Source organism: Leopardus geoffroyi, chromosome A1 (assembly GCF_018350155.1).
Source record: "Leopardus geoffroyi isolate Oge1 chromosome A1, O.geoffroyi_Oge1_pat1.0, whole genome shotgun sequence".
NCBI classification, from domain to species: Eukaryota; Metazoa; Chordata; class Mammalia; order Carnivora; family Felidae; genus Leopardus; species Leopardus geoffroyi.
In genome coordinates this window covers 175,842,167-175,984,405 of record NC_059326.1, presented here as the reverse complement: position 1 = coordinate 175,984,405, position 142,239 = coordinate 175,842,167, and the positions used below count along the sequence as shown (strand labels likewise).

At 50.1% G+C, this 142,239-nt stretch overlaps 1 protein-coding gene and 1 long non-coding RNA gene across 6 annotated transcripts; one reads left to right on the top strand and one right to left on the bottom strand.

Annotated features, from left to right (window-relative positions):
* Positions 1 to 30,031: 30,031 nt before the first annotated feature.
* On the bottom strand, positions 30,032 to 37,461 carry BOD1 (biorientation of chromosomes in cell division 1). 3 transcript variants are annotated; one of them, XR_006718125.1, is made up of 4 exons: positions 36,865 to 37,335; positions 33,171 to 33,295; positions 31,753 to 32,021; positions 30,032 to 30,799 (listed from the first exon to the last, which is right to left on the bottom strand). XR_006718125.1 is itself a non-coding variant. In XM_045501040.1 (4 exons), exons 1-3 carry the CDS (start codon positions 37,099 to 37,101, stop codon positions 31,826 to 31,828), a joined length of 558 nt encoding a protein of 185 aa, XP_045356996.1. In that variant the 5' UTR covers positions 37,102 to 37,331; the 3' UTR covers positions 30,032 to 30,799; position 31,825. The 3 variants fall into 3 exon arrangements, 2 of the variants coding, with proteins under 2 accessions (XP_045356996.1, XP_045357012.1); XM_045501040.1 differs by having other exon boundaries at positions 31,825 to 32,021; positions 36,865 to 37,331; XM_045501056.1 differs by lacking the exons at positions 30,032 to 30,799; positions 31,753 to 32,021 and having other exon boundaries at positions 33,217 to 33,295; positions 36,786 to 37,461.
* Positions 37,462 to 37,489: 28 nt separating this feature from the next.
* Positions 37,490 to 86,435, top strand: LOC123610452. 3 transcript variants are annotated; one of them, XR_006718129.1, is made up of 6 exons: positions 37,490 to 37,685; positions 38,073 to 38,185; positions 58,017 to 58,644; positions 82,687 to 82,796; positions 83,386 to 85,829; positions 86,164 to 86,435. It is a non-coding gene; the product is annotated as an uncharacterized LOC123610452 (long non-coding RNA). The 3 variants fall into 3 exon arrangements; XR_006718130.1 differs by having other exon boundaries at positions 37,519 to 37,685; positions 83,873 to 86,435; XR_006718128.1 differs by having other exon boundaries at positions 37,519 to 37,685; positions 83,386 to 86,435.
* The last annotated feature ends 55,804 nt before the right edge of the window (positions 86,436 to 142,239 follow it).

Below are 142,239 nucleotides of genomic sequence, written 5' to 3'. Positions count from 1 at the left end.
GCTCCCTGAGACCCAGTCTGGGGATCACCAAGAGTCACAACCTTCTACCTATCATCAACTCCACGGAGGCCCGTGGGCACAGCTCATGAGGCTGGATGAGACCTGCCCAGAGGCCAAGGGCAGGCCCACATGCCCTGATTCTTTTATATGTGTAAGGAGGAAGATACCTTTAGTGGAGGATCCCAACAGCTGGGCTTGCCTGGAAGAATCCCTAGCTGGATCACCCCCTTTGTTACGTACATTCTCTAGTTTCCATGTTGCCGCATTGTTGCTAAATGTCTGCCTCTCCACAACGGAAGTCCCTTCTCTTCCATTTCCAGTATAGTTTCCTTTATTTTTATTAAAAAAATTTTTTTTTAATGTTTATTTTTGGAAGAGAGACAGAGACAGAGCATGAGTTGGGGAGGGGCAGAGAGAGAGGGAGACTCAGAATCCAAAGCAGGCTCCAGGCTCTGACCTGTCAGCACAGAACCCAACGTGGGGCTTGAACTCGCGAGTGGTGAGATCATGACCCGAGCTAAAGCTGGACACTGAACCGACTGAGCCACCCAGACGCCCCATATTTTCCTTTAAATCCTCACTAACATCCCCCTTCTGCCAAGTTGATGCCGTTTCGACATTCCCAGACACTTTCTTCAGAGGCCTCCCTGCTTCTGCTGGCTTAGCTTTATGTTCCAGTGGCACCCCACTTCTGGTACCAGACTTCATATTCATTATCTGCCCCTGTGAAACAGATTACTCCAAAACTTATCAGCTTAAAACAATAGCAAATATTGGTTGTGTTTCACGGTTTCTGTGAGTCGAGAATTCGGGAACAGCCTAGCTGGGCGATCTGGTTCCTGTGCATTCATGAGGTTGCAGTCAAACTGTCAGCTGGGGTGGCTGTCATCCGAAGGCTGGACTGGGGCTGGAGACCTGCCTCCAAGGTGGCTCACTCAGATGTTTGGCAAGGGCGCGCTGGCCGTGGTGAAGGCCTCGCTTCTTCTCCACGTGGCTCTTCCGTCGGATTGCTTGAGCAACCTCGCGCAACATGGCAGCTGGCATCCCCCGGAGAAAATGATCCAAGAGAAAAGGTGGAAGTCACACTGTCCTATGACTTAGCCTTGGGTGTCATGCACCATTTCTTCTGCGGTGTTCCATTGGTCACACTGACCATCCCTGACTCAGTGTGAGAGGATATACACAGCAGCAGGGAATGCCAGGATGTGGGGCTCATTGAGCGCCACCTCGGAGCTGGTGACCACAAATGGTTACAGTTCGTTAAGTGTTTCTCATCGTAAAAGTAATTTATTTATAGAAATTTAGGAAAATTCAGATTAGCGCAAACTACCCCATAATAGCTCCATTCAGAGAAAAACCACTGTCAACATTCTGGGGTAGATGTCATCAGCCTGTACTTTAGAAGTCCAATGCGCTATCCATTGCGCAACAGAGCCACCTATCAGCCTGTACTTTACATTTTTTTTTAAGTTTATATATTTTGAGAGAGAGAGAGAGAGGGAGAGAGGCAGAGAGAAAGCACGTGCGTGAGCAGGGAAGGGGCAGAGAGAGAGAATCCTAAGCATGCTCTGCACTGTCAATGCAGAGCCCGATGCAGGGCTTGAACTCACGAACCCTGAGATCATGCATGACCCAAGCCGAAATCAAGAGTCGGACGCTTAACTGACTCAGCCACCCAAGCACCCCTGAGCTTTAAAAATCTTTACAAAAATTGGGTAATACTGGACAAAATCATTTGTGACCGCTGTTTTTTCAATTAATAGTACAGTCACAAAATATGCTTCCCGGACATCTTTTTTTAATGGCGACATTGTATTCCTGGGAGCTTTGAAAACCTGAGGCCTGGGTCCTACCCCAGAGATTCTGATGTGATTCGTTTAGTGGAGGGGTAGGCTCGGCAGGTTTTTAAAACCCCTGGATAATTCACATATGCTGCCAAGGTTGAGGACTGCTGCTCTAGGATCTTTGGTCCTGCAGAAGGATGTGTGTGTGTGTGTGTGTGTGTGTGTGTGTGTGTGTGTGTATGTGTGTGTCCCAGATGTCTTCAGGTTTGCATATTCCCAGGCTCACAGTTCTGGGGTCCACCTTCCTGAGAACCCCATTCCACGAATTATGGAAGAGCCTGGGGATCTTTCCCAAGTGTTCCCGGATCCTACCCCCTGACCCCTGTTCAGCCCTCCCAGCACCCCATCACCTCCTCCCCCACTCCACCTCACTCCCCACTGCAGGGGGTTTTACTTTATTGGTCACTTCCTGCCTCTGATTTCCTGTTCATACTGAGCACTCTATCCCATTCCTCTCTCTCCCCTCGGACTGTTTCCTTCTTTCTTTCTGTCCTTGTCAACTTAATACCGGTTTTCACTGACCACCAGCACACAGCTGTCAAGTTTCACAGATGTTTCCTGAAGGTCTGCAGTTAACCAAGATGTGTCGTTTCCAGACTAAATTACTCTGCCCTAAAGTCCTTGGGTCGACTCTTGCAAACCCTACTTCCTCCAGCGGTCAGCATGCAGCTGCTGGCCAAGTTCCAAAATGCTGTCCCTTTCTCTTTTTTTCTTTTTCCTTTTTTAAAAAATTCTTAACATTTATTTATTTTTGAGAGAGAGAGAGAGAGACAGAGCACGAGCAGGGGAAGGGCAGAGAGAGAGGGAGACGCGGAATCCAAAGCAGGCTCCAGGCTCTGAGCTGTCAGCACAGAGCCTGACATGGGGCTCAAACCTACAAACCCCGAGATCATGACTTGAGCCCCAGCTCAGGAGCCCTTGCTGTTCCTTTCTTAATCAGAACAATTTAACTCCTTTGTGCATCTCCCTTAGTCCGTGTAGTTCCAAAAGAGATGATGCACTCTCTGTGAAGGATCCAGTGACTCTGTACTCCTTCCAGGCAAACTGTCTCTAACTGGAACCAGTGCTTAAAAAAAAATAGCATCTCCTTCTTCCTTCTATTTGTGCAAATCTTCAGGGATTTTAGCAAGTTATCTTAATAGCTAGAGGGCCCTGCTGACTTCAGTGCAAATATTCTGGCCAGAGATCCGAGGTCCTCAGATGAAACCTAACAGTCGAAGGGGTCAGGGGTTCCGTGGTTCCGGAGAAAGGCAGCTGGTGTCTCAGCAGATTTTCCTAAAAATTTGGACTCGGGCCACATCTGTTCTGTGGGGAAAGCAGGAAGGAGAAAGGGAGGAATAGAGAGAGCACAGGAGGCTAAAGATTAAAACAGAACGATATACTTCCCCCTAAAGTCTCTGGTCCTAGGAAAGGGAGGAGAGAGAAACAGGGGGAGGAGGAGTCTTGGTGACTCGGTGGCCATATGGTCCACCCTCCCTCAGATCCCAGGATGTGCAGGGAGATAGCCACAGCCAGCCTTGGCCTTATGGGATGGACTCCTTCCAGCCAAGCTGCCTGGGAAGCCAGCTGCCTCTTCCTCTCCTTCCCTTCCCTTGTATTTTCCCAAGAGGAGAGAAGGCTTTGTTTAAAAAGTCCAACATGGGGTGCCTGCGTGGCTCAGTCAGTTAAGTGTCCGACTTCAGCTCAGGTCATGATCTCATGGTTTGTGAGTTCGAGCCCCACGTCAGGCTCTGTGCTGACAGCTCAGAGACTGGAGCCTGCTTTGGGTTGTGTGTGTGTGTGTGTGTGTGTGTGTGTGTGTGTGTGTGTGTCTGCCCCTCCCCTGCCCACACTCTGTCACTCTCTGTCTCTCAAATAAAAATGTAAAAAAATTTTTTTAAAAAAGGTTCAACATGAAACTTCATTGTATATATCCATCCGATGGGTGAAAATTAGAAGGTTGTGTAACGCCAGCTGTTGGCCATAGTGCAGGTGGGAGGGGAACTCTGGTTCTCTGCAAGGGAGTGAGGTCGGGTGCGCCATTTTGCAGAGGAGTCTGAAAGGTCTGGTGCAAGTTAGCTGTGTGAATTCCCTGCTGCTGGCTAGGCAATGTGCCAACCCTTGGTATATGGGCCAGAGACACTCTAGCCTAAAGGGACATATGAAAAAGTGCTCATTCAGCATTGTTTGTGGCAGGGGAGTACCGGGCCACTCAGGAGGCCGTCCCTGGAGGCTCCCGTCAGTCAGAGGAAGGGAAGCAATGTACACACAAATTGACATAATTTCTGGAACAGACTGCGTTCAAATTCAAGGATACACATTAAACACACAGAAAGGCTGCCTATGAGGAAAGGGATTGTGAGTGGGAAGTGAGGGTTGCAATGGATTAAAAGTGGTTCCAAATTCCTTGGCCTTGCATTCCTCCAGAGATGGAGCCTATACCTCTGGGTGGGCTTCTGACTGGCTGATAGAATATAGCAGAAGTGATGTGGTGTCAGTTTCCAAACGTGGGTCTTAAGAGATTGGTAGTTTCTACCCCCTCTCTTGTAAAAGTTTGTCTCTGGGAGCTCTGAGCTGTCATGCAATAAATCAACTACTCTGAGTGCCCCAAAGTTGGAGAGGTCATGTTTAGGCACTCTGGTTCATGATCCTAACTGATCCCAGCCTTCCAGCCAGCCCCCACCCCCCCCCCCCAAAGTCACCAGATATATAATTAAAGCCATCTTGGATCCTCTAGACCAGCCCACCTAAACTGATTATGACTGACCTTAGTGGATGCCACATGGGGCAGAAGAATCACACAGATGTGTCCTGCTAAATTCCTGAGTCACAAAATGTGATAGGATAATAACATCACTAAGTTTGGGGCCATTTTGTTGCCCAGCAATAAATAACTAGGATAAGGATAAAAGGCAATAAATCATGAAAGCCCTTGCGCTTAGCAATGATGAGGCTTAGTGGCATAGAAATATACGGTGTCCCATGAACTGAACCCTCCTGCCGTTCTTCTGGGCAAAGAAAAAAATTCCTGGATCTGCCCAGGCAGCATCAGCCCTATGGGTGGGGAGGGGGAGGCCGACTGATCCTTGGAGAATACCAGTGCAGAGTCCGCGCAGCTGACGAGTAACAGGAGGGAATTTACTTTCCCACTCATTTGTTCCACAGCCTAGAAGTGGTGTATACCTGGTCAACTTAGCCACCATTAAAATTGCTATGGAAGTATTAATATGTTTTCAGAGTTAAAATCATTTGAGATCAGAAATACACTGAAATGTTCTTCTTAAGAGATAACAAATCAGCTCATCTGAATTAGAATTGACCAATATTCACTAAATACTCATTATATGTCAGGGACAGTGCCAGTGCTGGAGCTAGAAATGAAGCCAAGACACAGGTCTGCCCTGGGAGAAGGCAAAGAAAGACATTAAACAATGAACTTGCACTCACCACCTGTCACAGACCACTTCTCGAATTTGCAGTCCCTAGAGTTTTCTTAAAGACCTGATAATCTGGTACTGTTTATAATACTTAAAAAAAGTTAGTGTGTTTTTATACGATGAAATATATTTATATATTGCCCTTCTTGCAAAGCATCATTTTGAAGGATGATGGTTGATGTCATCATCCTTCGATATTTGGTAGATAATTAAGTTGCTTGATCATCAGGAATTTTGGATTTTTTTTTTTTTTGGCCTCTAAAAATTCAGTGGAATCAAGGAAGATTCATTGTCAAAATTCAGGGCTTCTGGGTGAATTGAAAAAAAACCCAGATTTTATTAATAGAGTATGAGCTTTATTTTTAAATGTGTTAATTTATATCCCATCTTTTACAAAATGATTTGGGATGGCTTACAGAAGTATGTACCACACGAAGAAGAAAGAAAAAAATGATGTAGAAATCAGGGCAAAAGAAAAGTAATAGGCAAGAAAATGAAAGAAAGCCATCCTGATAGAAGCAGAAGAAATAAAACTATCTATCTCTTTGCAGATAGAATGACATAAGGAATACACTAAAAAACTATTAGAAGCAATAAATAAGCTCAGCGTGGTTGCAGGATACAAGATCAAGATACAAAAGTCAATTTTATTTTGATATAGTAGCAATGAGTAAAGTGCACATTACATTAAGAAAACAATTTCATTGACAATAATAGCATCAAATAGAATCAAATACCAAGAAAAATTTTAACAAAATATAAAACCTATACTTTGAAAACTACAAAACCTTGTTGAAAGAAATTGAAGAAGTCGCAAATAAATGGAAAGACATCTCATGTTCATGGGTCAGAAGACCTAACATTGTTAATTAAGATGGTGTTACAGATTGAATTGTGTTTCCCCCAAAAGTTGTTGAAATCTTAACCTCCAGTACCTGTGATGTGACCTTATTTGGAAATAGGATCTTTGCAGATGATTAAGTGTAGGTGAGATCATTAGAGTGGGCCTAGTCCAATATGACAGGTGTCTTTATAAAAGGACATCTTCACAACATGTGAAGACGAAGGCAGAGATCAGAGTGATGCATTTACAAGACAAGGGATGCCAAAGATTGCCAGAAAACAACCGAAGCTGGGGGGAGGAATGGAACAGATCCTCCCTTACAGCCCCCAGAATCAACCAGCCCTGTCAACACCTTGACCTCAGACTTCTAGCCTTCAGAACTGTGAGATGATACAGTTATTTAAGCCACCCAGTTTGTGGTGCTTTATTATGGCAGTTCTAGAAAACGAATATGGGTGGCAATACTCCCCAAATTGACCTACGGAGTCAACGCAATTCCTGTCAGACCCAGGTGATTTCTTGGCAGAAAATGACAAGCAGATTCTAAAATTCATACGGAAATTCAAGGGATCCCAAGTAGCCAAAATAATCTTGAAAAAAGAAGAACAGGTTAGAAATCTCACCGTTACTGATTTCAAAACTTACTGGAAAGCTATAGTAATCAAGACAGTGTGGTACCATCATAAAGAGACATGTACATCAGTGGAATAGAATTGAGATTGCAGAAATAAACCCTCACATTTACGGTCAATTGATTTCTGACAGGGTTGCCAAAACAATTAAATTGGAGAGAGAATAATCTTTCCAATAAGTGGTGTTGGGATGACTGGATACACACATGCAGAAGAATGAACTTGGACCCCTACCTTGCATAGTATATAAAAATGAATTTAAAATGAATCAAAGACCTAAATGGAAGAGCTGGAGCTATAAAACTCTTAGAACAAAACAGAGGTATAAATCTTTGTAACCTTGGATTAGACCCTGCTTTCTTATTTTTTTTTCAATAGATGAAATTTATTGTTAAATTGGTTTCCATACAACACCCAGTGCTCATCTCAAAAGGCGCCCTCCTCAATACCCATCACCCACCCTTCCCTCCCTCCCACCCCCCATCAACCCTTAGTTCTCAGTTTTTTAAGAGTCTTTTATGCTTTGGCTCTCTCCCACTCTAACGTCTTTTTTTTTTCCTTCCCCTCCCCCATGGGTTTCTGCTAAGTTTCTCAGGATCCACATAAGAGTAAAAACATATGGTATCAGTCTTTCTCTGTATGGCTTATTTCACTTAGTATAACACTCTCCAGTTCCATCCACGTTGCTACAAAGGGCCATATTTCATTCTTTCTCATTGCCATGTAGTACTCCATTGTGTATATAAACCACAATTTCTTTATCCATTCATCAGTTGGTGGACATTTAGGCTTTTTCCATAATTTAGCTATTGTTGAGAGTGCTGCTATAAACATTGGGCTACAAGTGCCCCTATGCATCAGTACTCCTGTATCCCTTGGGTAAATTCCTAGCAGTGCTACTGCTGGGTCATAGGGCAGGTCTATCTTTACTTTTTTGAGGAACCTCCACACTGTTTTCCAGAGCGGCTGCACCAATTTGCATTCCCACCAACAGTGCAAGAGGGTTCCCGTTTCTCCACATCCTCTCCAGCATCTATAGTCTCCTGATTTGTTCATTTTGGCCACTCTGACTGGCGTGAAGTGATATCTGAGTGTGGTTTTGATTTGTATTTCCCTGATGAGGAGCAACGTTGAGCATCTTTTCATGTGCCTGCTGGCCATCCGGATGTCTTCTTTAGAGAAGTGTCTATTCATGTTTTCTGCCCATTTCTTCACTGGGCTATTTGTTTTTCGGGTGTGGAGTTTGGTGAGCTCTTTATAGATTTTGGATACTAGCCCTTTGTCCGATATGTCATTTGCAAATATCTTTTCCCATTCCGTTGGTTGCCTTTTAGTTTTGTTGTTTCCTTTGCTGTGCAGAAGCTTTTTTATCTTCATCAGTAGACCCTACTTTCTTAGACATGATGCCAAAAGTGTAGGCAACAACAAATAAACTGGACATGGTTAAAACTGAAAGCTTCTGTACTTCAGGTGGCATCAACAAGAACATAAAAAAGACAACCTACAGAACGAGATGAAAATTTTGCAAATCATATGTTTGATGAGGGACTTCACACTTAGAATATATAAATCATTACAACTCAATAAGAAAATGGCAGGCCAGTTTCAAAATGGACAAAGCGGGGACTCCTGGGTGGCTCAGTCGGTTAAGCGTCCGATTTTGGCTCAGGCCATGATCTTGTGATTTGTGGGTTCGAGCCCCGCGTTGGGCTCTGTGCTGACAGCTCGGAGCCTGGAGCCTGCTTCAGATTCTGTGTTTCCTTCTCTCTCTGACCCTCCCCCGCTTGCGGGATAATTATGGGCACTTAAGTGTCTGTCCCTTTGATTATGCAGTGAATGTCTCAGGGAGTTAGTTCAGGGGCATGGAGTCCCCGCCAGTGGATTTGGTGTCACCTAAGGGCTGAGATTTATTTCTAGGAAAGCAAAATATGAATAAAATAAAATGAAAAAATGAAAAAAATAAAAATAAAAATAAAAATAAGCGTTAAAAACGTTTTTAAAAAATGGACAAAGCATTTTGGATGGGCAGCTTTCCAGAGAAGGTGTGCGTGTGGCCAAATAAGCACGTGAAAAGATGCTCGACATCATTAGTCATCAGGAAAATGCAAATCAAAGCCCCAGTGACTTTATACCCGCTAGGATGGCTATGATCAGAGGTAGATCGGAACAAGTCTTAGAAAGAAGGTGGAGAGATTCGAAGCTTCATAGACAGCTGGTGAGAGTAGAGATAGCACAGCACTTTGGAAAACAGCTTGGCAATTCCTCAGACGGTTAAACTGAGAGTTACCATGTGATCCAGCAATTCCAGTCCTGGGATGTATCCAAGAGAAATGGGAACATATTTCCCCACAAAAACTAGTACAGTACACGAATGTTCATGGAAGCATTATTCGTAATAGGAAAAAGTGGGAATAACCCAAGAGTCCATACACTGACGAATGGGATAACAAAATGCGGTGTCTCCATACAATGGAATATTATTTGGCAATAAAAAGAAGTACCTGGTAGGTGTTACAACATGGATGAACTTTGAAAGCATTATGTTGGTCACCAAGGGCCAAATGTCACGTGATTCTGTTTCCGTGTTAATAGGCAAATTAGGCAGATTTATAATAGGGCTGAGGGCTTCCGTATCATCTGCGTTTCGAAACGGTCCACAGGATGTTGGCAGTACACAAGTCACACAAGTCATAAACATCATCATTGTGATGATTGATTTATCACTCATAACTTCCAACAGGAACCAGTGGAGAATTTCAGCTCCTGTGAATATCGGACTTAGCCTAGTAGCTGCGCAGTAAGTATTGAACAACATGTCGGCCCCAGACCCTTGGGAGCTCCCTTAAGAATGCCTGAGGAGGACTGGGAGACACTGGTGTGTCCGTCTTTGGGTCAATGACTGGCTTGATGGACTAAACTTGTATAGATCTCTCCAGAGGGAGGAAGCCAAACTGATAATCACAGAAGTACATCAGGTAGACTGTGAGAACAGCTAAGATGCCAAGGCTGGTAAGAAGGTCATAGGAGAAGGCAGACAAGGGGAGCAAGAGGCAAAACCAAAGCCATTCATTGTTTTTAAATAAACTTTAAATGTTCAGTTTTCGATTTACAGAAAAATTGTAAGGGCAACACAGAGAGTTTTCATATATTTCATGCTCAGTTGACCCTATTATTAATATATTAGCATGGTGCATCTGTCCCAATTAATGAACAAGCATCGATACATTGTGATTAACTAATATCAATGCAGATTTCTTTGGTTTTTACCTAGTATCCTTTTTTTCTGTTCCAGGGTCCCATCCAGGACTCTGCATGGCAATTAGTGACCATGTCATTTTAGGCTCCTCTTGGCTGTGACAGTTTCCCAGATTTTCCTTTTCCATCAGGTTTTTGATGACCTTGACAGTTGAAAGAATACTCGTCAGGCATTTTGTAGAATGCCCCCTACCCCCTTCGCTGGAGTTTGTCCGTTATGTTTCTCATGAGTAAAATGAGGTTATAGGTTTGGGGAGGAAGACCACAGAGGTAAAATGCCCCTCACATCACATCATGTCAAGGGAACATACTATCCACGTGACTTCTCACGGTTGCTGTTGACTTTCATCGCCCGGCCAAGGTAGGCTTTGTCAGGTTTCTTCTCTGTGAGGTCACCCTTTCCCCCTGTTGCCATACCTCCTCTTTGCAGGAAGTCGCCGCATGCAGCCCATGCTTCAAATGGCAGGGAGTTCTGGTCCCCCTCCTCGAAGGTAGGGTAGCTACATGGTTATTTGGAATTCTGCCCAGGAGATTGGAACCATTCGTTTCAAATCTGTTATTAACCAGAGGGGGAGGTGGGGCAGGGAAGACATGTCTCCAGGTGTGGAATTGGTCTTCGATTCCTTTAGGGAAAAGGAGGAACTGGTGCCCCTCAGGGAGAAGGGCAAGAGGAAGGAGAGCTTGCGTGGCCTCTCCCTTCCTCACAAACGCCGTGAAAGAGGGGCCGTGTGTTCCTGACGCCGGTGCCCCAGGCTGTCTCCGCTGTACCATCACGCTGACACCATGCCCCGGGAGTCTTGACCTAACGCATTCATGAGCTGCCCAAGCAATAGTGGAAAAGTTTTCTGTCTTTTTCCTTGGGCAGATTGTTTAAAAAAGAAAAAAAAAAAAAAGGTCAGTTATAAAACCACAACAAAATTGTCGGTCCCCAAAGTGTTTCTCCTCCTTCCTCTCATCTTCGAGTGGCCAGAACTGAGCTGTGTACGTAGACCTCCTGAGATGATGTGCAGCGAATGCCCCAGAGTCACCTGATCAGGGCGTGTGGGGCCCTTGGGACTCGTGAGTGGGTGGGCCCCAGGTCTGGGAGAATGCCACCGAGAATTTTTCCACTCTGTGATGAAAGGAAAGACTCTTCTGGATTGGACTGTTTAATGAAAGGCAAAAGCAATTTGGAAAAAAAAAAAAAAAAAGATCTGGCTACTAAATGCAAAGGTTATTTTTACTGTAAGGGGCAGCCATCTAATAAAATGCCACCGTTGCCAAAGTTTGTCTCTCCCCCACCCCGGGGAAGCTTTATGGGCACTGACGTGTGTGTCCTTTTGATTATGCTATGAATGTCTCAGGGAGTTCGGCGAGCGCCTGCCCAAGGTCATGGAGTCCCTGCCAGTGGATTTGGTGTCACCTAAGGGCTGAGATTTATTTCCAGAAGGAAATATGGATTTTTCCATTTGTTACAGTCACATAATGCTTCCTTAGTGCTGCCCGAGTCAGGCCATGAGCTCCGCCCACACGTCGGCATGGGGGCTACAGGAGACATCGTATTCTCAGTTGCTATGTTCTTGGGCTGCCTGCAGACTCTGAGGCATGAGATGCAGTTTCTCGCTGAGTTCATGTGTCTTGGGCACGAATCCCTTGCAACTGGACAGAAAGTATTCTCTGGTGGTTGTCCGTAGACAGGTTTAGGACTAAGTACTGTGTCTGCATTCCTGAATCCCGCATCGAGATGTCAGACGAGCCATTGCCTTCCTAGCAGGTATCTGAAATCAACTTTCAGACTTTTCCTAACGCCTGCTGCAGGCTTCACGTCCTCTTTACGGAGAGACAGGCTGAGTGGAGGCAAAACTGGGTTGGACTCCTACATCTGTCATTACTTACTACTTGACCTTGGACAATTCACTGGAACCTCTCTGCTGCTCAGTCTCTGTAATTGCGGGAAGGGGTGACATGAAATGATGTCTACGTGATATTTGCACAACAGTGAATGACCAAAATTAAAGAGTGAATGGTGGAGAATACGTTTCCTCTTCTGACGCGGAGCTCCAGCTCTTGACTCTTAAAAAAAACGACTCAACGATTCTACGTTGCTACTACTTTTTTTTTTTAAGACCTTAATTTTTTACAGCAGTTTCAGGACCAGAACAAAATTGAGAGGGAGGGACAGAGAGATTTCCCACATATCCTCTGACCCCACACATGCATAGCCTCACCCATCATCAACTCTCACTCACCGGAGTGGGACATTTGTGACCAAGGATGGCCCTGCCCATCACAGTCCCCCCAAGTCCATAGTTTACCTTAGGGTTCGCCCTTGGTTTGTGCATTCTGTGGGTTTGGACAAAGTATAATGGCACCTATCCACCACTATCATATCATACCGAGTATTTTCACTCCCCTAAAATTCCTCTGTGCTCTGCCTGTTCACCTCCCCACACCTAACCCTGGCAACCTCTGATCTCTCTCTTTTTTTGTGTGTGATGTTTATTTATTTTTGAGAGAGACAGAGACAGAATGCGAGTGGGTTGGGGCAGAGAGAGAGGGAGGCACAGAATCTGAAGCAGGCTGCAGGCTCCGAGCCGTCAGCACAGAGCCTGACGTAGGGCTTGAACTCCCGAGCCGTGAGATCATGACCTGGGCCGAAGTGGGACGCTCAACCGACTGAGCCACCCGGGCGCCCCACCTCTGATCTTTCCATGGTCTCCGTAGTTTTGCCTTGCCCGGAATGTCACCTAGTTAGAATCATACATTGTATAGCCTTTGCAGATTGGCTTCTTGCATGTAGTGATCTGCATTTAAGTTCCCTTCATGTCTTTTCATGACTTCACAGCTCACTTCTTTTTAGCACTGAATAATATTCCAGTTTCTGGATGCACCGCAGTTTGTTTATTTATCCACCCACCTACTGGAGAACATCTTGGTCGTTCCTAAGGTTTGGCAATTAAGAATGAAGCTGCTATAAACAGCTGCGGGTAGGTTTTTGTGTAGACATAAGGTTTCAACTCCTTTGGGCAAATACCTAAGGAGCGCTATCGTGGGATTGTATGGTAAAATTATGTTTAGTTTTGTAAGGAGCAGCCAAACTGGCTTTCAAAGTAGCTGTACCATTTTGCATTCGTACCAGCAATGAATGAGAGTTTCTGTCGCTTCACATCCTCACCAGCATTTGGGGTCAGTGTTTTGGACTTTGGTCATTCTAATAGGTATGTAGGGGTGTCTTGTTGTTATAAACCATTACTTTTTTTTTTTAAAGCCTGCTTTTCAACAGATCATCGATATGGTTTTTTAAATGTGTATTTATTTATTTTGAGAGAGAGAGAGAGAGAGAGATCATCAGGGGAGAGGCACAGATAGAGGGAGACAGAGATTCCCAAGTTGGGTTAGCACAGAGCCCCCGTGCAGGGCTCCAACTCACGAACCATGAGATCATGACCTGAGTTGTAATCAAGAGTCGGACGCTTAACCGACTGATCCACCCAGGTGCCCCAAGATTGATACCGTTTTTAGGGATCCCGGTCGCACAAATCTGAACATGGTAATTTGCCACAGTTAGACCTTAGACAATGGCTCTGTCTTGGGTTTTCGCTTTTAAAAAGCATTTCAAGCATTTTATTTTATGAGAGAACCGCTAAAGGCTCACCACACACTCTGGATATTTAGCTGTGCCTATGCTCTTGTGTGCTGTGAATGTATTAAAAGAGTAGCCAGTCCGAATGGCTACAAAACTTTTTTTTTTTTTTTAATGTTTTATTTATTTTTTTAAGACAGAGAACATGAGTGGGGATGGGGCAGAGAGAGAGGGAGACACAGAATCGGAAGCAGGCTCCAGGCTCTGAGCTGTCAGCACAGAGCCCGACACGGGGCTCGAACTCATGAACTGTGAGATCACGGCCTGAGCCGAAGTCAGACGCTCAACCGACGGAGCCATCCAGGCGCCCCTACAAAACTTCCTTACGAAGCTGCTAGACAGCTATGCCGATATGTTCATTTCCTGTGGAACCGATAGGAGTTATACCAATAGCTTAGGGTACAAATCTAGTCATATTTCTTCTAGTTAATCACTTGAATGCTCCCTCCCCCTCAAACTCTGTTGTGATAAAGTGTAATATCTTGCTTCTGGTTTTTCCAAAAACCCAGGGCTTTCCGTTGTCCTGCTTCTGAAATACCAGATGCAGAGGGAACTGGAGAGTCAAAATCCCTTCTTGCTCTTGCCTCTCTGCGCCACAAGGTGGCACCGTTGAACACCAGCCTGCGCAGCCCTGTGGAGGGGAGGAAGGAAGTTCCTCTTCTGTATTGCTGTTCCTGCAGTGATGTTCCACACGCAGGCTCCAGAGTCCGGTCCCTTGGTTCATGTTTGGATATTATTCCCCCAAACGAAACCCCAAGCAGCGTCCACCAGCTTTCGGGTGCTGCGCCTGAATCACCCACCACCGAGACTCCCGTGTTTTTCCTGGTAAGCATTATGGACTGAATGTTTTGGCCCTGTTCCCTCCCACCCTCCCCTGCCAAATTCGTACGTTGAGGCTCTAAACCCCAACATGACCGTATTTGGAGATATAGGGCCTTTGTAGAAGTGACTAAGGTTAGTGAGGGCCCTGATCTGATAGGATTAGGGCCCTTATAGGAAGAGGCACCAAGGAGTCTGAGGTCTGTCTTCCTCAGTGAAGCACTGAGAAAAAGCCATGTGAGGACGCAGCGAGAAGGTGGCTGTCTGCAAACTGGGAAGAGGGCCCTCCCCAGAACGTGACCACGCTGGCACCCTGACCTTGGACTTCCAGCCTCCAGAACTGTGAGAAAATAAATCTCTGTGGCTTAAGCCACCAGTCCGTGGCAGTTTGTGATGGCAGCTCGAGCAGACGGACAGAGTGAGTTTCTCACTGCGTGTTGGCCAGAATGAACACTGTGGAGCTCCCCGTGTCCATTCCTTTCAACATACTTTGATCAGGGTCACCCCGGTCTTACCTGACAGAGCCGTTTGGGAAGGGAGTTCTGGCATACTGAGTACCCAGGCCGTGGGTCTAACAGTAGGGGGAAGGGAAGAACATGGGATCCAGGTGGGCACGTCCGTGGTCCTTGCCCTGCGGGGACAGGCATGGTCAGAGGAGTAACAGAGCAGGAGCGTCTGAAATGTGTGGCCTGGGACAGGGGTCCTTTTTCCCAGGCCTAAAGCCGGGCTGGCCTGGGCTGGATCCTGGGTCTGCTGCCCAGGAACTGTGAGCCTCGGGGAAGGTTCTTTGTTCTCTTTGTGCCTCACTTTCCTCCCCTGGAAAATGGGGGTGATAATAGGATTAACCTTACAAAATTGTCACGAGGATTAAATGTGTCAGTTGCGTCACATACGTAGAATAACGCCTGGCCTAGGGTAGCTGTTACTTCAAAAGCAAAACACACCCAGCCCCTCCGAGAGCTCTCAAAGTCATCCACTCACCAGTGACAGCAGTGGTGAGTGCAAACTTATCCAAGATTCGGTACATGGGCCGGAGGCCTGGGGTGCCATGGTGCTCTCCACAATAAAAAGCCCTAAAGATCCCCTTCTCTCGTGTTCTCTTTGGTCATCCTCCTGCTGGGCTGTGTCTCTCTGGCCCTTCGTCCCGGGGGTCCCCAGCTTTCCCATGTCTCTTATCTAGTCTTTACTCCCCTTTCCCTTGGGAGAAGACACATTCCTTTCCTTGTCTCCCTGTCCCTGTACTATTAAGTCGTATCCTTTTCATGTGAACATGAGCTAAGGGTCTCACCATCCCAGTCATTCTGTCAAAATATTTCTTTCAAAGAAATAAAATGTCCTCCCTGGTGGGTCCTGGTGGGGGACATTTTCTCCATCCTTCCATGTGTGGAACTGAAAGCAGGGCCATGGCGTGCTTGGGAGGTCCTGCCACGCTGTCTCATTTCTGCATCTGTGTACCTTGTTGAAAAGTGAGCTCCCCAAACACAGGGGTGACACTTTGTGAGTGACAGCAGGGCCTGGCTCCAGAGGCACAGGGGATGTGTAGGGAGTGAAGGAGTTCGCCTTTGGTCTCCGCCGTGTCCCTTGGCAAAGCCTTGCAGGCCCTTCCTCGGCTCTGGGGAGGGGACAGTTCTCCACACCCTGACGCGCTCTGAGCTCCAAGCTCCCTTCTGGGCAAGGCACTTTTCTAGCACCCACTAGTCATTTCCATTTTTATCTTGGCCCTGGGGCGTCCGAGAAGCTTGCTCTGAGCTTTTCCCTAGCAACACAGAACATTCGCAGCTTTGGCATTTAAAATTACCCCCTTCAGGTCGTTTCGCCTGAAACAGAAGGAAAGAAAAGTGGCTCAAAGTGCCAAGACTACTTGGGGACCCCTCCCCCACAAATGGTATGGATCAACGCCTGAACTCAATCTCTTATATAAAACCAGATATAAGAGGTAATGCTTACATCAGTGTGGTCAGATACCAGCTTAGTAAATGCACACTTTTAAAGGCACACATAGGGGCGCCTGGGTGGCGCAGTCGGTTGAGCGTCCGACTTCAGCCAGGTCACGATCTCGCGGTCCGTGAGTTCGAGCCCCGCGTCAGGCTCTGGGCTGATGGCTCAGAGCCTGGAGCCTGTTTCCGATTCTGTGTCTCCCTCTCTCTCTGCCCCTCCCCCGTTCATACTCTGTCTCTCTCTGTCCCAAAAAAAATAAAATAATAAAAAAAAACGTTGAAAAAAAAAAAATAAAGGCACACATAACCGTGACTTGCTCCAAAAACAAATTGAGACAGCCATAGAGTTATAAATTCATAAATATATATAACCCGTTGTACAGATAAGAACCCTGAGGTACCCAGGCAGTGTGGCTTCGGGGTCCATGCTTTTAGCACGTATACTATGCTTCTAGAACTCCAAGGAGTCCAGGAAGTAATCTGTTTATCTGTGCATCCATTTACTGAGCAGACTCACGATGATCCCCAGCGCTGTGCCACATCCACAGGGGGCGCTGGTCACCCAGAAGAGACAGCCTCTGGGGGTCCCCCCTCCAAGGGGGCCTGCCACCCTGTGGTCCTCACCACACAGAGGGGCTAAGTGAGGCATCAGGACCCCAGCCCCAGGAACGCACTCAGCCCTGCCTCTTAAGAGCGTGCGCCTCGGGCCCGTCACTTCACCTCTGTCCTCTGTCCTCCGTTTCTTCCGCTGTAAAGCGAGAATCAGACCCCCCAACCCTCTCAGGTGGTTTTGAGGGTGGGATGCATTGGTGCTTGTGAAACAGCGTGCGGAGCACTGGCGCGTGTGCAACCCGCCCCCCTCCCCCGGAGAAACCTCTGCCCTTTGCATTCTGGTTTCTGGGTCCATTTGTAGAGTCATTCAGGAAACATGCTTGGGTTTTTTTGTTTGTTTGTTTTTTTGGCGGGGGGTGTGTGGGGGGCGGGTGGTCGTTCGAGTGTGCTCTTGCCCTGATGAAAGAAGGGTAAGGTTGAGCCCTCGAAGCTTCGAGGACTGCCTCCAGGGCAGGCAGAAGTGATTTTCCAGTGTGGAGCACGGCTGACGGCCGAGACGTGGATTCCGATTCCAGTCGTGTCACCCCAGCCCTATGATTTGGGGCTAGCCGTTTTACCAGGAGGGAGCCTCTTTACCTGTGATGGCACCCATCGCCTTGGGCCGGTGAAGGTCTCAGACGGTGTGGGTAAGGTGCCCCGGGGCGTGCGCTGCTGTTGGTACAGCTGTGTGGTCACGCCTGGGGATGAGGCGAGTGGGTGCCCTGAGTGGCAGCTCCTCACTGCGGGGAGGGCACAGCTCAGTGAGAAGAAAGGACCCAGGGCAGGGGTGGCAAGGCCCCACTGAGGGTGGGCGAGACAGAAGTCAGGGACAGCGCCTGGATGCCCTCTGGCTTTCGGCACCCCACTGGGGCTCTGCCGGGCCGGGGGCTTTCACGGCCCACCCTGCCCTTAGGTCTGAGTGTTATTTGAATCAAACGAGACTGCCACCCTCCAAACCCCCTCTCGAGAGGCCAGCGGCCTTCAGGGCCACCGGGGAGCGGTTGTTTACTTACAATGCTTCTGTCTGTTTATAGCAGTGGCACTGATGAGACCCGAGCTGCGGTTGGGCCTGGGTGGCTGGCTGCCCCACAAAGACAGCTTTCAGGCCACACTTGGCTGAAAATCTGGGGACAAAAGCGGGGTGAGATAGAAGGCAAGGTCAGGGGGCGCCTGGGTGGCGCAGTCGGTTAAGCGTCCGACTTCAGCCAGGTCACGATCTCGCGGTCCGGGAGTTCGAGCCCCGCGTCGGGCTCTGGGCTGATGGCTCAGAGCCTGGAGCCTGTTTCCGATTCTGTGTCTCCCTCTCTCTCTGCCCCTCCCCCGTTCATGTTCTGTCTCTCTCTGTCCCAAAAATAAATAAACGTTGAAAAAAAAAATTAAAAAAAAAAAAAAAAAAAAAAAAGAAGGCAAGGTCAGGCCCGGATCAGGCTCAGGCTGAGAGGGAAACAGGCAGGCAGCTACCATGGTTTAAGTCCTTACTACCTACTAGACTGTGCTAAGGGCTTCGCGTGCATCTTCGCAGTTATTTGCACCACAGAGAGGCTGAGAAACTTGCCTCTGGCTGCTTGACTGCTTTTTTGGAGAGCTGGGGTTTGAGCCCTGATCTCTCTGAAGGTCTAGTGCTTCCCCCTCCTCCCCCCCCTGCTGTTACTTTGCCTCCCCAGGTAAACTTAATACTAACAGTTGCTGTTTAAGATTATCTGTCGTCCTCAAAGCAGTTTTATAGATAAGGAGACTGAGGTTCAGAGGGGACCAGTGACTGGCTCGTGGTCACACAGGGAGGGAGCGACGGAGCTGGGGCTAGCTCCTAGCACTTAGCTCCTCCGAAAGGTGAGGGAGGGTCTCCTCTGACACTTTTCCTCTAGGAAAATGCACGGTGTTCCCCGTCCGCCCTGTCTGCCAGGTAGACAGGTCCCCCGGCTCCCCCTTCCGGCATGCTGCATGGAACGTGTCCGAGGAGGACAGGTGTCTGGCCTCCACCTCTGCCCTAGGCTCACTCGTCTCGCTGGGTCTGACAGGCCGTGACTGAGAGCTGCGTGCCCTCCCCCCCCCTCCGCCGTACCCCCACGGCCTGTGAAGGAGGGACTGGACTGCCCTTTCCCCCATTTTACTGAGGACGACAGTGGAGGCTCCGAGGGTGAGGAGGGATTTGCCCAAGGTCGCCCAGCTACTGAGGGGTCCACGTGGTGGACGAACCCAGGCGGCCTTCACTCCAGAGCTCGGATGGCGGCTGCAGACCCTCAAATTCCGAGGGCCTCTCTCCACTTCCTTTCCTGCGCCTGTCCTATCCTCTCTGGCAGGTGAGCCTGCTTCTGACCCCCTTCCCCTCAGATCCCCCGCCTCCTCTCTCGCACGCCCCTGCTGTGTCTGTGCCCACATCTCCCATCTCTCTCTCCCCTGTCGCCGGGTCTCTTGGAGCCTGCTGGCCAGATCAAGTCCGTGCCTTGGGCTAGGCTCCCGGGACCTGCCGTAGCAGACAAGCCCTTGTTCTGGCTCTGCCATCCTCGGGGCTGTGGAGCCACGTGGGCCAGGTTGCTTCCCACCCCAGGCTTCATCTGTAAAATGGGGGCAATGATGGCTGCTCTGTGTCCTGGGGTGTTTCGTGGTTGAATGAATCACCAACAGCTTCTGCTACTCTGCCGCCGCCATGAGGGGTGATAGCAGTATTTAATGAGCACTTACTATGTTCCCCTGCGCGGTGCTCCCAGAAACCCTCTCTTTCAATAAATGATGCAGAGTCTGGCTAAGTGATGGGGGGGAGGGTGGTTTCTGAGCTTCCTGTTCTCTGCTGTTTCCTCTTCCCCTTCCTCTCCTTCTCCCTCTCCCCCCTCCTCTCCCTCTCCCCCCTCCTCTCCTTCTCCCTCTCCCCCTCCTCTCCTTCTCCCTCTGCCCCCTTCTCTCCTCTCCCTCTCCCCCTCCTCTCCTCCCTCTCCCCCTCCTCTCCTTCTCCCTCTCCCCCTCCTCTCCTTCTCCCTCTCCCCCTCCTCTCCTTCTCCCTCTCCCCCTCCTCTCCTTCTCCCTCTTCCCCCTCTTCCCCCTCCTCTCCTTCTTCCTCTGCCCTTTCCTCTCCTGATCCCACACAGCCTGGCCATGACAAGAGTGCCACATCTCAGAGCCCACAGAGCAAGAAAAGCTGCCAGATAACACAGGTAGAGGTTGGGGTGCCTTGTCCCTCGAGGATGTGGTTGTAGCGCTCCTCACAAATGGATGGGCCCCAAGTCCACGGCCATTGCCATATCAGGGCCCTCAAAAACCGTCCCCAAGGCAATGGCCGGGAACTGCACACCTCCTGTTTCTGGTTTTTACAACTCTGGGCAGATTTGCAGAAGGTCTGCTCCTGTCTCCCTGGGCCAGTCTGCCCTGGGTCTGATCCCACTAAGGACACCCCCACTCGCCAGGGGACGAGTGCTGCAGGGACTGGTCAAATTCCAGGGCCCTTTTTGGGCCACGGGGCTCACGTGGAGATACCGGTCCACGCTCAGGTGCAGTGCTCTCGGTTATCACCTTTCTCTGCCCGTCTCCTGAGATTAGAGTGACACAGAGCTGGCTCTGCACCCTGAGGCAGGCTGGGCATCTTCCTCTTCTTTCTTTCCTGCGTGGGAGGCAAATAAGGAGAGGAAGACCTTGTTCTACTGGCTCTGGAAGAGTCCTCTCCATTTCTCTTGTCTCTCCCTCCTCATGGTCGCCCGGCATGGGGCTTTCTCTGGCCTGACATGTCCTGGGCTCCAGCACTGGGGACCCACGTGCTCTCTTGCTGCACACCCTCTCTCTCTTCTGCCCCAGGTGGGAGAGGGGACACCTTGCACCTTACCGGCCTGACACGTTCCAGGAGGAGGGTTTAGACCAAGGGAAACAGGCAGAACTGGCCTTTTTTTTTTTTTTTTAAAGTTTATTTATTTTGAGAGGGAGAGGAAGAAAGGGCACGTGCGAGCAGGGGAAGGGGCAGAGAGAGGGAGTTCCAAGCAGGCCCCACATGAGCACGAAGTCCAATTTGGGGCTCAAACCCACAAACCATAAGACCACGACCTGAGCTGAACTCGAGAGTCAGACGCTCGACCGGCTGAGCCACCCAGGTGCCCCACAGCTGGCCTTCTTAAAGCTGATTTCGGTTCAAGGTCATGTCAACCCAGAACTGGCTTGGGCAAACAGCCCCCCGAGTGGTCCGGCCTGTCTCCCTAGAGTCCTGTGTGAGGGTTGGGGCCACAGGCTTTGCTGATAGTAAAGGACCACTTACCAATGTCAGCTATGCAGATGCGGTCTTGCAGGGAGGCGGGAGGCCGGGCCAAGGCAGGAGAGAGGTGGGCCTGGGTCTCCAGGTCCGATGGCGGTGGTTTACAACTGTCAACCACAGGATGTTCCCGGCACAGGCTTAACGAGGGGAAGTGGAATGACGTATTACGGTTCTCCTCCTACGGGGGGTTTTGTCCAATAATGTTCACTTTGTTTCCATCCACCCCTGCCCAAGCCTCTGTGGGGAGATTTGTGCTTGGAATGAACTTAGTAAGATTTATGGACTTTATTAGTAACTTACGGACTATAAATAAGTTTCTGTTGGTCTCTACCGCTCGTGCACGTGGCTGCAAAGCCTTTCCCCCAACCTGCTGGGTATGCTTGAGGGGGCCTTACTGGGGGAATGAAGAATGAGTCCTGGGCAGCCATCAGGAAGACCGGCGGCCTGCTACCCGAGTGGCTGACACGGAGCCATAGCAAGAGACACGAAAGGCGGATGGGCAGTGGGATGGACACAATAAAATAACGTGAACAGAGAGAACGCAGAGGGCTAGCTTGACCCCCAAAACCTGCTCTCTCACTGCTCTACGGCACTCTCCAGGAGGTGACCCTGCCATCTCCTCTTGTGGCCAAGCCCAAAGACAGCCAAGTCACCTGCCCTGCCTGGCAGGGGCTGTCACATGGTGATGATTCACTACGTTAGCCATTTCTTCATTGTCACCACCCCTGGCTGGTTCCGATTCAGGAAGGACTTGTCTCTTCATACCATGTGACCTTTCAGCAGGGCTCAGGTCAGGGGTTTACAAACGGTTACTGAGCCACTAGGTAAGCGTCCGTGGAGATGGGCACGGGGGGCGGTAGACCAGCATGGGGTGTCAGAGCCTGAACAGGTGGGAGGCCATCTGTCTGGGGGCGGGGTGTTGGCTATGACAGGAGGAGGTTCTATGTAGAGGGGACTGTTCCAGTGCAAATGTATTGAGGTTAGTGGGAGAGGCTAGAGAAAGAATGACGCTTAAGGGAAGGAGAGAAACTCGAACGAACCCCTAGAGGGTCTGGGAGTAGTAGCACATCCAGAGTTGACTTTTCTTTTTTTAATTATTTTTTTCAATGCTTATTTGTTTTTGAGAGAGAGACAGAGCGTGAGTGGGGGAGGGGCAGAGAGAGAGACACAGAATTGGAAGCAGGCTCCAGGCTCTGAGCTGTCAGCACAGAGCCCGATGTGGGGCTCGAACCCAGGAACCGCAAGATCATGACCCGAGCCGAAGTGGGACACTTAACCAACTGAGCCAGTCAGGCGCCCCCAGATTTGACTTTTAAATACCAGACAAAGGAATCAGGCTTCTTGGAGAAACGGCAGATCCCAGGGCAGGAGCAGGAAAAGCACGAGATAAGCCTCGACCACCTCCTTGTGTCAGAAAGTAAGCAGGTGGCCAAGGACAGATGGAGGGATGTGACACGGATGCAAAAGCCGGCCTGAAACGCTGCCCAGCAGCCAAATCTGGGACAATCCGACACCGAAAGAGGTAATGATGGCACCAGACTGTACAAAACGTTGAGTGAAACAGGAATCCATGGGCCCATACAGACAGAAATAAACATGTGGACCAATAAATAGGGACAGGAGAAAGCAGAATTGGGAGCTAATCCTAAGCAGTTGTCAGACAAACCCACCTGAAGAGATATTCTACCAAAGATCTGGCTTGTAGTCTTAAATTTTTTTTTTTTTTTTTTACATTTTTATTTATTTTTGAGAGGCAGAGAGAGACAGAGTGTGAGTGGGGGACGGCCACAGAGAGAGGGAGACACAGAATCCGAAGGAGGTTCCAGGCTCTGAGCTGTCAGCACAGAGCCTGACGCGGGGCTCGAACCCACGAACCGTGAGATCACGACCTGAGCCGAAGTTGGACACCCAACCAACTGAGCCGCTCAGGCGCCCTCTGACCTGTAGTCTTAAAGAGAGACTACTGCCGATTGGAGGAGACAAAAGAGATGTGGCAACTAAGTGCAACGTGTGATTCTGAACTGTGTCCTTTCACTGTGCAGCGTGGAGCTGGGACAACTGGCAAAACCCGATGAAGATGGAGAGATGAGATGGTCGCACTCGGTGAACCAGGCCAGTTACGGAGGACAAGCACGGTATGGCTCCACTTATACGAGGTTGCGGGGGGTGGGGTGGGGGCCCGGAACTTCCTGTAGAGACAGGAAGTAGCTGGTGGTCATGGAGGGTGGGGAGGAGGAATGTGGAGTTGGTGGGGACAGAGTTGGGAAGCTTGGGACAGCTTGGGACAGCTTGGGAAGATGCACAAGTTCTGGAGATGGATGGTGGTGGTGGTTGTGGAACAATGTGAATGAACTTGATCTTACTGAACCGGACACTTAAAGATGGTTCAGATGGTAAATTTATGTCATGTGTATTTTCCTGCAACACAAATGGGGAAAGCAGCTGGGTTGTGGAAGTGAACAGAGCAGGGTTGGACTCTCACCTCTGACACTGGTCGCTGGATGACCTCGGGTGACCTCGGGGGTGGCTGTTAGTGGCCTGCATGTGGCAAGCGCTCAGAACAGGCTACCTCCTCTTAACTGGTCATTGCGCGTCTTTGACTGTAACTGCAAGGTGGCTGGTTGGATTTTGCCCATCGCCTCCACCCCCAGGCCCATACGTACGACCTGCTGGCCACTCAGAGCTCCTAAGCCTGCTACCAGTCTTCTCTCCAGGAACCTCTCCTGGGGACGGTTAGAGGGGTGGAGCGTGTCCCAGCCAAAGACACAGGTAGGACCTTACATGCTTGTGTACGCACCTGCCGTCTCTGGAGGGGAAGTATGGACCTGGGAGGGACACGGGTGGGGAGCTTCTCCCTGTGAAACCCGTTCATGCCCCTGGAATGTCTTCCCACAAGCTGCGTCTATGTAAATCACATAAATAAATACACACACAAGTCAGTCATTATTACTGAAGAGGGGCCCCCGTTCCCTCCTCCCTTTCCCTCGTCCCTCTCCTCAAGGCACTGCCGTCTTACATTAGCCCCTAGCTCTCCAGCCAAAACTGCTGCGGCCCTCGTTGAGGAATTCGGTGGATGTCTCCCTCTTTCTCCCTCTTCCTGTCAGCTCCGTGGCACTTTGAAACACCACTTTCCTCGGCTTCTGGAAAACCAGCGAAATCTATTCACGATGGGGAAGGGCCATGCCTTTGCAGTCACCGTTGGAACTCCCAGGGCAAAGGGCACTGCCTGGCATGCTTGTAAGTGCTCGAAAAAAAATTTTTTTTTTTTTGAATGAACAAACCGTTAAACCAACAAAATAAAAAACATATAACAACGAGCCTCAGTGCAAAAGTAAGCTCAGGCATAATGGCACTGACACACTCCCCAAATCATGCAGGTGTGCAAATGGCCAGAAATAAAGGCAAAGGCCATCAGTTTTTAAATAAAGTAGTCCTGGGTGCGGGATTATGTTATTGTTTTGCAGAACGTTACCAACAGAGAAACCAGGTACGTGTCGATGTTTATGCAGGCTCTCTCAGTATTGTCGCAACTCCGTGTGAACGAAACGAAATTATTCCAACATAAAGAGCTTAATTTAGGTAATGTAGTAAGGGCAAACCTGATCTGTCCGATGAAGACAAATCTGTCGATTTGTGCATCATCAATGAACAAAGTGCATCAGATGTTACTGGAAGTTTGGTCAGGGCAGGGGCGCCTGGGTGACTCAGTCAGTTGAGTGTCCGGCTTTGGATTTCGGCTCAGGTCATGATCTCGCGGTTTGTGGCTCGGAGCCTGCTTGGGATTCTGTCTCTCCCTTTCTCTCTGCCCCTCCCCTGCCTGCTTGCTCTCTCTTCCCTTCAAAATAAATAAATGAATTTAAAAAAAGGACAGAAGGCTGCAGGGGCGGATCATGTACCTAAAAGGGGAGAGATGGGAAAGGGGATTTTTAATAGCATCATGTGGTCGATGTTGCCTGTGTTTGGCAAGGTCTTACAAGAAGATGAGATCAGCCAAAAAACTTTCCAGCTTGTGAACAGACATTAGAGGTAAGAAGGAGAGTCCAGATATTTGAGGATTTGCAATGTTAGGTAAGCAAACTGAATCGGGGCCCTAAATGGCAAGAAGCAAATGTCGAGAACCCTTGTGTGACAAAAGCCTCCATGCAATGATCAGATGAAAAATGTGCTGCCGAGGCAAACTTTTCAGGTGGACAGAACGGCTCGGAAAAAAGCGTAAGGCTTGGCTTTTGCACATAAGTCCCATAGCGTCAAAGTTTCAATCAAGAGAGAGGTATGAGAGTGAGGGAGCAAAGGAATAACAACAGATTTACGAGTCGAGTCTCACAAAAAAGTTGTGAATGGGGCTTCTGGCCCATGTCGCTGGTTGGAATCCGTTAGGTAAAACTCCTACTGTGTTTATAAGATAGCCATTCTGACCCAAACCCCCACGATCCCGAGGCTCCAAAAGTCTCAGCTCAGAACTGAAAACGACCTTGGGGCTCTAGTCTCCTAGGACAGGATGGGGATTAAGAAAGCTGGGCAGCCTCTCAATTCAGATTCCCCAGTGTGGTGTTTGGGTGTGGCCAGAGGGGGTGATGGCAACGGCAGAATCTCACAGAGGGTGGCGCTAGAGGCCGCAGAGAACGGCAGGGCGGAGTGGGACCTACAAGGGACACCTGCCATGCCGCGTTTAAGTGGCCTTACAGCAGAATTGCTTCCCCTTTCCGGTTACTTCTCTGTTAAGGATTAGGTGGGGTATTAAGCAGATGACTTTTCTCTTTAGTTATGAGGTCTAATGGAGGAGGAGGTGCCTAACCACTCAGGTGGAGACATCCTGGGCCTTGAGCTGGATGTGGCTGGTCACTCGATGATACTTAGGGTCATCTCCCGTGGAACAGGATTAGTATCTCTGCGGGAAGAAGACACCATATTCACTGGTTGAGAGGGCACAGGAAGGTAGCCTTCTAGGAACCGCCCCCCACATTTGATTCTCCTCTCCTTCCGGGCACATGAGTGGTTTGTACCTCGCGGCGCCCCTGCAGTTAGGTATGGCCACGTGCCTAGCTGTGGCCAGCGGGCTCTGAGTGAAAGGGAAGCGTATCGCCTGCAGGCCAAACTATTCATCCTTCATGCGAGACCCTCTGTTGTTCTCTTCCTTTCTTGTGCTCTTAAGGAAGAGGTCTAGGGTTAAGTCGATGGGCTAAAAGCTTGGAGAAGCCAGGATGCTAAATTTCACCTTGACCTTGATCTTGCCCTGGAGGGTTGCCCGGACCACAGCCATTTTGTGTAAGTGAGAAATTTGTTGTGTTAGGCCTAATGCGTTTTTGCTGTTTCTTTGTTCACCCACTGTAGCGGCAACAGGATCTGTCATCACTAATGCTGCCCCAGAGCCCAAATGGTAGAGTCGGGATTCAAAGGTTGAGCCTTGCACCACCAGCACATTATAGGAGTTCATAGGATTGTGGTGGGGACGGCCACCGTTAAGGCTTCGGCGGGTCTGAGTCTGACAAACTTCTCCCACATGCCTACAGAATCACGTCTGTAGAGACTGAATGCTGCTCCCCCCTACGAGTGCTAGAGAAACTTGGCCACATTCAGCCATCCCTATCATATCCAATCTATTGCTCCTGTAGAGAGGGGTGGAAAGGATTTTCTCTCTTCTCTTCCAGCACTTAGCTGAGACCCCTGTAATAGATTAACAAGAGAAAAACAAGTTTCTTAACATGTACACCTCATGTATCCATGGGGACACCCAGGGAAGAATAAGTAATCCCCTGAGGTGGCTTAGAATTCAGAATTAAATACCAGCTCAAGTGGGAAAGAAGAGGGAGAGGGGGAAGTAAGCCTCTAAGGGGAGAGTAAATGATTTTTGGGAAAGAGAATGGACCTTTAGAACAGATGGGAGGTGTGACAGTTTGTGATGAAGTTTGTCAGGGTGTGGGGTTGACTTTTAGTCTCTTCTCTCGTGGTAAGAGTCAGTCCTCCCTGGTGGATAAATTCCCGGGAGGGGATGTGTGTGGCAACTGTTGTTTCTTTTGGGGGTATCGGTCTTTAGACAGATAATGGGAGTTCAGTGACAGCCCCTCCCTGTATTTGCTGTTTTCCAAGTGCCCGCAGCACCAAGCAATCCATGTATCAAAAAGCAGCAAACTTGGGGGTAGCATGTCCTGCGTGGCATAGTCTGCTACCCTTTGCTCTCTCGTTTACAAAGTTTTAAGCTTCATACATTGATTAGGCCACACCGACAAGCCCTCTTCTGGCTTCGGCCCTGGAGAAACGGCTACTCAGGGTGAGTCTGAGGGGCTTCCGGGAAGCTGGTTTTACCCTGAGCCCACATCTGTGTGCAGTGTTCTGTGACCTTCACTCGTCCTTGGATGGTTCAATCTGGACACCCTGAGGGAGATGTTAGAGGGGGGACTTCAGGCTCCATTCCAAGCCAGAGAATTCTAGAACTGCCCTCAGGTAGCTGAAAACTTAGTCTCCATGAAAATCAGTCTAGAAGATCTGGCCCTCTAGGTGGAGATGTTTTGAATCATCTTACTCACAGGACGATGATACTCTAGGGCAAGTATCTCCAATATTCTCAGGGGCCAGCAGGGTGCTGCAGATGAGAGAACCAGCCAGTGACATCCGCATGTCCCACACGTTGTCTCAAGTGGAGAGTTGCTACAGAGTTCTGGCAGATTGTTAGCCCATGGGAATATAAATGTGTTGTCAAATCTTGACATTTTTCATTAGGATCCAGAAATGGAGCTCTATCTGGAAACCTCCCCATTTAAAAATGTTGGTAATTAATTAAAAACGAAACAATAGACAATAGTCACAACTCTGTGACCTATAGAACATGGTTAGAGGGCGGTTGGTCGTTCAGCAAACTCTGCCCTGTGATGGACATTTGAGCGAGGGGAACAGACTGGCTAGAGCTATAAGGGTACGTGTTGAGAGGTACCAAGTGGTCAAGTTGACTTGATTTTGGCCCTGTATTTAGAATGAAGGGTGGACCCCAAAGGACTGACAAGTTTGAACTTGGGTAATAAGGAGGCAGACTAGCAAGGGGGTGGTGAGGAGGGAAACGTGAGCTTTGAATTCAGAGACTTGGGTTCAAGCCTTGCTCCCCCACTTAGCAGGTGTACGAGTAAGTTGCTTCACCTGAGTCTAGGTTTCCTATCCCTGAAATGGAGAATAAATCCTAACAGGGTCATGTGAATTAAACTACATTTAGACATAAGAAAATGTCTGCCACCTGGTAGGGGCCTAGTTTGTCCACTTCCTTTCAAAGGCTTGAGAGTGAGAAAGAGATTTGATAACAGCAGTGTTTCTGGAAGGATGGCCACATGGCTGTTTGGGCACTGGAGACAGAACGACCGGCTAGGTGTCAGGCAGTGTGACCAATTTGAGAGGACGGGTAATCACATCCATGTGGCCTTGGAGCCAAGCCCATCCCCGGTGACAAGACCGTAAAAGTTGACCTCCTGGCTCCTCCGCGGGTAAGGTGATAGACAGGGTGCAGTACATAATGCCAAGAAAAGCTTGGCTGTGCCACCTGTCCTGTCTGCTTCCCACCCTATCCTCGGCATCCTTAGGGCAGCTGAGAGAGGCAGAGCCCAGCCCCATCAGTGCTGATCCAGGGCCTCGGGCACAGGCAGGCCTTGACCTCTGCTGGGTCCCACAGGCAACTCTCCTCTATCTGTTCTAGCTGGGGAGTCTTCTGCAGAGTTCTCAACAGTGTTCTGAGCTGCTTAGCAAACTCATCTTCAGAAGACACTTGTTTTGAAAGCTTAGGAGGTTTACGTTTCCAAGTCAAAATGCCCCAAAGCACGGTCCTTGCGAAGAACTAACAGAATTAAAAAAAAAAAAAAAAAAAAAATCAATATGAGACTCGCCCCTCAGGAGCCGTTAGAAGAGACAGGTTTACCCACTAATTATAACTAAACCGTCATTGCCAGTCAACATCACCAGCTTTCCAAAAGTTTCTTCAGGTGAAAATGATTTTTCCTGTGCATCAGAATCACCTGGAGGGCTTGTGTGCCCCCCCCCCCTCCCCGCCCCTCCCCAAGTCTGTGAATCAGGTCTGGGGTGGGGGCTGCATTTCTAACACTTTCTGGGGTGATGCTGAGGCTCCTGGTCAGGGACGCAGTGTTCAGCGCCACTTCTGTGACGGATCTGCTTGTATGTATTTAGTTCACAGAGCTGGCGAGTGATCCAGAGTGCATGGGATCCTATTTCCCTCATGAGTAAACAGAAGCTAAGGTTAAGTGGCAGAAATAGGGTCAAACAATGCCTACAAATCTAAAAGCCACAAGCTTCACTGCAAGCCAAGAAATGGAAAAGGTGGAGGCGGTTCATTTTTAACAGGGAACCAGCTAAGGGCTTTAAAGTTTACTAGATGGACACTAACCAGTGATACAGCCATGACTCTCTGTTTGAAGTTTTCTTGGATATTATTTAAGGCTTGCAGTACCAAGTGTTTGTCAAGGGCCAGCAGCACGAGCATCACCTAGAACGTGAGAAACAGGCACAGGCCCCACCCCAGAACTTCCGGGTCAGAATGTGCAATCTTTCCAAGATCCCCGGATGCTGCTGCTGCTGCAAATGCAGGTTAGAGGAACATGGACAGAACGTTCTGCCCTCACCTGACGACAGGCCTCAGGAATGGTCCAGGGGAGGAGAGGGACTGTCTGCCCACGTCTAGTGTTACCTACTAGCTTCAGGGGGTGGGCAGCTCTAAGTTACGTTCACCAATCTTCCCCCCCCCCCCCCCCACCAGACTAATCATGTGTGGGCATGGGCACAGCATGCAACAGAGGACAAAGGTTGTCCTTCACAGGCCTGGAGGCTACCATTCAGTTGAGGCTTCGGAGTAAGAGTATCAAATGATTTTATTACAAAACTTAAGCCATTCATTGATCATTCAACTTTTCTAAAAAACATAAACATGAGAATAAAATAAACACACCCAAGACTCACCAGCCTTTGCAGGATAGGAAAAAGCCCTGGACAGAGAGCCTGCAAATGTTTTTCCTTTTACCCGATGTCTGTACTTCCTCACACATTCTAGGGTCCCGTGTTTTGTCACCTCTTATGAGGAAAGGAAACCGAAGCTACAAGATTCATGTACCAGAGGGTCATGACAACTTTAGAGCTCTTTGATGCTAATGCTTACATGTTCTAGTTGACAAATAAGCACTGTCTAACACCTACTCCATGCTAACCTTTACTGTCATTCTTTGAAATTGCATTTTGGGACTGGTTATCTTCATTCTCTGTAGCTCCAGCCCCTCTAGGATCCCAAACACAAACCCTAAAATCCACACGCAGTCTCCAAGTTCAAGTATAAAGGTTTGTTTCAGGACAACCCCAGGCTGACGTAGTGTTTCTTTATAACTCTGTAGTGTCTTCTGGATGCCATCCCCTTCGACAGGCTGACCGGATGGCAGCACAATGAGGGGGCACACAAGGTCAACTTTGCTACTGCCTGTTCAATCTGCATGCTACCCCACAGTCAAGGCTGAATGCTGAAATCAGTGACGACCTCGGCCTGTCTTCATTCTGAAGGTGTACTCTTAAGTAACCGAATCCATTTCTTCACAGTTAATTTAATGGAGCTTCCAAAAAGTGTCAGACATACTCTAAAAAGAAAAGAGAATCGGATCAAAATGCCTCTTGATGAGAGACTACATTTATGTTCCTAAAGAAATTTACAATTAAACTAGGAAGACTGGAAATGAACGTTTTGCATTCCGTAACGGAACTGAGGTGTTCTCCCAATACTGGCACAAATAGACAACCTCCCCTTCTTGAGTCAGTGCCCTACACGAGCTTCCGCTCTTGCTTTGTTCACTCACTGATGCTTTCCTATCAAAAATGACAGACATCTTCATGAACCTTGAAAAGAGCACACCAAAGTGGAATGAGGGTAAAGGGCACGCCCCAATGGTAACTAACAACGGCTAAGTGAGGATCCGCTGCTTACTTGCTATCACTGCTCATATTCACTAACGGCTCAAAGCCTGTAAAAAGCATTGTTTTGTGCATCTACAGCTGACTTTTAAGATTAAAGTAAATCCCAAGTGTAATAAAAAGAGGTATGCATAACAGAAGTGTCCCATGGTAACGGATAGTGGTAAACTCAAATCTCTAAATACAAGGAAATCCAGCAGGGCTAAAAGCGGACTGTGCACACCATTTAGGATGCCACTTTAGAACGCATTGTTCGATTGTATATTCCAATTGCAAACCCAAGTTTAACTCATGTCCAGGGGTGAGACTCATTTACACATGATCTTAGCCAAAAGGCCGAGAAGCGATTAGGAGCGAGGCCCATTTAATCATTTTCAGAAAAACAGAACTTTCATTTGAATTTCTTTTGCGCACAACAATCATCCCAGTTGGTTTCTACTGAAGTATCTATTCACAGCCTACATGTTTAGCTCTGGTGGCCCACGACTTCATACTCGCTAACACAAGAGGACACTACTAATTCGTTCTCAGTAACAAACGACTCCTAAACAGCAGCGGAAGTCTATCTGCACTAAATGCTTTTCTGAAGGTATAAAGAAGATGATCCCCAATGGTGGCTTACCCCTTTTCTATCCATTTTATATATTTATAAGCCAGAGATGAAGGCTCCTGGACAAAAGACAGGATACCGGACCTTAGGAAGCATCCTGGGATGGAGCTGGGGGGTCCTGGCTCTCAGGCTCTGGAGGGGGCGCTGGCACAGCTTCTTTTTTCTTGGCCGCCAGGAACTCATGAATTGCTCTTTCTATCTGTGGTCTGAAGATGTGGTTTAGTTTGGGATCCACCACTTGAGAAATGATTCTGTCCACTCCAGCTTCCAACATCCCTGACCTTGCAGAGACAAAGAGATCATTCTCTGGAGGTCCACGCACCCTTTCCCCAGCCTCCCCTCGTGTTTGCACCGTGCGTACCTGACCTGTACCTGTAGTACGATATCAAAACTGGGAAAATGACACGAAGACAATACGACCTTATTCAGATTTCACAGGTGTGGCTGTACCCTGCACAGGTAGCTCTGTGCCATTTTAGCCACAGGAGTAGCTTCAGGGAGCCACCACAACGAAGCTCTTACCTACACCACCACAGCACCCCCTGTGCCCGCTAGCCCCTGCAAGTCACACTCACCTCCTCCCCGTCCACCCCCAAGCCCTTGGCAACTACTGATCTCCTGTCCATCACTGTAATTGTTCATTTATCAGAGTTACATATGTGGAATCGGCACCATGCATCTGTTTGTTACTGGCTTTTCTCACTCAGCATAATCTCCTGCCGCTTCTAAAGAGGTAGGCTTCATAAGCTTTTAGATATTCCAGGAGAGTTTAGTGGACGAAGACCTGAACACAAGAGTTAGTATTAAGAACAAGAAAAGGGGAGGAGATTAGAAGAAGCTTATCTTAGGACACCAGATTCCAGGACCCACCTCCACTTTTATGCCCAGTGACACTACGAAGTCACTTGGATGACCTAGCAGTAGCACTTTATTAACTGAAGTTCAGTTTGTTTGAAGGACACGCTTTAATAGGACTCTACGCCTTCCTAAAAGCTGCCATCACACTTTAGAGGAGCCATGTGGACTCAAAGACTTTGTAGAATTCCCCTTCACTTGGGAGACCAAAGATCCAGCTCCTCCTGCCCAAGATCCAAATGCCGATCCTTGGTGTAAAACTCCCATGTATGTGCCAACTACACTGAAAACTCCGAGCGGCAGCGAATATGTTTTGCAACCTGGAATATATTTCGGAGCACCCAGGAAAGTTTACACAGGAGGCCTATGGAGGTTGGATAAACTAGCAAGAATGTCAGTTGAGTGCTTTGCTCATTTGAACTTGAATAAAAGGGTGGACTGTTGCGACTCGTGTGTGGGGTTTGCTGGAAAGTGCCATCCACCTTGACCAAAAAAATGACTCGCATCAGCTTTCCGCTTTCCTGTGTATCATACTGGTGATTACTGCCTTTTCACTCCTAATTCTAGTTACTTACTGAACCACACTCTGCCTCAGACCATTTCGCAACTGGTTTTTGTTCATTGTAGGATTCCATTCCTGCTTGTCCAGATGTGTTGACACAAAATTATCCACTTTCTGCCTCAGGTTTTGGTAAGCTGGCTAAAACATTAAAAAGAAGACGCAAGGTAAGAAGTTATATGCACCAAAGTTTTAGAAATCAGTCACTCAAGAATACTGCTTTCCACAGAAACGTAGGATTTTCAAGTCCTTGAAGACACTTCTATGACTATGAAGATCATCGTGCAGCACAGTAGAGTGGGAATTAATGCCCGACACAAGTGCTTACTTTATGGTGGCCAGGCACAAGGCCAGATGCTTTATCATCCCATTTACTTTTCAAGTAACTGTACAGGGAGATTTTATTAGCTCTCTCCTGCCCCCATTTTAGAGATTAGAAACTTACACTTAGAAAAAGTAAACAGCTTGCCCACTTAGCTAAAATGTGGCACAAGCCAAGGGCAGACCCAGTCTGTTTCTGAATCAAAGGAACCGAGTTCCAGCCTGGCACCATCACTAACTAGCTGTCTGACTTTCAACAAGTCACCAATCTTTAAGTCTCAGTTATTTCCATTTGTAAAACTGAAATGCTGCCGCCCTGCTTACCTCGCAGAGTATCCTTAGCAACAATGAAGGGGTCAGGAAAGCCCTCTGCGTAAAATGAAGGGTCACCAAAACCTCAGCACAATGAGAATGCAGATGCAAGTCAGAGTCTATGGAACACTGGGAAAGGCTGAAGGGAAGCACGGCTGAGGTCCGAACATGGAGCTTGAGACACTTACTGGTCTTAAATGTTCCCGACACAGCGAGGGTCAGAACAAAATGAGAAGGAACTTGGTGAACACAAGGAACATATGTTCTCAGCCTCTGAGACCTTCTGGTATGATCAGCTACTCTTCTTTAAACCAGGTATGATAGATACAGTGTGCACTGCTGTTTAGTATCACCGCTGTCCCCTTCTGCCATGGGCAGAGGATGCTTACCTACCCCAATGATGCTGAGTTTTGGCAATGTCATACGGTCTGGTCATTGGAGTGCTAGGGACAAGTGACCTGAAATGTGGTTGTGTCTGGCTTGGTTCTTGTGCTCTGGTGACCCTCTATGAGGGCATGTCCTGGGATCTAAGATGAGTTGATGTGTCGCCGAGCTAAACCGAAGCCCAGCTGAAGACTACTTGGATGAGCTGAACTTTAGCTGACCTGCAGCCCTATCAACATAAGAATGAATGCCTGTCATAAATCACCGTGATTTGGTTTATTATGCAGTTACTGTATCCAAAGTTTGCTAGCAGTCGGGTAAGTGAAACCGACAGAAGAATGAGTAGGCTTCAGCCTACACGTGGACTCCCAAACACCCATGTACTATCTACTCCTTCTTCCTCTCCTCACGAGGGTCGGGCAGAGGGTGCCATGTTCTCCTGGCCCAAGGGTGGTGCCTGACCCATGCTAAGACAATGCTGATGTTTCCTGGAATTTCTTTGTATAGGAATTGAGAATCCCTTTCTAGAGGAAGAAGACATAAGATGTAATCAAAATACTAGCAGCCAAATGGATGACTCTGCTCTACGGTGACAGTAAAACAGTTATAAAGAGCAGAGATGAAGGCCCTCGTGGAGCATCCCTGGTTCCAAATGCATCCCTACTCTTCTGGCAGTTTGCTCCTTGGGTCCTTTCTTGGGTCAACAGATTCACCTCTTTGCTTAAAGGAACTAGAAACTTGAACTACGCATCCTGTTTTACTTTCTACTATTCAAAATAACTCACCTGGTTTGAAATGACAATTACTGTTTATTGAAAAAAAGACAAAGGACAGCAAACGTCACCACCAAACCTGAACAGATCTTGACACTACAGAATAATCCCTTCAGTTCTTGAAGCGAAAGAATGCGCCTGCCATTACATTTTATTGTATTAATCTGTCCCTAGCTTGACTGATTCCCATATCAGTTCTGTTTATTTATATTTTGGATGCACTATAAAGTAATCATCAGTATACTCCTGAATATTTCAGCAGTCTGGGAAGGGGTCTAAGGATATACGTTTCCAACAAGTTCTCAGGTGATGTTGATGCAGCTGATCCACCGGCCACACTGAGAACCTTGGGGCTAAAGCAACAGAGGACTCAACAGGTGCCTAAAAGCACACTATCTTCCAGAATTAAAACCACCCTATAATTACCAGAAGGAGCATCTAAGGTGTTGGTGGGAAAGGCTCCAACTCTCCTTCCCCAACAGCTTTGTAATACTCTTACTTTCTTTTTTCCAGAGAGAGAGAGAGAGAGAGAGAGAGGTGGGGGGGGAGAGAGAGAGAGAGAGGTGGGGGGAGAGAGAGAGAGAGGTGGGGGGAGGGAGAGAGAGAGGTGGGGAGAGACAGAGCACGCTCGTGCATGGGGGTAGGTGGACAGAGAGGAGAGAGAGTCCCAAGAAGGCTCCGTGCCTCCAGCACAGAGCCAGACTCAGGGCTGGATCCATGAACTCTGAGATCAAGAGACCTCAGCCGAGATCAAGAGTTGGACACTTTACCAACTGAGCCACCCAGGTGTCCCTCTTTCTTTCTCTCTCTTTTTTTTTTTCTTTTAAATAACTTGCATATTACATTGACTTAGCCACACAAAACTTAACAGAACATAGGAAATGTGAGTGGAGAACTTGTGATGGGAGAACAACCAGGGTCCTGGGAAAGGTAAAAGCTCAACTGGTATTATCTGAGACCTTTAAATAAGTAAAATTAAGCACTAAATATTAAGTGCTTCTAACACCACTTACTCTCTATATTATCTGGTCTAGGGGTCAGTTTTCTACCCTGGGGTACAAGCTTTGAGGACTGGTGGTGACTGACTTGTTCCTATACCCACACAGCCTACCATGCTGTAGGCCAATAAACGTTCAATGAATAAATGGACTATGTCTTTCCCTATCTTTAAGTTGTAATTTTAAGTTCACAATCTTCCTGTTAGGTAGGCAGGTTTTCTCAAAGAGAAATCACTTCCTTCGAGGAGCTGTCCAGTAACAGAGCCTCCTAAACCTACCACCATGGTCTTGCTAGAGAAGCTTCTGAAAAGGGAGAAAACGAACATTCCAGCACCTACTATACGTCTGACACAACCCACGTGACTTCACTGAATCCCCACGACTTTGGCAAATAACATGCAATAGCATTTCATTAGGTTGACCTATGGCATTAGGATCTAAGAGAGGCACCAAATCCCCTTCAATTCACCACAAGGATGCCGGTTCTGCACCAATATACCTAATCCAAGCCTGCAAATTGCTGAGCTGGAGAGAAGGAAGAAACAAATAGCTACAGCGTTCTGGTGACTGTGCATTCAAACCGTTCTTGCTTACTCACCTGGCTTTCTCCAACATTAACACACAGAGGTTTGTTACTGAGGGGCTCAAAGAAGTCTCACCTTGGGAAAGATCGGATCTAGGCTCTGAAACCAGAACCGAATCCCCAGGTCCAGAGAAACGACCGGAATGCACACAGCTGAGGGCGATGGGGCTGGGAGCCCAACCCACGTGTGTACCACTCAGAAAGCCTCCTGTACTGCCCCAAGCGGTCTAGTGCCTCACTGCTGAGATTTTTAAAAATACCTTTTGTTAGAAAAGCCAAGCTGCAAGCTTGCCATCCTCACGCCCAGCCCGACCCCGTCGGCCAGGCGGCCTCGGCTACCTTGGTGTCGACGTCGGCCAGGCAGTCCCGGCGGAAGCTGTCAAACAAGCCCCGGCTCTTGAGCTGCTCCACGATGAGTGCGATGAGCTGCGGGTCCCCGGGAGGCAGTGAGGCGGGGTTGATGGGGCCGCCGCTCCCACCTGCCCCCGCCGCCCCTGTCGCTGCCCCCGCCGAGGCCTGGCCCGCTCCGCCGCCGCCCACCGAGCCCGTGCCGCCGCCGCCGCCGCCGTCTGCCATGGCTGCGCCCGGGGCCCACAGGGGAGACCGAACACAACTTCTCAGGGACGGAGGGCCTGAGTCGTGTAGAGGCGGCAGAAGCGCCCAAGAAGGAGGCGGCGGAGGGGGAGGAAGAGGAGAGGAGGGAGAGGGCGGCGGCGGCGGTGGCGGCGGCGGCGGCGGCGGCGGCGGCGGGGGGAGCCGACTCTGAGGCAGCGGAGGTGGTGGTAGAAGCGGGAGAAACGGCCCGCTCCATCCCGGGCGCTCTGCCGATGACGTCACCACTGGCCTTTGCATTGTGGGACGGGAAGTTTTCGGCAGTCACCTCCTCCTTTCTTATAGGCAGAGGTCTAGCCGACAGAAACTACAACTCCCGGCAGGCTCCGGCTGGCTTGGCGTCAGTTTTCGGGGCAGTATGGGAATTGTAGGCTCAGGCCCTCGTGATTGCCGCAACGTGCGCTGGCCTTCCTCGTCCAGTCGCTGCTGCGCTCGCCTTGAATCTGCAGGTCTCGGCAAATGCCCGATTATAGGAATCATCTGTGGGGCTGGTTAAAAGTATAAATTAACAGGCTTGTCCCTGAGATGTTCGGATTCAGTATTACTGGGTAAGGGTCTAGGAATCTGTGCCCTAACAGGCACACCCACGTCCTCCTTGAACAATAGGAGCCCGGGAAATTTGGGAAAAAACAGTAGACTAGTCAAATTTGTATTATATGTGGATATTTTTTTATCCTTTCAGATTTTAATAGCAGTGCATATTTAGAAAATTGAAAAATAGCAGAACATTGTGACGAAGATAAAAGTTTCCCTGAATTTTTTCTTACGTGTGTGGGTTTCCTCCCAGTTATTAGACACTGTCCTAATAACGGTAGTAATAATAATAATAAACTAATGTCGAGTAAATGGAATATGCCAGGAATGAAGCTAAAGCACTTGGCACACACGGCTTGACAAGAAACTAAAACGCAGATACTGTTATTGCTGTTTTCCAGATACAGAAATGGAGACACAAAGAGTTTGTTGCCCTGATCACATAGCTATAGGCTGAAGACGAGGCTTTGAACTCAGGTGTTCCGAATCCAAATCTGGCAGTGTTTAACCTAAGGTATGCTTCCTTCTGAGATCTAGCTGGCATCACACACTAGGTAAGGCTTTTTATCCTGACTTGTTTTTAGCAGCAGTTCAGCACGAGAACCCTGCGGTTGCCCCCACCATAGTCTCCTTTCAGCCTTTTGCCTGTTATTAGCTCAACTCGTGCCCAGGACTGGGGCAATTGTGTGTGCCATTGTTATGTTCTCATCTTACATAAGCAGTGTGGGGTGGGGGGATATAAATAATAAATTCTGCAATATCTGTGGCTACTGGGAAGAGGCGGAATAGAGAGATTTGGGATGCTCTCCGCACTAATGTTTCCTACTCAAGAGAGTTTAAATTAATCCTCAAGATAAGTATTCAGGTGCTAGTTTATATTCACCTTTAACATCAGCTCAGTCTTCCTCAATTAAATGCAAACTTTAATGTTAATGACATTCTCTTAATACTTCACCATCCTTGAGATTAGCTAATGCCTGTTCTTATTAACTGACCTCACACTTACTACCTTTAGCCCCAGGAGAAGCCCCGTTCAGGCTACCTGGGCCCCATGTTTATTCTCCTCCAACCAACTCTGATCACCTTGACCAGCCTTTTATCTATTTTTGGCACAGCACACCTGACTCTCTTTCCCCAGGGCACGTTTCTGACCTTCAGACCTAATCTGGTTTTGGTCTCCCTGATAGAGACTTTCAGAGCCTCATTTTTGTAGCAGTTATTATAATTAAAAGTGAATCGTTTATAGACTAATTAGCCATTTGTTTCCCCTACTAGAGTGTAAGCTTTAGAGCTGGGACCACGTCTTGTTCATCACTGTGTCTGCAGCCTGTAGCACAATACCTAGTTCAAAGTGAATGTGTAAGTTCCTGTCTGTTTCCTTAGTTTTAGGATAGGATCGGAGTGTGTGTATTGTGTATGTGTGTGTGTGTGTAGAGGGTGGGTATCGTTTAAGCCACAACCTTCAGAAAAGAAGCATTGTAGCAGGAAATGATGGATTAATCTGTTGATCTAATGGCAACGTGATCCTGGAGATTGGCAGTAGGTGGTTCACCCTTTGGCAATCTCACTGTGGGTTATGGGGACCTTGTGTCCCGGTGGGTGGAACTCTGAACCGTGAGAAGATGCTGCACCATATGTCTGCGACCTTGCCTCTGGAGTTGATATAAATGGGGTGGGGTGAGGGTTTGAGGAGCCAAGGTGATCAAGACTTATTATTCATCCAGACTTGCAACCGGGAGCCACTGCTTACATCTAGAATGTGCTCATTCCGAGTCAAGGGATGTGTAGCACACAGTGGTCACTGGGGGGCACCATTGCTCCGTTAATAATCCATCACCTTTAGAAATTCTATACAGATCATTGCTTTAATTTTGGCCCAGGTCGTCTCGTTATCAGGTATCCTTTAGGAAAAAAAATAATTGTTGAAGCTCAGTTTTAAAACTGGTCTGAAACAGGTTTCCTGATCCCAGTGAATTTCACGTACTAGGTTCTGGAATATTTTATATCAAAGATTGCATACAAGAGTGGAAACTCCATTAAGTCTAAGCTCAGGTCTCGAAACAGAAAGGGCAGGAGCTGGAAAGAATTGAGATCTATAGGTTGCCAAGGGAGATAGGAAAAAGCAGCCACGTGCATGCACGGGCTTTTTGCATCAGATGGCGCAGAATTGGAATTCCAACTGTCACTTTAGGGCAGTGTGACTTTGGGAAAGCTGAATCACCTCTCCAAGCCTCCACTCCTCAGGACCTTGGAGAAGATTAAGCACCATTTTGGCAGTCCTTTTAGTATAATCCCTGGCCCTTAGCAAATGTTTAATAACCTTCCAGTTGCAAATTTACCTTTGGGTTGGGGGGTTATTTGATTTACCTCTGTCTCCTCCCGCTGACCTCTAAATTCCATGAAGGGATTGTCTGTTTCACCTAGAACAGGGCCTGGTACATACAGGCTCTTGGAAGATGTATGATGGATGGATGGAAAAAATCATGAATGGGAAATTTGCTCTTCTAAGTATAGAATAGACTAAATACATGACTAAATAGAGTAGGAGGCTGGGGCAGTGAGCCCCCAGGTTAGAAAGGTTGCCCTGGTAACCTTCCAACCATGTAATCCAAGATCCTGGTCCATAAGCAAGAGCATTCCAGAGCACTATGACTAAATCCAGGACTGCATTTAGACACCACAGCCACTTGGGGTAGATACGTTGTTGATTGTTATTCATGTTCATGGTGTGGCCCTTTTTCTCCTTGCTTCTGTGTCGTCATCCAGGGAGCCCTGCCAATTCTTAGGCTGGACAGCTGTTCATTTCCTAATTAACAGCATCCAGAGTTTCTCAAGATTGCCTGTCTGTAGTGTGTTGGCTGTATCTATACCATGTGATCTCAGCTGCTTTTTGTTTGTTTCTGTCTGATATTTTCCGGCGTATCTAATGACAAAATGGATCCAAATACACGTCAAAAAACAGAGCTTTAATAAGCAGGAGTCCTCAGCACCAGTCAATACTATTACCGCCTTTATTACCAGACATGCATCTCAGATATCATTTCAGGCTTTGGTGTTTTTAACATGTTGTCATTTCACGTTATTATTCCTGAAAGGTGTCTAGGGAAAGAGGCAACCTGAGATAATATTGAGGAAAGAGAGAAGTTTGGAATCTGGGTTGGGTTTAGACATAGCACCTCTGCTTATTGACTTAGGGTCATCCAGTAACCAATATGAGTGTTGGCTTGTTCATCTGTAAAGTGGGGATGATATTAATACCTACCTTTTGTTGCCCTGAAAATTAGGGTGATCATATATATGCAGAACCTGGTATGTAGTAGGCCATTAATAGCTAACGATACCATCTTGATACAACATTCTAACACACTCAGTTGTAGTCTATGATTGGGGGGAGAAATCTTGATTAACATATGCATTACTTTGGGAGTTTTAATCTTGTGATGACGTAGGGAACCACTCAGCCAACCCCTAAGCTGGTGAGCCCAGTGAAGCCAAGTTCGTGGTCAAGTCCTCTATGCTGTTGCTGCTGGGGTCCGGTTCCACCATCTCTCATTGTTGTCACACTGCCAACATTGTCTCTCATTCTCCAGTGACGCTCCCTATCTTCCTATTTATTTCTAGTTGCTTATCCAGTATCTATTCTCCTCCTTTACCAGCAGAAGAGGCTGCAGCGTGCCCTGTTGAAGTATATACTTCCCTAGATGCCACTGTTGCTAGGGGTGGCCGTAGGTCCTGCTTCTGGCCAAAGAGATAATCAGCCGAGGTTCCTGGGCAAGCTTTGCCTTACTGATTGAAGAAGCACCCCTTCCTGCTGTAGCATAAAGGCACAGCAGTCATGAACCAATACCCTGAGGGTTAGTTGGGGCCATGTAACGAGTTCTAGTCAGTGTGTTGTGAGCAGAAGTGATGGAACATTTAAAAACCAACATGGGACGCTCCAAGAACTCTCTTCCCATCTGCTATCATAAGAAGCACAGTTTAAGGTAGTGGCTGGTCTGTCATCCCGGGTCCCAAAGGGAGGAGGTGTGGAGCAGAGGCCCCACTGGCCCCTAATGGACATGTGGCAGGAGTGGGAAATAAACCTTGGTTGTTCGAAGCCACTGAGCTTTTGGAGCTGTTTGTTAGGACAGCAGACCCTAGTCCAATCTGACTGATACAACCCTGACCGCATTCCCCCGTTAAATCCATCAGCTGAGAAATAACTGGACAACGAATGAATGAGTGACTGAATGCATCATTGAATCAACTTCCTTCTCGCAGGGCTCATCCCTTCAGCTCATGTCTAGAAATGGCCACAAGTCAGCCTCATTTACTACGTGCCCCCTTTGAGACAGCGTCAGTCAGTCCTTCTTCAACTTTGGCAGCCATCCAAATTCCCTGAGGACCTTATATTAAAAAGATAGATGCTCAGCTATCCCCCCAAACCTACAGAAGCAGTCCCTAGAGGTGAGTCATGGCCATCTGCATTTTTAAACAAGTTTCTTAGGAGGTTCTGACAACGGGCCAGGGTCAGGGACTGTGGCCTCTCTAGGTGGAAACTTCTGGACCCATCAACAGGCCAGAAAGGGTGATGGTCTTCGGCATGCGGGTTTTCAGCTTCTCGCCGTCGTCCCCTCCCCAAGTCCTACTCCCAGCCTCCACCCTTGTGCCCATGTGGCCACTTTGACCTAACAGCAATTGCCATTGATAAAGGTTCCCTTGAATATGTGGGTGACATCTTCTCCCTGACCGTTTATCTGTCAGAAGAAGGGAGTTGAAACAGGGTGGCCAGAAGAACCTTCTGTGAGAGGTGTCAGCAGTAACAATCTAACATCTTTCAGATGCGTGCAATATACTGTGATGTGATGTGATGGTGCTGCTTCTAAGATAATTCAGGCGTGACACACGTGTGATGCCTATAAATTCATAAGTGTGCCACACGCCCTGCGGTATAACCGTTGGACAAAGTTGAAAACTGTGTGACAGTTGCCTTCTTTGTTCCTTTGGCGTTTCTCTGTGACTGTGTATTTGGAGAGAACGTCTAAATTCGAGGACTGGACCGTGAGGCCTGGGGGAATGACCCTCCCGACACCCCACCACTCCCACCCCAGAGGCAAAGAGAGGCCAGGTGCTGGGTGTCTGGGTGTGGCTCAGGGGCCACTTTCTGTAGCCAGGCCCTGTCAGGGCAAGCAGAGGTCTCTGAGCTGAGGGAAGTTGCTTCCATTTCTGAGAGAGAGCTGGCTTTAGGGTGTGTTGGATCTTCCTGGAAACACCGCTGAAATTCCAAAGATTTATGGCAGAAGGAGAAGCAGATTGCCCCAGCTAGAGGGAGGGAAGTGACAGTTATTGAGCGCCTACTGTATACCTGGCCCCGGTGGGGCCCCCACTATCTGTAGTTGGGACAGTGGCCCTGCAAGGCAGACAGACATTCTTCTCATTTTACAGATGAGGACACTGAGGTGCAGGGAGGGGAAGTCACAAGCAAAGTTCATGCTGGGTCTGCCTGATGCCTAAAGCCTGGGTTCTGCCTTCTGTAACATTTTAGGAGGCCTGTGACCTCGGGAGACGGGCCTGGGATGGAATTCTGGCCCGCCCACCATGTTGTAGCTATGAATCATGGGTCAGCTCTCTTCTTGGAGCCTCCGTTTTCTCATGTGTGATATGACAATAATTATAGAACCTACCTCCAAGGGATGTGGTGCCTGGCAGGTGCTAAGTTCTAGATCCATGCTACCTGTGATGGTTCTAGAGAGAAGACTAGTGATGGTTTATTGAACAGGAAAGGGCCTGTGCACAGGTGAGGAGGTATGTGCATGTTGATTTTATTGTTCCTGAACTCAGGAAGCTCTTTCCGGGCCAAAGGGGCTGTTATTTAATGCGGTCCTTGGGTGGTTGAGCGTCCCTGCCCAGATCTTTGACAGCCTGCTGCTCTTCCCCCTGCCTCTACCCGCTGTCTGCTGTCCCCCACCCCCAGCCCTGCCCTGGTGTCTGCTTTGCTGGGGACTCCAGGCTATAGTGGGGCATTTATATCCTTCGGGGCTCAAGGACAGAGGAGTGTAGGGAGCCATTGGGAGCTCCTGCACCCTGTGTCCTTACCCTCCCCTGAGACAACCTAGGTAGGAAGGCTCTAGAAGCTGCCCGTGGACTTACATAGTGCTGGGCCAGCTTCCTGATTTCCTTCCATTGCCTTCTCTGGCCAACCCTCTGAGGTAGCCTTCTGGTTTGGGGCCCAGGTCAGCAGTGCTGGCTGAGTGTCTTTGGCAAGTTACTTAACTTCTTTAATCGGCCTCGCATTCCCCACCTGCAAAACAGAGAGGACCCAAATCAGCCCTACTTGTCAATAAAATATTGTACATTAAGTACCTAGCACAGAAATGAGGGCACGGTAAGTGCATACATACGTCATGGTTATTACTCATTGTCCTCTTGTCGTATGTGTCCTTGGTAGTGGAGCTAAATCACTTATTTGTTCACTCAGAAATAATGATACCCACATTCTGTTCTAGGTACAGAGGGCTAGAGGGGAGAGGTGAGATACAGACGTGATCTCTGCCTTGGTCCTCATCCTGGAAGAGTTCAAAACCTGGAGGGAGGTCCTTAATAGAGTGCCTGAGGAGGGAGGTGGGTACAGAGGGAACAGAGGGGTGCGGGGAACTGCTCGACACAGCCGTGGGGAATGTCACCAAGGAGGCACTGTTGGAGAAGGGTCCTGATGAGTGCGGTGGGCATTTGCCCTTCTTTTTAGAAGTTCCTTTGAGCACCGTTCCTGCGTTTGGGCAGTCTCCAGCTTATGAGTGCTGGCAGGAGGCGTAGAGCCCAGAGACTTGATTTCTCCACTTCCCAAACATGTAGCCTGGACTCCAGCTGTCAGAGGCCACCCTGGCCCGCTGATGCCGCAGGGGGGCATATGAAGAAGTAAGGGGGAGGTGGCACCCCCTTCAGAGGGGCCCCACGGTCCGGTGCCTGCATGGGCAGCATCAGAGGCAGCTGCTGCCTTGTCTGTCCCAGCAATGGGGCAGTAGTGTCACCATGAAATGTCTAGTAGTGGGACTTTGGGTGCAGCTCCTGGCCTTGTCATCCTCAAGCCTGGATCTCTGGCCTTCCCAGAGATTCTGGGAGCCACACTATGTCCGTTACTACCTCCTTTACTGCATGAATCAGCCAGAATTCCCTTCTGTTGTGATTAAGATTCCCTGGATAAGTAGGTAGAGAAGGGGAGGCTCAGAGTCTCAGGCAGAGGGTCAGCTTGGGTAAAGGCCCAGAAGCTTGAAGAGCATAGTATATTCTGAAGAGAGTTGCATGTCTCCAAGCTCTGTGGGGTTGTAGAGCATGTATTTGGGGTGGGGTGTGTTGGGGACCAACAAGAGAGGAGTTTGGAGCACCTGGGTGGCTCAGTTGGCTAAGCGTCTCTCTCTTTTTTTTTTTTTTTTAATGTTTATTTATTTTGAGGGAGAGAGAGACAGAGTGTGAGCAGGGGAGGGGCAGGGAGAGAGGGAGACACAGAATCTGAAGAAGGCTCCAGGCTCCAAGCTATCAGCACAGAGCCCGACGCGGGACTCAAACTCAACGAACTGTGAGACCATGACCTGAGCGCAAGTCGGACGCTTAACCAACTGAGCGCCCCGGGTGCCCCAAGTGTCTGACTCTTGATTTCGGCTCTCACGATTCATGGGTTCGAACTCCCAAGTCGGGCTCTGCACTGATGATGTGGAGACTGCTTGGGATTCTTTCTCTGCACCTTCCCTGCCTGTGCACACACACTCTCTCTCTCTCTTTCTCTCAAAAGTCAATAAACTTACAAAAAAGAGAGAGAGATGAAGTTGATGAAGTGGACTGGGGTCTCAGATGCTACCATTTTGGCAGTTGAACTTGACCTTGGGGTGGAGATGATAAGCTTTAAATAGGGCAGGACCAGCATCCGATGTGCGGTTTGTAGAAATTTCTCTAGGACAGCACAGACTGGGTGAAGCTAGAGACGAGCAGTGAGGAGACAAGTGGCAGATGTCACATGCCCCTTGAGATCTAGATAAGACTGTTCACCCCCACCCCTACCGTGGCCATCCTGAGCCCCGCAGAAGGCCAAGCCTGACCCCCTCCACAATTCTGCAATTCTCCATGGTCACCTCTGCTTTGGCACTCGTGCCTCTACCCTGTTCCTTGTAGCTTGTGGGTTTTTGTATGGAACTCAGCATCTTGATTCTTTATTACCGACTGAAATTCTGAGGATAGCAGAGGAGGCACTGACATTTCAGCAACATTAAAAAACAAACTGGGGGCGCCTGGATGGCTCAGTCGGTTGAGTGTCCGACTTCAGCTCAGGTCATGATCTCACGGTCGGTGAGTTCGAGCCCCACATCGGGCTCTCTGCTGACAGCTCAGAGCCTGGAGCCTGCTTGGGATTCTGTGTCTCCCTCTCTCTCTGCCCCAACCCACTCGCATTCTGTCTCTACCTCTCTCAAAAATAAATGAAAAAAAACATTAAAAAAAATTAAAAAAACAAACTGCAAATTGTACCTTCAACCTTCTTGCTCATAGAGGGCTTCCCATATCATGAGGGATTCATGATCAGCTTTTTCTCCTCGTGAGTGCACAAGCCTCTGTCCAGCTTATCTCCCGGCCCCTCTCCCCGTGCCCATCTTCACTCCCACCCTCACGGTTTGCCACCAGAATGCCCACTTCTCATCGTGGGATGCAACATAAGTCAGCTCTCTTCAGCTCCCTTTTCCAGACTGAGCCCCAGTCCCGCTTTTGCATCCCCAGACCCATCAAGGAGGTCATCCAAGCAGGAAGCTCATCCTTTCAGCCAGCTCCACACTCCTTTGAAAACAGGAGTGTGGTTAACATGACTTTTCTGCTTCTGTTAGAGCTGTTCACAGTTGCATTTTGCTGCTAAGACCTGTAAACCACAAAATCGCAGTGGCTTACACACGACAGGAGTTTGTCTCATGTAAAAGTCTGGAGGAAGGCAGTCCTGGGCTGACAGGGTGGCTCTCTGACCCTCAGACTCCTAAGCTCCACCATCTTGAGAGTGCTGCCTTGTGATCCAAGATGGCTGGCCACAGTCTTGGAGAGCTTTCTGGTGCAGCCTCCAGTTAGAAATTGTGGTTCATATTATTAAGGAAGAAGTGGCACATGTATATTGGGAGGAGACTAGGGGTCTGTGTTGTATCTATGAAGCCCACTTGTCAGAAGCTACAACTGCCCTCTTCCCTGGACTGGGTGTCGATGGGAGCTTTTGTATTTAGTCTGTTGGTCATTGGCCCAGTTGTTACCAATAATTGCTCTTCCTCCTTTAAAAATTTTTTTTAACGTTTTTGAATTTATTTTTGAGACAGAGAGAGACAGAGCGAGACAGAGCATGAGCAGGGGAGGGGCACAGAGAGAGGGAAACACCGAATCTGAAGCAGGCTCCAGGCTCTGAGCTGTCAGCACGAACCTGACGTGGGGCTTGAACTCACGGACTGTGAGATCATGACCTGAGCTGAAGTGGGACGCTTAACCGACTGAGCCACCCAGGCACCCCTGCTCTCGCTCCTTTTAGAAGTGTCAACGTCACAACTTAAGGAAGGGCTGTGTAGCTAGTCGGACCCGGGTGTGTGAGATCCTTCAGAGATGCAGACCCTCACTCTCCGTGCCTGGTTCTCTGCACTTTTCCGGGATTCTGCTTGCCTGTTGTCTCTCTGTGGCTGAGGCAGATTATGGCCCCAGTGGCCTGTAGACGTCCCAGCTCCTGCTGCTGTCCTGTCAGGTGCAGGCAGAGGGTTTATTTTCAGAGAGAACGTAGAGCTGCACAGAAGTATCCATCTTTCTGGGGAAACAGGGCAGTGACTAAGGAGCCCGTGAGCGAGGAGGAGGAGGCCGCCTGCCCACCTGAGCTCCAGGGGGCTGATCTGCCCTTCTGGCTGTCGGATTACGCCCGGCCCTTCCGATGCTTCATGGTAGATGGTGCTCTGACATTTGCTGTTAGCATTTGAAATTTGAGTGGACGGCTTTCTGTGACCACACCCAAAGGTGGGGGATCCCTCGAGCCTTGGAGGTGCCAGAGGAACACACAGGCCTTGGTAGCTCAACCTGGAATGAAAGTCAGGTCTCGTATTTCCATTTCAGGGCGTTTTTCCTCTATTTGCTCCCTAGATGGGCTGTGGTTGGCAGGGTTCATGTAGTGGACTGTGGGCATCCTTAATGCTCTTCGGATATTCCCAGCTTTCTGTCTCCTACATCCAAGGCAGGATTGCACCTGCTGGCCCCAAGGCAGGGCCATGTGAGTAGTCCAGCCAGTGAGCTGTGAGTAGAAGTGACGTGTGTCACTCGAATCTCCCTTTCGCTCTGCCGGGGTGACAGTGGGCAGTATCTGAAATGGTGGCTGTGCTGTCAGCCTGAGATCTGGGCAAAGAATGACCTGGAGCAGAGCCCCCAGCTGGCCCTTGATGGATATGTAGAGTGAACAAGAAATAAATCTTTAATATTTGAAGCCGCTCAGATTTAGGAAGTCTTGTTCACACAGCATTACTGAGCCTACCTGACGGATGGCGCACATTTCCCATCTCTGTGGTTGCCTGGCATCCCAGCGCCCTTCCCGTTTGGGGCTTGGCGCCACCCTTGGCGACTTGTTGAGAGGCAGAGCCTCGCTATAAGAAGGTGAAAATGCCAGGCACCCCCCACTTCCCAGCCTCCCTTGCAGCTCAGGTGCAGGCGCGTGGCCAAGGCCAGGGGAGATTGTGCGGAGCTGTGGGGAGCCAGGGGCTGTGCGTTCGTGGCAGCTGCGATGGTGACGTTACTGGGCTGGAGCCGTCGCGAGAGTCTGGGTTCTGATTCTGGCTGTGTGGCCTCGCTTTTCTCTTGCCTGCTTCCTAAGCCTCATTTTCCAGCCTTCCCATCTGTTCCGTGAGCTGCCCAGTATCCTTTCTATAAATTCCCTTTCAGCTTAAATCACCCAGCGTCCGTTCATGTTGCTGGAGACTAGGAGCCTTGGACAAAAACAGCCAGTTAGGGGGCAGTTGTGAGGCTGCAGGGAGGCAGGAGGGAAGACGCACATGCTGGCTTCTCTTCCCCTTATGGGCCACTTCCCGGAAGCAGACCTTGTGTATGTTAGCCCAGAGCAGGCCAGAGGGCACTGGGGAAGGGGGTTCTGGTCACACTTGGGCCACCTTTAGGTCCGTGAATCACACATTCCTTTTCTGTAAAATGGAGCAAATAACAGGACCTCACTTTATGGGGTGGATGTGAGGAATTTGAAAGAGAATGCATTTGACGGAGCTGTGGGAACCGTGAATCCCAACTCCAGCGCAAGTTTACCACTTTAACTGTGTAAAAGGTTAATGGGGTATGTCCAGCGGGGAATCTCGGGCAGTGCGGCTGTAAAGCGGTGACTGTCCTTCGTGATGCGGTTCTGTCACTCCCCTCCTGGGTGGGCACAGCTCAGTCCTCTCAGTTCAGACCCAGCTGAGGTCCCACCCGTGAGACCAGAGACCCCAGATTTAAGGTAATGATGGGCTTGGAAAAAAAGCAGAGAAGCGTAAAGGTGGGAAAGGATTTTAGGGATTATTTTCTTCAGTCCTTTCAATTTGCAGAGCTCAGAGAGGGAGGACCCCTGACCCACAGTCACACGGCAAATCTGTCCCTGAGCTTGGGGCTGGGATGCAGGTCTTTTCACTGTGACAGTGTCACTGTCTTAATCTGGAGGTGCATTTGTGCTGTCATCCACGTTTGCAAAAATGATTTGGAAATACAGCAGCTCTCCCTCCAATTTACAAGCCCCATTTCATAGCAGCCTCTGACCACCTGATCCTTATCCCCGCTGGAGAAGGACACTTCTTTTTTGCTTTCTCAGCGGTCTAAAACACTTTCTTGTGGAAGGGCGAAAAATTGCTGAACTGATCTTTTTAAATTAACATGGGATCCAAACGAAACAAATTTGGAAGAAGAGAACTTTCTCCTCCCAAGTGGCTGCCAGCACCCAGCCCCACCCCCACCAGCTGAAGTGTCCCTTGTTCTTGCCTGCTGTGCCCCAGATTCATGGGCCGCTCTCTGAATCGTTGGCAATGCTCTCTGCACTGTCCTGACAACCTCGGGCCATGAAATTAAAAAGCTAGTTACCGAATCTTGCTCCCAACGGCTTTGTCCTTGCCAGCGATTTGACAGAGAAATCTGGAAGAGGGAGCCTCCGCTATGCCTGCAGTGGGCTGAAATGCTGCCGGAATGACAATGGGCTTCACCAGGGAAGGAGGAGAGAACACGCAGTTTGCCAGGAATGAATGAACGAAAGAACAAGAGAGAGAGAGAGAGAGAGCGAACTTTGGGCTTCAAATTGAAAAATTCCAGTGTCTCAGCAGAGGTCTTGGTGCCTCTACTTTAAGACCTGCTACAAAATACTGAGCAGGGCACATTTCTCCACACCAGTGCCCGGTGGTCCTCTGCCAGGGTCCAGAGCTCACGGCTGGAGAGCTAGGAAGTCAGAATTGGGGGAGGAAATGGCTCCAAACTGGGGCAAGCCCTGGGAGGCCAGCCCACCTAGCCAGCTTGCCTGTGTGGCCAAGGCCCCCCACCTTCCCGTCCTGCTACCCCTAGCCTCAAGTGTGTCCCCTGAATTGAGACGCTAGCGCTCACTCCACATTCACTGCCAACCCCCACCCCCAAGGAATTTTAAGAAATCTTTAAAACCTGAGGAATTTTAATTACGTTTAATTAAGAAAAACCTTTCTAGAAGACCACTGTGCTATGACTCACTGCAGCATGGGTGTCCCTGAGCTGCAGGTGGGTGGGGCTCCGTCTCTGTGCTCCAGCCCTTGACCTTGGCACCTACACAGAGCAAGGGCCTGGTCGATACTTGTTGGGTGAAGGGATGGGAACAGCCATTTCAGAGAACAGCTCTTTCCTACACTGCCCCCTGCGGGCACAGGCTTCCTGACTGACTTGGAGGGGTGCAGGGAGACAGGAAAGAGGCCTTTGAGCCCTGGCTCACCAGAAGCCAAACGAGGTCCTTGACTTCACAGCCAAGAGACCTTGAACAAGCTGCTTAACCTCCCCAAGTAGGGCTTCTTATCTGTGAAATGGGAGTCACCATGGTGGCCACTCAGAGGGAAGCTGTGAATTAGACAAAGGCTTGTAGGTCAAGTGCTTGCCATGTAGCCAGTGTTGAATAAAAATAAAAACTTGCCAGGACCTGGACGTAGAGCCTGTTCTTACAGGGAGACTCTTCCTGAGAGCTTTGGCCTCACTGTCCCAGGGGACTTGGGATTAGTGTCTTGACTGGACAGGCCTGGTAATGAATGGACCCTGGGAAGCCATGTTGGTCCTCACTTTTGAACTGAGCACATGCACTCAGTCACTCAGTCACGTACTCATTTACCTGCATAAATGTTTATCAGGTGCCTTCTGTGTGCTTCCCTGTGCTGGGCTGAGGGAGTACGTGAAAGGTGGCATGGTCTCAGGTTTTGGAACTTAGAAGCAAGTGAGAAGTAAACAAAATCAAGATCAAAATCATTTTGGGTGCATATCAGTAGGTGGTCAGGGAAGGCTTCTTTTGAAAGGCGGTGTTTGAACTGCGACCTTGCCATGCTCAGACCTGAGGAAAGAGGGTCCTGGGAAAGGAAGCAATTGTATAAAGTCCTGGAGGTGAGAACGAGCCTGACTAGCAGGTCAGTGTGTCCATGGTTGACGGAGCAGCGGGACAGGGATGGGTTCATTGAAGAAGTCATTCCACAGGAAGCCTACCTGGAGGGTTGGGGCTGGGCCTGCAGTCCAGAACATGTGCCAGGGGTGGAATATGTTCACCACTGTCTCTCCCGAGGCCTGCCCCAGCCCCCTCTGTGTCTTGCACCTGCTGTGACTTCATTAGACGACAGGTCTTGCAAAATAGAGATGGAGCTCTATCAGACTGTGCATTATTATATATGGCCCACCTTCCCCAAGCGCATGTCTCCCTGACCTTGGGGTTATGGCCAGGTGTGTAGGGGGGATATACTTTCCTTCCTGCTGCCCTCCTGTGTGTGCACATGCTGGTGCTGGCCGCTGAAGTCAGAGATGCTCTTCCCAAGCCGGGTCCTGACTGGGACAGTGGTCAAGTAAGCTCCATAGTGGGCCTGTCCTCCAGGCCCCCAGCACGAGCTCACCCTTATGGCGAAGGCTCCCCTGGTCTCAACTGTGCCAAATGAGGACCTGCAGCCACCCTGGAGGTCAGATCTGGGGTCCCAACACCATGTTGACATGACTGGCCAACTCACAAAGGGCTGCCTGCTTGGGAACCCCAAGCAGGCAGCCAAGGGCCTTCTGGTGATACTGAGCCCAAGAGTCTGTCTCAGGGAGCTAAGAAGCTAAGAGGTGTTTGATCCAACCCATTCATTCATTCATTCATTCAATGTTTGTGCAGCACCTGCCATGTGTCATTCGTCATATTAGTGCCAGGTCATATTCTGCTGTGGTGAATAGGCTAGATAGGGTTCTGGTCTTTATGGACATCAGTACTTTTAGGAGGGCAAACAGACACAAGATAAGTAAGCCCAAAACACAGAATTCTGAACCACGATAAGTGAGAGAAAAGACAAAAACAAGACCTGTTGCCTACACCACAGACACACATTTGGTCAAATCTGACCTCACGGTACAGGTCTGAACCCTCAGGGAAGGTTCAAGTCCCATATAAATACCCAGAATGCTCGAATCATCTGTGAGGTTCGTTATCAACAGTACATGCCACAGAAAAGAAACGTGAAAACCCATGTTGTAGAAGAAGTCTGAAATCTGGCCAGTTTTGGCTTAGCTGGCGAATCCTGATGGTAGGTCAAGTTTGACGGTCGTCGCCCGCGTTTGTAAGCTCAGAGATGTGAGCTGGTGACTGTTTGCGGAGCAGCTCCCGTGTCAAGCCCTGCAGTGGGCACGGGAGGTCTCCAGGGTGGTCACCGAGGTCTGCCCGTGAGGAGGACCATCCCAGTGCCAGGCTGTGCTGCGTGAGGGATGGCTGGGCTGCAGACTCTGGTTATCTGTTCTGTGTTGCCTCAAGACTCGGCCCTGTCGTGAGATTTCTTTGGAGATTAACCTGACAGAGCCCCGAATATAGTTCATTCTGTGGTGGGTTAGGTTTCCATACTCGATGGAGTCGATCAAAGCCTACATCTTGGTGAAGCAGGCACAGACGGGGAGGTTTGTATCGCAGAAAAATCTCTTTTTAGATTAGGCAAAATAGAATTCATGCTTCGGAAAAGAGTGCTATTTCTGTCACCAATCTGATTTTGTACCCATTTCAGTTTTAAGCTCTATGTCCCATTCCAGAGCAAAACCTCCTCCTCCTCCCTCCCTCTCTGCCCCCACCTCCTCCTTCCCCTCCTCACATCTTCCCTGTCCTCCTTCTCCTCCCCTTCCTCCCCCTCATCCCCTCCCCCTCCTCTTTCCTCTCTTCAGCTCTTCCCCATCCTCCTCCTCCTCCCCTCCTCCCCTTCTCCTCTCCCCCTCCACCTTTCTCTCCTCAGCTCTTCCCCATCCTCCTCACCTCCTCCCCCTCCTCCTCCCCTCCTCTCCTCAGCTCTTCCCCATCCTCCTCTTCCTCGCCTCCCCCTCCACCTTCCTCTCCTCAGCTCTTCCCCATCATCCTCCTCCTCCCCTCCTCCCCCTCCTCCCCTCCTCCCCCTCCTCCCCTCCACCTTCCTCTCCTCAGCTCTTCCCCATCCTCCTCCTCCCCTCCTCCCTTCCCCCTTCTCCTTCCTCTCCTCAGCTCTTCCTCATCCTCCTCCTCCCCTCCTCCCCTCCCCCTCCTCCTTTCTCCTTCCTCTCCTCAGCTCTTCCCCATCATCCTCCTCCTCCCCTTCACCCCTCCTCCCCTCCACCCCCTCCTCCCCTCCACCCCCTCCCCCCTTCCCCCTTCTCCTTCCTCTCCTCAGCTCTTCCCCATCCTCCTCCCCTCTTCCCCCTCCCCCTCCTCCCCCTCCTCCTTCCTCTCCTCAGCTCTAACCCATCCTCCTCCTCCTCCCCTCTACCTCCTCCCCCTCCTCCCCCTCCTGTCTTCCCCCTCCTCCCATCCTCCCCTCCTCCCCTCCCCCTCCTCCTTCCTCTCCTCAGCTCTAACCCATCCTCCTCCTCCTCCCCTCTACCTCTTCCCCCTCCTCCCCCTCCTCCCCTCCTCCCCCTCCTCCCCTCCTCCCCCTCCTCCCCTCTTCCCCTCCTGCCCTCCTCCCCCTCCTCCCCTCCTCCCCCTCCTCCCCTCCTCCCCCTCCTCCCCTCCTCCTTCCTCTCCTCAGCTCTAACCCATCCTCCTCCTCCTCCCCTCTACCTCCTCCCCCTCTTCCCCTCCTCCCCTCTTCCCCCTCCTGCCCTCCTCCCCCTCCTCCCCTCCTCCCCCTCCTGCCCTCCTCCCCCTCCTCCCCTCTTCCCCCTCCTGCCCTCCTCCCCCTCCTCCCCTCCTCCCCCTCTTCCCCTCCTCTCTGTCCTCCCATCCTCCCCCTCCTCCCCTCCCCCTCCTCCTTCCTCTCCTCAGCTCTTCCCCATCCTCCTCATCCTCCCTCTCATTATTTCCTCCCATTTTTTCCATCCCCTGCTTTTCCTTCTCCCCTCCTCATCTCTCCCCTTTCTCTCCTCCCCTTCATATTTTTTCCCTTCCTCCCACCTCCTCTTTCCTACCCCTTTCTCTCTCCTCCTCCTCCTCTTCCTTTTTAAATCAATCCACACTTATTTGCCTTTAATTTGAAGTGTTGTAGTGATCAGGAGATTTATCGTTAGAGAAAAATCAGATAACCCTGGAACTGCGGACTTAACTTATAGGAGTTCCTCTGTTTTGCTCTATAAAATGGGATCAGTTCCACACCACGTGCATTGATTTGAGCATATGTCTGTTTTTGCCAGTCTTCTGGGTCCTGTGAAGAATAAGAGAAGAATAAAAAGGACAGCGTCCTCCCTGTTAGCAACTTCCCACCTCAGTGGGTGCCTCCTGTGCGATGGGAACTTTCTATCTGGAGACACTTGAGGCAGACCGCAGTATGTGACTATACGCAATTCACATCCAGAGAGAGAGGCTCAGACTGCAGATGCCAGCAGACATCGGGTTGAGCGTGGGCTGGAGGAAGGCACCATTGATCGTGTGCTGCTTAAACCAAGCCCTGATGTTTGGAATGATCTGGAAGGAATTGGAGGGGTGGACACTCCTGATTCTGACAATGGGATGAGCACGCTCTGCCCAGATTCCTTGTTCCTGCACTGTGGGGACTTGCCTTCTTATTTCCTCGCCCTTCTCCCCGCCATGGCAGTCCCCTACCCCCAAGTCTTTTTGGCTTCAGACCTTTCCTCCCTGCTTCCCTCTCACTGGAAGTAACCAGCCCTGCCACTCGTGCTCACTGCACACATGTTTCCCTCGGTGCTCCCAGAAGACCCAGATGTCCTAGCGCAGTAGAAACAACGTGTGTGACACACGGGCCACAGACCTGGAGTTCACGCTGACCTGGGTCTGGATCCTGCTCTGCTTGAGACGCGTGGCCGCGGGCGAGCTGATCGGCAGGTTGGGCCTCTACATCATCTCCTGTACCTCAGGGCAATTTTCTGGATGAAATGAGATAATGCATGGGTGAAAGGTCTGGTGCAGGTAGAGACACCCCCAAAAATACTGGTTCCAGCTTTGCCCCAGTTTCAGGCAAGCCTGCTGGCAAAGAGGGCCAGCCAGGGGGATGGAAGAGTGAAAGCGCTCACACTGGGGAATCTGATCACACTGGCCTTGGTCCTGGTTCCTGATTCCAGGAGAGTGACTTATCTGGAGTCTTCCCAGGAGCTGTGCTCAGGACGAAACCGGACAATGTTCGCGAAGTGGTGCACCCAGAGGTTGACATGTAGAAAGTGCTACAGCATCACCATCGTGGCTGAGCCCAGGCCACAGAAACTGAACCCCGTGGTGGCTTCGGGCAGAATATTTGCACCAGCCTTAGAAAGATGATGAAATACGTTGCAAATGATGGATCGTCTCTACAAAGCCTTTACACAGATAGGCGCTCCATTTCTAGTTGGGGTTCCTGGGGGCCGGGATCATTTGGAAATAAATAGGGCCTGGGAGCGCCAGCACGACCGATGTTCTTGAGTTGCCCTTGGGAGCTCACACACAACATCCCATCCTCAGGATTCACACGATGCCAAGAGCTCATCGTGTGTCAAGAACAGAGTAACCAAGCCGGGGGCGGTTGGCATTCTGGGGCGCTTTGTCTGGTAACCTAACAGACAAAGCCAGCATATGGACAACAGCCTGCCAGCCTGCTTCAGGCAGGGCAGAGCCCAGGGACAGGGGGGCTCTCCTCACCTGCTTGTTAGAATGACAGCAGCAGAACTAGGTCAAAGGTGAATGCACCGAATATCTTCCTGTTTTCAGGTGCACAGCAGGATTGAATGGTTGCCTCATCCCAGGAGCCCGCAGAGGGTGGCCGGGCAGAACTGAAAAGGGAAGGAGACTCAGCTGAGATGAGGCCAACCCCAGCGCATTTTAAATCAGGGCCCTGAGTGCCCCGGGCCTTCCCTGGGACTCGGCCTTAGGGCCTGCTTTTATTATCTTTACACCGCTCGGGTCCACGCAGGTTTGGCGGGCATGAGACATGGAACAGAGGGACCCAAGTGAATCAGCCTTCAGGAATAGAACTGCTTGCAGGAAAAGTGCTCTTGCTGCGACGTATTTTCATGCTTCTAGACCTGCTTAAAATACGTGGTGTTAACAGAGCCTGCCCTTACTATGAGAGGGTGGGCTGTGCAGCTGAGACCAGGCAGGAATACGCTGAGGACACCAGTAAGAACAAAAGCAGCTCAAACACATTGAGTGCTTACTATATGCCAGGCACTTCTGAGCATTTGACATATGTTAATGCAGGCAGTCCTGCTTTTTAATCTTGATTTCCCTTACGAATTTGCTCTGTGTCCTTGAGAACTTACCCACCTTCTTTAAACAAAGAGAGAATCACATGCCTTTCATAGGTTTGGGGAGAGAATTAAATGTAGATAGTGTGGGGGCGCCTGGGTGGCTCAGTCGGTTAAGCGTCCGACTTCGGCTCAGGTCGTGATCTCGCAGTCCGTGAGTTCGAGCCCCGCGTCGGACTCTGTGCTGACAGCTCAGAGCCTGGAGCCTGTTTCCGATTCTGTGTCTCCCTCTCTCTGCCCCTCCCCCATTCATGCTCTGTCTCTCTCTGTCTCAAAAATAAATAAACGTTAAAAAAAAAATTAAAAAAAAATAAATGTAGATAATGTAGGTAAAGTGTGAGGAGGTGTTCCATGATGGTGACCAATGTTATTTTTATTAATAATGTGAACTCTCCTGTTTATTTTCTTCTTTTGTACCTGTTTCCCAAGGCCTTGCCTGCCCAGGACCCATCCTTCTGAAAGTGGGAATACAGAGATCCACCTTCTCTCTCTGGGTGAACTCCTACTTAACCCTCAAGACCCATTTCAAAAGTTCCCTGCACTGTGAAAGCTTTGCCAGTTTCCACAGTGCAAGACAAATTGCTCTCTTTGCCATGCCTCCATCCTGGCCCTCACCACGTCGTATGGTAATTGTGTCTGTTTATGCTCTATCTTCTTGACAGCTTGGAAGTTTCTGGAGGTGCAGTAACAACTGCACTCTCCTAGCTTAGCAGTTCTCCAGGTGCAGTCTGGAGACACCTGGGAGCCCACGAAACTCTTTCAGGGGGTCCTTGAGGTCAAAGCTATTTCCGTAACTCTAGGACGTCATTTGCATTTTTCATTCTATTAACATTGGTAGCGGTGGTGGGTAAAACTGACGTTGGTTTGAATCAAGGATGTGGCATATCAAAATGTACAAGGAATGGCCGTATCTGTGGCCGTCACCCAGTTGCATTAAAACACATGAGACTGGCACGTGTGTAAGGACACCAAGGATGTCCCTAATGAGGCAATGAAATGGTTAACTTTATGAAACCTCGTCCCTTGCCTTTTTTGTTGTTGTTCATTTGTTTATTTTGAGAGAGAGAATGTGAGCAGGGGAGGGGTGGGGGGAGAGAGAGAATCCCAAGCAGGCTCTCTGCTGTCAGGCCAGAGCCTGACATGGGGCTCGATCCCACAAAGCTGTGAGATCATGACCTGAGCCGAAATCAGGGGTTGGACACTTAAGTGACTGAGCCGCCCAGGCGCCCCGTCGACCCTTGTCTTTTTAATGATCTGTATAAAGAAAAGTGGGAAGGACGGATAAAGCATTTTGGCTGCATACAAAAGCACCATCGTTGCAGGTAGCGTGGAGGAAAAGCTCACATGTGGTCGAATTGTGAGTTGAATCACTCATTGCTTTTTCACGACACACGCTTTTTACTTGAAAGAACAACCGACGAGCGCCATGCTTTTTCAGATTTGGGCATTTTGCAGATGTTCTCTCAGAAATGAATTAAGCGAGCCTGTCATTTTAGGGAACGCAACTGGCGGTATTTGTTACCAGCGATAAAGTTCGAGCTAAGTGAAAAGCAGAAGTTTGGAAAACTTTATCTGCCATTCTGAACTTGATGCCTTCTCATCAAACGTCCTGGAGGAGAACTGCGGCGATACTGGTGACTTTGAATTTGTGATACTATGCAATGAAACGTGTCAATATTTGCAAAACCTGCAGGAGTCTGTGAAGCAGTTGTTTCCCAATGAACAATCAAGATGTTAGGAAATCTTGCCTGTGTAAGAGATCCCTTCAAAGTGGGAGACAGACCAGTGGATTTTGATGGGGCAGAGTAGAACAGTTCGGCAGCACAGTTTCGGATTTTACGTTGCAGCTACGCTTAACCAAAACTTGTCAAGTGTGACCGTAGTACCAAAGAACACCCATCATTATCCGAAAAGGCTGTTAAACTGCTTCTCCCTTTTCCAACCATGTATCTGTGTGAGGCCAGATTTTCTCTATACCTTTTAACCAGAACAAGCTATTGCCCCAGACCGAAAGCAGAAGCTGATCTCAGAATCCAGCTGTCTTCCATTAAGCTGGACATTAAAGGGATTTGAAGATATGTAAAACAATGTCCCTCTTCTCACCAATCATCTTCGTTCTGTAAGGTAAAGTTTATTTTTTTATAACTTTTTAAAGTTTATACTTATGTATTTTGAGAGTGATAGAAAGCAAGTGGGGGAGGGGCAGAGACAATCCGAGGCAGGCTCCAGTGCTCTCACAGAGCCCCATGCAGGGCTCGCACTCACGAACCGTGAGATCATGGCCTGAGCCAAAATCAAGAGTCGGACTCTTAACGGACGGAACCACCCAGGCATGCACGATAGAGTTTACTTTGTAACATATGGACACGTTTTGATTTCAAAACATGTGACATGTTACCGTGTAATGGGTTGTTTTGAAATGAATAAATTCATGCATATTTGTACAGTTCTTCAGTTTTCGTATCTTATACGACAAACAGCAGCCAAAGCACTCTGGGACCTCTCCTCAATAATTTTTAAGCACGTAGAGACATCCGAAGACCACGGATGTTGCGAACCGCTGACTCGTGGCCCGGCACATAGTGGGAACTCACTAACTAGATGTGGTGGCCAGGCCTTTGAAGGCGATGACAGGCCAGGCTGCCTGGTTGCGATGTTTCTCTGTTCTTCGAAGGACGGTGTCTGGACGGCCTGGTCCTTGCTCCTGTGATGCAAAGCCGGGCTGGATGCGGTGACCTTGGAGCTCCTTCAGACTGAGTCCCACCGTCTGCTTTATGCTAAGTGAGATTACTGGTGAGCCCTCACATCCACATCCCAAAATCACCACTGCGGGCTGCAGGTTCTAATTCCGTTTCTTTTCTGCCTTTATTGCTGGGCTTGGGCTTACAGTGGGAAGCCTGCGGAATTGCCGAGACCGTAATTTGCAATGAAATTTAAGAAATGTTAGGGGTCAACCCTGGGGCAGATGTAGGCTATTTTTAACAGGCCATTTAAGAATAGAGCAAAGGTGGGTCACTTACCACTCAGGCCTTCTGGCTGCCTTGGCAAGATGCCTCCTTAAGGAGGGGAAATGCTGATTGCTCTCTCCTTGCTCAAAGGTGGAAAAAGGTAAGGGAGCAGTGACCCTTCCCTGACACCCTGTAATCCAGTCTCCCCCTCCTTCCTCTCTCTCCTGCCCTGGCTGATCCCTGCGGGCCTGAAAGAGAGCATCTTCCCGGGCCCGCCTGTGTGGCTGCCTGTCATTAGAGCCGAGGCCATGATACACGTGAGGAACCAGTAATGGGGCCTGGGAACAAATCTAATTAGCTAATGTGTGAAAACATGTAAATAAAGAGACCAACCGCCTCCATGACCTTCAGGGCTTGTGGAGGTTGAGGTGGCCCTGGGCCTTTAGTGCCAATGCACTGGGGCTCCTTTTGCTTGGGTCTCAGTTGTGGAGGGACCACCGGGAAGACAGGGGCTGGGTTATAGCTTTCGATGGGGACAGATGCCTTTGTACAGTCTCTTAGGTGGAGTCTCCCAGGCGTTTTCGGGATCAGGCTGGGGACCCACCTGTGAGGGGGCGTGAGTGGCAGGCCTGGCAGGGGAAGTTGGTCTGCGGTGCAGCTGCAACAGAGGCCTCAGCCGACCCGCGGGGAGCTCGGAGCAGGGGCAGCCCCAACAGTGGCCCTGGAGTGATGCAAGGGGTCTCTGCTTTGTTCCCCCATAATGGTCTGTCCCTAGTTGCCAGCTGTGCCCCACCCCAACCAGGGTGGGGGGAGCAGAACGGAAAGCCACACAGTCCCCCTGAGTCTAGTGCAGTTCCCGGAGACGGACTCAGCGAGAGCCACCAGCAACCTGGAAGCAGAGGAACAGGTGTCCAGGACCCGATGGGTGACCTGAGCAGTGCGTCGCGGCACAGTCCGCACAGGCAACAGGAGACCGTCTGAAGATGCCGGGAGTGAAGGATGCAAGTCAAAGTGCGGGCAGAGCCGGAAACAGCACGTTTCGTTTTAAAACACAGAGGGTATTGCTCCAAATAAAAAGAAAGGAAACATAGACGGTACTCGATGTCTGTCTGCTGAACGACTGGATGAAAGGATGAATAAAACGGTGAGATTGTGTATGGGAATCCAATACATAAAGAGGGTAACATTGCTCTTGGGCAGGTGTTGAACGTTCCTGTGCCTCAGTTGTGTCATCCTGTAAAACGGGAATGATAATGGCACCCTCGTGGATACTTTTGTGAGGATTAAATAACAATGTGTTTAAATGCTTATTAGCAAAGGGCCTGGTGTTCAGTAAGAATTGGAGAAGTGTTGTCTCTGATGAGGGTTGTTGCTGTTGTGGGGGTGTGGTGGTTGCTGTCATGCAAAGTGCTCTCCCACCATGACAGTCTCTAGGTACAGCCATGGCATCTGCCATCTCCCCAGAGCACAGTTGCAAACCAGCAATCTACAGGAGACTGCGGAGGCACACATGTCGTTTGGGGCTGGCTCCGGTTTGTCTGGGACAAGAGTTTCTCGAAGAGTACGGACACCGGTACCTGGGGTCTCTTTAGTGGGGGACGCATAAAGCTTAAAGCAAGGATCTCGTTTGTGTCCTGTCTCACCCTTGATTATCTCAAGGAGGAAGTCTCAGGCTGCTGCTGGGGTGTCCCTAATGCCTCTCTAACACTTGCCGTTTTCTCTTTTTTAATGACGAGAGAGTAGGCTGCAGACTCAGCAACGCCCCTCCCCCCAACCCCGGCAGGGGTGGGGGGGGTGCAGAACCTGGCTGGATTTCAGTAGCATTATCTTGCTTTCAGTGTTTTTACTTTTCTAGTGACCATCTATTTATAAGCAAAATCTATTTTTTAATTACTGTTGTGACAGAAAGATTCTTCGTAACGTAAGTTTTATAAAAATGAGTAAACCAACTTAAAGAAAAATGTGAAATAACTATGCGGGGGGGGCGTGGTTACACAAATGACTAGACTGAGATGCACTGGGTTTAAGGGACCAGACAGGAAGCGTTCGGGAGGCAGAATTGGCAGGGCTGGGACCCGCCTGCCTTCCTCTGCACACAGTTTATGCCACAGAGAATGCCCCCTGCCTTCTCATCTTCTATGTGGCTCTGATTGAGCACACTTTCCCATCCTCACTTCAGAGCCTCTTCCTTCACAGAGTTTCCCCCCAATTCCTCCCGGGCGAGGAATCTCCCTGCTCTGTTCCCATAGCACCTCAGGGGCAATAAGGCTTTTCTATTCCGTTAGAGAAGGTACAGACTAAATTCCAGTCGTTTGTACATAGCACAACACAGAGCACACAGCAGATACTCAGATGTTCACTCTGAGTCTGCACGTCACCAAACTGTGGCCAGATGATAAGCATGCGCACTGATCCAGGCAAATGTTGCCAAAGATGGAAACTGCAGCAAAGTGCCATGGGGCCCCCAGCTGCCAGTTGCTTGGGCCTGTGATTTAAAACTTTACAATGATCATACTTAGTTAGCTTTAGCTAAACCTGATGGGGGGAGGGTGTGAGGGCTGGGTGGTGAAGGACAGAAGCGGGTAGCCGCCATCCCTGTTTCTGTGAGAAGTCCATTAGAGCTGATAGCTGCGACAGCTCCTCTTTTGTCCCCAGAGCCATCTACTCTCATCGAAGCCACTCGCACTCCTCCTCCCCTCCTTGTGACCCTGTTGTATCCTGCTCCCCATCATAAGTGATCAGCCTTCAGTGCCGATTGTGTTAGCCGCTGATTGTGTTAGCCGCTGATCGGTAGGAAAGAGGACCGAGAACCAACAGTCTTCTTTCAACATGACAATGACCTTCTGTCTGTCTTCCACCTGGGGAGAGAGAGTTTGGCCTGGCAGAAGGCTCTCCACAGTGCTCTGATGCGCGCGCAGACTGGGATTTGAACCTCCAGCTCCTCCACTGATGGCCTTGTGACCTTGGGCAAGTGACCACCCCTTTGGTAGCCTTGGGTTTCTCATCGTGATTGCGGCCTCCACGTTATACCAGTGGAGCTGGCGCAGTGACGGGCAGGTGGCAGGGAGCTCCTGCTCCATAAACTTCTGGCTCTGCCACCTGGTCTGCTCCAGGGTTGCAATGGGGTGAGGGTCATGTCTGGGGAGACCACGTGAAAGGGAAGGGGCTCCTGTCTCCCGTTGTAATGGATACAAATGAAAGGTGAGACCCCATTAAAATGGGAAATCCAAGATTTGTAATTCTAAAAGCTTAGCACCTCAGGGTGCTTGCTAAGATGCAGATTCCTGGGGGCTGGCTCCAAGGATCCTGGATACAGCCAGAAAGTGGATTTTATTTATTTATTTATTTATTTATTTATTTATTTATTTATTTATTTATTTTGAAGGGACTGGGTCCTTCTAAATTTTTTTTTTTTCAACGTTTATTTATTTTTTTTGGGATAGAGAGAGACAGAGCATGAACGGGGGAGGGGCAGAGAGAGAGGGAGACACAGAATCGGAAACAGGCTCCAGGCTCTGAGCCATCAGCCCAGAGCCCGACGCGGGGCTCGAACTCAGGGACCGCGAGATCGTGACCTGGCTGAAGTCGGACGCTTAACCGACTGCGCCACCCAGGCGCCCCAGAAAGTGCATTTTAAATAACCCCCAGGTATCTCCTGCATGTAGTTCCCAGATATAGGTATTTCCTAGATCACAGGGCTGGACAGTCTAGTCCAGAGGTCGCAAACGGGAACCACTGCTCAAAATTGAGAGTTTTCCATTCATAATGATATTCCTTGTTCTTTGGGAAAATCAGAAGCATTGCAATATCAGGCCTGCTTTTCTACCTGACAAGGGGCCAGAGCTCAGTTGCTCCTGCCCCCTCCAAATAGGGCCATGGTTTTTATTTGACATCCTGATCCAAACTTGTGTTGTTGGAGTTTGTGGCCACTAGCTGGTCCGGTCCCCTCACCTCACAGACTGGGAAACTGAAGCCCAGAGCCAAAATGGTTTAAATGCAGAGAGCCAGCTTTGGATGCTCAGGTCAGAGGCAACCTCGGAAGAGCTGCTGTGTCCACTGTGGTGGTCCACCATGGGTACACGGAAGCAGTGGGCGAAGGAGGACAAAGTCAGTGCAGGGCACTCCCGGGGAGGGGAGAAGCAAGTGTGAAGACTCACAGGGCCCAGGACCAGGCTGTTGCAAGGCCCAGGGAGGCTGAAGGAGTCCGTGAGAGGTGAGGGGCAGATCCAAAGCTGCTGGCCCTCATGGGTGGGACAGTCTAGGGTGGCAGAAAGCTAACTACAGGGGGTAGACCAGGGGTACGGGGCCAGCGTGGGCACAGGATGGAAGGGAGAGAGGAACGGGGGAGGGAGGGAGGGTCCTCTGCATAACCAGCCCTAAGGAGCAGGGAACAGCTGATGGCTCTCTCTGTCCCCACAAGGAGTGGGCCTCCTTGAGGCTACAGAAAGCAAAGCCCAGAGATGGGAATGGGAGAGAGAGAGGGAGAGAGAGCGAATACTCCTGGTGTTCCTTGAGCTCCCAGATCCGGTTTGTTTCATGAGTTAGTAGGTACCCACCCCAACTAGGGCTGCCAGATAGGAAACAGGTTAGCCCATTAAAATTTGAGTTTCTGTTGGGGCACCTGGGTGGCTCAGCCGGTTAAGCATCTGACTTCGGCTCAGGTCATGATCTCGCAGTCCGTGAGTTCGGGCCCTGTGTCCGGCTCTGTGCTGACAGCTCAGAGCCTGGAGCCTGCTTCAAATTCTGGGTCTCCCTCTCTCTCTGCCCCTCCCCCACTCATGCTGTGTCTCTCTGTCTCTCTCTCTCTGTCAAAAATAAACATTAAAAAGAAATTTAAAATTTGAGTTTCTGGTAAACTAAGTATTTTTTAGCATAAGTGTGTCCCATGCAATATTTGAGACCTAGCACAAAAATTATTTGTTTATCTGAAATTCACATTTAACTGGGCATCCTGTATTTTTTTAAAGTGTTTCTTTTAACGAACTTTTAAAATTTATTTTTGAGAGAGACGGGGACAGAGTGTGAGCGGGGACTGGGCAGAGAGGGAGACACAGAATCTGAAGCAGGCTCCAGGCTTCGAGCTGTCAGCACAGACCCTGACACGGGGCTCGAACCCACAAACCGCGAGATCATGACCTGGGCATCCTGTATTTTTATTTGCAATCTGCAACCCTAACCTCAACCCTCCTTTGGGTTTAAGCCAGGCTGGTTGGGCTCATGAGTCTTGCAGTTAAAGGGATCTCAATGAAAGCAGATGATGGGGAGGTGACTCAGCTTGCCTGGGGTCACAAGGCCAGCCAGCCAGTGAGCAGCTGGATTAGAACACAGGTCTGTGACTCAGAAGCCTGTGATTCCCACCCTCTTCACCCCGCCCCTGTCCAACAGCATGGGAGATGGCAGAGAACAGATGATCTGAAGCTCGTGCAATAGAAGTGGGTCTGAACAGAATGCGGACCAGGGAAGGGAAGAGAGAAGGGAAGGCGGACTCGTAGTTTTGTCGACTGACGGAGGGGACATTCATTTTTTAATACTTTGTGCAGACTCACTCCCCGGATATTTGTCAAGCCCCCTACCGGGTGCAAGGCACTGTGCTTGTTTCTCTGATCCTTCCAGTGGGCTGAATAGTATCATGGTTTATCCTTCCCCCTTTGCAGATGGGAGAGTGAGGCTCAGAGAGGCCACAGGTCTGGGAGCCGCAAGGAGCCTGGAGCCCCATGCCCTACCCTGCCACCCACACAGCGGCCTCTCTGCTCCAGCGCTTACTGTGTGTTCAGATGCAACCTCCCATCCCCTGCCTGAGCCAAGCAATGAAACTGAAACTGGTAGTAAACGTTCAGTCTGTGTCTGCCCTTGGTGTGTCTGTTGTGACATATACCTGATGCTTAATCCTGTCCCCCTGCATCAGGCAACACCCCTCCTTGCATGTCCCCAGTGTGGTGCCCAGCCATGTCTCCTTTCCGTGTTGTGGGGTAGAGGCTGCTGGGGAGGGGGACAGGAGCTCAGGGCCTCAGCGGTGCCGGTGCCGGAAGTTGGATCCTGGCCTCTGGTGCCATGGTGACGGTTACTATAGAAACGCACAGGCTGCACTCAGCAGGACTACCAGGATGTGAGCAGGTTTTCACAGACTGGAGCCAACGGAGAGGGGGGGGGTCTTGGTAGTGGTTAGAGACCCCCACACACACACCCCAGAGTGAGGGCCAAGTCGTGTCTGGGGGCTGCCCCACTGTGTCTCCATCTTTCTCTCCTGCTACTTCCCACTCATCCCTTCTCCTTATTCCATGCGGTCTACAGTCTCAGTGGCTCTGGCTGCTGTTTTCTCAGTCTGGAACAACGCTTCTGGCTTCTTCACTTGGCTAATTCCTCCTTACCCTCCAGGCCTCTTCCTGACGCTTTCTTCTGTTCCACAAATATTGACTGAGTGTCTAATAAGAAGGAGACACTGTTCTGGTCACTGGGGACCAAGGCAGACAAGGGCCCTACTCTCATGGAGATGCCAGTCTCCATCAAAGAAGCATGCAGGTAAATGAATGAGAATACATTCAGACGGAGCCCCCTGAGAGAACAAAAGGAAGGTGATGAGGCAGGAAGTACTGGGTTGTGGGGATTGGAGGCCAGGGAAGGTATGTCTAAGGAACGACATCTGTCCTCCTTGAGCCCTCCGGTTCTCCTCACTTGCGTGGTCTGGTCCCTGAGTCACAGGGACCAGATATAATGTCACTGCCTGCCTTCCACCCTAAAGTACTTTTTTCCTTGAAGGCAGGAGCAAAGTGTCATCTGTCTCTGTATCCCCAGTGCCGGTGCATAGCAGGGACTTGGTAAAGGCATACGCATTTACTGAGTGTGACCCACGGGTCGGGCAATGTCACACATAGCTGACGTGTCCCCTTTATATTGGTTCCATGACATAACTGTGATTCGATCACATTTGATTGCTTTAGAGATTCAGGAACCAACCTCGGCCAGGTTTAGTCGTTAGCTTCAAGTCTGCTGGCTAGTGCTTAGTAGGGCTGAGATCCAAACCCAGTCTGGCCCGCCATGCTCCTTTTGTGCATTGTGATGACAGCTTAATGGAGATACGATTCGCATAGTATACACTCCACCTTTTTAAAGCATACAGGTTAGTGGTTTATTCATAGAGTTGTGCGTCAACTGAGTTCCTCCAGCCAGGGCCTTCAACCTCAGCCTCATAGGAGGACCTGAAGTTCAGAAGTTGGGTGCAGATTATAGACTTAGAACCCAGGAGTCCTGTGTGGGCTGGCTGCATTTCTTTTGGCATATCAATATTGAGATTTTGCTTAGTGGCATTTTAAATGGATATGCTTGGCCTCTCTGAATTAAGACCCCAATTCTTCACTGGAAATCTCAAAACAACCTACGGACAAATAAGTTGAATTCCAGGAGAGCCTTCAGAGTGCTTTCCTAGCTGAAGCACGGGGCATGCGGTCCATGCAGCCACTCAGAATGTCTGGAATTCACCAGGCTGCGTTTTTAAAGCCCGAGGCTTCGTGGAAGCCTGGCTCAATGGCATGTGCTGGCACAGAAGGGGCTTCAGCCAGAGGGAGCCAGGAGCTCTTTGCACCCCAGGACCACGCTGGCCTCCCCTTCATGAGGAAACCTGTAGTGTTCGATTTAACCTGTTTGCCTGGTTCACTTAGCCCCAGTACCAGTGAGCGGAGTAGGTGATCGGTCAGTTTATCCTTTTCCTAGTGGGATGGGCTCCATCGTCCCACATTTTCACCTCCTTCCCCCACCCGCCATTTAGCGAATCACATGTGGCCTGAATCTCACCTCTGTAGTTATTAAAGTATTGAAGGGGAATGGGTATAACTTTTTTCCCAGCCTGGTGCACAAAAGAGGTCACTTGGCTTTTCACCATGAACGTCAAAGCCCTCCGTTGCCCAACTGAGCAGAATGTTCAGACTCTCTCCAGCCCCATCCCTCCCTCAGAACTCAAGTTCTTCGTCAGTCTCTAGGGGTCGGGCTGCAGTCTAAGATGGGGGGAGGTGAGCCCTGGAGGACCTCCTCAGTTCTTGCATCATCTTGCTCGTCGCCTGCTCTGCGTCTCTGTCCATACTCGGAGACAGGGACCAAACTTGGCCAGTTGAAGCCGAAAAATATTTCTTAAAGATTGTTTGTTGTGTAGCCTTGAGAGTTGTTTAGAGGCCGGACACTCGGGCTTGGAGATCACACATCTAGGAGCAACTTCCCAAACGGCACAACTGTTCCCCTGTTGGGCACGGACACTGCCACCAGCACCACCAACACCAGCAGGGCTGGACCCTGGAATGGGGGGATGATGCTGCCTGAAACCCGATTCACCTCACGGCCGCCGTCCTTGCCAGAATGGGTTCCATGCAGTCCCTGCTTCTCAGTAGTGGCCACGTTCGTGTCCTAAGAGGGCATGTGTGATAGGAGAAACCAGGTTTACATGCTGTCTCTCTGGGTACAAAGGAGACTGGCTGGAAAGTGAATTTGGACTTTTGTAATGGGAAGCGGCCTACCAGGTAGACTCATGAGGTGGAGAGTTCTCCCCCAGATGAGTAGCCCAAACAAGTAACCGGTTACCGACAGATCGTAGGCCAATTTGCCCATCTCTGCCCTGTACTTCTGTGCCACGGGATTTGGAGAGGGCCATCCATTGGCCCCCCCAAGTAAATCCTTCTTTCCCCTTCTCTCAAGCCAATGGGTAACTGCTTGGCTGGCATTTCTCTAACTAAGATGAGCCCCAGAATAAAGAAGCCTGCTCCAAGATGACCATAAACCCACATGGACCCAAGTGGGAAGAACTGTTCACCAAAGGAAATCAGAGTGCTGTTTCCAAAAGAAGAGATTCTGGGCAGGAACGACAACTCATACTCACCACAGCTGGGAAATTGCACAGAATTGTATTTTATTTTATTTAAACTTAAACTTAATTTTATTTTAATATATAGAGACCTAAGTCCCAAAGGTAGAATTTCAGGCTCAGAGGTCATGTGTATTTTAAATCTGAACAGACATTGCCAGTATTTCCAAAAAGCTTCATAGTAATTCTCATCCCTTCCAGTAACGTATGAGCATATCTTTTTCCTGTTCTTCCCAGCCCTGAAGTTTTTCTTTTTGCCAAGCTGAGAAAAGTGATGCGTCCTTGCTGGATTCTGTATGCTCCAGGGACAGCATCTGTGTGTCTCCGCACTTTTGTATTTGTTATATACCTCGTTTCCCCACCTGGATGTCCTTTTTCTCCTCCCCAGCCTGCTGAGCTCCTACTTGGCTTTCAAAACCCAGCCACAAGGCCCTGTACTTGGGAGGCTTCCCTAATCCTCCACAGTCAGCTTGCCTTCCTCCCTACTGCCTGCTCTCTCTGTGTTCCCCTCTGCCAGCCCCATCGCAGGGCACTAACAGGATTTGGGTCTCTGGAAGTCTTCCCCATAGCACTGTAAGCCGCTATAAGAGAAGGATCCAGTTTTCTCTGGATCCCCTCTGCCTGAACTGTGCCTGGTGCAGAGCAGCGGCCCAGGGAATGTTCATTTGTTAAATGCCATTATAACAAAAGCCGTTTCACAAATGTTTGTGGGGTGAGGGAAGGAATCTTGTAAAAGGATACTGGTGCTTGTAGCTGTCCAGGCAGGGTGAACTGGAAGGAGTGTGCAATTACAGAATCTGTGGGCAAAGCATCTCGGGGCCAGAGGGACCCTGAGGGCACCGTGTAGGCCTTGATCAGTTTAGAATTCCTACGATTCTGACATTCTCTGTTCTTTCTGGACTCAGGCATCCAAGGTCACCTCATTATGGCTCGCTCTGTGTGAAGACAGTACCCCAAAGGGGCCATCGATTTGGAATATCTGATCAGCTTTCTGAGTCAGATCCACTAGCTCGTAAAATCCAATAAATGTCAAAGATCTGTCAGGCCCATTAACCTCTGGAGGTCTATTAAAAGGCTGCTTTAGCTAAGGAGATTCTGTTTCTGTCATACAGACACCAGGGCAGCCAATTTGACATATGCCTGAGTTCAGTAAGTTAGGAAGGGGGCAGATTTAAAATGGGATAACTTGATCTCTGCTAGTTTTATCTTTAAGACTCTGCCGTTTCTTCACTGGTCCATAGAGGGCATCTGCTAATTTGCCCAGCCCTGTGATAGGTATATGGGCGGGGGCTTCCTCCAGGGAACATTCTAGAACTTCTAGAACTAGGTAAAACCTGCCTCCAAGATAAAAAAAAAAAAAAAAAAAAATGAACCCAGTCCCTCCCTTCATAATATCCTATGCACATCTCTGTTTTATCCCTTATACCACTAAAACATAATTCTTTGTTGCATGTGGGTCCTTCCTATTATATTGTGAGTGCCTTAGGAACAGTGTTTGTAGGGATTCACTCTAATAGGAAGGGAGGGACAACTGTAACCAAAATTACTTGAGCAAAAAAAGAAATGTGGTTGGCACACCTGTCACAAGTCCTTCCATACGTGGCAGGATAGGCACTGGCAGATTTCACGTGACGGCAAACCAAACAGCCCTGTGAAAAAGAACCTTTCTCTCAGGAGAGCCAGCCAGTCTCCCGGGCTGGTTCCCACTGGCCCAGTGTGGGGCCACGTGCCAATCCTAAAGCATTCCTCTAGCAAAGCAGTTGCCATATTGTGCTATAATTACTGCTCTACCTGCCTGTTTCCCATCCAGAATTATGACTTCCTTGATGGATGGGACCATCTCCATCTCACCAGTGTCTAGTTTAAGGCTGGCACACAATAAGTGCTTCCTGAATGTGGGGGGGGTGGGCGGGGGGCGGTAGATGGATGAATCAACGAATGAATGGATGAGTGAATGAGTGGAACTAACATTGTTGAAGGCCTTTGGTGTATGAGGCCCCGTGAAATCCACCTGTTGGACGCCGTGTTTCCAAAGTGGTGCAAAAATATTCCCTACCTCCCATGCTTTTCTGGGAGGAGACCTTGTATGTCCACGTCAAGAGGCAGAGCCCATTTGCACTCCTCTTGAGTCCTTGTGGCTGGCACCTGTTACGTTCACTAGAATGTGAGGGAGGTGATGCTGGCTAACTTCTGGGCCTTCAGAGAGCTGTAGCTTCTGTCTTCACCTCTTGGAACACCCCTCCACGCCACACTGTGAGGAAGCACAAGCAGCCGTGCAGAAAGGGGTAGCAGAAAGAACCAGAATTCCCTCCAGCAGCCCCTCAGACTTCCCAGCTGGCGGTCAGAACTAACTGCCTGTCACATGAGTGAGGCCTTCAAGCCATCCCTGGGCCTTGGCTGGCACCACATTAAAGCAAAAGAACCACCCAGTCAACCTACAAAGTCGGGAAACATTAATAATAACAATAAGAATATAATAATAATATTTTGTTCTCAATCAGTTCCATGGAAGTAGAGGCTCAGAGGCATTAAATAGCTTCCCTTAAATCACACAGTCCTTAGACAGTGGAACATCAGACTTGCAGCCAGGATGTGCTCAGAGAAGAAACTGATTTGGCCAGCCATTACTGATGGAAATCAGTAATAGGAAGGCAAACCGTTTGACAAAGTCACAGAAATGCATCTCGGAGCCAGGCACTGGATTTGGTTAGAGTCTCTTTGAGGCCTCGGGCATGGTAGCTAGGTGTGTGGACATAGGGCAGGGGCTATACCAGCATCAGAGTGTGAGGGATGTAGGCTGCTGTGATTTACAGGGAGGGGGTGGCATAGAGTGTGGAAGTCAGGAGGGCGCATGCCCATCTGAAAGAGATGGCCACCGCGAGGGCCCTGCCTATTGCTGCCAGGCGTGTGGGTCGGCCCAAGACCACCAGATCCTTCAGTATTTCAAAAGGACAACATATTCAAATATCTCCATCTTGTCGAGTTGGGAGGAAGGCGGCGGGTGGGGGGGGGGGCGCTTATGGAGAAGACATTTGAATTCCAGATCTGACCCACAGAACCCAGATTTTGATTTTTTTTTCGAAAGAACTTGCTAGAATATAGAACATAACTGCTGTCTTTGTTCCAGCAGAAAAAAAGCAAATTTTTTTCACTATAAGCTCCATAAAGGGCTTCAAAATGTTGCTGGTTTTTGTTTTTGTTTTTGTTTTTTTTTCCATAGTTAAGATAATTCACTGGGGACTCCTGGCCCATCTTCCACCTCCTAACTGGCTTTTGCTTCTCTGAGCTGTCATCATCCTATGAAATGCTGCTCTCTCCCAAGGGAGGCCAGCCAGGGAAATGCCATGTGGAAAGGAAGGCACCTCCTGCTTTCTTAGGCCTAGACAGCCATGGGTTCTCATCCCACCAGGAGCTTGGTCCCTCGCAGGTACGGGGTCCCGTCCCTGGTTCAGTCTGGAGAGATGTCATACTCTCTGCATACTGGCGGCCCCATGGCGCCCTCCCGGGCAGAAAGCATCTCACTGGATGACCTCACTCACTGGGTCCAGGACCTGAAGGTGAGGCTTCCCCAGGGAGGCTAAGCCAGACCTACAGTGGCCCTAGAGGTCCTCACTCAGAGAGGCCCGGTAGCCATGCTGCCTTCTGTCTAGCCTCAAGCTCACGACCTCTGTTTCTCTGTGTTCTTCTGCCCTTCAACGGAAGTGAAAACCTTCTGTGCTTCTCTCTGTCTCATGGTGCCTCGTGCTGCCGCCTGGGTACATTTCACATCCATGAACTTCTTTACCATTTACGGCAACCCACCAGTTTTATAGCGGTGCCTGACCGGGGCTCAGAGAAGCGGGCGACTTGTTCAAGATCGTACAGTTGGTGGACATAGTAGACCCGGCTATTTTGTGATTATTTCTACATTTATGGTTACTTATAGTTTTCACTCAGCAAATTTTTAAAAGAATTCCTACGTTAACAATTGAAAAGTCCCCTTTCTCACCCTGATTCTCATATACCCGGTCTTCTCCCCACAGGCAGCCCACTCTTAACCACCTTTTTGTATGTACTGAAAGTCATGAAATTGGGATGAAGTTGGGATGAGTTGGGATCAGCCGAGCTCCGTGGCCACTTGGTTACGGATCATCACCTCTTGGAGAAAAGAGGTAAAGGCCCCTCCTGGTCCCCGAGTTCAAGCAGACTGAGTGTATGGCCCTGGCAAGTGCCTCAGCCTCCTTGAGCCTCAGTTTCCCCACCAGTGCTGTGAGAACGTAGCTGCTTGGGTTCTGTCTGCGAAGATCAAGAAGTGAACCACATGTGCTTGCACGAAGTTGGGCAAAGGGATAACGTTTCCCAATTCACTCTACTCCCTATTGACCCTTCGTTCATTCCACGCCGTACCTCCAGCACCTCGAAGAGCGCCTGGCACGTTGTAAGCATTCAATAAGTTGCTGTTGCCTAAAAGAACAAATGAACCATTGGCCCGTGTGCTGGAGCCGCAGCTCACCAACTAGGTGTCTTTAGACTGGCCCCCCTACCGCTCTCCTAGCCTCAGTTTCCCCATCTCTGAGGAAGTGGGTCCCTTCCTCCGGGTCTCAACCCACCCAGCCCAGTTTGCATCTGAAACAGCCTTCAGGGGCCTGTGAGCAGCCCAGGGGAAGTTGTCCTTCTGTTTCCCTGAATATTATTCTTCAATCTGAATCCATTTTGGAGTATTCGGCGTTGCCATGGTATCACAACTGATCCCTCTCTCTGTCTTTCTCTCTCTGTGTTTCTCTCTCCCTCCCTTAGCCACTCTCCCTTCCTCTTCCCTGCACCTCCCACCCCATCCCAGCAGACAGTCCAGGGGCCTTAAAGGGCCAGCTCTGCAATTTCCAGAGAAGGATGCTTTCTGAAGTCACAGGATAGCTGTTGTTTCCTGGCCAGGCGTTCACTTGATTCTATCCTTTGGGGAGGCACATTGTAGCTAGGAGCTGTGGAGTCAGGGCTCCCCAAGGAAGGGGAGGCTGTCCCCAGGCTGCGAGTGGCGACTAGGCCTGAAAGGTGAGAACCTCATGCTACCCGGCTGATTCTCCAGAATCAAGCTGGAGGCAGAAATGGGAACGGTCTCCAGACGGGCCTGTGGAACAGAAGAACCTGGTTCTGCCAGAGGCCAGAGCACGGCAGACGTGAAGCCACTCGAGGGACAGTAATTAATGTTTAAAATGTGAGACTTGAATGGAGACTCGGTTGCCCACAGACGCCGCTGCCGTGGCTTTGAAAATGACAATCTCAGATTTACCGAGATATAACGGACACGTAACGAAGGTGCAAGTTTAAGCTGTTCGAGGTGATGGTTCGATACGTGCGTATATTGCAGTGTTGACCACAGTATCAGTTAATACATCCCTCACCTCACATAATTACCAGGTTGCTGTTATGGTGAGCACATTTAAGATTTACTCATAACGACTTTCAGGTCTACAATCCAGGATTATTAACTATGGTCACCGTGCTGCACATTAGATGCCCCGAACTTAACTCATCTTATGACTGGCAGTTTGTGCCCTTTGACCGACTTCTCCCCATTTCCCCCACCTCCCAGGTCCTCATAAACATCAGTCTACCTTTTGTTCCTATGAGCTCTCCATTTGTAGATTCCACGTATTAAGTGAGATCATACGGATCATGTTTGTCTTTCTCTCTCTGACTTAGTAGGGATGGAAATTCTTAAAGGCATTACCATGGTAAGAGGGAAGGGCCAAAGGTCCCATAAGTAACAAAGATTCTGGCAAAGGCTGCTAAATAGCAATCAATCAGAATTGTTATATAAATGAGGACTGTAATAAATAATAACTGTGTGCCTGTTGGGTCCCCATTTCACTGATGAGGAAACAGTGGCCCGGAGGGGGTCCAGTACCTGACTGTGTAGTACCGTGTTGACGTGGTGAGACCGGAACCCTGTTGTCCAGAATCCCCCTCCCTGCATGGTTCCAGGTGTGAGCCGGCCAAAAGAGGCGTGTGCACAAAAATCCGGAGGTGGAGGGGAGCGGTGGCTACACTCTCTGAGATGCGTGACTGTGTTGGCTGTGGTGGCAAGTGAGACACAGAGTTGACAGTGGTACCCACGGGCCTTTACTCTTTTGCGCTCTGTGTCCGGCTCTTCTCCCTTCGCCCTCACAGCAGACGCATGGAGGCATCAGCTCCCCTTCCCAGTCCCATTCAGCTTCCCGATCGACTGGCCCGCGAGCCTTCCGATCCTCCCTGCCCCATCCAGACCTTCCTTCGCCCCCACTGGATAAGGCCAAACTCCGATAGTAAAGCCCTTATTCCATGCCCCTTAGTGGCCTTCTCCCCACTTGAACCCTGACTAATACTTTGACCAAGGCACAGCTACTGAGAGATGGAAGGAACCTCAATTGAAACCCAGCGCCATAGGAGAAGTCTGCAGTTCTCTCCATGATGTCCTCGAAGATGTTGAGAGAGAGTTATCAGGCACCCAGGTGCCTAGCGCTGTGGCAGACTATGGATGACACCAACGAATGAGAAGCCGGGCTTGCTCTCAGGGAGCTTTCAGAGATAGAAAATGAACAGACACAAGGCATTGAGAACACCCACCTGTCAGGGTCTTTCCTAGCAGAGATCATGCCAATCACTGTAGTTTAATTACGTAAGCATTTGTGTAAGACAGAAAGCCATGCCCTGGGGTGTGGGGGGGGGGTGCGGGGGCTGTGAAGGTGAGGGGCATGGGCGCTGGCCTGGTGGGGTAAGTAATTACAGAGATTGTACCTAAAGATGCACATACCGACTGGTATCTGCTGTGTGCACTTGGCCAGCATCCAAGTCCTCTTCTTCCAGAGACTTGTTCCTTTGGGGAGGGATGGCTTCTCTAGTCTCATCCCATGTGGTCTGGGCTGATCCTTCTCCTTGGCCACAGTGAGTGGTTCTGGGTAGAACACATGGCCCAGGTTAGCCTGCTGAGGGTCCCCTGAAGGACTTTTGCTGGAACCCTGGGAAAGGGGCCCTCGTGACTCACTCCTCACCTGGCTGGTTGGGCTCCGGAGCATCACGGAGTCTGAAGTTTCTTTGCCTCAGAGGACAGGGTTGGGTGACGCATATAAACCAGGGCCAATAGGAGGCTCCCCTCCCTCCAACAGGAGGGAGCCGAACCCCATCAGGCCAGGAGGTCAGGAGGCCTTTTCTGGTTCCAGAGCTGTCTGTACGTTTCTTCTGCACTCCCTATCACAGACGCGATCACCCAGTTGGAGGATTATCTCACAGATGCTGCAGGGGACTATGGGGAGCCAGAGCTAAATGGAATGAGGGTCAGTCCTTAGAGAGTGGTAGACAGAGCGGTGGGCTGCAGTGCTCATGCCCGTCCAAAGAGGGCAGCAGTGACCACTACAGGCAATCGGTGCCAAGTGATCCTGGAATCTTGTTTTCTCAAGAAGCCAGAAACCTAGGCTTGGATGTGAAGTTGCCTGACTTCAAATGCTGGAAGCCACTTTTAAGATAAAATAAGACATGCCTAGGGGCCGGGTTCTGCTAGCACTCTGCCTGTATGCCCTGCACCAGCTCTAAGTGCCGAAGGGACAGGGCCAGCACCAGGCCGAGATATGAAGGGGGGGACAGGTGTTTCTTGCCGTATGTTTCTGGCTGGGCCATGGTGTGAGGAGCCAAGGGATCCAACTTTCTCGGCAGCACCAACAGAACTGCCAAGGCGCGTCTGATCGGCCTGGTGGCCCAGAGTCATCATGAGTAAGGACACCTATCTCTTGGGGTGCCTGGGTGGCTCGGTCGGTTGAGCGCCCAACCCTTGCTTTCTGCTTAGGTCAAGACCTCGTGGTTCGTGGGTCCGGGCCCTGCGTTGGGCTCTGTGTAACGGTGCAAAGCCTGCTTGGGATTCTGTCTCCCTCTCTCTCTGCCTCTCTCTCTCACTCTCAAAAAAAAAAAAAAAAAAAAAAAATATATATATATATATATATATATATATATAAAATAAATAAACTTTAAAAAAAAAGAGCACCTATCTCTTTGTCTCTCAGGCAGCTGCAGAAATGCTCTGAGCATTGCATCGTTCTGTTTACTACATGCCCTGACTTCCTCTATCAAGAAGGAGCCCCCAAACCCGTGTCTTCCCAGCTGCCTTGCTAGGATTTCTGGAGCCTGAGGAAGATGCAGGCCCACCCTGCCAGCTTCTGGGGCCCCTCTGAGCCCTGGGCAGCTTTGGGCAGCGAAGCATGTGGGAGAGACGATGGTGCCGCCTGTGGGTGGCAGGCAGGCTTTTGGTGGCAGACGTTGGCACCTGCCCAAATAAGCGACCTTCCCTCAGCCTGCTTATTTCAGCAGCAGCTCAAACCTGCCGGTGGAGAGGGGGGCCCTGCCTCGAGCCCAAGGCCAACTGGCCATTTTCCAAAGCCTGCCCGCACCAGGGGGGGCAATAAGCCATGGCACCCTGTCCGTCTCAGGGAGACTGCCAGCGCCATCCCTTGCGTCCCTCAGCATGGCGACTCAGACCCTCCAGGAATCTGTCCGTCCCGCCCCCTTCCGTACCCCATCTCTGCCACATCTCTGGGCACTTTAGCACCTACCCATCCATTCTGCAAAGATTTGCTGCCGCTACGTGCGGGGACCGGGGAGGGGTGATGACAGTACCTACCCTCCAGTAGCTCCCAGTGGCAGATGAAGTTATCACAGACTATGTGTGGAAGTGCAAACTTTGCCGAGTGTCAGGGAGGGAAAGAACAGTGCGTCGTGGAGCATTAAACAAGGCATCTGACTTAGTCTGGGGGTGGGCGTCCGTGTCAGGGCAGAGTGTTCGAGCTGAGCCCTGGAGAGCGGTTTTGAGCAGGGAGCCCGACGTGCAGAGATGGAGGCCCCTCGGGCTGCTCCGTGAGAACAGGGTGGTGGGTGGTGGGTGGTGGGTGCTCCCTGGTGGGTGCGGGGGAGCTGTCAGGAGGCTGTGACAATATAGTCCAGGAGGAGGTGGTGGGTGCTGGGAGGAGGGCGGTGGCAGCAAAGATGGGGCGGAGAAGTGGGCAGATTCAGGCTATATTTAGGAGGCTTTGGTGACAGTTTGGACGAGTGAGTGGGCAGGTGCCAGGGTGCTGCCTGTATTTGTGGCTTATGCACCTGGGTGGCTGGCAGTGCCGTGGCTGGGACGGGGAATCCTAGAGGAGAAGCAGGCTGTGGGGAGGGGCACTGTGGAGAGCAGGGGACATCTGAGCCAGCCCAGGGCCGCCACCCGCTTTTCCCAGATACGCTCTGCCCCTCATGCCGCCATGCTTTTCCGCGTACAGCGTTCTCTGCTTGGAACACTGTTTCTTTCTGCTTTCTGGGCCAAATGCCTGTTTGTGCCTCAAGGCCCGGGTCAACTGCCCCCTTCTCTGTGCCACTCAGCTGCATCTGTTGTGGGAGCTTAGCGCATCACTTCGCTAAGTGGGGAGGGGAGGGGGGAGGTGGTCACCTTGGCTCCTGGGAACAGGAAGGCAGGGTGTGTGTGTGTGTGTGTGTGTGTGTGTGTGCGCGCGTGCACACATGTGTGAATGTATAGACAAAGGAGGGAGTGTGGAGTGTAGAGGACCGGCCTCGCCTGTCTCCAGTGCTTCTGAGAAGACTCTGTGTGCTCTGCTGCTCCGGGTCGGGGGCTCTGGAGCCAGATGTACCTGGATTTGAATCTGGGCTCTTCCGTGTAATTAGCTCTGTGGCCTTGGGCAAACGCTACCTTTCTAAGCCTGAGGATACTCCTCTGTATTAGATTCTGACAGCGTGTGCCGCACTGGGCTGGTGCGAGGAGGGAATAAGACCCTTAGCTGGGACCCGGCGTATCAAAGGCACTCCGACATGATGAACGTTCACAGCAACCTCCCCCATGCCCAGGGACGAGGTCTCCGCCCACCATACAGGTCTTGTCTCCTGGTTGTTCCTGCACGTAGGAGCACGTACCCCTGTGCTCCTGGGGGCACCCAGCCAAGCGACGACCATTATGTGAATATGTGTGTTCTCTGGGAGCTCCCGGAGGGCTGGAGTGCCGTCTTGCCCTGCTTGGCATTGTCTCCCTGGCACCTAGCCTGAGCTGGCACATAGTGGGGTGCCACGAGCATTTATCAAATTAATGAGTGAATACAGAATGCTAGTCTCCTGCTCCCCTTTCTCCTTTCCTCCTTCTTTCCTGTTTCTTTGCGCCCCGCCCCCACCCCCACCCCCCACCGGATCCGGGGCTGGCCTCACTGCCCTCCCTGGGTGGCACAAAGCTGGTGACCAGAACCTAGAAGGGAGGTGAAATGGCCGAGACAGATCTGAGGCGCCTCCTGACGCTGCGTGGCGTGGCCAGTGTCTGTCAAAGAGCTGGCACTCCTTTATTTAACTGATGGCTGCTGTCACCTTTCACACCTCTGAGCACGCTTGAGAAATTATACTTTCCTTTTTTTTTTAATCCCAAGGCTCGTTATTATTTTTATTACTTGCAGGATCTCATCCCTTGGTTTAGGCATCCTAAATGAAGGCTGTAATTTATATTCAGCCATATGGTGACTCTTCTAATTTGTTAATCGTTGTTAAACTTTAACCCGCTATGAGATTTTTACCAGAAGGTATCACATTGCGTGACGAACCCTTAAAATGCTCTACAAGTTTGTTTCTTCTTCCGAGTCCCACCAAATGAAACAAGTGCTAGAAGACATCCCCCTGCCGTCTGAAAGACTGGTACTCATCCTCCCGAAATCAAGCCATTTCTTTCCCATTATCTTTGGGAGCCGAGGCTAAAGACATGTACGTGGAAAACAAGAAGCAGCAAGCAGTTTGATTTTTCCCCTTTTTTTCCTTCAGGAAATTGCTCTCTTATGCAAGAGAAACGCAGGTTCACCCACAGCAGAGCAGTCATATGATAAGAAATCTGTCTGCGAGAGAGGGAAGCTCATTTCCCTCTTTGAGAAGCTGCATTTGTTTGAGGGAGACAAGGAGAGAGAAAGCAGTTTTGCTGGGGGACAGGGAAGAGATTAAGGCATCATGACAAGCACATGGTTTAGAAATGAGCCCAATTAAAAAAACATGAACCCATCTGACCCTCATATGAAAATCCGGAGCTGTCATTGTCCACTCCTTGATTTGAGAGACCAGCACAGTTATTCTGGAGATCATTAAGATTCTGGTGGAATGAGTTCTCTGGTCTTGCTTGTGATTTCCATTTTCTCATTACTGACAGAAGCTGCATTTATGGATCTTTCTCTTTTAAACAGGAGCTTCTCAGACTAATGTTTTAAAAATTGGCCTTCCCAAAAGGTATAATGCCAAAGCTTAAATGGGCTCATCTCGGCTGGTTCTGTGAGAACAGCCCCCCCTCCCCTTCCGCCCCCCTCTACCATCTAAAAAAAAAATTTTTTTTTCCTTTGGAGATGGGATTCGCAGCCATGGCAGGCAATTAGATTTCAAAGCTGGAGAACTCTGTTGCCCTTTGCCAGGAACTGCTGAAGCAAGCAACACAGCCCATGGGTTTTGAATGCCTGGCCCGGAAGCAGGCCCTCCTGATGCAGCTCTCCCAGGATGGGCTAGAGGAGTGTGTTTGTCTTTGTTCTGCAAAGGGAAATCTAATTTCATCCCCCGAGCCCTATCTGCGTGGTAATTCCGTAGCTAGGCGACACCGGCATTCAAAAGGCTGGGAGATTGCCCACTTTGTGAAATGCTGAGGGTTGGCACGGTCCGGGAGAGGGTCAGCTGCCAGGGAGCAGGTCAGCCCCCGGGCTTGATCCTCAGCCTTCCCCCGTGGCTCCGTTCGTTGGAGGGCTGCTATCTCTCTGAGGACTGAGGGTACCCTTGTGTGCCCAACTCAGCCTTCTCTCTTGCTGCTGGCTGAGTCACGGGGTTTGGGAATGAGATCCGATTTCCAAAGCTGCTGAGAAAATGCCAGCACTTGTTCAAGAAGCAGGCTGGTGCTGTGGCTGGAGCTCTGGACTGGGAGCCGCCTGGAGACAGACCCAGAGTTGGTGGGTCATGTCTGTGACCCCAGACAGTGCTGCTGCTCTCGTGGAGCTTATCTTCTCACGGGGGGTAGGGTGGTGGGGGAAAGGAAAATACACGACTAAATAACGAGAAAGATACTGGCTAGTGATAAGTGCTGGGATCAAAGTGAAACTAAGCGATGTGAAAGAGCAAGACTGGAGGGCTTCTCTGTGGAGGTGACATTCGCGGTGAGCCCTGATGAGAAGGAGCCAGCCATGCAGACGTCTCGGGGAACAGCATCCTAGGTAGCGGGAACAGCAAGTACAAAGCACCTGAGCAGGGAGTGATCCTGGCACATCTGTGAAGCAGCAAGAAAGCGGGTGTGGCCAGAGACTGGCGAGGGACAAAGACACGACTGGAGATGAAGCCAGAGAGGTAGGCGCAATGATAGGAAGGAAGTTGGGAGAGATGCTGAATATTTTGTGGTAGTTTTGGAGGCAGAGGAGAGACAGATGATCTGGTTTGTGTTTTAAGAGCATCACCCTGCTTTCTGGATGGAGAATGGGTTGGAGGGGCTTGAGGCGAGAAGCAGGGCTGCAGGTCAGAAAGCTGCTGCTGTCCTCCACGTGGGGGCAGGAAACAGTTTTGTCTTCCAGTGACCACGGATGCCTTCCACAAAACAAATAGGCTACCCTTCTTCAAGAAAATGTTTCCAGGTTTTTGCTTATTCTGGACATCGAAAGCCTCAATCCAGTAGAGAGCTGGCTGGAGGTTATGAGTGCTCTCTGGAATATGTTTTACTAACCAGGCCCCAGAAACTCACCTGTGTGCAAAGATCTGCTTTCATGGCCACCAGCAGTCCTGCAATAACAAGCCAATGAGAATGGACTTGAGCACAGCATATAGTCAAAGCAAACCCCCACTGGAACGCCGAAAAGGCCACGTGGGGCACCTCTGATGGTATGTGAGCAAAGCAAAATAATATACTCCATGACTGATTTTGAGGGCTGCGTTCGGACCGCGGGGCCTGATGCTTAGGCGTCTACGGAAATCAGCACAAACAAGGATACGCATGACACATGCTATATGCAAATGCCTTACGTATTTCATAGAATTCCAAAGTGGTTATCAGTTACACCACACAAAAAGGAGCAAATCATGCGCGTTTGATTGTGTGTGATATTGTATACCATTCAGACTCCTTAAATTCTTTGTGACTTAGGGAATCGTTCACGCAGCTGCCATCATCTGACCAGCTGAAGAACTGTCCAGATGAGCCTATCTCGAAATGTAGAATTATCTGCAAATAAACAAGGATTGTTTTAAATCACTAGGTTTGGGGTGATTTATTACACCGCGGTAGATAACTGGTACAACTAACAATCCCCGTCCCCGGGTCTGAAGCAGTCACCGTCCCCAGGTCTGAAAGGACACACAACTGCTAGAGACATGTGCTTTAGGAAGGTGGGAACAGGGGAGAAATACCCTAACCTCTCTCTCCTCCCCACTCCCTATTTGTTTTGTTTTGTTTTGTTTTTTCCAAAGGCTCCCACTGAGCAAACCCAACCAGAAACCAGAGGTTGAGAGAGACTGGCTGATGCAATCCAGAGAGGTCAACCTTCCAGGGCTGGAGATTGATCTGGAGGTGGGCGGAAGGCACAAATGGAAAGTAGCCAGCATCTGAGGATGAGTGTTGAGTTCTCACACTCCCAATCGGCGCCCGGCCCCTGTGGTCCTGCGGAGCCCTCCATCCTTAGAAAACCCAAACACACGGGGCCAGTTTTTCCAGACGTCACTTGAATTCCTGAAGAAGGGAAAACAATTTGAGACCACTCTGTTGCTGTTTTTCCTGAGCTTTAAGGGGATGATTTTCTCCACAGTCGGTGTTGTGCTGACCACAGCTGGTTGCCCTATACTCCGCATGAAATAGAAGTAAGAATGCAGTGCTCTCCAACTGGACCAGGGACATCATCTGTCACCCTTGCCTCCCAGACCACGGGAGAGGTTTTCAATCATCCTTCAGACTTTAAAGAACTCCCGGGGGGCGCCTGGGTGGCTCAGTCGGTTGAGCGTTCAACTCTTGATTTCAGCTCAGGTCATGATCTCACGGTTCATGAGTTCCAGTCCCACGTCTGGCTCTGTGCTGACAGTGTGGAGCCTGCTTGCGATTCTCCCCCTCTTTCTCTCTCTGCCCCTCTCCTGCTTGCGCGCGCTCTCTCTCTCAGAAATAAATAAACATTAAAAAGTAAAAAAGAACTCCCAGGTCCCTGTTGCCAGTGAGCACCACTCTCCCGGTGCCACCCCGTCTCTGGGACTCTATACATTCCTGCCGCGCTGAATCCCACCGGCAGGTCGCCACGTGATCACAAAGTCAGTGACCTGCAGGAACAAAAGGATCTTGGCGTGGCCGGGGGACACCAAAGATCTGCTCTGGGGCTTGGAAGGAACCAGGGGGACTTTTTCTTTCAACAGGCACCGCTGTGGCAGGAAAAATGAAACCCCCTTTTCAACACTGCCCTTTCATAGTCGCCAAGGAGAGCCTTCGCGAGCTGGTGATAATTTCAACTTCATTCTGGAAATGTGTAAGAGATTGCCATTTTCTTGCCATTTTATCCTGAAATGACATCAGATTGGAGAGTTGCCTCGCTTTTGAGAGTGGCTGGGCAAGGCTCCTGGCAAGGCAGGGCTGGAGGGAAGAGCCTGAAGGGTCTGGGCAGGTTGAGTGATTGAGGAGCAGGAGAGTTTGCAGAAAATTCTGAAAGCCAAAGCCAAAGTAACTCTAGCTTCTCGCAGAAGACCCCCAAAGAGGACCAGCCCCAAACAGGACCGGCTGAAGGGAGGGCAGAGGGGAGGCTGCAGGAAGACAACGGGGCAGAGACACAGCCAGCTATTATCTATTAGAGGTAGAGCCTGACTCCGGGAGGGGCGGGAGCCTCCTCTCCAGTGTTAGCCGCCAACGTCGGAAAAGCAGTAGAAGGAATTGGCAAAGCAGCTACTCTCCTGGGAGACAGACCTAATGGGCCCGTTTCATCTTGGGCCTTATGAGGCTGGGGTCCTGTTTCAGGTAGCGACTCCTTAATGAGGCCCAGCGTGGAGAGGCTGTACAGCTGAGCTATCTATCACACAGCGATAAACAGGGCTCCTCTTGTTTCCTGTCTTTTTCTGCTACAGAATCCAGTCCCATCCATCCTCCTAAGTGACGAGCCATGGTCAACACCCCGTTTTTCCCATCTACGGCTGGAGGATAATGATGCCAGTTCTCATTGTGCTTCTAGACCTTGGGACCCGAGGGACCAGCCTTTTTTTTTTTTTTTTTTTTTTTTTTCCTGCCAGAGATAGGGAAAGGACGGGCCAGTGTTTCGAACAAACGCTGACCCTTCTTCCAGTTGAATAGACGCGGGGAAGGCTGTGGAAGAGGGAGAGGGGCAGCCTCGAAGGCCCGGCAACCAGGCCAAGAGGAGCATTCAATCAGAGACCTGACATTTGCCTATTGCCCTCTTATCAGAGTCGCTAAGTCACTGGGGCCTTTGTGCCGCGGAATTGGGAAGGAAGGAATGGCCCGGCCCAGCCAATCCCGTGTCCGGCCCTCTGCCCAGGCGCCTGCCATTAGCATTTCCCTGACATCTGACTGATATCTTCATTTCACTTCGGTAAACAGGCCACCTCAAGGCCAAGGTGACGGTGACCTCTGGCGCTGCAAGCAGCATGGGATTCTCCCCGGAGGCCCTGGTAGAGCACTTTCGCATGGGCCAGGGCTCTTATTTCCCACCCCGCCACCACTCCGATGAGTGCTGACTAAATAAATTAATAAATAAATAAATAAACAACCGTCCTGCAGAACAGACCGCGGGTGTGCTGGGCAGAGAAAGAGAGGTGAGGAAGGGCAGCAGGGAGGGCTGGGCGAGGCAGAGGGGGAGGTCTGACTTAGAAGGTCGCCTTTGCTTCTCTGCCACTAAGAACAATGCAGCTGCCCAGGAAACACTACCAGAGGCAGCCCGGCTATTAATAGGCTGGAGCACGCGGGCGGCCAAGCTGCTGCATTTCTGATGTTTAAATCTCCAGTGTGAAGTTGCTTGCAGGCTCCGATTTTGCAAAGACAATTAAATATAGATTCTTTGGGGTGAGGGTTGGGAAGGGTGTGGGTGGAATGTAAGCCTGTGTCGCAATGCTATTTAATCCTGAGTATTTCAGTGGGTCTACTCACATGCTCGACAGACCTACTTGAGCACGTGAGGTGTGACAAGTGCAGGGTACAACCAGATGAAGCACCCCCCACCCTTGCCCCCAGGAAACCCAGGGGGTTGCAATCACTACTTCCTGCAGGGGCCAGGCAAACAACATACATAAATGATGCAGACGGTGTGAAACAATAGGGAACGGTGGGGTCTGTGTATAAAGCATAGCTGTGTCCTCTGTACAGGCATTGGGGGCTGCTCAGCCCCAATAATTATTACTGTGCAGGCATAACAGCCCAGTTTTGCTATGCCTTATGATTTTTATTTATTTTACATGTTTATTTATTTGGGGGAGTCGCAAGCAGAGGAGGGGCGGAGGATCCAAAGCGGGCCCTTGGGCTCTTTGCTTCTGGCAGTGAGCCCGATGTGGGGCTTGAACTCACGAACCAAGAGATCATGACCTGAGCTGAAGTTGGACGCTCAACTGTCTGAGCCACCTAGGTGCCCGATGCCTTATGATTTTTAAAGGAAAGACATACATTTGGAATTTCGTGTGAGGTTTTTTTTTTTCCTGGTTTTGAAAAAATATCGTGTGGGCCAAACAAACCACATAGGCAGGCCTGTTGGGCCCAGGCAAGATCTTATAATAACATATGATAAAAGTTGATATAGAAGGAATCCCAGAAGCTGATGAGAGCCTAGAGGTGGGCATTTAACCCATCCAGGGTCGGGGGTGGATAGGCCTTCGTAGTGAAGGAGAACTGTCTGAACAGTGATAATGATGGAATAAATCATGGCAAAAAGTTTGGGGGAACCATTCCAGGCAGAGGAGTAGGAATTTTGCTGGATACATTGCACCTGCCAGCTAAAGACTGGTTCTCAGCCTTTGTTGCAACCAAGGGTGGCCATCTGACAAACGGTGTCTGTCTCATGACCTTAAAGCGTGGGGGGTTGGGTGGTAATCTGCCCTCCCCTCACCTTCCCTGCTTCCATATTGCTGACTGACCTGGCCATCAAGAACACAGATTGTGGAGCTGGTGATGAAACCTCTTTGGCTTTGGTTTCTGTAAAACTGAGATAATATTATCTACCCCATAGGGAGATAGGTTGAAGGATTACTGTCTACAAAGTATTTAGAACAGTGCCTGACATGTACATTTGCCACCCAGGCATTATTCCATCAATACGGTTCTGCTGACAATATGTTCTGGGGGGGGGGGGGGGGCAGGGCAAGAAGAGGGCTGGGACCCAGCTCTGGCCTTGCACCTGCACTGATTCGCACAGACAAGTCGACTGCTCTCTCGCTTATGCCACTGCGTTCTGCACCTCTGACGCAGCAGCCCCGCTATCCTTCAAGTGCAATGAGTAATTCAGAGATCGGCTGGGGCTCTTCCGGCCTGTGAAGAAATTGCCTCAAATTGCCCCTCACTGCATGGCCTGGTAAAATCCGGAGGGACGCTGATACCCGGTGGCTTGTGGCTCCTGGAAGTTGTGAGCCCAGGTTTCTCTTGTGCCACCCTGTCCCACACCCCATCGTGCCCTCGAGTTCCCACATCAGAGACAACAAGCAGGTACCCACGGGAAGTTTGAGGGGGCTGAGTGGGCTTCACTGAAAAAGGTGGCTGAGTGCCTGGGTAGAGCAGGTATGTGACCATCATGCAAACTCTGAGCCCCCTGCTAGACCCCCATATCTCCCTCTCCCCCACCTTAGGAGCCCGGTTTTTCCAGTTGCCTGTGAAGGCCGCTCAGTGCCCCTACCGTCCTCTGCTTTCAGGGTGCCTAAGGGACGAATGGCCCTGGCTGCATCTGCACGGAGGCCTGGCCACCCCACCCTGCCCCCCCCCAACCCCATGACTGAGAGAGGCAGGGATACGAAGGCAGCCCTGCGGACACAGAAGTCCCAAACCTCGGGGACCAGCACAGCAGCCCAGGACATTTCCGCCCAACCTTCCCTCCCTCTCATTTTCACGCGGAGTTCAATTGCGTTATGGTCTGACTGCTCTCTGAGCCATGGCGTTTCCCTTAATAAAACCCCTGTACATCCGTTCCAGTCTTGACATCTGCTTCTCTGGTAGCAACACACTAAGTTTCTTGGAAGAAGAAAGAGATGTGATTAGTTCTTCCACACTTAGGGGATTTAGTCCATCCCGGGGCTATTTGCATATCTAAAGAGAACAATGCCTCACTAAGAGTGGTATTTCAGACACCAGGAATACATTTTAGTATTGGTAGAGCCCTTCTGGCTGCCCCTGTACATAAGGGTCTGCTCTGTCTTTATACAGCTGGGCGAGTGAGAGTACGATGCCTAGGAGTTGGGAAAGGCCTACAGCTTTGACTACACCCATTTTAATCCCGAGGAGGAAATGGGAATGATCTCATATACCAGTTAGGATGCTTTGGGTAGCAGGTAACAGAAACCCCAACTCAAAATGGCTTAAACATGAAGGAAGATCTATGATCCAGGTAGGGTATCTCCAGGGCTGGATAACTCTTGTGTTATCACGCATCTGGTTTCCTTCTGTTCCACCACTCTGGTATCCTAGCCTATCAGTTTTGCCCCAGGCCTCTTCCCTCATGGTGCCAAGGTGGCTGCCACAGCCCAGTCGTCGCACTAGATGCAACAACTTTTTGTCAGAGACAAAAAGAGACTGGGTTTTTCTATGTGTCTCATTTTAAGAGTGAGCAAACTTTCCCCAGAGTCCTGTAGCAGGACTGTCTGTGGTCAGAACTGTGTTACATGCAATTTTGTATTCGTCATTGTCAGAGGGAGTGGGACTGCATGTTTGGCTTGGACAACTGGGATTTAGTGATGTCTGCCAGGGTAAAAGAAAAGAGAGTGGTAGGATACTTTTTGTTGACTCTGGGCTAGAAGATCTTGAGCCTTCTAGCTCTATATTCTCTGGCTTTTATTTTCTCCTTCCTCATAGTTTATGCTGAGATTTTTTTTTTAATTAAAAAATATTGGGGCGCCTGGGTGGCTCAGTCGGTTGAGCATCCGACTTCGGCTCAGGTCACGATCTCGCGGTCCGTGAGTTCGAGCCCCGCGTCGGGCTCTGGGCTGATGGCCCAGAGCCTGGAGCCTGCTTCCGATTCTGTGTCTCCCTCTCTCTCTGCCCCTCCCCCGTTCATGCTCTGTCTCTCTCTGTCTCAAAAATAAATGTTAAAAAAAAATTTTTTTTTAAATATTTATTTATTTTTGACAGAGGAAGAGAGAGAGCATGCACCTGCGTGCGCACGAGCAGGGGAGGGGCAGGGAGAGGGGGAGAGAGAAAATCCTAAGCAGGCTCCACACTGTGGAGCAGAGGCCGACCACAGAGCTTTATCTCGTGAGCCATGAGATCATGGCCTGAGCCAAAATCAAGAGTGAGACTCTTAACCAACTGAACCACCTAGGTGCCCTTACACTGAGATTTTTAAGAGGTAATCTATTGCAGTTAGAAAATTGGCCTCCGATGGACCCGGTAGCTACGTGAGCTCAGGCCTGTGTTTTTTCGAACACAGTATTGCCACTAGGATTCTTCCGTGGATACAGAACCAGAAAGAAAATCTTGGTCTGTATCCCTTTACAAGTGAATATGTCCTGCTTTGTGTTTTTTTTTTTTTTATTTAAAAAAAAATTTTTTTTTTTCAACGTTTATTTATTTTTGGGACAGAGAGAGACACAGCATGAACGGGGGAAGGGCAGAGAGAGAGGGAGACACAGAATTGGAAACAGGCTCCAGGCTCTGAGCCATCAGCCCAGAGCCCGACGCGGGGCTCGAACTCAGGGACCGCGAGATCGTGACCTGGCTGAAGTCGGACGCTTAACCGACTGCGCCACCCAGGCGCCCCCTGCTTTGTGTTTTATAGATAAATATAAATACAGGTATGGATACAGATACAGAGGTATGGGTAGTGTGTGCATGCACGCGCGCGTGTGTGTGAATACATCGACATTTAGCATATACACATTCACATCCTCATATGTGTAGAAAGCATACCTAATGCATACCAATTCACTCAGCCATTCAGTACACTGAGGTATGTAGAGTAGGCAAATTCATAGAGACAGAAAGTAGAATGTGGTTTCCCCGGGGCTGGGAGAAGGGGGAACAGGGAGGTATTGTTTAATGGCTACAGAGTTTCAGTTTTAGAAGATAAAAAGAGTTCTAGAGATGGATGGTGGTGACGGCTACACAACAGTATAAATGTGCGTAATGCACCAAATTGTACACTTAAGAATGGTGAACATGGTAAATATTGTTAGGTGTATTTCGCTACATGCAAAAAATTCAAGCATGTCTATTCCCTGTTCCCACCTCACTGTGTGTATGCAGTAGGTAGTCAATGAATGAATGAGTCACTGATGAACTGCATATCTGACGATTCATTCTTCATATGTGCTGACTCAGGCTCAGCCTGGACTCGGAATCCAGCCCTCGCGCACAAAATTCACTTGCATCGGTTTTACTGACGATTTGTGTGTCGGGGGCACGGTCCCATCCCATAATAGTTCGCAGCAAAACCTTGCAGATTTTGACCGCTGGGTAGTTTTCCCCCGTCCGCCCTGTCTCCCTTCTGTCATGCAAAGGAATATTGCTCCCCTCACTGTCAGAATCAGTAAATTCTTGGGGCTCCGTAAACACAGTGCCTCCAGGAAACCCGCTTTTGCGAGGTGGTAGTTTAGGGACCACACCTGTTACCAGGATATGCCCCATTCTCTGGGCGGGGGAGGTGGTAGTCTCCTCAGTACCTCCGTAGAGCACGACTCTAGGAGGCAGTCCTCATGGTATATTCTGGAGTTGTGCCCTGGGAAGTAGGCTCTGGAATTCTGTAACGGCAGCCCTGGGTATCTACACTTCTCACCTGCTGTTCCTCAAATATTTGTTCTTACAGCTTTCCCTGAATGCAATTCCAGTGGATTTCATCATTTTGTTCCAGCCATGGACATGCGTCTTTTTGGGGGGGGGGTGGTCATGGGTTTTTATATTGAATGGCATCTGATATCCTTCTAGCAAGAGATGAATGGCTGATAGCTAGATACTTGCTAAGTAGATGCACCGTGAAAAGCACTTAGTGACAGAGTAGATCTAAATTCTCATGAAGAGGTAGGTTTCACCATGGAGTTGGCAACATTAATCAGAGAGCATCCCGCCCGTCTCCAGCTGACTGGGCCCAGCAAGCCAGGGCACCGCTTCTCAACACCAACCGGGGTGGATTCAGTAATGCCACATTTGGTAAAAACAAACAAACAAAAAAAGTAATCCAAAAGTTGCAGTATTATTATCACTAGGTCAATCCTCAAAATGCTAGCAGAGGTTCGAGTCAGGCAAGACTCAGTCTACCTTTAATGGGGCCATACCGTGTCCAACCTGACCCAAGTCTAAGCTCGAGGACACCAGACATCCCTCCAGTCCACTTTATGACAAGATAAAACTGTATTTAAACCCACAGTATATCAGTGGTTTTCAAAGCATTTTCTGTTTCAAAAGCCCGAAGCATTTAGCCCCATGTGTCACAGCCCAGGGAAGATGTCTCAGACCTGGCCGTGTCCCTGCCCCCGGGGTGTCTTACCTCCATCTGCTTACCTTTCCATAGCAGCACTTCTTGATCTAAAACTAAAGATTGCTTAAAGCCCGTCTTCCTCCGTTTTGTAGGGAAAATCCCCTAGCTTCTTTTACCACAATCGATTCTGCCAACCTTATGCGAGGACTAGATGGGATTGGGCTGGGAGTAAAAGCTTTGCTACTCAATGTGTGGGAGTAAAAGCTTTTGCTACTCAAAAGCTTGCTACTACTTTGCTGTTAGGAATGCAGGCTCCCAGGGCCCCAGAGCTACTGAATCAGGCTCTGTTTTGACCAGCTCTCCAGGTGGTTTGTTCACACATCAGTCTTTTCTTTTTTTTTTTTTTAATTGAGATATAGTTGACATATAACGTTGTGTAAGTTTAAAGGGTACCACATGTTGATTTGATACATTTATTGTATTTATTACAGTGTGATTACCACCATAGTAGTTAGCTAACCACCTTCATCGGGTCGTATAATTATCATTTCTTTCTTGTAGAGAGAATGCTTAAGTTCTAGTTTCTTAGTGACTTTGTATAATATAGTATTATTGCCTCTAATCACAATATTGTACATTAGATCTCCAGAACGTACTCATCTTCTTTTTTTTTAATATCAAATTTATTGTCAAATTGGTTTCCATACAACAAACTTACTCATCTCCTAACTGCAAGTTTGTATGCTTTGACCAGCTTCTCTCCAGTCTACCCTTCCCCAGCCCCTGAGAGCCACCATTCTACTCTGTTTCTATGAGTTCAGTTTTTCTAGATTCCACATATAAGTATTTGTCTTTCTCCCTCTAACTTATCTCACTTAGCATTACTAATACCCTCAAGGTCTATCCAGGTTGCAAATGGCAGGATTTCCTTCTTTCTCACGGCTGAGTAGTATTCCAGTGTGTGTGTGTGTGTGTGTGTCTGTGTGTGTGTCTGTGTGTGTGTGTGCATGAGACACATGTCACATCTTTATCCATCTATCTGCTAACGGACATTCAGGCTGCTTCCCTATCTTGGCCATTATGTAAAATGCTGCAAAGACCCTGCGAGTGCAGATTATCTTTTCAAGATCCTGTTTCTACTTCCTTTGGATAAATACCCAGAAATCAGATTGCCAAAAATCAACAAGTGGGACTGCATGAAACTAAAAAGCTTCTGCACAGCGAAAGAAGCGAGCAACAAAACGAAAAGGCAGAATGGGAGAAAATATCTGCAAACCATCTATCGGATAAGGGGTTAATATCCAAAATACATAAAGAACTCACAGTTCTATAACAAAAAACGTTGATGAAAAACAGGATTACAAACAGAACTATGCACATGAGTCTTCTAGAAGCCCCTGCTGTAAGTCACTGGCACAGATCCAGGCACTCTGCAAGTGCTCAGTGAAATGTTAGTTAATGATCGCAGGGGTTTGAACCTATTATTTTTATGAAGAAAGAATCGCAAATTCTCCTGTGTTGTAAATAGTCTTAAGGCCTTTTAAAGTCACTGTCTTATCTAAATCGAAAATAGAAAGCAAACGAGAAATGAGCAAATGAGAGAGACTTAAATTCTTTGAAGAAAAAAAAAGGGGGGGGGGGATGAAAGAAAAGAAAAATATATTGAGTGTTTTCTAGGCCATCTGTGTGAAGAAATAACAAAACCAGCCTTGAAACACCAACAGGAGAGAACACTGGAGTGCTTTACTTGATGGACTTATTGGAAATGCCTCTTCCTGGTTCAGGGAAAAAATATTTCAAATATATTTGTCATTTTTTTTTCCCCCTAAGCATACTTACAACTCCTGGTAAAGCCCACAACTGGTCTTCTGCTCTTTTTGATTCTACTTACCCTGTGTGGTTAAGAATTTCCAGTTTACCCAGCAGGGTACGTAACCTCCCCTTTCCTGGGAAAGAATTTCTGTGCTCTGGCTGGCAGCGACCCTGGCTTCTTAGCAGCTGCCCAGCTCACCCAGCCCGCCCTGCCTTCTCTCCGACAGGGTCCCTCCTGGTGGGTGTCAGGAACAGTGACTTAGTGTTCCGCACAGGGGAGAGAGAAGAAGAGGGGGCTGTCTCCCAGAACGGTGAGGCTCTTCTTTTACGAGAAGAATTTTCTCCCTGTTTCCTGGGAAATAGCTGATAAAGGACAGTTTGTCTGCTGCTATTTATGTATACCTAGGCCGAATAAATCCCCAAACCCTTCTCTCCCCAGCCCCCTCCGGAGCTGGCACTTTGAAAACATGGGACAATAATGAAAGCCAAGAGCAGGCATCCCAGAATCTCCCCTTCCTTCTCTTGCCTGCTGCTGAAAAGCTATGCCAGCTGCAGCCGCCGTCCAGGGGTTGGCTTCTAGAAATTCTGCCTTTTGGCAGGGGGAGGGGGATGTTGGTACCAGGGGATTTTTGAGAAAGGGGGGTAGAGTAATCAGAGGGCACATCCCTGCAGCCTGTGGCACCACCCAGCTGCCTGCCCCCTCCCTGGGTGCAGATCTTTGCCCAGCAGCTTTGCTATCAGCAAGCATTTCTGGTGTAGGGGGTGGGCTCAGTGACTTTCTGATAATCCTCTCCCCAGTTTATCTGAATGAGTCCAACGTCTGAATGGCTGCAGCAAAACAAACCAGAAAACTCCAGGGTGTCCCACAGAGTGTACCTGCAACTTCCTGTTTACAAGCTCAGTGCGAGAAGCCCCTGGGACCCGTTCTGCGTGTGTCAGTTTTCTTTCTGCTTCCTCTGAGATCCCTGACGTGCTAGGGCAAAGGCCTTCCCTTCTGCCGACGGGAAAAATAATACGCTGGGAACGGGAGCTTGAATGCGAAGGCTGTTCAAAAAACAAAACAAAACAAAAACTTTCAAGTTGGGGTCTGGGCCGATGAGGTTGACTTGGCCTCAATCTTTTGGTCCCCCTGGGAGCATCCCTCAGCCCACACGGGCTCCCAGCCTGGGACCCCATGAGCTAACCCACTCTGGGACTTAAGGGGGTCAGCCTTGGGGAGTGGGGAAGACAGCTGCAAAGGCATAGATGTCTAAGCCCCGCCACTCCCCACCTCACCTCCTGTGTATCCCTTGCCTGCCATATTTTCCTTTCCTGGACCAAAATGAAATAGACATTCTGGGAGGTGGTGACTCGGCAAGTGGTGCTCCCAAGAGCACCTGAATGACCTGGGAGATGTATTTCCAGGTAGCCGGGCATCAGGGCCTCACTTGCCTATTGTGGGGGTGCTGCTGAGGCTGCTGCAGAAAGAGTGCAGGGACTGGCAGCATCGTCTTCCTCTGGGAGCCTGTTAGAATGCAGAGTCTCAGGCACCGCCTGGACCCTGTCATCTGAATCTGTATGTTAACCGACCCCTACCCCTCACCATCCCAGGGGATTCCTGCACACGTTCAAACTGGAGAAGCACTGCCCGAGGGGACCCAGCCCTGTGGCCCGGTTATGAGGCAGCGTGTGCAGACTGTGGACAACCCATGCTTTTAAAAATCTCATGGGCACTTGGACTCTTGGAACTGATCTGGTTTCTCTCTTGGCTAAGAAAAGCAGGTTTCAGGGGCGCCTGGGTGGCTTAGTCGGTTGAGCATCCGGCTTCGGCTCAGGTCATGATCTCGAGGTTCGTGAGTTCGAGCCCCGCGTCGGGCTCTGTGCTGACTGCTCGGAGCCTGGAGCCTGTTTCGGATTCTGCGTCTCCCTCTCTCTCTGCTCCTCCCCCACTTGTGCTCTCTCTTTCTCTCTCTCAAAAATAAATAAACATTAAACAAAAAAGAAAGAAAGAAAGAAAGAAAGAAAGAAAGAAAGAAAGAAAGAAAGAAAGAAAAAGAAAGAAAAAGGTTTCATTCAGCTGAAGTGTTTGGCTTATTTGGCCTTGCGGGTAAGGCATGCTGTGCATCAGAGACCCAATAAGCACACAGGTGAAAGGAGAGTTTCTCAGATGAATATGAGACGTCCTGAGACCAGAAAATTCAAATGCCAGAGGGGCCAGGCAGGTGACAAAGATGCATCAAGTGGGCTGGGTGGGCCTGTGGGGACTGGACAGCCCGGGTCCTGCCTGAAGGGGCACCTTCTACCCAACCCTGGCCCATCTTTGTCATGCGGGGACCCAGTCCAGTGTGGCCAGATCATATTTGTTCAGAGAAACCTGAATTTGAATTTTTTTTTGAGACCACCTGATACTGAAATATTAGCAATTAATTAAAACATTTTCTTAAAGACAGGAAACATGGGGTAAACCTAACCAGGCATGTCATGGAGCATCTCGGGGTCCTGGGTCTGTAACCTTAGATTGGGCCCCTCCATCCTGGATGAGCTCACAGGCTGGTGGGGGAGATGGAAAATTGCAGTATAATACTGTTACTGGAGCCCAGAAAAGGATACTCAGGTCAACCCTAGGCCTTCTTCAAATTGTCCATTTATTATTCAGAAGTGTTCGTTGATCCGCTGCTATGAGCCAGGCTTTATGCTGAGACTAGGGATAGAACAGCGAACAAGACAGATGCAGTCCCTTGCCCTCAAAGAGTATGCAGGCTGGAAAGTAGAACAGAGGGGCTGGAAGAGGGGGATGGTGTTCCAGGCAGGGAGCGCTGCTTATGCAGTGGCCCTGAGGTGCAAACAGCACGTTGTAGGTGGGGAGCTACAGCCAGATCAGTGCTAGGGCAACTTGGTTATATGACTCAGGAAGGGGAATGAGGTGAGGCCAAAAAAGAAGTGGCCAGATGACAGAGGCCTGTACTGATCATACAATTAAGGAGCGTGAACTTGGACCCGTGAGTCCTGAAGGATCACAAGTAGGGAAATGATGTGGCTGGAATTCAGTTTTCCTAAATTCACGTTAGCTGCTGAGAGGTGGGTGGGTTTAATGAGCAGGAAGCTGGGGGAAATGCCAGAACTCCAAAAGAGCAGTCATGGGTACTTGGGCTGTGGTCCAGGAACAAGGTGATAAAGGCCTGAACTGGGGCATCGTGCAGGGATGGAGAGGGGGGTGGGTGTAGACTTGAGGACCCTGCAGTTGATATCAGCAGGGCGATGCCAACTTGATGAGGACCATGGGAAGAAGGAGCCAGTGTTTCCGGCCTGCATGCTTGCTGGATGCAGATTGTCATTGTTGGGCGACTCAGAATCCGCCTTGGCTGAAATCCCAGTTCAGTTCTACCCCTTATGCTGTGAGTGACCTGGGCCAAGTACTTCAGCCCTCTGAACCTCAGGTTCCCCATCTGAGGAAGGGGGACCAGAGTACTTGGCTTCGTTGCCGTGGGGATGAAAGGAGAGAGATTGTGGAAAGCAGTCAGTGCATTGCCTGACACACAGTAGGCGATCAGGGATGGCGTTCTCTCGTTCTCCAGGCTGCCGTCACCAGCCCATCAGGTTGGCGGGCATTGTGAAATCTGTTATCCCTCCAGCAATAGGTTGTAGTTCAAAACACTCTCAGATGGTTGACAAGGGGCTAAATGGCAGCCCATCCCAAACGATATGCCCACATCCTAATCCCTGGAACCTGTGAGTATGACCTCATTTGGAAAAAGGGTCTTTGCAGATGTAATGAAGTAAAGGATTTTGAGACGAGGGGATCATCCTGGGTTATTTTTGTGGGCCCTAAATTCAATGACAGGTGTCCCTATAAGAGACCCACAGAGAAGACAGGAGAGGAGACAATAACTATAGGTAGAGATTGGAGTGGTGCAGACATAAGCCAAGAGATGCCACAACCACCAGAGGCTTGAAGTGTTCTCTTCTAGAACCTTCTGAGAGAGCATGGCCCTGCTAACACCTTGATTTCAAAACGAAGAGAATGATAGTTGTTGTTTTCAGCACTACCACGCCTGCCCCAGGTTTGTGTTTATTCGTTACAGTAGCCACAGGAAACGCAAACAGTGCCCTTGCACAGCCTCTGAAACCATGTGATATAGGTGCATTGGCAGACAGCACTGGCCACCCCCATCTTATAAAGTGGAGGACTAAGGCTCACAGCCAGTAAGCTCCATGAGTGGTGAGCCTCGAATCCAGTTCTCCTGAGTTCTCCTCCACCCGCTGGCCTTTCTGGAACATTCTCCCATCTTCCTTCCTTCCTTCCTTCCTTCCTTCCTTCCTTCCTTCCTTCTTTCCTTCCTTCCCTCCTTCCTTCCTTCCTTCCTCTGTGGATTTTGAGCTGTAGTTCACTCTGTAACCAGGGCAGGTTGGCAGAGTCCAAAATCAGCTGCTTCCACGACCGGGCAAACAGCCATTGGGTCAAGGGCCCTTCTGAGAATGTGGAAAGCAACAGCTAGCCGCCAAAGGTGTCTGTCGTGCGTGATTTCATTTGCACAGAGCCCCACGGAGGGGCTCACAGAGGTACCCTCCTAGAAACACAGCACTGAAGAACCAAGCCATGTAAAGCCTTCATGTCCGGTGAGAGGTGCTACTTTGAATAACTTAACAATATTTGTAATGCAGATACACCTGGAAGTCTTTCGTTTTTCCTAAAACAAGGTGGGGTTTAACAAACACCAACAAGCAAATAAAAAGAAAGCCGTGCCTACGTAAATGTTCTGGTCCTGAATGTCTGTAGTTGAATTTGCCTTTACCTAATGTTATACTGTGACTGTGAATTTATCGGAAGGAAGGACATCTATGCTAACAGCTGTCATTTATGGAGGACTTAATAAGTGCTGGGCCTCTGTGCTTTTACCTGCCTTCTCAGAGAGTCTCTGTATCCTTATCATCCTTGTGAGGATATAGTATTACTGCTTGCTTTTTGCAAATGAAAACACCAAGACCGAGTGAGTTGTGTACCTCACACAGGGCTGCATTTACAAGTAACAGAGCCAGGACTTCAGCCCAGGCTGGACTGACCCGGGAGATTGTGCTTTTGATGGAAGCCCCCGGTTCTCAACCCTGGCTCCACACTAGAAGCACCTGGAGAGCTTTAAATAAGCCTCCCGCCAGGTTGCCATGCCCCAGTGAGTCTGAAGCAGTTGGTCTGGGAAATGGCCCTGCACTGGATTTTTCAGACCTCCTCAGGACATCCGAATGTGCAGCCAGTGGGGAGAACCCCGGCCGGAACCCCTTTCACACGTTGTTGTACTGCCTCCTGCTTCAGAAGGCCAAGGAGCCCTACTTCAAGGGCCAACATTCCCTTCCTGATCGTGCCACGTTGTCCCCCCAGCACGGCAGCCTAAAGGGAAATACACTGCCGTCTACACAACACAGCTGTTGGGATCCGTGGAGCGTGGACTGTGAACCAGAAGCAGGCATTGCTAATCAGGATCCCTGCGTGATGTAACGTCGTCTTCTCGACACCGTCCTCCTTTTACAGAGAAGGAAACTGAAGCACAGAGGGGTGGGTCATTGGCGCAGGTCGCGGAGTTGAGGGGAACGGCACCAGGGATCAGACTCAGGTTCCCATTTCCTGGTCAGCACTGTCATCCGCGGTGCTGTGCACTCACACACACCTCTGCCTGCACAGTCTCTGTGTCTGTTCATTAAGATCGTGAGTGGGTCTCAGAAGGGGTTAGGGATGTGGTGGGGAGGGGGTTGGGGGTCTCCCCCCTGGCCTCCAGGGCAGGGCTGAGAAGGAGCAGGAGGTGACCAGGGCCACCACCACCCTGAGGCCTGGCCTGTCTCACCTCTGCTCTCCCTCTGGGCCCTTCAGGTTTGGCCGCCCCAGGTGTGGTCGAGAAGGGCCTGAAGAACAGAGCACCCCCAAATCCTGTGGCTTCGCTTGATGTTCTTTCTGTCTGCAGACCCTTCCGTTCAATGTGAAGGCTATTTGTAACAGGTCAGCAATAATTAAAAATGCGAAAAAGAGGGGTGCCTGGGGGGCTCAGTCGGTTAAGCATCTGACTCTTGATTTCAGCTCAGGTCAATGATCTCATGGTTCGTGAGTTCAAGCCCCGCATTGGGCTCTGCACTGACAGCACAGAGCATGCTTGGGATATTCTCTCTCTCTCAGAATAAATAAACATTTAAAAAAGGCAAAAAATGAGAATACTACCTTTGTTGAGAGTTTGACACGTGTATGCAGCAAGAACCAGCGAGTGGTAAGAATCAGCCCTCTCCTTCAGTTCTGCCAGCATACCAGGGAGAATGGTAAAGTTCACCCCATTTTACCGATGAGGAAAGCAAAGGTTCATCACTCACGTCACTTGCTTAAGATCGTCAGCTGTCTGGGAAATGGCCCGGTCGGTATTTTTACCTGCACGGTTAAATGCCATGCCCACCCTGCTGCATAAGAGAGATTGCTGTTTCCTGCCCATCCTCCTGGGTACGCTGCCCAGGCCTGGACGATAGCGGACGTAGACTGTGCTTCAGGTAGACCATGCACCTGCAGAGGCACGCTTGCTGGGCTCACACCCTGAACCGCTGCTTACCTTGCAAAGCTGGAAACAACCTCTGCAGGAATCTGGAGATAACTTGCTCGATGGATGGGGCAACTGAGGCCTGTGAGGCAAAGTGCCTTGCCCACGGTGACCGGTCAGGCGGCTCTAGGCTGGGACTAGAACCCCAGTCCCTCGATTTTACATGTGGCTCTCTGTCTATCCCCTACAGGTCTACTAGGTTCATTCGTTCATTCATTCTTCCCTTCGGCGATTCCCTCGTTCATTTGTTCACTTGCATGAGCAGCATTTCGCTGCCTTTGCAAAAATTCCCTTGCCGATATTATTTCCTTTGATTCTCAAAACAACCTTGGGAGGGCAGTGATCTTATGACCCTTACTACAGAGGAGGAAACTGAGGTTGAGAGAGAGGACGTGAGCTGTCTGGGACTCCGGCACGCAAGTGGCAGAGCTAGAATTTGAAGCCAGGTCTTCTGAGAAAGGGAGCTGGCTGGGGAGTCAGGAGAGAGGCGGCCCAGGGCGGCAGCATGGGTAGATCAGGGGTCGCGTTGGCCTGCTGGGGGCTTTGCCTCTGTTCTGAGGGTTAGGGGTGAAGTCACTGGACTGGAGTTGGAAGTAGGGGTGAGGCTGGGCTGGTGGGCCGAAGGAAGCCACAGAGACAGGTGTCGCTAAGGTGGGGCCATGGGAAGGATCACAGCAGGTGTCTGGCCAAGAGTCTGAGGAGAAAAGTCTGGGCACTGCCATATCCTGAGGGAGGGTGGTTCCTGCCCACCGAGCCACACCAGAGGCCACAAGGCCGGGCAGTGTCATCCCAGTCTGCGTCACTGGGTGGGAGTAACTCAGGACAGGCGCGGTGGCCTGTGGCTCATGCCTGGTCATGTCTCCCTGTCCTAAAGAGCTGATAAATTCAGGGCAGCGGAGAGTTTTATAGTTAGAAAGGGCTTTTGAGATTCTTGGGGCCAACATCTCCCCTGGGGCCGGGCTAGTAGCTGGGATGAGGACCTGTGGTCTGCGAGAACAGGGCAAACGGGGAAGCGGTCTACACTGAATTAACCAGCAAGCATTTGTCCCCTTGCAACTTTCGTTCCTTCCTTGTGATTACATGGAGGAGTCTCACCTGGGTGCTGGGATGTCTTTGTCACCTCTCGGAACACTTGCTCGTCTCCACCTCCACCCCCTCACTCCCAGACCCAGACCCCCCGTCCTCAGGAACCGACAGCATCTGACGAGAGACATAGAACCTTGTTTGGTTTCCATTTTATTTGCACAGCTGCCTTCTCTCAGTGGCAAATGGGACTGGCTCTTCAGTTATGGCAGTGCTAGGAAGTTTTTGTTTAAATTAGTGAATTAGGGGGCGCCTGGGTGGCGCAGTCGGTTAAGCGTCCGACTTCAGCCAGGTCACGATCTCGCGGTTCGTGAGTTCGAGCCCCGCGTCGGGCTCTGGGCTGATGGCTCAGAGCCTGGAGCCTGTTTCCACTTCTGTGTCTCCCTCTCTCTCTGCCCCTCCCCCGTTCATGCTCTGTCTCTCTCTGTCCCAAAAATAAATAAACGTTGAAAAAAAAAAAAAAATTTTTAAAAAAAAAAATAAATAAATAAATTAGTGAATTAGGTTTTGAAAAGAGATAGGTATAAAGTCAGTAATTGCATCGGCTTTTTGACAATCTGTGAGGTAGAAAAGGAGGCGACTGCGGTGGGGGGTGCTGAGATGGCACCCCACTCCTCTGCAGACAGAGCGGCAGCCTGGGAAGGGCCTTGGCTCAGGCGTGTGCAGGGAGGCACCTTCCTTGCCTCTTTTCTCTCCTGCTGCCCTAGAGGTGCTTCCATTTCGTGCCTGGGACACTCCAGGAGAGTGTCCCTTTATCCCAGCTTCCTTGGATGTGGCTGTACCTTCTGATCTTGTCTCAGATTGGAGAAGCCCAGACCTTGGGCAGATTGCCCACTGCTGCCTCTCAGGGGACTCGGGAAGCCCAGCCAGGCACCTGTTTCTGACTTCCGGTCTCTGCTTCCGCTGTTGCTCTCCTACGTGATCCCACCTCCCTCTCCCCAAACTGGCCGTGGGATCTCCTCCTCTTGGATGATTTCCCAGGTCCCCAAAGCTGGGGCACTCTGCTGTGGGCACGCTGTACCTCCCCGCTGCTCGCCTCTTCTCTCACAACTCATCACGGGATATTGTTGTTCTTACCCATTTGCACCCCTGTTGCGTTATATATTCCTTGAAGGCAGGGACAGCATCATCCTTCACTTGGCATTCCCAGAGCCTGGGGCCTGGCACATTGAAGGCCCACGGTGAAGTTTGCTGCACAATATAATAACAATAATAATAATAATAATAACTGCCGTTTATTGAACACTATGTCAGACATCATGTGATGAACTTTACAATATTTCATTTAATCTTCATAACAACCTCAAGAGATTAGAACATTCACCATGCCCATATTTTTTAGAGAGAGAGAGAGAGTGTGTGTGTGTGCACATGCTTGCACCAGTGGGGGAAGGGCAGAGGGAGAGAGGGAATGTCAAGCAGGCCCCATGCCCAGCACAGAGCCCGGCACAAGGCTTGATCCCATAACCTGAGCCAAAAATCAAGAGCCAGATGCTCAACTGACTGAGCCACTCGGGTGCCCCTCACCAATCCCATTTTCGGAACGAGGACACTGAACTCAGAGACATTAAGTATCTTGCTCAAGGACACACAGCAAATGACAGAACCGAAACTTGAACCAACGCAGCCTCCAGAGTCCATGTTCTCGGGAAGTGATGGGAGGAAAGTGCACGTGACAGCCAGTCTCCCTCTGTCTTCTCTTTCTGTCTGTATTTACACACACACACACACACACACACACACACGGTGATACAGCAACGCTGGAGAGACTGGGGCACAGATGCCTACCCTTCCTTCTCCTCTCGGTTTGCTGTTTGCTGATGCAGACTCTTGGTCCCTTCCAAGACCAATGCTGTGGTGGCCTGTGGGTGCATCCGCCCTCACCGTGAAGACTTGCCAGGCTGCCCACCAGGGCCCGGCTGCCCACCGGGAGCGCATTAGTCAAGCCATCCCACGGCAGGATTATGCCTCTGCCATGGCGATTTCGAGGCCCAGCTGCCGGGCCCGTGTGCAAATTTGTGCTGATTTGATTAGCTTGTTTAGTCATCGCCGCTGATGAGAGCGGGCCGCGGCCACCAAATGACATTCTGCTGCCTGCAACTCTGTAATCGCTTTTGGAAGGGATATTATGTTAATATCTCACACGAGAGTCTCTGATCACACAGAACGATGGGGCGACCGGGCCCAGGCCATATGGTGTATCCGAGGCCCTCCTTTGTAATCCCGGGTAATTGAAATCCTTGGCCTCATTCAAACGCGGAAAGCTTCCCATCTGATGGGTAGCAGAGGGCCCTGTAGCAATTTACTCACCAGTCCTTATGGGAACGTTAGTTGGGGGATGATGGTAGGGGTTCAAGCCAGAGAAACTTGACCCTCTCTCAGAACATAAATCCCTGGTACCTGATTGTTTAAGAAGAAAACCAACAATAGTAACTACTGCTTTACCGAGCCCTTCCGGTGTTCTAGACACTGACAGGACTGTGTCTGGTGCCTTACTGCAAAGTCACATATCCCTCCCCTTTCGCAGATGAGAAAGCTGAGGCCTAGAGAGCAGCCAGTTTGCCCAAGTCCACTGGCTAGAAGTGGAGGCACGGAGACTTCTCCCGGGTCTGTCTCACCCCAAGCTCTGCCCCCAGCCAACTGCAGTCAGACTGGGAGCTCCCATACGGCTACGTAATGCGGTGCTTTGCAAACTTCAGCAAGTGTCAGAAACCCCTGGAGTTCTCGTTAAAACTAACAAATTGCCGGGCCCCACCCCAGAGTTAGAAGTCAGTTAGATCTGGGCTGGAACCTGAGAATTTGCATTTCTAGCATTCCCAGTTGATGCCTGTGCTCCTGCGGTCCCAGGGACCCCAACTGGGAGAACTGCTAACTTAAGAAAACACCTACTGTAAACCGCGTATGGGAGGTGTTTCCACTCCCATTTTGCTGAAAGGGAAACTGAGGCTTGGATAGCTGCTTTTACTTTCCAGAAGCCTCTAGGCTGGTATGTAGGACTTGAAGGAGGTGACCTGTGCACAGCAGGAAGGTCACAGAGCTGGGACTCAGCCCTTGCCGTTGATTTTCCATCTGAAGCTGTGGTCTCAGAGAGGCACATGCCACATTTAGCTTTTGCCTCTAGCAGAAAGAGCACCGAAAGTGGTATCGATGTTTGCTCCTAACACGTAGTCTCCGGCAGGGCCCTGGGAACCTGGTCATGTTCTCCTGCAGTCTTGGGCTGGGCCCTAGTGGGCGCCTCATGAGAGGATGTGTGCACAGGCCAGCCGGCCCTTTCTGAGGGCTGCTTAGGTCTCCCCTTGAAGCCGACCTGTGCTTGCACGGGGGTGGGGACCCCAGGCTGGGATGGGCAGCCTGAGGGGCCAGAACTCAAGCAGGTAAGGAGCTGGGAGGTGCAGGGCAGAGCACGTGTGCTTTGCTTGGTTTCACTGTCCACAGTATTGTACCATGGAACCTGGTGACGGTTAGAGACTCCCATTTTCTTACCTGGTGATCAAAGTCTGCCCAGGCTGGCCAGCCAGATGATCCCTGATCAACCTCCCTTCCTTCTCCTCTGTTCCCTGCCTTCCATATTGCCACCAGGTGAAGGACAGGGAAACTGTTCGTGGAGCATCACCCCAGGCCAGGCACAGACCCACCCAATGTCATATATAAGATGTAGTGTTACCACATTCCCATTGTACGGATGACACACACTGAGCCTTGGAGAAGCTCTCCAAAAGTCACCCCGCCAGTGAGTGGGACAGAGCAAGGGTTCAGAAGTGAGGCATGCCAAGCCCATACCCAGGCCTCTGTCCACTTCCCTGACTGCCTCCCGCCTCCCCGTCCCTTTTCTTCAAAGGCTGATGAGCATTTCCCAGTCTCCTGCAGGAGAAGTGTTGTTTTCAGTGATTCCCAAGCATATTTGCAGGTTAAAACTTTTTTCTTTTGTTCTTAAAAAAAAAAATGTGCAGAGCACCTCATGAAAATCAGATACTAGGGAATCAAGGTTTCCTGACTCATCCCCTCGACTCCAAAAAAAAAACATCCTTCCCGCACAGGACGGCTGGGTGCCTGTCATGTGCTTGCCTGGCTTGGAGCTGCGGAGGGGACCAGGAGGGGTCCTGTCTGCGGTGTCTAATGCTGTATCCTCAAGGCCAGCAAGCATCTGGCACATGGCTGGTGCTTCACAAATACGCTTGTTTGTTGGTGCAAATATTTAGATCTTATGGCTCCAAGTGCTCAGCAGGGCCGCCCTCTGCCAGCCAGCCCTCACTGGCTGGCCTGGAGAAATAAATGCCCCTTCTGCCAGGAGCTTGGGGCACCAGGGCATTGTGGGAAGTAAGACCTCCTCGGAACCACACGGGTCTCAGGCCTCTCAGGGCCTGTTCTGCCCCTCAGTGCTGAGAGACCTTGGGAAAGTCACCTCTGCCCTCTGAGCCGCAAGAAGTCCCCTCGCAGGGTATCTGCCACTTCAGCAGGTGCGAAAAGTCTTCTGTGGCATCGCGGTGTGCTAAGGAGGCGAGCTGCCGCCATGGTGCTGCGGTGAGAGTAGGAATTTGGACTGAAGGAGGGAGAAATCGGCACTGTCCGGAGGGGCAGCACTCTTTAATGTGAGCTGAGTCATTATTTTTATTTTTATTTATTTGTCTTTTTAATAGAAAAGAAAATTTAAGTTTGTATACCTGGGGGATGCCACACAGACGTGAAATCCCGAAGACAGGCAGGATCTAAACTAATTTAAATGAAATGGAATGAAACACGCGTGTCCTCTCAGCGCAGCAGCCGTTCTCTCACATGCTTGGTACCCGTACTGGGCAGCATGGGCAGGGGGCGTGTCCGCTGCGGCCGAGGGGTGGCACAGAGGGGGATGTGCTGCAGCTCAGAGTTCCCAGATCATTTTTGTCTTCTCATCCTAACGTGGCTAATGACACTTAGCCTTTTGGAGGTCCTCTAGGACCTGCTTTTAGGAGGAAGAGGGAAACAGGCTCTTGAAATTACCCACGACATGACTTCATTTACTCCCACTTTTTGTTTATTTGCTTTTTAACGTTTGCTCATTTCTGAGAGACAGAGACAGAGCGTGAGCAGGGAAGGGCAGAGAGAGAGGGAGACACGGAATCCGAAGCCGGCTCCGGGCTCCGAGCGGTCAGCACAGAGCCCGACGCGGGGCTCGAACTCACAGACCGCGAGATCGTGGCCTGAGCTGAAGTTGGACACTTAACCGACTGAGCCACCCCACCCGGGCACCCCCCGCTCCCACTTTTTAAAAAGCACCAGAAACGCAAGACACCCGACAAGCCAACTGATCTAGGTTAAATGTCCTTCCCCCCCCCCACATCTTAGCTCTACAGACCTTTTTGATCAGGCTCAGCCCAGGCCAGTTAAATAGCGTCCTGCATTAGTGACATCCAGATGAATGAAGCTTTTACTCTATTTCCTAGGATGCCACCCCTGGCTTCTGGAGACTAGCAAGATTGCAGGTCCCTCTCCTGGAGCACAGCCCCATGTAGGTCCCATGGCCACCATCGCACACACATCTTGGAGGCAGAATGTGACCCGCTGACCCTTTGACTCATGGCCCATGACTTCCAGTCTCTCAAGGAGCACCACTGGCATCCAGAGACCCCCCAGCACAACCCTATTGGCAGTGATGGCTGTTGCCTTTGTGGGTGTCGTTCTACCCACAAAGAATTCTACCTCAGTGACTTCTTAGCAGGGTGACATGGGCACGTGACTTAACCTTATACCTCAGTGGCCCCTTCCAGAAAATGGGAATCATATCATCTTGCTCACATGCGGTGGTGAGTTTACATGTGATAGTACAGCATTTCTCAGCCTTTTCGAGTCTGTGTCCTCTTTTGCTAAACGCAAAAGTCTCTGCCTCCCCCCTCAAAGGCTCCACCTCTCTATGGCCCACTGAGAAGTATTCCATGTACATCCACCAGCCATGAGCACTTTGTTCAGCTTTCCCACATTCTGTATTATGAAATGAAAGGTTTCCTCCCCAAATAGAAATTGTTATGCTAGCTCTATTGTTGTGAACCATACCCATTCTCGCTCCTCTTCTCTCCCCATGTTGGTCCTGGTACATCCCCTAGAATGGGACCCCTTCCCCCACTTCTATAGCAAGCGTAGCAGATGAGCATTGCCTGGCGATGAGCTGCACATAACAGGCACTCACTAAACAGTCGCGCCCTGCCCTCCCTGCAGGGGAGGTGTGACCCAGGATGGATAATGGTCAATCAGTGTGGTTTCCAGCAGCAGACGCCCATGCAGACGCCCAAGTGTAGATCAGGCTCCCCAGCAGAGTCTCTTGTAGTTATTTTCACTTTTTTTAGTAGACTTTATTTTTCTGAGCAGTTTTAGGTTTGCAGAAAAATTGCACAGAAAGTACAGAGAGCTCCCTTGTACTCCCTCCCCACCACCCGCCCCCCCCCCCCCAGATTTCCCTATTATAAACATCTTGCATTAGGCTGGTATACTTGTTATCATTGCTGAGCCGATACCAGTACGTTATTATAACTAAGGTCCCCGGTTACATGAGGGCTCACTCTCTGTGTCGTACATTCTGTGGGTGTTGACAAACGCATAGGGTCTACGTCCACCAATACGGTAGCACACGGAATAGCCTTCTCGCCCTAAAAACGCCCTGTGCTCCACCCATTCATTCCTCTCCCCTCCCCCTGAACCTAGCTTTTTCCCTCTTTTTCTTCAGTGCCCTTGTTGCAGCGTATAATGAAAAAATGGAAGGCTTTGCTGGATTACAGGCCACCAACCCCCCGCAGGGCTGTAAGAAGCTTCATGAAAGCAACCACTTCACGGGACCTTTTCAACACCACGTTTTCACACCAGGAACACTATGTGTTGGTTGCTGGAAAACTGTTTGTTGAAGGAATGAATGGGCAGATGGAGGAGAAGTGTGGTGGAGGGAACACAGGAGGCTGGAGGGCTCCTCGAACTAACTAGCCGGAAGGGGGTCGTATCAGGGCAGGAGGAGGGAGCAGTGCCCAAGTTAACTGCCCATCCCAGTGACCTCCCTGTTAGGAAAATGAAGTGTCAAAGAAAAGCGGTTCCTGAGCAAAGCAGCTGTGCCCCATGGGGGTTACTGGGGCCATCAGTGCAGTCCAGCCCTGTCCCATCAGGGTGACAAGGATGATGGGCACAGGGACCTGATGTCATAGCAGCCCAGCCCTTGAGGCAGTTGGACAGGACTCAATCTGTCACTGTCTTCATCCTCGTGACTTTTGGAGTCACCTCCAGATTTTTTGGCCCAGTAAATGATTAAGCAGTTAAATAAAGACGGGCTCATTAAGGAAACATGCTTCCCTGCGTATCTGCCCCAGTTACTCCTAAATTTAATCTGTCCATGAGCCAATTTCCAGGACAAACACACAGTCTATTTTATCTCCCGAGACTTAACCTTGAAGCCATTCGTTGCCTGTGGCTTTTCCTGAGGTCCCTTTCCCACTACCCATGTCTTCTGAGGCCTGGTGAAGGGGTCCCTTCCCCATGCCCATCCCCAGGCTGGGTGAGGGGCCAGCAGGTCCCGTGGGGCCGCTTAGAGAGAGGGCAGGGCACTGGCAGGGCCCGGTTTGCTAGCAGGCAGGGCCAGGCCCATGAAAGCGCCCTTTCTTCTCTGTCACAAGGCTGCTCCGGCCACGGGGGCTCCGGGGCATAATCGGATTGAGTTTCCTTGGCCGACAGGTTGGCTTTGTTCTGCTGTCCAGATTTGCGTCCGCTTGACTCCCTGAGCTGCTTCTCGAATGCTCTCTGACCTGGTTTCACTGAGGACGTATCAGGCCTTTGCCAGGGTCCACAGGGGTGGCGGGAGCCCAGGGCTAGATGAGGGTTGGGTGGGTTTCTAAGGGAAAGGTGGGCAATGAGGAGCCAGGCCAGCCCATGTAGCATGTGCTCATGTCAAATCATGTGTCCCCTGCCTTGCTTTCTGCTTCCCTTCCCTGTTCCCTGAGCCCCATTCCCCTTGAAGAGGAATGACATGCTCCTCCTTGGGTTTTCTTGAGTGGTCTCGTTGCCCCCCCCCCGCCCCCATCCCAAGGCACTGTGGCTCCCCTGAGCAGTCTGGGCATAATGTTCACACTCTCAGCTGGTCCTGGGGCTCTCCATGGGTTAGGTGCATGGAAGGTTTTGTTGGTTAAAAATACCTAGTGGAAACCTCCTTTCCCTGAATGCCAAATGGAAAGCTATTAAGAGAAGAATTCTTTTCAGCCTAGTTGGATCCTGGGTAATGACCTTGGCCTTGCTCAAAAAGGAAGGGCTGCCCATGCCATGATGAATTTCCAGAGAGGAGGCAGGGACCCCTGAGGCTTATTCCATTGCTTGGCACAGGAACACCAGGGCCCTGGTAACACACGAAACTAGCATTGCAGGTCAGTTGCCCTGCTCACCATCTCCGGCTCTGGTTGTGCTGGGAAAGGGGCGTTTGTGCTATCCCCCTCCTGGGATGGGGCCCCTGATCCTCCCTGTGCCAATGCCAGCCTCCCCTGGCCACTGGTATTGCTCAGGAAAGGATAGGTGGCCCAGAATGAGCTCATCAGCACCCTTCCCTGCTGTTTGCTTTGTTTGTTTGTGGGGTTTTTTTTAAATACATTTAAAAAAATTATTTATTTTGAGAGAGAGAACACAAGCACACAAGCAGGGGAGATACAGAGAGAGAGAGGGAGAGAGAGAATCCCAAGCAGGCTCCATGCTGTCAGTGCAGAGCCTGATGTGGGGCTCAAACTCACAAACTGTGAGATCATGACCTGAGCCAAGATCAAGTCAGACTCTTTAACAGTCTATGCCACCCAGGTGCCCTGTGTTTTGTTTTTTAACGGGAACCGGTGGATCTGTTGAAAGGCGAAGCGTAGCCACATTCCTGCCCCTCCTGAGATAAGAAAACAAAGGCCACACTTACAGGGAGGGATGTCAAGGTGGGGATAGAGAGAGGTAGGGAGGGAGAGGTTTCTGAGTGTTTGCCCCCGGGGACACAGTGAGTCCTGAGATCCGCTTTCTACCTGTGCTTCTGGATTTATTTTTGCCAGCCGGTAAGTGCCCTTTTTGCTTACATTTATTCAAGTTCTGTTTCTTTTCCTTGCATGGAAAGGAATGCTGACGGATTTAGGAATGGGCAAGGCGTCGTCTCTCTCCCTCTTCTAAGAGATGAGCTAGCAGAGTGGTGGGGAGTGCAGGAGCCCGGCTGCCTGGGTTTGCCGTCTGCTTCCAACATGCGTCACTCCGGGCAAGCTCCCGGACTTCCTGTGCTTCAGCTTCTCATCTATAAAATGGGGATAATGTAGTCCTCGCCTCGTGCAGCCTATTGTGAAGATCAAGTGGGTTCGTACACAGGGAAGGTGCTTTGAATGGTGCCTGGCAGGCAGTCAGCTCCATAGTTGATAGTATTCTGTCTCCTTGGACCCAGTGGCTTGTGAACAGAGCCTGCCTAGGCCCAAGTGCTGAAGGAAGTGGAACAGACCCAGAGTGAGAGAGTAATTCTCTTGTGACCTAATTAGGAGCCAGCTGGAGGGTTGCTGGTCTTGCTGGCAGAAGAGGGATGTCTGGGGAGCCTGCTGAGTCCCGGGAAATGACTGAGGGGCCGGCCTGGGCCTGCCTGCAAGGGGCGGCCGCACTCTGGGCTCCAGCATGCTGGTACTAAGGCCAGAGCGGGGACTGCCGGGACCCGCTTGGGGCAGAGACGTGGAAAGAGCCCTGGGCCCTACAACCCAGGAAGTCCACCCTTGAGGTTTCCTAGAGAAGCTCGTGCACAGGTGCTCTGGGAGGTACACACATGAATGCCTATACCGGCACCGTTGGAGATGGTCCCCTCCATCAGCTGGTACACCTGCTGATGTACCCACCAGCAGGGGCCAGGATACAGATGAGGTGGGGTATATGCATACAGTGAACGTACCATCTACCTGCGAGAGCAAATAAGTTACAGCTTCATGCATCAGCATGGTGAATCGGAGACACGTAGCCCTGAATTTAAAACTGCAGAGTGGCAGAAGGGCCCAAGATACGTTTTTAATAAAGCTTGAAAACAAGCAAATCAAGCATTATATCGTTTGAGGACACGTTTATATTCGTAAGCAGAAAAAGACAAAGGAAGACGAAGAGACCAACATGAAATTCACCTCATAATTAGTTAGCTCTTGGTAGGTGGGGATGTAGGGGGCAGACTGGAGGGGGCATCAAAGGGGACCCCACCTCGGCTCTGATCACCCCAACAAGTTACAGTTCTTACACTATTGAGCGGTGGGGTCACAGGTGTTTCTTTTTTTATCATGCTTTATAAGCCGATATAAACTGCGTATATTCCTTGACATGAACTATTTCATAATAAAATGTTTTAAAAAGAGAACATTGGGCTTGACTTTGCTGTTAGAGAACTTTCTCCCCACCTATTTTCAGCCTTTCCTTTCCTTTCCTTTTTCCTTTCCTTTCCTTTCTTCTTCTTTTATTTTTTAATGAGCAAGGACAATTTTGCCTCTGAAAAGATAAATTAAAAAACAATTTTCAGAGCACTGGGCTTGGAGAAGCCCCCTCCCAGTCCTGCTACGGCCTGGAGAGCCCTGCCCATTCCCTGGCACCTCCACTTCAGCCTCTGCTCGGCCCCAGAGTGATGTTTGAAACCATCAAAGCCGGTGGGCTACTTTCCTGCTCAAAACTTACTGTGCTTCCTGAAAGCCCGAGGCCCATTCTCTTCTTCAGCCGTATCAACCCCTGACTATAGCCAGACACAGAGTTCCCTGAACCAAAGCCCTGCCTCTTGCTTCAGGGCCTTTGCTCAAGCTATATTTGGGAGGACAAATCAGGTCTGGGCAGCTTTGTTGCGCCTCCGAGCACAGCAGCCCAAAGAGACCAGGTTCGGGCTACTTTGCCAGCTGTGAATTCAACCAGGATTGACGGTCCCGTCCCTGGCTGATCCTGCAGGGACCATCTCGGGTACCACCTCCTCCAGCAATCCTTCCCTGATGCCCACCCTCTGTTCCACAGCCCCTCTGCCGACACCTGTCAGAGCACCCCCAAACTTTCTGCAGTGCTCTGAAATGTTCTGCACCCCTATCTCCTCCACTACTTCAAGCTCCACAACCACATGACCGGGGTCTTAGTTTATTTCAGTAGTGAGTGCGCGGGCCCCGGCACCGTGGCACTCAAATGTCAGCCCCACAAAGAGTGGGGATTTTGTCTGTTCTGTTTAGCTGTGTATTCCAAAGGCCTAGAACAGTGCCTGGACCGTGTAGACGTGCCATAAATGTTTATTAAATAAATGGACGTGAAAGTCTATGGAGTGAAATTCTACCACCTAGTAGCTGTGTGAGCTTGGGGCCGACTCTGAACCTCTCTGAGCTTCCCTTTCTTCCTCTCTAAATGGGGATATTAAAAGTACTATTCTCCAAGGGTCACTACGGGGATTGGTGGAAAGATGCATGTGAAAGTGCCTAGCAAATGTCAGACACGCAGGTTGCATATGAATCTAGGGCTGACCCCAAAGGCCTGGGACAAATGCCCAGTGGGCTTTGAGGTTGGCCATCTGAGTTCAGAGACTTCTGTCACCCTCCCTGTGTGGTCCATGGAAAAGGATCCCAGATCTGTGTTCCTTCTTCTCAGCCAAGGGCCAGTGACCTCCGGGCTCACCTCTGACTGCTGGGTCAGCAGATCTATTGTGCTGGGGCTGTCGATGGCTGGGCGGCTCCATCGAGTCCCCAGAGCCCAGCTGGTCTGTGCAGCCACGGTCATGGTCCCCATTCCCTGAATGGCTCTTTATTGAAATAGAGGCAAACTTGCACAGCCACAGGCGTCTCCTAACTCAGCCAGCTGTCTGGCCTTTCTTTCAGGTCCCTTTGGGTCCTGAAATGCTGGGAAGGAGGCAGCATGGAGGTGGGATCCTGCAGAGCTTGGATCCAGGGCTGCCTTCCCCTGCTTCTGGCTGTGTGACCCTGGGCAAGCGGCTTCACATCTCTGAGCCTCCGTCTCCACAGCTGCAAAATGAGGAAACAGAAATTACCAGTGGGGCTGTTGTGAGGAGGGGAGACAATGCATGTACGTTTCCTGGTGAAGTGGCAGTCACTGAAGAGTTCTGTACATTTCAAATATATGACATAATAGAAACATAGAAGATGTGTTAGTTACATAATCATGAAGGCGATGATGATGATGATGGCTGCATTTCAGCGGACCGACTGCCTTATGCAGAACTGAGTGCCAAGGAGAAGGAAGAAGCTCTATGCGCGTGTGCTTGCGCATGTGTGAGCGTGTCTGTGTGTTTATATATAGACAGACATAGATGGTATCGAGATGCACACTTTGTACTATATAAGAAAAAAAATGACATCACAGGAAAAATGCACGTATCTTACTGAGCATGCTTGTATAACTGAAATGAACAAAGAAACATTTAGAACACCAGCTCAGTGGCACAATGATGCCTAAACACAGGCCAGTGTCGTCCTGTTGCTGATACGCTCCTGGTCACGGCCTCCTGGCTCCGAGGTGCCCGCTCATCTGTCCCACACTCCCCCGCGTTCTTGCTGCCGCCCCCACGCTGGGCTTTTCCTGCCCCTCACACCAGGACCAATCTCCCTGTGACGGGCCCTCATAGCACTGCTGATTTCTCCTTCGAGGCACGCGTCACGGTTGATATTTTATAGCTATTTGCAAGTGTCTGTTTACATGTCTTACCCTTAGTTGCAGTGAGGCCAGAAGCGCCATCTGATTTTGCTGTCCGTTCTGTCCCCGGCACCCAGTTGGAGTGTGTGGTCCAGTGTAGATACTTGGTTGGATGGATGGAGAAGTACCACAGACGGAGACCGTCCATCGGGAGTCACAAGGTCTAGACCCTGAACACGGCGAGCAGGAAGTCAAGGCACTTTGTGGTCAAGGGTCCTGCGCCCGGTGGTGGAAGGACTAGTCCTGTGAGAGGACTGGACGGGGGAAGGGCCTGTGGCTGGCAGGGTGGAGGAAGGCCAGTGATCATCTCGTTGAAGGACAGCTCTTGTATGTATGCAATAGGAGATACATTCTCAAAGATCCAAGGACAGCTGCTTCCAATTGTAACGGCCTGTGTCTTCGTTGAAATTCAGTGCTGCGTTGTTTTCAGTTCTTCCAGTCTTTATTAGCTGCTTCTCCTGCCAGGCCCTATGCCAGGTTCTGAGGACACAGACGAACCAGAGGGTCCTTGTCTGAGAGCCTCAGAGTCTGGGAGACATATCTGTAAATACAGGACAGCCAGGCAGGGCCACAGCAGAGGGATGTGAGTGCAGAGGGCGCCCAAAACAATCGAGCCACTTTGGTGGGGAGAGGATCAGGGACAAGGCCGATTCCCAAAGGATCGGTAGGGGTTGTCCCAGGCACAGACAAAGCGAGAGGACCAGGTGAAGAGCTTGTGGCTTCTTGGCCTGAGCGCCCACTGCTCATGGAGATGGTAAGAGATGAGGCTGGGAGGTTCGGCGGGCCCCACCTGGTTGGCCAAGGCCTTAAGCTTTATTCTGAAGGTGACAGAGAACTCTTGATGGCGGTTTAGGCAGCCGGGAGACCTGGTCACTCGTGAGGCAGGGTGGAAAAGAGGCAGAAGCGTCTGAAATGGAGGTGGGGAGACTGGTTGGGAGGACGTGGCAAGTTTGAAAGTGACGAAGGACTAAATAGAGCCTGTGGAAGAGGGGACCAAAGGGGGATGCTCCAAATATCTCGGACAGGACATCCTTATTTATTCATCTCTAAAAGCGGAGGGGAGGCCAGTAAAGATCTTTGATCCTGCCATCCGGAGCAACCCACGGGGACGAGTGGCTGGTGATCATCTTTCCTGCTCCAAGGAACTCAGAAAATCCAACCCCCCATTTGCCCTCCGGTAAATACCAAACTTAGCAATGCTGTCTGTCCTTGGATCCTGCGCGCCCCCCCCCCCCCCCCCCCCAGATGCAGAAAGGAAGGGCAAGCCACTCAGAGCTGCAGAGGGGGCCTGGGCAGAGCACTGGGCCTCCAGGCTTCTGCAGGGAGGAGGTGGGGAGAGGCTTGTGATGGGCAGGCGAGAGGGTTGGGTGGGGAAGGGGAAGAACATGGAAAAATGAAGACCTTCATGCTTGGCAAGATCCAAAAGAAAAAGAAGAAGAAAAAATAGGGAATGTAGGGAAAAAGCCCAACCATGATTGCAGGCAGGATCTTCTATTTCCAAATGGATGTGAGGAGGAAGATTTCAGAGGGAACACAGCTGCCAGGAGAGTTGGAGAGAGATGACTCAGGATTATGTAACAACAGGTAACATGGTACTGAGGGCTTGGAACATGTATACAGCTTGATCTCCCAACACATTTTTTTTTTTCCAAAGGAAATACTCCAAGACCAGAACCATAAACCTATGCCCCCAGGCCAGGGCGGATCCTATCAAAGAGGGAAGTGGGCCACATGTTCAGAACGCGGTGGCTCCAGCACGAGGGTAACTGCAGGTGACGCCAGGCGACACGGGGCTGTGCTGTCCAGGAGACAAGAGAGAGAGAGGTAGGGACTGTGGCCAACTATGGACTGCAGAGCCTCAAGGAGCAGCACCAAGTCAAGCTCCAGCTGTTTGTCGCCGTGTAGGAATACAGGGGTGGCCACGTTTTCTGATATCCCCCCCCCCCCAAAATTCAGAAATTTGGAGTTTTGTATGAAACCACCCAATTTGCAAATTGCAGCAACTCGTTTAGATAATTTTCAAAACATCATGCTGCTTACTCGGTACAAATGAGGAAACACCCATCCAGTCCGTGGGATACCTGTGTGCCCCTCCGCCCTAAGCCAATCTTGCAACTCACTGAAAATGCACATTGTGTGGGTCCCGCTGCCGCCCACAGTGTCCACGCCTCTTCCCAGAGGAGGTCTGGAGAGAAGACTGGGCTGGGGGAGGGGGGCGGGTCAGGGTGTGGCATTTACCTCCAGTGTGCATACTTCATCTCTGCAGGCCTCAGTTTACCCCATCTATATAGAGGAAGATCTCTAAGAGCCCCTTTGGCTGAAATTCTCTTTTCTCAGCTTCCCCAAATCACTACTACCTTCATCAAGTAAACCCTGCTATGTGCAAATCCCTGTGTTTCCTCCCCCAGGATCACATGGCCATTAATGTGGCAGAGGCTGGTTACCAAACCCAATCAGTCTGACTCCAAAGGCCATTGGCTGAAGCACTCTATTCTCCTGTGTCCAGTGAAAGCAAGTCATTAAATAATTCAGGTCATGCTCACGGGACAGGGGAATATATTCAGTTGCTTTTAAGGTTGCTACCCAGTTTCTAGCACACCTAAAGAGCTGTGTTTGGTAGCTCTTGGGCCAGTATAGATTCTTGAGGATTCTCTCTAACCTTGCAAAGGCAGGGGACTGGAGGGCTTTAACAAAAAGGCAAGAGGCGTAAACGATAGCAAATGTACTAGGGGGTCTCAGCTCCGTGGCCTAACTTGGGCTCAACCAGTCCTGGGCAGGTCCAAGGGGCGTCAGTTTGCATGAAGGGGTGACTGTTAATGCAGTTTGTGCTTGTTCCTGTAAACGAATGTGGGCCAGGGACGGAAACCACAAGGCCCATTTAATTAAAATGCTTCCCCCAGATCACTTTTTCTCCAGGCGTTTCAAACGTCACCGCTTTCTCCTCAGCTGTTGAAGTCAGAAATGTGGGATTCTCCTTCTCTTCCTTTCCCTCAAGCCCCACATTCAATCTGCTTCCAAATTCCGTGGCTCTCCCTGAAACGTCTTGTGAATATGTTACGTCCCCGTGTCTGTAACCCCCGCGCCACAGCCCCCCCCCCCCCATAGCTCTTCCCGTTTCGCCCTTGTTCCTTTCCGATCTGTTCTTGATGCAGGGCCGGAAGAATTCTTATAAAATGCAGATCTGGCCTTGTCACTCCTCTGCTTAAAAACCTGTTGGTGGCTCCCCAGGGCACCATCAATAAAACGCAAGCTTCTCTCCATGACCTACAAATCCCTCCATTATCTGGCCCTCACACGCTATGTTCCAGCCACCCTGGCCTATTTTCAGTTCTTCAGATGCTTTGAGTTCTCTCTGGCTTTGGAGTTACACAGATCTGGATTTGAGTCCCAGGTAACCTTGGGCAAGTGACTGAACCTCTTAGAGAACCAGTCTGCTTATCTCTGAAATGGGTATAATTGTGTGGCTTAAGTCAAGGCTTAAACAATACAACATATGGGGATCACTCTTTTGCTTGAAACCTGTGGGTTTCCCACGGAAAAGGAAGGGGGGGAGGGATTCATTTAGTCTGCTGACAATTTTACTTGCGTTCTCTGCTTTAACGACAAAATAACTCCTGGGCATTCATAAATTTTGGCTTCTTTTTGAGTGGGTTATATAACAAAGTACCAGCTACTTTCTCACCTTTAAAAAAAATTTTTTTTTAATGTTTATTTATTTTTGAGAGACAGAGAGACAGAGCACAAGGTGGGGGGGGGGGGCGGGAGGTGCAGAGAGAGAGAGAGAGGAAGACAGAATTTGAAGCAGGCTCCAGGCTCTGAGCTGTCAGCACAGAGCCCGACATGGGGCTCGAACTCATGAACCATGAGATGGTACCTGAGCTGAAGTCGGATGCCCAACCGACTGAGCCACCCAGGCACCCCACCTTTGTTTTTAATTACGAAGTGTACGTCATCTTACTTTGAATTGTGTTAATTACCTGGTCAACAGATATGAATATTTTGTATTTTGATAGATACAATGAGGTTATTTTTCAGGAAGTCATTTGTTTTACCCCTTTGCTTTGTGATGTGGCTTTCTTTGGTCCTGACTTCCCTGGTCCTGGCCGCTCACCTTCACCCCACCCAAGTATACCCAGAAGTGGGAAGCACCCTGCACATCTTCCCAGGAGGCCAGTTCTGGGACATGTAGTTTATTCTGGACAGTCTGCTTATCCTCAGGGAGCAATTCCAACCCCACTCCCCTCCCGCTTGCACGTACCTCAGTGCCTTCCCTCCTGCTGCTCAGCGAGGTGGATATGGCCTGGAGAGGTGGCTTCAGGAGCAAAAGCAGAGAAAGGCCAGGGGAGAATGAGGAGACAGGAGGGAAGTGACTACTGGAAGAAGAGTATCCCCTCTCTGTTCTGATTGCCTTCTAGCTAATATGGTCCTGATGATGATGAAAACGGTCATAGCAACAACAAAAATAAGATTCAACAGTTAAAGCAGTGATTCTCAACATGGGGAGATTTTGCCCCCCAGGGAATGTTTGGTAATGTCTGGAGACATTTTTTGTTGTCACAGCTTGGATGGGGGTGCCACTGGCACCTAGTGGGTGGAGGCCAGGGATACTGCTAACTGTCCTACATTGCACAGGACAGTTCCCAACCATACACACACAACAAAGAATTATCTGGCTCCAAATGTCCATAGCACCAAGGCTGAGAAATTCTGGCTTATGATGTGCATACTCTGTGATGAGAGCTGGGCTAGGGGTTCTATGTGCATTATCTAATTTAGTCCTCATGCTATTCTTTGAGCTAGGTTATTATCATCATGCCCACTTTACAGATGAGGAGACTGAGGCTTACAGGGCTGAAGTGACCTGCTCAAGATCCATAGCTATGGAGTGCTAGAGGAAGCATTTGAACTCTGGTCTATTTGACTCCATGACCCCAAATGGTCACTAGTGCCCCCTTCTCTTCTCTGTCCCTGTGACTGAGTGCCCATGTGTCAACTGGCCTCATGCTATAGCAGCAGGTGGGATGTCTAATGCAAACCATGTACCAAAGCCTTGTGTGGGGTGAGGGGAGGGCCTGATGTGGTACTGGTCCCTCCCAGGAATGCCTGGGACAGTAGCGGGGGGGTCTCCCTCTGATGCCCTCAGCCCCTGAGCTCCTTGGTGGGAGGTGGGGAAGGAGAGTGACAAGGGGGCAGGGATGTCTTCCTCTCTGCACCCAGACACCTGGGCTCAGGCCCAGCTTCTGGGCATCTTCTGCAAGCTGGGATGCTGGCAGCAGCAGAAGTGACACGTGAGAGGTGTATCTTATTACATCTGATGTGACATTACCAAGCCAAAAGTAGGCTATTCTGCACTACAGCTGAGAACATATATTTGCATCGTGTGTGTGTGTGTGTGTGTGTGTGTGTGTGTGTGCATGTGTTTGAGATCACCTACAGGTGTAGTTACCTGTGTGTGTGTCATAGTGGATCCATGGATGTGCATAGAAGTGTGTAAGTGGCTGTGTGTCTTTGTGTACAGTGTCTTTCCTTGTGTATGTGGTGTTTTTCTTTCTCTATATATTTGCCTGTGTTTGAATATCCAGGCAGACATGTCTGCATGCATATTTATCTCTGTGTTAATGCTGCATGAAGGTGACTGTGAGCGTGGTTATTGTATCTAAGTGTGTATGAAATGAATCATGTGAAATGTGACTTCATCTGTATGAAACAGCCAGGAAGGTATGTTGCTGTATCTATGTAAGCATTTGGGGGGGGCATATGTTTCTGTATCTACATCTCTGTGTTGGAGTCAGTATGTCTGCATGTAAATGTATACTTGTGACTATGCAGGCCACGTGTCTATGCATACAGATGGAGGTGACTGTGCTCGATGATTGCTGTGTGTGTGTGTGTGTGTGTGTGTGTGTGTGCGTGCGTTTTGGCTCCAGGATATTACCAACGGAGAAAAAGCTGCCAACACTGCCCCTCATTTGTTCCTGTAGCTTGTAAGGGTCTCAGAATCTTACCTCTCCTTAGATCAGGAGGTGTCACCAAGGGGAGAAGGGACTCGGGCATTCCCTCCCCACCTCCATTGTCCCAGCTGGCTCCCATGGTGCCAGCTGTCAGGGACAGAGGTCCTCGGGCCTTGCCTCTCTGCCAGCCAGTCACTGAGGCTAAACATTTACCGAGGCCTGAGGCCATATTTGCTTAAACTCGGGGGTCACTGCACACATGCGATTTCTGGTTCAAGTGCTTTCCCCTCTGCAGGCTGAGGAGAGCAGGTGCTGGCTTAGCAAGTTACCTGGGGTTGCAATTTCCCTCCACGAAATAGACTGGCTTAATCAAGGTTTGCTCCACGTCAAGAAAAATGTAACCTTGGCAGTGCACTCCCTGCCCTGTTCTTTTAAAACACTGTGTCCTCGACTCTAGTATTTTCGTCAAATCTGTACATCTCCTATAACTATTATTTACTTAGCATTAAAAAATTGGTCTGCTTTTAAAAATGTAAATACCTATTTAAGCTTTATTCAAAAACAATGGCAACTAATGTAATCAAGGATTAGAGATGCTAATTATACATTTGAATTAAAAATTTATTTAGTACATACTTAAATAAAACGCCTTGATTCCTATACTCCTTAACATCATATTGCTTGCCCCGTGCTGGGAGGAAGTGCCCTCTTGCCTTCCGCTTTAAAGGTAGCAGTCTGCGTCAAAAGATCTGATTTCCATACAGCTTGCTCAGGAAGACACGGTTTGCATACAAACGGGCAGGTCTGGTGTACCTGCCATCAGTTACTGGGAGAGAGGTTTCCACAGCCCCAGTGGAAAATGCATTGTGTCCTGGGTCAGGGCAGCCTGGGGATGCAATGCGGGAGGCTGGCTGCAAAGCTCTGGGTGAGCTCCCTGGCCTCTGCCTCCTTCTCTTCCTCCTCCTCCTCCTCCTCCTCCTCCTGGGTCTGGATCCTTCCCAGGGGACCAGTCGGCTCAGTGGTGTCATTGCCGTGGTGATCCTGAACAGGGTTGCAGGCACAAAATTCCCTTTGCAGGTGGAGAGGATAGAAGGGAGGAGGTGGAGGGGGTAGGGGGAGAAAGGGGACAGATGCCCAGACAGATGGGCCTGGCCGCCAGCTCTGCCTGGCCTAATGAATTTCCTTCTCCGGCCCTCGGGCAGGTCAGTAAATGAGACCAGCGACAGCATCTGGGATGATTCCAGGACGAGGCTAATAAATCAGGCCTAGGATGAATCCTGCTTCCCTGGAGATTTAGGGAGGCAGGCCAGGCAGAGGAAATATGGGAGGGACCTGTGAGTCTGGCAGCAGCCAGCCTTTGGGTGAAGGGGTTAGAAGGAACTCCCTCCTGACAGGAGGCAGTGGCCTCAGAGGCACTGGATGTGCAGCGTTGTGTCCCCAGAGGCGACTGGTGGGCAGAGCGAATTCTCGCAGGGGCCTGGCTTACTGGCCTCTGGGCCTCAGCCCCGCAGTATTCCATCCCGCACTCACTTTATTTTTTCCTACCAGCCCACTGGGCTCAGAAAAGGCACTGATTTCTCTTTGGGGAAGTCTTCCTGGACCCCGAGGGGCCCCGCCCATGTGTTCTCAAGGGTCGCCTTCAGCCCACTGACCGCACACAGGTGCGGTTTGTCTGCTCCTTTTCTGGAAAGCAAGCTTGTACGGGCACAGACGGCCTACACCCCTTGAGGCTGGTGCAGTGCCTGGCATGTGATAGGTGTTCATCGAGAGAAGTTGAATGAAAGAAGGAGAGAGAAACTGAGGTAGCAAGGGTTGTTACATCTCTAGGGTAGCGAGCCGAGCCTGCTGATGGTTGGAGGAGGCTGGAAGTCTGTGCCGCCCTGGTAACCCGTGACCCTGGGGACATTCATGTGATCAAGGCCGGCCCTCCCGCTAACCTGGGATGGGACTCAGGCCCTGGATTCACCGCCCCGAGCCCCCAGGTTCCTGTCTGGATTATGTGAGTCAAATCAGGTAAGCTATTTGGAAATGCTTTGACAAATATCGAGTTCTTCACACCTGCCAAGTGTCAGCTGTGAAATCACACAATCCCTGAGCTGGAGGAAACTTGAGAGAATATTGCCTTTACCTTCATTTTGCAGATGAGCAAGCTCCATCCAGATAAGGGCAATGAACTTGCCCTCCCTCAGACAGGCTTAAGGAGAGCGAGGCACTGATAGCACGAGTTCGGGAACCAAAGAGGCCGGTCCAGAACCTGGCTTGTGACTCATGGCTGTGTGCCTGAGTGACTACTCACCTCCTAAGCCCCTGACAGAGACAGAGCACAAGCAGGGGGAGGGGCAGAGAGAGAGGGAGACATAGAATCCAAAGCACATTCCAGGCTCTGAGCTGGGAGCACAGAGCCCGATGCGGGGCTCGAACCCGTGAACCGGGAGATCCTGACCTGAGCTGAAGTCAGACGCTTAACCACCTGAGCCACCCAGGTGCCCCTGGATTCGACGTTTTTTAAAAGTAAAAATCTTGAGTATTTAGTGATGCTCTTTCTCTGTACAATACATCCATGTACAGAATTGGCTAATACCGTGTACAAGGTACAAACACATGACAAAACATTAGAGGTGTAGAGAGCATACTTACAGAAGCCAAAAAGTTCCCTTTATACGTCCAAGGATGAAGAGTTAAAAATATAAAAATAAGAAACACATGCTGTTTTGACACATAAACTGACTTTCACATGCACAGGTGCATGGAGATGCCCATACAAGCTAGGGAGCACATATGCACACGTACCTGCGTGCATGCATGTATGCAGGTGGGTGTGTGCGTTTAAGCGGGTGGGCTTTGCAAGGTCAGGCTGCAGAAGGCCTCCTAGAGAAGGTCTTTTGCGTAAAGCTCGCTTAGCACAGGGCTGGCACAGAGAGTGTTCAGCAAAGGGAGCTGTTAGCGTCACCCGGAACGGCATCCAGAGCAGTGTCGCCTCCTTCTTGCATCATCGTGGACACGAAGCACATTTCTGCTTCTGCCACGTGTTCCTCTCCTACCCCAGCCCACCATCCATTACTAACTTCCTCCTGCTCTCTTGGCTTTGCACCTTCCGGGGTACAAGTCCTTCCCAGGGAAAGCCAGCTGTCCCGTAGAAGAGGCACGTGTGAATGGGAGTGTGCGTGTGTGACGTCGCGGGCGTTTGCAGATGCTTCTGTGTCCGTGTGACTGATGTGGGAGAGTGTGTGCGCCGATGAGTGGAAGCGTGAGGTCTGGATTCAAGGACACAAACGTATTCTGTGATGTCTGAATTTGTGCCTATAAGTGGGGATGTACCTGTGAGACGGAGAGAAGGCATGCACAGCATGGCTGGCCTCCCGAGGACAAAGGGAGTAGACCTCGGTGGGAGGGTCTTTTTTGGGGGTGGATTTCAGATGAAAGCAGAAGGGCTCTGGGCTCAGCCACGAATTCTGGGTTTTGCCGTTCCAGGACCACCTGGATGAGGTTCAGGCTAGGGACGCGGGGGAGAGTAAAACCTATGAGAGGTTGTGGGACGGAAGTGAGGGTGGCCCGTGTGTGGGCAGCATTTCCACGGAGAACTCCCTGGGAGAGGCAGGTGCACTGTGGCACTGAATGGTGCATCCACACAGGACGCCCCGTCTCAGCCTCATGTGTTCTCACGGATACAGGCAGGTTGCCTCAACCTTCAGATAGCTCTCTGAGAATTCGTTACCTCTGACTTCTTGAGTTGATAGGATCTTGCACATCCTATCACCAGAGAGGGACTAAGTTCTTCCCTCAGTTCCTGTTCAAAAACTGGAGAAGGTCTCTGATTGCTCTGGATTGGACCAATCAAAACCTGGGCTTGAGGTAGTCATGGACCATGATTGGCTCAGTCTGGACCAATCAGCAGAGATTGGGGAGCCAGGTTTTTTGAGCTGGAGGTCGGAGGCTGGAGTGGGGACAGAGTAATACCTAGGAAGTGGGCGCGGCACTGGGTAGGTAGGATGATGGTTATGGGTTATACCCAATCTTCACCCCCAAATGCTTGAATTTCCTTCAGGGGTTTATTTGATTGGACCCCCCCCCCCCCCGCCATGGTGTTTCAGTCTCCAGAGGCTCCTGTCAAAAGTGTTAGGCTCACACTGAAGTTGAAACTTGCTACCAAGGATCTGAAATCCGATGGAAATAGGATAAGACCAGATGCCTATGGGATGGCTTTGCAGTTTGGCTCCAGGCCCTGCCAGTGCATGCTTAAAACATAAAGAGAAACAGCTCGGGAAAAACGCAGATTTTGGAGTCAAGCAGAGCTGAGGTCAGATCTCTGCCCGGCTCTCTCAAGAGCTTGTGCTGTGGCCTGAGATGAGTTACCTCACCTCTCTGAGCCTCTGTAAAATCGGGAAATGAAAGCGACGGAGCTGTTACGAGGCTTCCCGATGAGGCCAGTTACCTCATCCGCTGCTCGTAGGTGCTCGTGAAACAGGTGCGGCTGGTGTTTTCTTTACGTCAGCATGCTTGGTCCTTATCCTCTGATGACTAGCTCACAAATCTTGTGAGCTAACCAGAAAACGAGGCCACATGTCCTCCTGGGGAAGCAAGGGCCTTGTCTCCTGATTTCCCCATTAGGTTAGAGGCAGCCTAGTAGAACAGGTACAGGCCCTGAAGTCAGACAGAACAGGGCTTAAGCCCCACCTCTCCCATCAACTAGACATGACACCGTGGGCGAGTCACTTCTCTCTTGTCTCATCTGTAAAAGTAGGGAATTCTGGGGCTGTCTGGGTAGCTTAGTCGGTTAAGCGTCCCACTCTTGATTCCAGCTCAGGTCACGATCTCACGGTTTGTGGGTTCGAGCCCCGCATCGGGCTCTGCGCTGACCGCACGGAGCCTGCCTGGGATTCTGTGTGTGTGTCTCTCTCTCTCCCTGCCTCTCCCACACTCTCTCTGTCAAAAGAAATAAATAAACATTAAAACATTTTTCAAATAGGTTCATTCTTCCCTCCAAAGCCGCGTGTGAGGCTGAAATGCAATCACACCAGTAACTTCCCCGCATGTGGTGCCACTGCCCAGTCGCTGATTTTAAAAAACCATATTGAGTGCCTACCATCCATTCAATTATTTGGCAAGTACTTATGGATGGCCTCCCATGTGCCAGGAATTCTACCAGGTGCTTGCAGTCATGTACTTAACAGACTGTCTCTCAACATCATAGTCTAGCATATGCGATGGGGATAGACAATAAATCAATACATAAATAAATATCTGATGTCAGCTAGGGACGCGTTCTTTGAGGAAAAACAAAGGGTATGAGGAGAGCAAGCAATGGGGCGGGCGTGTGGAGCAGCGGATGTGATATGAGTTCAATTACTATGTGCCAGTCGGTCAAATTGCCAGGGGTACAGAGACGGAGACCGGTTCCTTCCTTCTAGGAGCCGGCATCCCGGTGGGGAGACACACAGAAAGCAGACGGTGTGATTGGAACCAGAATGGAAGTCTACAGAGTAATGCTCACCACGGCCCCGGGTGGTTAGTGAATCCTGGCTCTGTCCCCAGCACCCCTTCTCCCTTGGGAGGGAACTAACCCTTCTCATGGTCCACTTAGCAGCCTCATGGTCCCCTGAATACTCCAGACCCCCAAGCATGTCTTGGGACACCTGTGGGACACCGCTCCCCCCTCCTTCTACTGCATTTACCTGCCAGGCCCCCCGGGGGCCTCTGGGCGGAGAAGGAGGGCTTCACATTCAGTGAGTGTAGAGGCAGATCTGGTTCTAATCTGGCTGGGTGACTACTGGCTGTGTGACCTCGGGCAGGGTCCTTTACTTGGCTAAACCTCACAGTCGTCATCTGGGAAATGGGGATAATGATGGCATGGAGTGATAGAGCATCTCTAAAACGCCTCTCCCTGGGATCCTGCCAGTGAGGGTGTCTCCTCCCCTGCCCTCCTCCTCCATTCCCCCTCTCCTCCACCTCTTCCTCTGACCTTGTTTGTGCTCTCTACCATCTGGCAAACAGGTCTGTGTGCCCCTTCGACATTCTGTGATCTATTGAGGACAGGAGAGGGTGTGGCGTTTTGAGTCAGAAAACAGCATGTCGGCTTTGTCATTCAGCTGTGTGCGCTGGGGCGCTCCCTTGCCCTCTCTGTCCCTTAGCTTCCCCATCCGTCAATAACAAGGAGTAAGAACTCCTGCCCCCCCTCCCTCCGCCCCAGGCAGGTGGTGTGATCCGTGAATATAATGCAGACAGGGCCTGGAACATGTCAGATCCCTGACAAGTGGCAGCTGTTGTCCTTCATTTCTAGGCTTCACCTTAAAATGAGGAACATTCGTTCAGCACTGACTGTGTAGGAGGCCCCGCCTCTATTACCCAGCCCTGTGTGGCTTGTATTTTCATGGTCTGCCTTTTATCTGTAACTGAGCCCAGCGTGTTCTGTAACCAGGGTCCCCTAAGTTAGTATGCGATGGGTTCAACATTCAGAGCCCGGCCCCTGGCCCCAGGTAGATCTGGCCATTTGTCTCCCATAGTACTCTCTGCCTCTTGTATGTGTCATGTCTCTCTGACGGTTGTAGTTCCAGGCACAGCCCCCGAGTGCTAGAAGAAGCTGCATCGAGGGCCCCGAGGGGGTGCTGAGTCCTGCTCTTTTCCAGTGCCCTGTGTGAATTCCCTGCAGAACCTCTCTCACTCTTACCATGGCAGGTACAGTGCTAGATTCTCAGGGAGGCCTTCCCTGCCCTCAAGGAGCTCACGGTCTGGGTGCGGAATCTCACAGGGTGGCCGAGCGGGCTCTGAAATTCGGCAGCCTGGCGCTGAAATTCAGCTCCAGCACTTCAGAGCTGTGGGCCTTTGGGCAGGTCTCTGAGCCTCAGTTTCCACATCTGCAAAAATGGGATAATCCTCGTGCCACCCAGAGGTGTGTGTGGGGAGTGAGTGACTACGCGGAAAAGGCCGGTACGCGCTTCCCTGCAGACAGGGCGGAATGGGCTGCGTGCTCAGACTAGACATCTGCCAACAGGCAGTCCAGGAGGTTTATTAAACACCTATTATGTGCCTGCTACTTAACAATTATAATCCCATCTGATCTTTACAGTAACTCTGTGGGGTGGCAATTACTACCCACAACTTACAGATGAGGAAACTTGGCTTAGAGAAGTGAAGTCATGCCCAAGGTCACCCAGTGGGGTGTGAGGGAGCTCAGGCTCATCTCGCTGCACCTGTGTCGCCTAAGAAGGGCTTCTCGGGAATGAGCCTCTGCTCGTTGGCAGGCCTTGCCTGGTATTGCCAGCCAGGCCTCTTTCCTTTCCCTTGTTGGCTTCTTGTCGCCCCAGGCCTGGTCCCCAGGGATCTGTTGCAGGCTCTGTCCTTCTCATTGGGGAGCTCGTCTACTCTCAGAGCTCCCGATGGGGCCCCTCTTATTTAGGGTTCCGCGTTCCTCAACGTGTCTGGCCCATTCCCCCCTTGACGCCCGACAACTAAGTACAATCAAGCAGGGTCTCATTATGAACTCATCACTGTGCGCCAGAACCTTCTTGTCTTTCCTGTCACCAACCACGGCCACTCCCATTCGTGCTCCCCAGGGCGCCAGCCTGGCCATTTAGCGGACCCTGCTCGTCTCCTGATCTCCCCACCATCCGCAGCCAAGTGCAGTTGGTCCTATCTGTTACCACTGTGAGAGTCCACCCTTCTCCCTCCCCTGCGGCCAGCCCAGCTGGGACCTAGTGTGGCCCACCCCGCACTCAACTTAAGGCTTATTTAAAGCCACCTCCTCCTCTGTTCAACATTCCAGTGTCTCAGATGTCTCATGACAAGGAAGACTCTCATCAAATGCCACCTTGACTTTGCCACATTCCTTCTTTAAACACTGCATTTATTCCTGACTCTTGCAGAAAGCAAATTCATTTTTCTCCTATATATTCAAGAAGCAGCTAATGAAAACCTTTGTATTAGAGTTCACCAGAGAAACAAAACCAGTAGGATGTGTAGGCATGTACATCTATCTGTATCTATCTGTGTGGTGTAGTGTGTGTGTGTGTGTGTGTGTGTGTGTGTGTGTGTGTTCAGGGAGACAAAGAGAAAGAAATTTATTATAAGGAATTGGCTGGCAAGTCCAAACTCTGCAGTATGGGCTGGCAGACTGAAGACGCAGGAAAGCCAGTGGTGCAGGTGAATTCCAAAGGCAGTCTTCTGAAGAATTCCCTCTTGCTTGGAAGGCAGCCTTCGACTGATTCAATGAGGCTCACCCACATTATAAAGGGCAATCTGTTTTACCCAAAGTTCACTGATTTAAATGTTAACCCTCTCCAAAAACACCCACCAAGTTGACACATAAAATTAACTATGACATCTATTATCTGCCCAGTGCTCTGCTCTAGGTTAAGGAGAATATCAAAGGAAAAAAAAAAAAGATTCCTAATGTCCAACAGCTCAAGGTTTAGTGAAGAGAAGATCGGTATTCTGTTACTCGTCTCATCCTGGGCTTCAGGCCCTGACCACTCCATGTCACCCACTACACTTGTGTTTTCTGAGGAGGGAAGTGATTGTAACATTGTTCTCCACACAGTTGTCTCTCTCAATCCTGGCTCCTGGACATCATGCTGTCCTGAAGGGGACAGCCATTTCTATCTCCCCAGCTCTTTACCCACTGCTCCTCTGCTCCTCCCACCTGACATAGGAATCCGACCCTCCTCCAGGCCAGGAGTGACCATGTGACCCAGGTTGGGCCCTTCAGAGACCTGCCCTGGGAATTTGGAAGTAAAAAATAAAGTAAGGGGCAGAGAGTCTTTCTCTGTGGTAAAGTGAAGACATGTGAGTTTGGGGCCTGAGAGTTTCCCTGGCTCTTATCTCCTAGAGCTCTTGTCTTCCCGGCTAGAGAAACAATGATGAGAGATAAGGACAGAATGTTCTGGTGATATTTCAGTAGCAGATTCCACTTTTCCCTGAGACCCAGACTTACCCCAGCCTTTTGCTTACCTCGTTTGGTTACATAAGCCAATACTATACCTTCACCCACCCATCTCTGTCTTACTTTACCATGGTGGTTCTCAAATGGGAATGTTTGCCCCCCAGGAGATATCTTGGTGATGTCTTGAGATATTTTTGGTTGTCACATTTGGGGGATGATAACAGCATCTGGTGGGTAGAGACCAGGGATGTTGTAAAACATCCTACAATGCCCGGCATAGTCTCCCACAACAAAGACTCATCCTGACCAAAATGTCAGAGACATCGGGAAACCCAGCTGGAGCAGACCTCCCTACCAAGACCATCCCCACGGCATTCAAACCGCTTCCCATGATCACATTCTTGGATTGGATTCCAAACTCTGAAGTGCGTGAGCTAGGTGACCTGCGGGGCAAAGCATATCACATGGCCAAGCCTCCATTTCCAATACTAGGACCACGATGTCTGGTGTGTTAGGCACGTGCCCACCGAGTACTTGGCACGTGCTGCTCTGAACTGAGATGTGCTGTCAGAATAAAAGACGCACCGGAATTCTAACACCTCGCAAGAAAAAAGAATATAACACGCTTCATTAACAATTTGTCTATTGATTACATGTTGAAACGATAATATTTTACACAGATTGGATTCAGTAGAGCGTATGATTAAAATTAATTTCACCTGTTCCTTCTTACATTTATTAATGTGACTAACTGAAACATTAAAGTTAATCAGATGGCTGAGTATGGAGTGGCAAGGAGAAACCAGGACCTCCGTGAGGTAGATGAGGTGATAGGCATAGAGCCGTCTTCCTAACGCAGGCACCTAGTGCTGATGAACCCTCTGGGAATCTGGAAAATCTACTGAAGACCTCCCTTCCATGAAGTCCTCTCCAATCTGGGTTCCAGGTGCTTCCATCCCACTGATAACCAAGTCCTATCTTTCTTCTCATCTCCTTAGCTTCTCATGTCCACCGTCTGACCAAGGCACGACAGATAACAGCGCGTGTGATTTCAACAGAACAGTAATCCCCGTTCCTTATATTTTCACATGGGTAAGCCATAGTAACATTGCTTTCCCTCCGCCTGAGTTTGGGTTGAGCCCTTGTCTTCTTGCTGCCTTCTGGTTAAGCCAAAAGGTAGGAAACGTGACTGCCCCTCCTTTTCAGCTCCCTGCAGTTCCTGGGTGTAATCTTCTGTTCGTGGCTCTCACTTCCCAAACATGTTTTCAGCGGCTCTGCCGTTGTTACAGAAAATTCAGGGGCGATTTGGAAGTTGATGCGGCCTGGTTGTCATGGCAATGCCAGCTGCTTCTGCCTTCGCAGTGAGGCAAATCGGCCACAGGGCTGACAAGATATGATTCGAGCCTCTGACAACAGAGCACACGAGGCCCTTCCAGTCTCTTCTAACACTAACCTTCTCCCAGGCTCCCAATACCACGTCCTGTTTTTCTGGGGGCCGGGGGACATCCTACAGCTAATCTGCTGGTACAGGTAAACAAGCCCTCTGGGTGGAAGGGGAGGCTCGCCGTTGCCTGACCAGCCACCCCAGAGGGGGTGAAGACATTGACAGAGTCATCAGTGAGTTCAACTCCAGTGCCAGCATCCACGATACTGACAGAGAGCCCCACCCCATCAGCCTGTTTCCCTAGCTACTGTCCCGTTTGGGGAAGAGAGCTCTTTTGCTCTAACATGATGCCATCTTTTCTGATTCCTGGATGATGAAAGAAAACTACCTGTGACTGAATGGGTGCTATTCCTAAAAAAGAGTCAAAGGTCAATAGCTTGGGCATCTTCAGGGTCTTTGCGTCTGGGTGGGCCCTGAGAGCATGCTCAGTGAAGAGCTGAGAGTGGCCGAGGGAGCACTTTGGGGGGCATTTGGATCACCTCACCTGACATTCACCACAACCTTGTGAAGTGGATAGTATCATTATTCCAGTTTTATGGGAGACTTGGGCTCAGCAAGGCCAAGCAAGGCACCCAAGATGGCAGTGCTGGTGGGGCCAGGAGTTCAGTCAGGACCCCATCTTCCAGAGCCCTGGCTTTTACACAGCTTTGCAGCACTGTTACGGACAAATGTGGGAGGGTGGCAGTTATCAGCCCCAATTTACACGCAAGGAAACCCATGCTCCCTGGAGGTGAGATCAGATACCCAAGGCCCTACGGCTAAGTTGCAAAGCTGGGATTCGAAACTCAGTCTATTGGTTCCAAACTTTGCCCACCCTGCCGGGTCACAGGAATATGCAGAAGAGCATCACGGACATAGGAAGGGGCAGTCTGGCTGTGCAGGGGCACTTCTCAAGCAGAAAGCTCTGTCGTGAGCCTTCACACAGGCTCAGAACATGCTCTGGAGAGTCCTGCTGGGTGGAGGCCCGAATTCCAGCCAGAGCTTGGGGCCCGCGGTGTGAGCACAGGACAGCAGCTGCAGCCGCAGGGCCCGCGGGTGAGTCAGGAGCAGGTGATGCTGCTGAGAGGGGCTGGGAATGCCGCGTGCCACGGGGGCCCAGCATTTGCTCACGGAGGTTAGTCATAGCTCCTTGGCCCACACTGATGCAGCCAAGTCGCTGACTATCGATCTCTCTTAACGGGCCCGAAACTGCAGGGAAAAAGCATGGCTGTCTTCCTGAGGAACCACCTAGACCTTCCAAGGAGGAGACCCACTCAGGGGAGATTTTCAGAGGATTGTCAGAGGGAGATGGCTTCAGATGCTGCCTGGTTCGGGGGCAGGGGTGGTTTGCTTTCCTAGGGATTTATACCCCCAAAGAAAAGCAAGGAAGAAAACAAAGAGGCAAAATATAAGAGCTCCAAATCTGTAAGCCTGATATCCCCAAACCAGTCAGCCTCCGCTGTCATCCGGAATGATGCCTCGGGCCCCTGTCCCGATTCATTACTTGGGGATGGGGGGCTGCCCCCTAGCCAGCCCAAGGCCAAGCCCCATCCGGATTCTTCACAGTTGCCCTCTGTTCCTCACAGGCTCTCCCAGCTCTAGAACAGACCCACCTGTTTCTTCATGTCCCCCCTGGGAAGGAAACAGCCTTTTGACTTCACCCTGACCTAAGTTGGGATCCTCATTCTACCATTCTTAGCTGTCTGGACTTGGAGCAGTCTGCTTCACTTCTGGAAGCTTTCATTTTCTCCTCTGTAAAACGGAGTGAATTATACCTATTTCTCCAGGCAGTTGAGAGGATTGCAGGATTGCCTGAGAGAGCAGAGGTAAAAGTCCCAGCTTAGCACCTGGCCCATGGCCAGTACTGGGCACAGTTCCCTTTACCATCTTCCCTTTCCCCACTCTAGGGCCAACGCGTGTGGTCTCGAGCCAGCGAGACGCTGAGCTGGTGGCCCCACCGGAGCCCTCCTGCAGGCCCCTCTACCCCAGAGCCCCTCCTTGTCCCAGCCAGGACACCTGTCATTAAGCAGTCGGCCTGTAATTAGACTGCTGCCTGACTTTGGAGAACGTGCCTGTCAGCACCCCCGGCTCCCTTGCCTCTGTGGGTCTTTGCTTGTCGATGAGGCCTCCTGGGTGTGCGCGGGGACATCCTTGGGAGCGAGGCAATGGCTGTTCTTCCAACAGCCCTTCCGAACTCAAGGTCAGCGGACACAAGTCCTGTGAGACGTGGGTGGATGAAGAGGGGATTATGGAGGACGCTCCTGCTGTGCCAGGACCCAAGACATCAGTCCTGGACATCAGGGAGGACAAGGAAAAGGGCTGTAGAAGAAAACTCTAGAACATCCTCCATCAAACTGCCAGGTCACCTCCTTGCAGGTGCTGGAACAAATTAGGGTTCCTTGGCATGCCTGGGCATGACTGTCCTTAGCCTGACATCTCAGCCTCAACCAGAGGAGTGGAGGGTAACTTTGGCAAGTGACTTCACTGCTCCGAGTCGCAGATTCTCCATCCATAAAATGGGGAAAATGATCCTTCTGCAGCTCGTGGTGATGATTAGATGGATGCAAATGCGTGGATGTACATCACTCCGAACAATGAATCATAGCTATTATTGTATTTTTGAGCTTGGTTCCTTCCTGTTTCCTCCCTAAATAGGCCTTGCACGTGGCTGTGCTTTTGCACAGGCAAGTTCCTCTACCCGGAACACTAATCGCCTAGACGACTTGCTTAGCAGACTCCTGTTGATATTCCAAGGCCCAGCTCAAATATCACCTCCTCTGTGAAGCCTTCCCTGACTCCCCAAGTGGTTAGTCGTTTTCCCCTTTGTATTCCTACACTGATCTGTTATGCTTTTGGTACAATCCCATCACACTGGATGGTGACTGTCATAACTGCTCCCCACTGTGCCCTGGCCCCTTGGTGAGGCTGTGAGCTGGTGGAACACAGGATCTCCATTTGTTCTCCCTGGTAATCACAGAGTGGGTACTTTGTAATTCTTTAGTCAAGTGGATGAATGACTACACAGCACAGGGGAATGATGGATGGATGATTACAGAAAAGGGAACATAAGACATTAATAAAAGAAAACTACAGAGAGGTCAGAGAAAACCTGAGAAAACCTTGCCTTTTTTTTTTTTTTTTTTTTTTTTTTACCACATTTTGCTTTACTCAACCCCAGGCTGGGCTAAGAGCTTAGCAGTAGAAGGAAGTACACACCCTGCCTGGAGAGACTACTGAGGATGGACTATGGCCAGAAACGGAAGAAGGCTGAATTCGAGAGCCATCTGCCCCAGGGACCTGCTGAAGGACCTCACACTGGTCTCCCAGCCTTTCTCTGCTATGGCACCAAAGGCTTCATAAGGCGCCCAGGCCTGGGGCTGGGAGAAGAAACATATGATCTGAAGAATGTCAGAGGCCCCGCTGAGGATGCCATTCCCCAGGCGAAGGACAGAGGGTGGGGACCAGGTCATGGCTGCTGTCCTCTGCGGAAGGCCACACTCCTTAACCAGTGACGGCAGGGACTAGGAACGTGTGCCCAGCCCCACCCGGAGCGAGGAGAGCCTTGACTTTACTCACAGCTCTCTGTGGGCTGGAATGTTCCCAAGAGGCCCCTGGGTAGGGAGACAACTGCTGCTGGAGTGAACTCTGAACCCCTCGGTATGGATGGGGGCCATGAGGGCCTGGGCCTGACCGTGCCTCCCGCCTCACAGGAGCCCCTCATGTCCTGGTCCACGTGGTCCCCCAGGCACCCTCTGCACCACTCCATTCTTCCCAGCCCTGCAGGCTGTGCCCTTTCTCATCTCTCTGACTACGTTGTAAATTCATCTCCTCAGAGGCCTTCCCTGCCGTCCCATGTAAGGATGCCACCCACACCGCGCCTTCAGCCTCTCTCATTTTCCTGTCTACACAGCACTCGTCCCCACTGAACGGTCTCATCTGCAACTGTGTTAAGGGTCTAGGTGAATGAATGAATGAATGAATGAATGAGTGAGTGAATGAGTGGGCCAAAACTCCTTGGGCCTGAATAGGTATGAAGGTTGTAGATCAGACCCCTCAGGTAAGCTTTAGGGTCCTTCCTCTGGGCTCCACAGCCCCATGTCAAAAGCCCCACCCCCCCCCCCCCCCCCCCCCCCCCCCCCCCCCCCCCCCCCCCCCCCCCCGCTTCTAATTCTAGCGTTCAGCACATTGGATTATAATTGTACCCGATTCCCCATTTCGGCTGTAGGCTGTATGAGGGCAGATGCTGGGTATCACTCTCTATAGTCTCAGTGTCCTGCCCAGGGTCTGTTGTAGAGAGGGAGCTCTGTAAAAGTTAGGTGGACAAATAAGTTGATTAATGATTGATTAATTCTGGCAGTCAACATACAACAAGCCTCAAAAAAAGCCAGTTTTTGTAGGATAGCTGTGGCCTTTATAATCACATCACAAAGGATGTGATTATAGGAAAGGCATCTGGTAGCATAGTTCAGCCACTGTTACCGGACTTGTGGGCTTCCTTTGGGGAAATCCCTCCTGCGACAAATACCAGGTAAGCCTTTCAAGGAATTTGGCTATAGACCCCAAGATATTATGGCCAAGTGCAGTATTCAGTGTGAATGCCTATCTGCCCTTATCTGGTCTTAATCCAGGCCAAGCCCCAGGCATGCCTTGTGGTTGCCTTTCTGTCCCAGCTCCAGGCATATAGGACAACCAGGAATTCAGCCCAAAAGACAAAGTGACATTTAAGTCAATGCCTATAGATGAAGTGGTTATTCGGCATATTAGTCAGGGTAGGCCCGTTAGTGTTAACAACCCCAAATCTTAGTGACTTAAACTAATACAGGTCTGTTTCTGGCTCATGTCGCAGTCCACTCGAGGCAGATGGGACTCTGCTTCATGCAGTCATTCAGAGTCTCCAGTTCCTTTTGTCAGGATCTTCTGCTAGGTCTTTTCAAGTCTCCTCTCATCATGGAGGAGCAGGACTGTGTGTGGGAAGTCTTAAAGGGGCTGAGTCAGCAACATCACCTCACTCGCATTCCATTGGCCTGACTCAGTCTTTTGGCCACACCTAACTACAGAGGATGCTGGGAAATGTAGTCCAGCTGTGTGTCAGGAAGAAGAGGAAGTGTCTGAGCTCCTCCCTCCTCCCACCCAATGATGCAGACCCGGATGACACTCCTGTGATTGGCTGTGCCCAAATGTGTGGCCCCTGGCATGGCTCAGTGGGCGGGAATCACCCCTTCCTCAGAGGATGGTTGCACCCAGAGGGCTCTTCTCAGACTCTTGGCCAGACACACCTCAGGAAGGACTATCCCGTGGCCCCGCTTCAGGGACACCTGTCTTCATGGCCTCCCTTTGCCCATCAGTCCAGCCTCACTCCTACCCCCAACTCCAGCCCAGTGACTTCACCCCTGACCTCCAGAACAGAGGCAAAGTCCACAGCAGGCCAAGGAAGTTGTAGCCAGACAATGCTCCCTCCAAAGGTGTGTCCACGTCCTAGTTCTTGAAACTGGTGAATATGTTGCTTTACATAGCAAACAGGATTTTACAGATGTGATAGGGTTAGGGATCTTGAGATGGGGAGGCAATCCTGCATTATCCAGGTGGGCCCAGTGAACTACAAGGGTCCTTAAAAGGTGGAAGAGGGAGGCAGAAGGTGAGAATCAGAAAGAGATCAGTCGATGCTATGCTACTGGCTTTGGAGTTGGAGAAAGGGGCCATACGCCAAGGGATAGAGGTGACTTCTAAAAAGGCGAGGGAACATATTCCCTAAAGCCTCCAGAAGGCACACAACCTAACCACTACCTTGGCTTTAGCCCAGTGAGACCCAGTTTGGATTTCTGACCTCCAGAACTATAAGATAATACGTGTGGGTTGGCTTAAGCCACTACGTTCATGGTAATTTAGTACAGCAGCCATAGGAAACTGTAACACATTAGTCCCTGATTTACCTACACAGTAGCCCAGAACTGTCTCTCCCCTGACTCTCTAGCCTCCTCCCTTCTCTCAGAAGACTGGGCTTTAAGTCCCATGGGGTGCTCCTGGGCACCCGCATCATTTCTTTAAGCCTTGGTTCCGTCCTCTTCAAAATGCAGCTCGTAATCAAACTGGCCTCACAGGCTTGCTGTGAGGGTGAAAGGAAATGATGCTCGTGAAGTCTCTTAGCAACCTTGCCTGGCACAAAATTGGTGCCTCACGATATTTTTAGTTGTTGTAGATAACTCTGAAACTTTCACTTGTGCTCCTAGAATCCCCTACTGCTTTGCTTTGGCCCAGGTAGGGCCCCAGCTCCCTGTGAAGGGAGAGCCCCTTCCCCAGTGCTCAGGCTAGCAGGACCCTCAGGGAGCCCACTCCATTCTTCCCATAAGCCCTGGGAGCACTGTGCTCACAGCAAGAAGGAAGCTCAGCCTGGGTTCACATCCTTTCACTGTGCCTTCCCAGCTGTGTGATTTGGGGGGCGTTTTTCACCACTTTGAAGCTCTGTTTACTCATTTGTGGAGTGTTCACAATGAAGCCAGGCCCAGGGTGTTGATGTGAGGGTTCCGTGTGCTCATGGCGGGGCACGTAGCTGATGCTTAACCGCTGAGCTCCCAAACGGAGGACGTGCTTCCTTTTCAGCCAGGACCCAAACCAGGTTTGGGGACCCTGGAGGCCATACAATATGTAACGTCTCTTTCAGAAAGAGCATCCATCTTGGAATTAATAAGCACTTGCAGCAAAATTGCAGCATACTGGGTTAATGTATGAAAGTCAATTGCAGGGCACCTGGGGTGGCTCAGTCATTTGAGCATCCGACTTCGGCTCAGGTCATGATCTCGCGGTCCGTGAGTTCGAGCCCCGCGTCGGGCTCTGTGCTGACAGCTCAGAGCCTGGAGTCTGCTTCGGATTCTGTGTCTCCCTCTCTCTCTGCCCCTCTCCCGCTCACTGTCCCTCAAAAATAAATAAACATTAAGAAGTTTTTTTTAAGTCAATTGCTTTCTTGTGTGTTAAAAATAAACGTGAAATTTGAAGTTAAAAAATACAATACCATTTACATTAGCATCCCTCAAAATGAAATCACTTGGGTATAAATCTAACAAAATATGTATAAGATTTACATGAGGAAAACTTCAAAACTCCGATGAGTGAAATCAAAGAACTAAATATATATCCATTGATAGAAAAACTCAATATTGTCAAAATGTTAGTTCTTCCCAATTTGATCTATAGATTCAATACAACCCCAGTCAGAATCCCAGAAAGTTATTTTGTAGGTATTGGCAAAAAAGGTTTTATTTATTTAAAAAAAATTTTTAACATTTATTCATTTTTTTGAGAGAGAGAGAGAGAGAGACAGAGCGTGGGTGGGGGAGGGTCAGAGAGAGAGGGAGACACAGAATCGGAACCAGGCTCCAGGCTCTGAACTGACAGCACAGAGCCCAATGCAGGGCTCGAACTCATGGACTGTGAGATCATGACCTGAGCTCAAGTCAGACGTCTAACCGACTGAGCCACCCAGGCACCTCCTTTTTTTTTTTTTTTTAATTTTTTTTTTTTGACAAAAAGATTTTAAAGTTTCCATGAAGAGATGAAGTTTATATGAACATACTATTGAAGGGAAAAAAGTTGGAGGATTGACACCACCTGACCTCAAGACTTACTTGAAAGCTAAAAAGAGCTATAGTCATCAAGACAGTGTTGTGTTGGCAAAAGAACAGACAAATAGATCAATGAAACAGAATAGAGAGGCCAGAAATAGACCCCCATAAATATAGTCAACCGATCTTTGACAAAGGAGCAAAGACAATACAGTGGAGGAAAGATTGTTTTCAAAAAGATGGTGCTAAAACCTGGGCATCCACATGCGAAAAAAAAAAAAAAATCTAGATATAGACTTAATGCCTTTCACAAAAATGAACGCAGAATGAATCACAGACCCAAATGTAAAACTCAAAGCTATCAAACTCCTAGAAGACAACAGAGGAGAAAACCTGCATGACCTTGGGTATGGTGATGCTTTTCTGATACAACACCAAAGACATGAAAGAAATGATTGCTAAACTGGACTCAGGAAAATGAAAGAGTTGGGAGACAAGTCAGAGACAGGGAGAAAATATTTGCAGAAGACACATCTGATACAAGATCGTTACTCAGAATATGCAAAGAACCCTTGAAACCTCAGCAGTAGGAAAACAAAGAGCCCGGTTAAACAGTGGGCCAAAGACTTTAACAGAAACTCACCAAAGAAAAATATATATACTGCAAATAAGCAAATGAAAAGATACTCCAACCCCATACACCATCAAGGAAATAAATGTGAATTAAAGCAAGAACGAGATACCGCTGCTCATCTATTAGCATGGCCAAAATCCGGGACACTGACAACACCGAACGTGGACAAGGATGGGGGGCAGAAGGAACTCTCATTCATTGCTGGCGGGAATGCAAAATAGTGCAGCCACCTTAGAGAACAGTTTGGTGGCTTCTTAACAAAACTGAACATACTCTTCCCGTATGATGCAGCAGTGCACCTCCGTGATATTCACACAAAGAGTTGAAAACCTGTGTCTACACGAAAACCTACACAAGGATGTGTATTGCAGCTTTATGCAGAATTGCCAAAACTTGGAGGCAACCAAGATGTCCTCCAGGAGGTGAATAACAAAACACACTGTGGTACATCCACACAACAGGAAAACGCCAAAAAGAAAGGAGCTGTCAAGCCATGAAAAGACATGGAGGGGCCGAGCTGCACACTCCTGCGTGAAAGGAGCCAATCTGCAAAGGCTACATACTACATGATCCTCTGCCCTCAACCCCTTTGCCTCCATGGTGCCTGTGCGCAACAGCTTCCAGAAAAGTCCCTCCCGGCCGGCTCGGGTAACTGTCCGGGGCAGTGACCGCCTCGGCCTTCAGCAGTCTCGAAGCTCCCTTGGTAAGGGAGGAAGATGGATAGCACAAATGCCAAAACTCTCTCGGATGAGATCAGCTCCTTAAGACGGAGGGAACAGTTAATCTCCTTGCTCTGACAGGAGGGGTGTCAGAAGCAGCAAATGAAAATACCGGACAGCTAATTAAATTTGCATTTCAGATAAACAACATGCATTTGGTTAGTATGAGTGTGGCACATTTGGCCTGGGACGTTCACCCCGGCATTCTACGTGGCACAGCCCTGTCTGTCAGGGACTCGGCAAAGTCAGGTTCAGTGTCACAGGAAACTAAATCGATTTCAGTCTCTGACTCCTCTTTCTGAGGCAAGGACGTGGCTATTCAGACTCAGGGTGTGTTTTTCAGAAGTGCCCCTGATCTGAGAAGTGGCCGAAGAGTACCCTGTGGCAGAAGGGACGCAGGAAATGCAAAATGGTGCCCCCCACCCCGTCCCCCAAGCAGGTCAGTGACTCGGAGTCAGACAGCCAGGGTGTAAATTAATAGACCTGAGATTGTGGGAATCTCACCGCTCCTCTCCGACCTTCTTTTCCACCTGCAAAACAATAGTTCCTATGTCCTTGGATGTAAAATGTATGCGTCGACGTCAACGGTGACTGTCCCCATGTTTGGTTTTTATTGTCAGCTATTTAGGAAAAAAGACATTTTCCCAAACTGTTGGACGTGCTCTGCCGAACGGGCAGCTGGAGGATCTCAGGTGCCCATACATGGTCACCGGCTGGGCACTCTTCCTTGCGGAACCCTCGGTTCTGGGTCGAACGTGCCTATCATCTTTGCTCCTGCAGCAGGTGCTGGCAGGTCGCCCGCTGGACTGTTTTTCCAGGGAGCCACCGCGGAGCCCCACCCTTGCCTCGCCTGTGACAGCTGCGGGTTCCGTGACCCCGGAGTGTAAGCTGCTGATGGCCGTCTCCTGCCTGTGCTGGCCGGCCCTGCCCTTAGTCACGCCAGGCGCGTCCCTGAAGCTGCTTCCACCTGCCCCTGCCAGGTGACCACAGCTTACCGAAACACGGGTGGCACTTGTCACGGCACGGTATGTCTCAAAGGAGCTTTGCAGCCGCCCTGAGAGCAGGCGTCAGGACACCCATTTCTGCAGATGCGGAAACCAAACCTCGGGGAAAGGACACCCTCTCCGTGCTGGCATTAGCTCAGAGTTTCGAGCAGACAGGTCTCGTCATTGTTCTTCCGTTAATGTAACACATTCAAGCCTTCGAGGAGGAATACGACGCTATTCAAAATACGTCTCCTTCTCATGTTCGAGAGCCCTCGTCTCTCCCTCCGGAGCAGGTTTTCTGAATCTCAACACTGTTGGCATTTGGGACCAGAGGATTCTTTGTGGTGGGGAGCTCTGCTGGGCGCTATAGGATGCGGGGACAGCATCCTCGGCCTCTGCTAGATGCCGGCGTCACCCCCCACCTTCCCAGTTGTGACAACCAGAAACATCTCCAGATTTTGGCAGATGTCCCTGGGGGGGCAAAATCACCCCTGCTGAGAACCACCTCTGTACAGTAATCACTGGTAATAGTTCCTTGCAAATCCTTTTAGGATATTTCTAAGCACGTGGGTATGCCTTTTTTTTTTTCTTTTTTTTAACAAATATGGATGAATATACCCGAGGCTTCCACCATTTGCGTAGTTCTATCACTTATTATATTGTGGCCATCTTTGTTATTTTTTTTAATGATTTATTTATTTTTGAGAGAGAGATTGTGGGTGCACACACCCATGAGTAGGGAAGGAGCAGAGAGACAAGGAGGCAGAGGATCTGAGGCAGGTTCTGCGCTGACAGCCATCAATCCTGATGTGGGGCTTGAACTTACGAACCAAACTGTGAGATCGTGACCTGAGCCAAAGTTGGACGCTTAAGTGACTGAACCCCCCAGGCACCGCTTCAGACATCTTTCTGAACACACACACACACACACACACACTTCGCCATCCAACAACCGCATGCTATTTCTTTGTGAGTCTTGCTACAATTAATATGACCGGTTCCCGGGGGCGCCTGGGTAGCGCAGTCGGTTAAGCGTCCGACTTCAGCCAGGTCACGATCTCGCAGTCCCAGGTCACGATCTCGCAGTCCGTGAGTTCGAGCCCCAGGTCGGGCTCTGGGCTGATGGCTCAGAGCCTGGAGCCTGTTTCCGATTCTGTGTCTCCCTCTCTCTCTGCCCCTCCCCCGTTCATGCTCTGTCTCTCTCTGTCCCAAAAATAAATAAATAAACGTTGAAAAAAAAAAAAAAATATGACCGGTTCCCTGACAACGGGCATTTGAGTTGTCTCCGGTGTTTTGCTGTTAGTAGTGATGCTCCCATCGGCGTCCTCTCACCTCGATCTTGATAGATCCGTGGGATGAACGCCTGAAAGTGGAGTTGCTGAGCCAGAGGTAAGGGCATTTGAAATTTGATCTGCCACATTGTTCTCCAAAATCGCGTGTCCCAGATTTACCCCTCGGCCACTAATATCTTGATTGAAAGTGCCAGATATTCAGCGAGCACTTACTGTATTTCGTGTGCCTTGCTAAGCAACTTACATATGCCGTCTTCTTTAATTCTATGTAAGTACTGTTATTTCCAGGTTACAGATGAAAGAATTATTCGAGAGATTTAAAATGTTTTCTTAGCTTCTATATCACAGCGCTGGCACCCAGCCCAGAGCTATCTCACACTGAAACCTGTTCTCTTAATCTTTGCAACAATCTTGTGAGATGGGCCCAACTATTCCCATTTTCTAATGACACTACTGAGACCCAGAGTCGTTAAAGTCACAGGGCCACAGAATCCAACCTCAGATCCAAGCTTTGGCTCCAGAATCTATGCTTTTCCACGGAGGTTCCAGGGGCACATTTTTCCAGGAAGCTCTCTGGGATTACCCCAGTGTTCTTATCATCTGACTTCCAGTCTCTTCTTGGGAGCCCTGGAAATCGGCAGCAGGCATCTTAACCCAGAGTGTGTAGGTATGTACAGACCTAGATTAGGACCCCCCGTCTGCCCTCTGCAAGTGACCTTGGGCAAGAGATCTCCCCTCTCAGGGCCTTATTTATTCACCATCATAACTCCTGTTATTCCTGTCATTAAAAGTACTTATGAAAACAGCAGTTACCACTTACAGCATACCCTCTCTGGGCACGTTTTGCAGTGGACAGGGTCTTAGTTTGGGTTGTCCCAGAGGCGGACACTGAGACAAAGAGTTGGGGCAAGGATTTATCTGAGCGGCGGCCCCAGGAAGCTTTGAGAGTGGGTGGGGGAAGTGACACAGGGAAGGGAGGGAAAGCACTGAGTGGTGCGTGTGTGATGAACAGGCTCCCGCCGTGGGCAGCTGGGCTCCGTCCTGCTGGGGACCTCTGGGCAACCGTGCGGCTCACACTCTTGAATGTCATACTGAGGGTACCCCCCACTCCGGTCTCTTCCAACTGGTTGGAAGTTGCTCTTGCTTTAATTGACTGCAAGGCATTGCTGCCGGCTCAGGTGGGCAGGGGAACTGTCTGTCTGCAGGTGACCAACGGCACAGCAGTTGACAGGAGCTTTGGAATGAACACTTAATTACCACTGACCTCGTGTGTTTCCTGCTAGCTCTGTCACCCTTTCTGAGGGTCTGTGCCTTGTTGCCTCACGTAGGCTTTTTAGATTGCTATGCCAGGTATGGAGAAAACCTCAGAAATCGAGTCTGACCGGTTGATTCTCTCGGTCATTGGCAAAGAGGTACTGGGCACCTGCCAGGTGTTTGTTTCTTTTTTTAATTAACAGACTGTATTTCTTTTTTTTTTTTTTTTCATTAAATTTTTTTTTTTTTAATATGAAATTTATTGTCAAATTGGTCTCCATACAACACCCAGGGCTCATCCCAACAGGTGCCCTCCTCAATGCCCATCACCCACCCTCCCCTCCCTCCCACCCCCCCGCAACCCTCAGTTGGTTCTCAGTTTTTAAGAGAACAGACGTTATTTCTTGAGCAGTTTTAGGTTTGCAGAAAAACAAATGGGAAGTATCAGAGAGTTCTCTGGGGCACCTGGGTGGCTCAGTTGGTCAAGTGTCCGACTCTTGATTTTGGCTCAGGTCATGATCTCATTGTTTGTGCGTTTGAGCTCTGCGTCGGGCTCTCCGCTGACAGTGTGGAGCCTGCTTGGGATTCTCCCTCTCCCTTTCTCTCTGTCTCTCTCCCCCACTCGTGCTCTTTCTCTCTCCCTCCCTCTCTGCCCCTTGCCTGCCCCCATGTACTTTGGCATGCACACTGTGCTCTCACACAAAAATGAATAAACTTCAAAAAAAAAAAAAGGCATCGGGGGCGCCTGGGTGGCTCAGCCGGTTGAGCATCCGACTTCAGCTCGGGTCATGGTCTCGAAGTTCGTGAGTTCGAGCCCCACGTCGGGCTCTGTGCTGACAGCTCAGAGCCTGGAGCCTGCTTCAGATTCTGTATCTCTCTCTCTCCCCCTCTCTTCCTCATGCTCTGCCTCCCTCTGTCTCTCAAAAATAAGTAAATGTTAAAAAAATTTTTAAAAAAAGCATCAGAGTGTTCTCATATACCCCCAATTCCATCCCTTCCATTTCTCCTATTATTTAAAAAAAATTAATTTTTTTTTAATATTTTAGAGAGAGAGAGAGAGCATGAGCAGGGGAATAACAGAGAGAGGGAGACACAGAATCCGAAGCAGGCTCCAGGCTCCAAGCTGTCAGCACAGAGCCCGATGTGGGGCTTGAACTCAAAAACCGTGAGATCATGACCTGAGCTAAAGTCAGAAACTTAACCGACTGAGCCACCCAGGTGCCCCCATCTCTCCTCTTATTAACATCCTGCCTAGTGAGGCACATTTGCTACAGTTGACGAGCTAACATTAAGATTGTTACCTAAGGTTCATAGTTTATCCATCTTTGTGTGGTACATTCTATGCGTTTGAACAAATGCATAATGACATGTATCCACCATTATAGCATCACACGGAATAGTTTCACTGCTCCCCAAATCTCTTGTGCTCCACCTTTTCATTCCCCCTGCCCTTCCCCCATCTCCCGGCCTAGGCCTAGGTGCATTTTAAAGAGCTGGGGATCCAGGACAACCTAAGTTCCTGTCTTCATGGATGTGGCCTTTTAGCGGGAGAGATGGACAAGAAACAAGCAAGCAACACGTACGTTTAGGC

Excerpts from the sequence above, each read along its gene's own strand:
- BOD1 (XM_045501040.1), bottom strand. The coding sequence starts at position 37,101 with ATGGCAGACGGCGGCGGCGGCGGCGGCACGGGCTCGGTGGGCGGCGGC. Across the intron at positions 33,296-36,864 it reads TGGCCGACGTCGACACCAAG|CCAGCTTACCAAAACCTGAG; the intron begins GTAGCCGAGGCC and ends TTAATGTTTTAG. Across the intron at positions 32,022-33,170 it reads CTGAGGCAGAGTGTGGTTCA|GTCAGGGATGTTGGAAGCTG; the intron begins GTAAGTAACTAG and ends TGTCTCTGCAAG.